At 36.5% G+C, this 144,179-nt stretch overlaps 8 protein-coding genes across 19 annotated transcripts in view; 3 read left to right on the plus strand and 5 right to left on the minus strand.

Moving 5' to 3' along the window:
• Positions 1 to 12,336: 12,336 nt before the first annotated feature.
• LOC109102347 (cytochrome c oxidase assembly factor 8-like) lies at positions 12,337 to 14,446 on the plus strand. The gene is made up of 5 exons (XM_019115693.2): positions 12,337 to 12,742; positions 13,058 to 13,255; positions 13,566 to 13,629; positions 13,813 to 13,903; positions 14,294 to 14,446. Exons 1-5 carry the CDS (start codon positions 12,641 to 12,643, stop codon positions 14,415 to 14,417), a joined length of 579 nt encoding a protein of 192 aa, XP_018971238.2. The 5' UTR covers positions 12,337 to 12,640; the 3' UTR covers positions 14,418 to 14,446.
• A 1,130-nt stretch (positions 14,447 to 15,576) lies between these two features.
• On the plus strand, positions 15,577 to 49,642 carry LOC109093738 (kinesin light chain 1). 5 transcript variants are annotated; one of them, XM_042768589.1, is made up of 17 exons: positions 15,577 to 15,931; positions 24,822 to 25,098; positions 26,218 to 26,283; positions 26,993 to 27,157; positions 27,279 to 27,357; positions 28,441 to 28,666; positions 28,936 to 29,023; positions 30,191 to 30,292; positions 33,255 to 33,428; positions 34,068 to 34,167; positions 34,962 to 35,014; positions 35,113 to 35,180; positions 35,299 to 35,407; positions 36,327 to 36,488; positions 43,577 to 43,707; positions 46,062 to 46,125; positions 47,403 to 49,642. In XM_042768589.1, the coding sequence occupies exons 2-17, from the start codon at positions 24,823 to 24,825 to the stop codon at positions 47,466 to 47,468; spliced, it is 1,929 nt and encodes a 642-aa protein (XP_042624523.1). In that variant the 5' UTR covers positions 15,577 to 15,931; position 24,822; the 3' UTR covers positions 47,469 to 49,642. The 5 variants fall into 5 exon arrangements, with proteins under 5 accessions (XP_042624523.1, XP_042624524.1, XP_042624525.1 ...); XM_042768590.1 differs by having other exon boundaries at positions 36,327 to 36,461; XM_042768591.1 differs by lacking the exon at positions 46,062 to 46,125.
• A 2,707-nt stretch (positions 49,643 to 52,349) lies between these two features.
• Positions 52,350 to 57,409, minus strand: LOC109068870 (tubulin--tyrosine ligase-like). 2 transcript variants are annotated; one of them, XM_019085588.2, is made up of 8 exons: positions 57,030 to 57,409; positions 56,758 to 56,932; positions 55,777 to 55,855; positions 55,300 to 55,532; positions 55,078 to 55,213; positions 54,668 to 54,937; positions 53,604 to 53,747; positions 52,350 to 52,661 (listed from the first exon to the last, which is right to left on the minus strand). In XM_019085588.2, exons 1-8 carry the CDS (start codon positions 57,120 to 57,122, stop codon positions 52,478 to 52,480), a joined length of 1,314 nt encoding a protein of 437 aa, XP_018941133.1. In that variant the 5' UTR covers positions 57,123 to 57,409; the 3' UTR covers positions 52,350 to 52,477. The 2 variants fall into 2 exon arrangements, with proteins under 2 accessions (XP_018941133.1, XP_018941132.1); XM_019085587.2 differs by having other exon boundaries at positions 56,758 to 56,935.
• Positions 57,410 to 58,665: 1,256 nt separating this feature from the next.
• LOC122147194 (fidgetin-like protein 1) lies at positions 58,666 to 62,493 on the plus strand. The gene is made up of 2 exons (XM_042768594.1): positions 58,666 to 58,822; positions 60,381 to 62,493. Exon 2 carries the CDS (start codon positions 60,398 to 60,400, stop codon positions 62,402 to 62,404), a length of 2,007 nt encoding a protein of 668 aa, XP_042624528.1. The 5' UTR covers positions 58,666 to 58,822; positions 60,381 to 60,397; the 3' UTR covers positions 62,405 to 62,493.
• A 3,305-nt stretch (positions 62,494 to 65,798) lies between these two features.
• On the minus strand, positions 65,799 to 89,740 carry LOC109085905 (DNA-binding protein Ikaros-like). 7 transcript variants are annotated; one of them, XM_042768596.1, is made up of 9 exons: positions 89,443 to 89,594; positions 81,324 to 81,377; positions 79,846 to 79,965; positions 72,341 to 72,616; positions 71,823 to 71,864; positions 69,416 to 69,583; positions 69,140 to 69,265; positions 68,567 to 68,692; positions 65,799 to 67,134 (listed from the first exon to the last, which is right to left on the minus strand). In XM_042768596.1, the coding sequence occupies exons 1-9, from the start codon at positions 89,588 to 89,590 to the stop codon at positions 66,413 to 66,415; spliced, it is 1,782 nt and encodes a 593-aa protein (XP_042624530.1). In that variant the 5' UTR covers positions 89,591 to 89,594; the 3' UTR covers positions 65,799 to 66,412. The 7 variants fall into 7 exon arrangements, with proteins under 7 accessions (XP_042624530.1, XP_042624531.1, XP_042624532.1 ...); XM_042768597.1 differs by lacking the exon at positions 71,823 to 71,864; XM_042768598.1 differs by lacking the exon at positions 68,567 to 68,692.
• A 6,737-nt stretch (positions 89,741 to 96,477) lies between these two features.
• On the minus strand, positions 96,478 to 104,706 carry spata48 (spermatogenesis associated 48). Its single transcript, XM_019100393.2, has 8 exons — positions 104,529 to 104,706; positions 103,002 to 103,072; positions 102,396 to 102,534; positions 101,544 to 101,611; positions 101,345 to 101,386; positions 101,100 to 101,207; positions 100,920 to 101,021; positions 96,478 to 96,688 (listed from the first exon to the last, which is right to left on the minus strand). The coding sequence occupies exons 1-8, from the start codon at positions 104,616 to 104,618 to the stop codon at positions 96,556 to 96,558; spliced, it is 753 nt and encodes a 250-aa protein (XP_018955938.1). The 5' UTR covers positions 104,619 to 104,706; the 3' UTR covers positions 96,478 to 96,555.
• Positions 104,707 to 110,582: 5,876 nt separating this feature from the next.
• Positions 110,583 to 111,294, minus strand: LOC122147150 (spermatogenesis-associated protein 48-like). Its single transcript, XM_042768300.1, has one exon. The coding sequence runs from the start codon at positions 111,292 to 111,294 to the stop codon at positions 110,635 to 110,637; it is 660 nt and encodes a 219-aa protein (XP_042624234.1). The 3' UTR covers positions 110,583 to 110,634.
• Positions 111,295 to 127,865: 16,571 nt separating this feature from the next.
• Positions 127,866 to 144,179, minus strand: part of LOC109075292 (brorin-like) — a 21,509-nt gene continuing 5,195 nt past the window's right edge. Inside the window, exons 3-4 of the mRNA XM_019091219.2 lie at positions 141,670 to 141,799; positions 127,866 to 128,835 (exon numbers count right to left, since the gene is read on the minus strand). Of these exons, the coding sequence (XP_018946764.1) occupies positions 128,684 to 128,835; positions 141,670 to 141,799 (282 nt within the window). The 3' untranslated portion in view covers positions 127,866 to 128,683. The remainder of the gene's footprint in view (positions 128,836 to 141,669; positions 141,800 to 144,179) is intronic.

Raw genomic sequence — 144,179 nt, forward strand, 5'->3', positions numbered from 1 at the left:
ATGGGTCTGATTCACAGGTTTCCATGGAGACCACAGAGCTGAAGTCAGATAGGAAAGCTGAGTGACCAGAATGATTTCCATTATTCCCCACTTCAGTTTAATCACAGGAAAGTCTATTTTGGTTTTCTAGGATTAAGATATAATGGTTCTTCTCACAAAATCATTTATTTTTCTTGTTTCCTGTCTTATTCTCTTAATTTATTCTGGTGTTTTACCTTAAGATGTACTATAGTGCCCAATCAAGCCTATATTTTATATTTTCCATACCAGTTTATGAGGCTAGAGGTTTTCTGTCTGTGAAGTCTTTGATTCAATTTTATTATTTGTTCAAAGTTCAATACCATTTTTACATTTCTAATTGTTTATGTGAATTTTTGATTATAAACATAAAGGCAAGAGCACAACAATACACAGAGATAAAAGGTCACACAGTTCAGATTTGTTATCTGCCCTGAGATCTGTGCCTCAGGTGCTCCTCAAGTGCTCTTTGTAGCTCATAATAACTGAATGGATGCATTTTTTGGATCCAATAATTCACAATTTATATTTCTCCCTCTTCTGATTCAGAGATTGAGAAAACTGTGAAAATTCCAGTATGAACATTCATTATGTCAGTGAAAGGTCAGTCAGTTTGTCTCGCCACTCCCACAGACCCACAGTTTGCTCTGATTGTCTGAACATATTCCATGCAGAAGTGGCAAGAGCTGATGATATTGCAATCAGATATTTGGTTTTATGCAATTCCTGTGAGCACTCAAGATTCTTGGTTGATACAGTAACTGTTTGATGCAAGGTAAGGGTATTGTTAACTAAAAAAAAATATCTTGCTAACTGAAATAAATCTGAAATGAAATATAAATATTTGACAAAAAACTTAAATGGAAATTTAGAAAAAATAAGTGTACTGTAAGTTGAAGTACTAAACTTAAAATAAAGCCAGTCAAATTTACAAATAAATAAATAAAATAATAATACACTGAACAAAATTATAAAAGCAACACTTTTGTTTTTGCCCCCATTTTTCATGAGCTGAACTCAAAGATCTAAGACTTTTTCTGTGTACACAAAAGGCCTATTTCTCTCAAATATTGTTCACAAATCTGTCTAAATCTGTGTTAGTGAGCACTTCTCATTTGCTGAGATAATCCATCCACCTCACAGGTGTAGCATAACAAGATGCTGATTAGACAGCACAATTATTGCACAGGTGTGCCTTAGGCTGGCCACAATAAAAGGCCACTCTAAAATGTGCAGTTTTATCACACAGCACAATGCCACAGATGTCGCAAGTTTTAAGGGAGTGTGCAATTGTCATGCTGACTGCAGGAATGTCCACCATATCTTGTTAACTGAAATAAATCTGAAATGAAATATAAATATTTGACAAAAAACTTAAATGGAAATTTAGAAAAAATAAGTGTACTGTAAGTTGAAGTACTAAACTTAAAAATAAAAATAAAGCCAGTCATATTTAAAAAATAAATAAATAAAATAATAATACACTGAACAAAATTCTAAACACAACACTTTTGTTTTTGCCCCCATTTTTCATGAGCTGAACTCAAAGATCTAAGACTTTTTCTATGTACACAAAAGGCCTATTTCTCTCAAATATTGTTCACAAATCTGTCTTAATCTGTGTTATGTGAGCACTTCTCCTTTGCCGAGATAATCCATCCACCTCACAGATGTAGTGTATCAAGATGCTGATTAGACAGCATGATTATTGCACAGGTGTGCCTTAGGCTGGCCACAATAAAAGGCCACTCTAAATGTGCAGTTTCATCACACAGCACAATGCCACAGATGTCGCAAGTTTTGAGGGAGTGTGCAATTGTCATGCTGACTGCAGGAATGTCCACCAGAGCTGTTGCCCGTGAATTGAATGTTCATTTCTCTACAATATGCCGTCTCCAAAGGCGTTTCAGAGAATTTGGCAGTACATCCAACCGGCCTCACCACCACAGACCAGGTGTTACCACACCAGCCCAGAACCTCCATATCCAGCATCTTCACCTCCAAGATTATCTGAGACCACCAGCCACCCGGACAGCTGTTGCAACAATCGGTTTGCATAACCAAAGAATTTCTGCACAAACTGTCAGAAACCGTCTCAGGGAAGCTCATCTGCATGCTCGTCGTCCTCATCGAGGTCTCGACCTGACTGCAGTTCGTCGTCGTAACCGACTTGAGTGGGCAAAAGCTCACATTATATGGCATCTGGCACTTTGGAGAGGTGTTCTCTTCACGGATGAATCCCGGTTTTCACTGTATAGGGCAGATAGCAGACAGCATGTATGGTGATGTGTGGGTGAGTGGTTTGCTGATGTCAAGGCTGTGGATCGAGTGGCCCATGGTGGCGGTGGGGTTATGGTATGGGCAGGCGTATGTAATGGACAACGAACACAGGTGCATTTTATTGATGGCATTTTGAATGCACAGAGATACCATGACGAGATCATGAGGCCCATTGTTGTGCCATTCATCCATGACCGTCACCTCATGTTGCAGCATGATAATGCACGGCCCCATGTTGCAAGGATCTGTACACAATTCCTGGAAGCTGAAAACATCCCAGTTCGGACATGTCACCCATTGAGCATGTTTGGGATGCTCTAGATCAGCGTATACAACAGCGTGTTCCAGTTCCTGCCAATATCCAGCAACTTCGCACAACCATTGAAGAGGAGTGGACCAACATCCCACAGACCACAATCAACAACCTGATCAACTCTATGCGAAGCTGATGTGTTGCACTGCGTGAGGCAAATGACGGTCACACCAGATACTGACTGGTTTTCGGACCACCCCCCCCCCCCCAAAAACAGTTAAAACTGCACATTTTAGAGTGGCCTTTTGTTGTGGCCAGCCTAAGGCACACCTGTGCAATAATCATGCTGTCTAATCAGCATCTTGAAATGCCACACCTGTGAGGTGGATGGATTATTTCGGCAAAGGAGAAGTGCTCACTAACACAGAATTAAACAGATTTGTGAACAATATTTAGAAATAGGCCTTATATATACATAGAAAAAGTCTTAGATCTTTGAATTCAGCTCATGAAAAATGGGGGCAAAAACAAAAGTGTTGTATTTATAATTTTGTTCAGTGTAATAATAAATGACTATAGTACGGAGCCCTGCACATGGCATGCAGGCAAAAAATAGTAGTCTAAATCGTGTGCACGACTTACTATTTCGTTCCCTCGATTTATAAATTGTGTGCACGATTTACTAATTCATTCCCTTGATTTGCTAAGTTGTGCACACGATTTATAAATCGAGAGAATGAATTAGTAAATTGTAAACACAATTTAGTCGACGGAACGAATTAGTAATCATGTGCACGTTTAAGTACATCGAGGGAGCGAATTAATAAATCGTGTGCACAATTTATTTATTTTTTCTTGCATGTCATGTGCGGGGCTCCGTACTAAAGAACATGAAATTACTAAAAATTTTACTAAATTCAGAATGAACATAAAATTTTTAATTAAAGCTCATTCAAAATCTGAATAAAAATGATATAAAACTATGAACACTGGTAACACAGTAACATTGGTTTGCAATTAATAGCATGCAGACAGAAATCCAAATCACTATTTTTTTTTTTTTCCTGTAAAAATGTTCACAGAACATGTCTTCACATGTATTTTTTCCCCTCATGCCATTGTAGTATTGTGATATATCACATTTCAGATAAACCCTCTACTTGCTGGGTTTTGTGGTTGTTTCATATGTAGGTCAGAGTATAGAATCAAATAGGTCTCTTCCTGTTTGTGTGAGTTTCACTTTAGAACCGTGGAGCAGTTTTAGTTCTCTATTTAGCTCTTCAGTTTTAGTCTGAAGTGAGTAGTCATGCTCATGAGTCTATGAACCATATGGATATAAAAAACACTGCACAAAGGCACATTCATCAAACCCATCAACATATGCTGATGACCAAGTAACTCTTTTCAGACTGCAGCATGTGACTAGACTGCTTCTCGGTTTTACCATCTAGTAACAGGCTATTCGATCAAAAAGTAAATCCGGCACAGATAGCATATAGGTGTACTTTCACACTTTCTGTGTTCTTGTCATTCAGTATGCATGCGTTTGAGCATACAAGATAAGATACTTAAATGTGAGCAAATAAGAAGTTTTGTGGCATAATGTGACCTCATTTAACGTTTAAGATATGATCTCATAGTTGAGTTCTTCATTTTGAGGTGACAAAAAGCACAAGCACAAAAAAACACAATGTCCAAAGTATCTGCCGTATAAAGATGTATACATTTAAAAGCCTGCTGCATTGTAAAAAGCACAAGGAGAGATGCAATAAACACATGCTTTCATTTTACTAGAGCAGAATGATGCATGATGGGAGGCGTGTGCAGAGGCGCACGTATACTTGTTTCTCCTAGCCAAAGTACATGAAAGCAGAAAAACCTGCTGTTCCTGTTGTAGAGTCAGTATACATTATGTAAACTGGGAACATTAATGAATGGATTTGTTGAAATGGGATCAAGACCATACTGAAATATGCATCTTTAACATGTAACACTTGCTCCACAGCTGCATATGACCCAGGTTTATATTTAATAAGATTACAATTATGACTTTATTAACAACAATAGTAATAATCTATTATGGCAGCTTTCTAAAGCTTATGGTGACTTTGAGTATCAGAATGAATGTCACATTTTCCACAGGCATGAAAAGGGAGGGGGCTGTATTTGAATAATGGGTCATATTTCACAGTGAGTCATGCGTTAGTGGTTAATATATCAGTTTCATACTGCTGTGCCATTTAACACATTTTACAGAAATGACTGGCTCTGCCTATACATACTTAGGTTTATACATACAGTATAACATCCTGTTGTCAAACTTAAGTAAGAGTAAAGAGACCTTTATGGAAATCGAAAGTAAGTTAAAGTAGCTCTTTAGTAAAATTAAAGCAACTGAACTTATAACTAAAGGATGTGAATGACTGACATTTTTCATAAATGATTCATTCTTTTGTCTCTTATCAGCGTAAAATGTATTGTTTGCATAAGCAAGGTAGAATTATAATATCATTGCTAGAAAAACTGGTACTAATGCAAATATCACTTCATGACCATATATTTGATCAAAATGTCTCTAGAGGCATGGCATTACACAAATGCACAAAAACAAAGAAATTAGTATACCCTCCAAAAGTAAATATAAGTTGGAAATATATATGGGTTGATTCAGGTAAATTAGGATATAGATTTCATTTGTTGGCTGAGTAAACTTGTTTTAAAGCATGCTGTGTTACTGTTGCTATGAATGTGTTTTTAAATTCTTGTGGTTGGTGGTTTGCTGCTCTTGAGCTGATGATGACTAATAAGCAACAGTGCAAAACAGATTTCCTATCATAGAGCCTGTTTGTTCTGAATCACTCTATGGCCTGGTTTGCTATGTTATGTGCCCTGTTTAGTGTGTTGATGTTTGTTTTAATCGTGTTTTCTATGCTGAGCTGAATTAAACGTTAGGGTGTGCCACATTCCACTCTGAAGCTGAACATTCAGAGTTCAGCCTGGCCTCCCCCTGCTCAACGTTTATTGTACACGTACACACTGGAAAAAGACCTCATGATTTCAAGATGTGCGTGCTTGCTTGTGTTAGATGAGACTGCTCTCTAATGGACAAATAAGGGAAATAAGAAACTGAATGTTGAGAAAATATTTTTAGCATATTTGGTAACTAAACAAGAGATGTATTATGTTCTCAATAAATTAGTTAATTGAGTGTTGATTTTTTTTTTTTTTTTATTATTAATTGATGTTGAGAAAATATTTTTAGTTTTCAATTTTGCATTTTCAATTTATATTTTATTAATTTATTATTATTATTTTCAGTCCAGATGTACACTTGCAACCATTCATTTAAAAAAAGTGAAATATTATTACATTTTAAATTACAATTTAAATAACTATTTTCTATTTTCATATTTTAAAATGTGAATTATTCCTGTAATGGCAAAGCTGAATTTTCAGCATTATTACTTCACTCTTTAGTGTCACATGACCCTTCAGAAATCATTCTAACATGAAACATTTCTTATCACTTTTGTTTTGCAGAAACATGATTCTTTTTTCAGGATTCTTTGATTAATGGAAAGTTCAAAAGAACAGCATTTTAAAATATAAGTACTTTGTAACATTATAGATGTCTTTACTGTCATGTTAGATCAATTTAATGCATCCTTACAGAATAAAAGTATTTGTTTCTGCTTTCATAATAAAATAAAAAATAAACAAATAGCGATCATAATCAATCTTTAATGAACATTTGTTCCAAATACTGTACATGATAAACACCCCACGGCTTTCCAGCAGGCCATGTGTTTAATGTGTGAATGCACTCAAAGACCTGTGGGTAATATCCAGCTGTTGTGTGGCTGCTGGCCAGATAGTCCTATTCAATGGCTGATTGAGATCACATAAAACAGATGTTCTTTTTTGACACTTCCTTTAATGTCCTTTAAATAATTGTGTTTTGTGTGTTAGGGAACACATCTGCTGTGTTTTGGGATAGACTCATCCTGTGGTTCTATATTGAACTTGGGTTTGGAGTGATTTCTCACAGAAAGCATGATAAGCAGCTGTCTGCGGCTGTCAGGCTAAAGCTGCTGTTTAAGTTGTCATAATCTATGTTTGCTGCATTCCAGAGGCATTGGTTTAGCACACAGGGTCAAATTTGATTTACATTCAGTCAGTGTATAAGGAACCTTTCAAAACATGCATTTTTAGAGAAACCCTTGACAAATCCCAATTCCACTAAGGATATGATTTGATGTGGGTAGAGACAACTTTCATCTACTTTCATCTACAGTCATTTTGCAAATACCCTGCAGAATCTGTGTTTCGCATTTTAAAACAATGAGAGAGCTCATTATTTTTTTACTTCCCAGAAGTTATATAACACAGGTTTACTGTCAGTATATTAGACCATTAGACCTCAAAAGAGCTATAGGAACAGGCCAATAAGAAACCATTTCAGATTTTGTTCAGTTAAATGCTATACAACACACATAAGTTCTTACAATGATCTTTATATGAGAGAACATGTGGGCATGTGTAAGTGTGATCTGAATCAAATGGGAATAGTGTTATATAACATGTTTAAATGGCCCTCATGTGTGCACATTCAGATCCCATTGATAATGTTAGAGCTGTTAGAGTTTTCTAACTGGAGGGGGTGTGCGAGCACACGTAACCCTGAAGGGTTAAACTGGGCAGCTCAAGGTTTTCAGTTATGTCTGTAAAATCCATAAAATTCATAACGATTTAACTTGTGCAACTGATGAGTGAAAACAGATCCATAACAGATGATAGGCAAGATAAATAATTTATCACCTACAGTGATAATACAGTACAATTACTGTACTGCACATAATTAAGGCATTAAGCGCCTGTCGAATCTTATTTTTCAGTCTCCTCTTGGTCAGTGAACCTCGGGGTTGTTGTACTTTAATCACCTTTTACTGCAAGCGGTGAACTAAACAGACTATTAATCCATTTTGCATTGGACTCCAGAAACTGACTTTTGGAGACTGTGCTGTTAGACAGAATTATTAATCACATAAATCACATGCTGCCATCTGGTGGTCACTGAAAAAACAAACAAGATTCATTTCTATGTAGTATAATAGTAGGATACAGTAATATGCAGCAGCAGTATGTGCCTGTGTGCTTTATCACAAAACTTTTATGAGACCCCTGCTATATAAAATTTTAATTAATCCAATTTATATATGCATTTAAATGAGTAAAAAGTGACAGTAAAAACATTTATAATATTACAAAACGTGACACTGAAGACTGGAGTAATGATTCTGAAAATACAGCTTTGCCATCACAGGAATAAATTACATTTATTTTTAAATTGTAATAATATTTCACAATACTACTGTTTTAACTGTATTTTTATTTTTTATCAAATCAGTGCAGCCTTGGTGAGCTTAAGAGACTTCTCTCAAAAAATCTTACCACAACCACACACTTTTGAACAGTAGATATGTACAGTAAATGAAAAATGAATTTCAGAATGTCTTGGTTTGTCTTTCTTTTGCTTTAATGACAGCAACAATCAAGCATCTTACATAGCTGAACTTTTCTTCATTTGCTGATTTTCAGTGCAGTATCATTCTTTTGGACACGACAGTGGTTGTGTTTGTGTGTATTTCTGCATCTGTCACTCTTGCCCCAGGGGCCGTGATGTCCTTGCTGTCATGGGGTCATGAGCATGTGTTGACTGTTCTCTGCTGTCCCTCATATGCTGCAGTTATGTTGGTGGAATCAGAAGCAGAGAGATGCATTTTCTGCTGCAGGATTAGAGAGCCCCAGGGACAAGAAACAGTAAGGTTTCTTTTGTGTCTTCTTAGGGTTACTGAGTGCTAATGCAGAACGAGGGTCTCCTGATGGAGTTTTGTCACAGCTGCACAATTATTAGATTTTTTTAGTTTTGATTTTTTTAAATGTATTTATCATTTTCATTACTGCCTGCTGTCCTTCAGAAAAATCTTTCAGGTTACACAAATTCTTTGGATTTCCAGCATCTATTGCATACTGAACCCTTTCCAACAATGATTTTGAGATCCATCTTTTCACACTGAGGACAACTGAGGGACTCATACTGTATGCAACTATTACAGAAGGTTCAAACACTCACTGATGCTCCAGAAGCAAACACGTTGCATTAAGAGCCAGGGGTGTGTTAACTTTTGAACAGAATGAAGATGTGTACACTTTTCATATTATCCCTAAATATCATATTTTTTTCATTTAGTACTGCCCGTCAGAAGCTTCACAAGATACTTGCATGTGTCCCAAAAAAAAGACAAAATAAGTTCAATTTACCTGAATACATCTGCCTAAACTCATTGAGTTATAATTCACAGTTATAATTATAATTATAATTCATTATACACGGTACAGTATATATATATATATACATACATACATACATACATACATACACACATACATACACACACACACACACACACAGCCTAACCTTATATGATATATATATATATTTATATATATATATACACACACACACACACACACACACACACACACACACACACACATATATATATATATATCATGCACTTTTTAATTAAAAAGTGCATGCTTTTTTTTTGATTATTTCATAATCTGCATTAGAGGCAGTAGTGCTATTGCATTAACATCATGTTGTGATATTTGTATTAGGTTACCAATTACATTTATTTGAAATGAAGATAAATTTGTGCAGTAATACATTTTAAAATAAGCCAATTATAAAGCTCAATATATCTAGTCACAGATTTACAGGCTCGTGACGCTGAAATCTGTTGACAGACATGCCATTGTTGAATCATAACTCCATGAGTTTAGGCTGATATATTTAGCTAACTAAGTGTGCTGTGGTATTTTCTATGCTCCGCATTTCAGGCAAACCCAATTCCTTTTTTAAACACCTATTTTGTGAGCACAGTGAGGGGTTGCCATGGAAACAGGTTGAAAGATCCCAGGCCATAATTAATACCTTGCCACAAACATAAGTTATTTTCAGATCACCATCTTTTATTTATCAATCTAGACATGTAAAAATCAAACCACTCCGCTGACCAAAGCATCCACACAGCAGTTTGAAAGTAGTGTGTTTTTTTTTTTAAACAAGCATAAACCAGACATTATACACGAAGCGTCGAACATCATAAATAGCATAGCACATTTAGACAATCTCACAGATCACAAAAACACATTCGCCCAGACAAATAGTCAGATAAGGAAAACCAAAGCAAGAGCGGGTTTTTGCTTTTTAGCTAAAGTGATTAAAAAGATAATGGAAGTTAAAAACAACTTTGGTATAAAAAAAAGATGGACATTCTTCATTACATTCTCAATCTTGCAAGTAGAGTAATGGTGCTTGTAGCCTGTGTAATGAACTTTAGTATGGCATCTATAAAATGAGGAGAACTCCTCTGACAAATCACACTGCATCAATTTTGCCACGTCTCATCTCACATCAGTCATATAGCTACTAATAAAGACTGTAATTGCCATAAACAAAATTAATAAAGACTGTGTTTTGAATATTATTGTACAGACCTTGTATTGTCTTTGGACTGTCTTCAGAAAAGATTTGATGGTGTTTTGTTTTCATCTTCACTCTATGTAATATACAGATTACTTAAATGCTGAAGTGTGAGGTTTACCATTTTATGAAACTTTTCAAAGCTTTGATTGAACATTTCGTCCATGCTATTAGATAAATGTTGTCATTTAGAATCCAGACATCATTGTGTGTCTGTACCCTTTGAACATATCCAGCAGATTTTAACAATAGCATGATAATACTGATAACCATGATCATTTAGGTCACTATAATCATTGTGATATGACATTTTCATACAGTTACATCCCTAACATCATATATTTTTGTAGAATTAAATTGTATTAATTGTGTTAAAATAATAAAAAGAAAAATAATCGATGAAGCAAGGGATGACTTTTTATTCATCTTTACCTGGAGGACCTGGACATATTTCATATCAAGTTGTGTTGATGAATAAGGCTTGAAGGTCAATGCCATGTTATGTATAACTTATATAATCGATCAAAACGAGCAATCTGTCTCTTTCGCCCATGTATGTGCACTGCATCTGGAGAACTGTGGATGCCGTCATTCAAATGTCTACACTTCATAAGTGGAGCATATCTTTAGAAAATTAAATTAAAAATATAATTTAATTAAAATATGTTAAGCGTGACTTTTACAATACCAACATCTGATTGTCCACTTAAATTTTATACATTTAAAGCATGTCTTAAGTAGGTCAAAATCGATCATAATAAATCAGATTTTTTCTCATTACAGATCAAAATCTATAGCCGTGTCGTGGACTCCGTTTTCTTATAAAATTAGAAAGATTATTAAAACTTTATCGATATCGTTCTTGGTGTAAATGCGCTGTAAGAGTATAATGATACCACGTAAAAATATAGATATATAAAGATATGATATAGATACAGACACACATAAGATATTTAAAGACATTATCATTCTGCTACGATACCGGTATACCTAACCATTTAAATATCGTGCTACACTCAGTATCTGAAGATCAGAAAAGCAGTCAAAAGGGAGAGACTTAAGTAAACGAAAAATATCTTGAAGTGTGTGGAAGTTAACAAAGAATGACTCGTTCACTCAAAAGATTCGAAAAAAGATTCGAAAACAGCGACTCGTTCACCAACGAAGCACCACACCGGGGAGACCATTCCTCTCATCAGGAGGGATCCCTCACACTGTCAGGTCTTCAACATGAACACATTAAATACATAATAAATAAATAAATAAACCTATCTCGCCGCCCCCGGAGGCGTGTCGCGTCGATGCAGCGCGGGACGCATTGATAAACGCATTTGATAAACACATTTAGGCGATGAAGTCAAAAGTGGACTCCCTTCCACAACACAAAGTGGTTTCATCTTTAATGCGCAACAACGTCAACGAATCTGCTGTAAACGTAATAGCTGAGCTGCGTGAAACCATTCAAAACAACACAAATGACTTGAAATAATCATAATCCGCCTGTGTAACTTGCTGCTGTCCCGTCCATTTAAATCACACAGAGACCCCGGTCAGCTCGCGTGTTGTATGAATTAACGACATAATTATACGACCACATTTCTTATTAAACATGGTGTTTCACAGGCTGTCCATCCTACCTGCATATCCAGCGGACAGCCATCGGTGCGCCCGTGTTTACAGATTATAACGACGCGATTCCGTTTACAACCACCGGGCGTGCATTGTAAACCAGCTGGCCAAGCGAGAGCGAACGAGTTACGAGGGGTTGAATTGATTAAACATCGATAACACCTGTCCAAAAATAAATAAGCGGCCTGAAGGAGAATACATGTCAAATTGTTTTCAGGCGTTTTAAATTGGCAGGAGAATATAATAAAATTACACTCTGACTATCATAAAAAAAAATAATAATAATAATAATAATAAGTGGGGTCAGTAAGATTTTAAATGTTTTTTAAGAATCTCTTATGCTCACTAAGGCTGCATTTATTTACCCCAAATACAATAAAACAGGTATATTATTGCAATTTTGCAAAGTTTTTAATTTATTGCTGTGATGGCAGAGCTGTATTTTCAGCATCATTACCCCAGTCTTCAGTGTCACATGATCTTTCAGAAATCATTCTCATTTGATGTGATATATTTTAACAGTGATACATACAAGGGATAGTCGCAAAAACGTTTCGTAACTCATGGTGTGTTTTGGTCGTCCAGTTTGATTAAATCAGAAGCACAGGAAGTTACAAAAATCTTTATTTTTTTTGTTATGGAAATATAATTCACACAAAATTCGCAATGCACTCGTTACAGAACGCGATATGTTACGTTTAATATTATTATTATTTTCAGAAAGCAATAATATATATCCTCTCTTGTAAGAAGTACTGATGCATGAGCGAGCTGAAGGACTTTTGTTTTGAATTTATCCACCGTGTTAAAAATGTACTGAAGGTTCATGCTGTAACGGAGGCCAGTGGAGAAACTGTACTTATTATTATTATTATTAATTTTTTTTGGTCAAGGTCAATGACTCATCAACGATGAATGTAAAAACAGGCAGTTATTTAATATTTAGGTCCCTGTGCTGTCGAGGTCATCGTCAAAGCGCAAGCCGACCACCGAAACACGTCCCGCGAGCAGAGGTTACTCTTTCAAATTAACCACACACACTCTGTCACTTATATGCACGATGGCACGCTTAAAAAAACTATATGCCCCAATTAAATGTAATTATTATTGCTATTATTATTTATAATTTATAAATGCACATATTTCCCTACCTTTTCTTTTAAGTTTCTTAACGATTATTGAAATCCAATCATTTATATATAATTTAAATGAGAAAAAAAAAAATTACTATTGTAGATTCAGTTGTCTAATTGTAACCAGAATTATTGTTTTTTGTTTGTTTTTTGGGGAATTTCTTATGCTGCCTTGTTTTAATCTTTTCTTTGTAGAGGACCGGATTCAGTCCAGCAGCAGCATCAAAATGTGACTGGATCGGTCCTCCAGACAGACTGTCAAACCTGAGGCCCATCATATACCACATCCCAGAGAATGAGACGCCACTGGAAAGGACGTTGAGGCACCTGAGACAGGACACTGAAGACTGGAGCCACGAGTTCTGGACTAACCAGAACTTCACATTTAGCAAGGTGTAAACCACAGCTGTACGGTGACAGCTTAAAACAACACAGTTTGATGCAGGAAACACATTTAAAGAAGGTTGAGTAGTTACTGCAACTATTGAAATCAACACTTGAAGTTCTTCCTTTACTATTATCACCACTAGAGGGTAGTTTTGTGCTGTAAATGTGTATTTCTTTAGCCGCTTGATGAAATATGCTTATTATTTGTATTGCTGTAAATACTTAAGAGAGTGGATTTTATTCTTATTTGTGTATATTTTTAAGATTTTGGCCTCTTAAAACAGTTTAAAAAAAAAAAAAGTTCTTTGTCTTACAGGAAAAGGAAGAACATGTGAGATCACAGCTGTCCTCAAAAGGGTTGTCAGAGAGAGATGATGATGGTGAGCTGTCTAATATGAACATTACCTACAGTGTATTTATCACACTAACTGGCAAAGATATAACCAAATGTCGATGTTTAAGGATCAATCATTGAAGAGCTCATATGGATCGACCTGATACTTGAATCTTAAAGTTGTTGGGGACATGCCTTGTGTATGATGTGTCATTTATTACGGCTCCAGGAAGGAAAAGGACTTTAAGCAGTGAGGAAATGGCAGTATTCTACAAACACTTCTTGGACAAAAACATGACAAGGCATGCCAGTTATAACAGGTGAGATAAATACTCAAATACTGACTATTATATAATATGTTGTATACAATCTTCTACATGCCTTCTGCCCTCTGCTTGATAATTCATGCTTCTTTAGCAAGTAAAAGGCTGTTTATTTGTTCATCTCTCAGTCATCACTGTATTACATTGCATTATATGCTTTGCCCTCACAAAAAATAAAAAAAAACTACATAACTTTGATCATTAAGCATTTAAATATCATCTCATTAAAATGAGTTGGTTATCTGAATCAGCCGTGTTAAATAAGAGAGACATGCAAAACATGCAGAGCAGTAATGTATTCTTCCATAAAAAAATAAAAATAAAATGTCAGGCTTTACAGGGTTAATTCCCTGTTATTCATTTCTTACAAATGTTTTTGTTAATCAGGGAATGGTATGGAAGGAATTTCACCATTACACTTCTGATGGCGAGAGTAGCTCTACATAACACCTGGAGGACTCTGACTGGACAGACGAGGGGAACTGGACGAGAGAAAGGCAAATCTACATGAAATGCAAATAAAGACTGTAAATCAATCGACTCTCTGTGGTGCTGTCTCTGTGTGGAAGTGAAAGCACTTAAGATAAGAGCAAAGACTGCAGCAAAATCTGGAGCTCTTGTGAAATACTGAAGATGCTTGTCTGCTTGTGTTTGTAAATATGAGAGTGTAATGCAGTTCATCGGGCTAGATCGTCCATTCTCAGTTTTCAGGAGAAAGTAGCGGTATATTTTTACAATCTCAATCTTCGAACTAAGCTCAGAACCTGACAATTAACCCATGTTGCTGTGAACTAAGCTCAGAACCTGACAATTAACCCATAAGTGATAGTTCACCCCAAACCGTATCCTTCAACTCACCCTCCTATTACACCTAAAAGATTTTTATTTTTACAAGCTAAAATGACACTGTTTTTGGTTTATAGAGTAACAGCCTCTCTGTGACCTCAAAAATTTATTTTTGGAAAATGTTTGTGATTCAAAAATGGGGGGGGGGGGGAAGGATTATTTATTTTTGAAGCTAAAACACTGATAGAATAAAAGCCTCTCTGTGATTCTGTAGTGTTTTTGGGAAATGTTTTGTGTGTGAAGGAAAATGATTTCCATGAACTGTCATATCGAGGTAGATAAAAATAATTCACAAAACTGTGAATTAAAGGGAGAAAAGATTTCTTAACTTCTCAGAGATGAAGCGAAGTGATTACCAAATGCTTCGAAGCAGGAGAAATCTCTGTTACTCCACTCCTTCTATTTTTCTATGTTACGGAGATGTTTTCTATTTAATTCCAAATCTTTTCAATCTCATGTGATCAGAATATATGAAAATCGTAAAGTTAATGGTTATTTTTACTCTTAATCTCATGCTTAATATTTTCACATTTTTTTAATTTTTATAGATATGAGCATTTTGTGTATTATTTTTTGTAGAGAATTTTGTTATATATAATGTGGATAAATAAATATATACTTGAAGCTAATATTTTATTGAGTTGTGGCATGATGGTTTTGATTAATGTCTACATTAATGGCATTTGCCATCATGCCACATTGCGTGACTATGTATACATTTGCGAACTAAAAAGTTAAATGAACAGAAACAATCAATGCTAATATAGTTAAGAGAGTAGAATATTCTCCTTTAATCCTGGGATGAATGACCTCATGAGGAGGAGGAGGAGGAGGAGGAGGAGGAGTGAAGCTGCCGGGAGAAACACAGCGCCATTTTCAGCCAGTGCACCTCGAGACAGATGCGTCTGCGCTGAGATCCGAGCGGTTTCGCGAGCGACTGTGTGATTGTGAGTCTTGTTTCTGCGCCACTCTGTGATCTGAGCTCGTGCTGGAGGACTCGGACTGACAGGGCAGGAACTTCCCCCGTCGAGCTCCGGAAGACTGGACACACACTCACCATTTCAGCCCCAAACCCTCACAGCCAGGCTGCGGAGCGTTATACAGGCTTGAGGCTCGTGGTGGGACCGGGAGGAACCGGCCCTGTTACGGTTGTGTGTGATCTGGATGTTCCGCTGAACGGTAAGATGTTGTTCATGCTAACGAGCTAACACGCGAGGCTCGCTGGGAGTGTCGGGATACCTGTCAAACCAGTGTTTACATCGCTGTTAAACCGCTCGGAGATCGCTGTCTCTTTATTAGAGCCGGTTAAATGTTTGGGTTGAGAGTCAGACGTGTCTCAGAGGGAGTAACGTTAAGTGAAGGCAGAAGCCCAGTGAGGCCATGACATGTTAGTTATTCACTGCACCAGACACAACTCTTAACCATCCAGAAGATCAGCGCTAGATCAATATTAACCCAGTGACAGAGCTGTGTTCATTCAGTGTCAGTCACTGCACCAGAGGTCTGTTCGTGGCACAGCCCTAAAACAGTGGAGCTCAAATACTGCTACCGAAGAACCCCAGCATTGCACGTTTTTTTGATCCATTACTGAATATACCTGATTTATATCATAAGTTGCAGTACAGGGGTCTTCCAGGATCGAGGACGGCTGTTTTGAAGGATTGTTCACCTTCAGTTGCTGGTCCCCATTGACTTCCATAGTATGAAAAAAAACACAAGTCAATGGGGGCCAGCAGCTGAAGGTGAACTATCCCTTTAAACCAGAAGATCATTAAATAAGTTTAAAATCACTGCACCATTATGCATGTTGGACCACATCACAGCCTGCCTCATGATAAGAGTATGATCATTAAATAAGTTTAAAATCACTGCAAGATAGATAGATAGATAGATGTTTCTGCCTCATGATAAGGCATTTCTACTATTAGGAACCAATATTAATAACTGAGCACCAAATAAGTAATGAATACTTCTGAATGGTAGCTCAGCTGTATGTCTGAGATGCACTCAAACTTGTAACCATATGAAATCATTTTAATGATCATGACAGCTCTCTAGATGTTTTTTTCTTTCCTATTAAGAGCTGCCTAATTCCCTAATAAATGTCTTAATGAACTGGTTCTGCTGGTCTCAGATGAAGCCTCGTTAGACCAGTTGACTGAGTGATGAATAGAATCAAATTAAATCGTTTGCTGCAAGAAATTGGTTTTAATTGTTTTAAATGAAACGCATAATGTTTGACTCACCACTATCATTGAACTCATTCATTATAACCCAAATATTTAATAAAAGATAACCAATTTCGTGACAGTCACAAGCTTGGTATCATCTGAGCACAAGGTGCTTGATCTTTCTGTGTGACGTGGATCTTTTTAGTTCGTATGCAGATGGCTGGCTTTGCCCAGCTGACATACAGTCTGTCTTTGCTCAGTGAAAGCATCTGTGTTTTAGTGAAGGGATCTCAGTCTTTGAGCGGCGTGAATGTGTGGAGCTCGGGCAAGTTCTCCTCTGGGGATCAATGGGAGAGTTAAAACTTTAGTTTATTATTCATTAGCTATGCTGTCTGCAAATTTTGAAACTGGCACAAAATGGGGTTTATGTAAATGAAAAGCCAATAATTAATGATATAATAATTAGTAATATAGAAATTTGTGAACTTCAATATGTAATAATTTAATTTAATAATAAAAAGCATAAATATGTATGATTAAAATAAAAAAATGTAAAATAAAAACAATAAAATGAAACACTTATTAAAAATTATTCAATATTTGATTAGTTTACCAGCATGTCATGTGACTATTAATCAGCAGCTGAGAATGTGTTCTTTAATTACTAAAATATTAACTAAAAACCTCAGGATGTAACTAAAGTAATTATTTTAGGTCAAAGAGGTTTGGCTGATAAAAATGTTTGTGTATCTCTGATATACAGTTGCTGAACGATTCTCTTATTCATATTCCATGGTATTTATGTACATAAAATAATAAATGTTATTACTATAATATATGTGCAAAAACACAAAGTCACACTGCTAGTTTTGTTGTGATTTTGCTTGCTTTGGTATTGATATATGTCCTAGTCTTCACACTTGGATGTTTTTGGACACAATACACCTGATTTTATAGGATCTCCATTAAAAGTAACATAATAACAAGGGTTTCTTGATTCGTTGTTTATGCTAACACGGTTTCACTCAATTTTTTTGTTCATGCACAGCTGAAACTAAAAAACTGAGACATCAAGATGCTTCCCAAAAATAACACTAAAACAAGGAAGCATTAAATTGATCGAAAGTGACAAAATACATTTATGCGGTAAAAGAAGTTATTTATTTAAAAATAAATGCGTTCTTTTGAACTTTATTCATCAGAGAATTCTAAAAAAAAAAATGTATTGTGGTTTCCATATTAGTATTAATCAGCACAACTGTTTCCAACATTGATAATAATATTAAATGTTTCTTGAGCAGCAAATCAGCATATTAGAATGATTTTGAAGGATCGTGTGAGACTGAGGATTATAGTAATGATGCTGAAACTAAAAACAAGTGAAACCATGAATGAAACCGAGTTAAACTGACATGTTATTTAGATGACGCAGGTGGATGTCACTTTAAATTTGGCTCTGTTTCTCATGCAAAGCTGTTGCATGACATTAGAAGGCTTGGAATATAGCACCCAAAATGGATGGATTATTTTATGGATTATTATGGCACTCATTCACTTAAATTATAGGCTACTGAGATAATGACCAGGATGGTCTTTAAAAAAATCTCATTTTGTGTTTCACAGAAGAAGAGAGTGAATGATAGAATTGTCATTTTTAGGAGAACTATTCCTTTAATCTCTGTCCTGTTTTTTTCCCCTTGGTGTGTGGCCTTCCTGTAATGTCAGCAATATCTCTTCCTGTGACTCGGGAGCGTGGATGTTGTTATAGTTACAGGCATTAGGTTCGACCCCCTCTCCCTTCCCCCGCGGTCACAGGAGAGTATTACCCAGTAGACAGTTTTGTGAGTCATGCTGGAGTACTTCTATCGGCTTAACAGCTCTAATGAGCCTTTCATCCAACCTGCTCAATCCCTTCAGCTCTCTGCTTTCAGGCTCTAACTTCCTTAAACTGCATCTCTAGCGTTCTCTGCCTCATCCTCTCCAGATTCAGTAATAAAGGATTGATTGTTATCATGTAATTGAGTAGGAGGTGTTCAGGCCTGCAGTGTTTTTCATTTATGATCTCATACTGTTAGGATTAGTTCACACTGCACATTTGTCTTTGGAAAAGTGTAAATTTTCCCTCTGCTCTTGTCTATCATGACATCTCGCCATGGAGCTGCACGACTGATGCACACAAGACAACATAAACACAGGTGGTATTGCTGAATTTGACATGTTTATGCATGTGTTGTGTTCAAAATAGTTCCTAATAGTGATTACTGCTTAGTTTACAGCTGTGAATTTTTTTTTAAACCACGTACGAATTGATTTAATGTGGTTTTTTTTTTTCTTTTGCTGAACATTCAGACCACAAACTGCTTTATGGATTTGAGTCAGATTTTCACACTTTTCAGGGCTAGAATTTCGGTGAGGGATTGCACGTAATTCAACTCATACCCGCAGTTTCCTCTCTTGTAATGCGGGAAATTCCTGCGAATATTTCAGCGTGAGAGACGCTCAGGACAGTTTCACGGAATAGCAATTGCACATGCTTTTGAGTTTTATATTTTAAACATTCAAGTGCTCAATTCAGTACTTGCATGCTCTTTGTGAAACCTCTTTCTGTGAGCTTGCACACTTAGAGCCGCATCTGAGCGCACGCGACTATAGAATGAAGTTGTTGCACCTATTGCGCTTAAACGGCCAAATCCATACAAAATTGTCAAAATGCCTGTCTTAATGAGTATTCACGTAAACAGTCGATTTATACTAAGCATTGTTGGTGTATAGGCTATTAGGTGAATGTAAACAGTTGAGAAACAAAACTTAGGCTATGTGTAACAGTTAGATCCGTGCATGAGGTCTTAAAGAGACAGCAACCTGAATAAACCTGCTGCTGTCTGTCATTAATGTTCATTTATACATTACAGACTAACCAGTGTTATTTTAAAGTTAAATAGATGATACCGTTTCTGTACCTGAATAGTACCTGAAAAAGCACAGTTGTATGTTGTTATTGTATTTGTTTGTGCCATTGCTTGTCATTTATATATTATTTTATTACTGACTTTTTACTTCTCTTTTTTAGTTAAAATAAATTCAATTCAGAGTTTGAAATCAAAGTTCTTGCCTGTCTGAAGAAAACTTCTCTGTGCTCCAAGGTCTGTCCTGCTTCAAAAATATTCTAACTTATAATTCCAATTCAGGGGTACTTGGAAACATTAGAATTTTGTTTTTTTAAATCAATAAAACAAAAATAATGACTTAAAAATATCAGGGCTATCAAAAGATGAAAATAATCACAATTAATATCTCATTTTTAGTTCATGTGAATGTTAACACGTGCAGTGTCTTTTTAAGGAAAGAAATTAATATGTAAGAGTTATGCGTACAGCATTGAGTTTGGAATAAACCTGTGCTAAAAATGTGTATTTTACATATAAATGAAGACACGGCAGATGTAGATTTCTGTCACTCTCTTGTCTTGACTCATCTCATCTCACTTGCACTTCTCTTTTCTTCACAATTCAACTAACGCCAGATGCTACTGAGCTCTGAACTGTCAAAACTTGTGAAACACAAACAAACTGTGCCTCATTAAAGGGACAGTCTTTTTTCAGCTACAGTATCAGTGGTTTATTTTAAAATGAATCATTGTAATGATAACTGGCATCCAGTATAATATGATTTAAAAGGAACACGTTTCTGTTAAGGTGTTGATAAAAAGGTACTTGAACGGATGGGGCTGTAGCTAATACCAATTAAAACTGTTCTAATTAATACACCTGGTATGTGTGCTTATATAGTGCACACTTCAAAAACAAACTTGATTTTTCCCTGAAGCTACAACAGCTGCAAATGTGTTTTTACTTCCTTGGATTTTGGATATAGAAGCAAGAGGAACTTCTGGAATCTCTGCCTCCTTTTCCTCTCATCAACTTTGTCACTCCACTTGTGTCCTCTATGTGCCCCTTATTATTACTTAAAGCTGGTTAGATAATCTGTTACCTATTTAGTGTATTTCTTGTACTTTGAAGAACCGGGATTGCATAACCCCAGCACAAAGCACAGAAACACACATTTACACTTCAAACAGAAGCATGAAATCTGCATCCCCATCCCTGCCGTGCTTTTGCTCACCTTTCCTTTGCCCTTTCTCTGTCCCCCAATACCTTTGTTCTTTAATTCATCTGAAAACACAAATCATCATTATGCAGAATAGGAACAAGACAAGGAGAGTGTTATTTTATCAATTTCTGCATGTAAACTGTAACTTAATGAGTCAGTTTTCATGATAGGTTGCATAAACGCAACTAAAAGTTGGTTTAATAAGTTTAAGTGTTTATCTTTATTTATTTACATTTTATTTTTTACTCTTAAAAGTAGAGATCATATCAGTTATATCTGCCAGTATTTGAGGATTTTTTAAATTTTTAGTTATTAGCATTGGTTAATTGCATGTTTAATTGAACATTCTCATTTCCTCTTTTTTTACATTTAGATTACATTTGCCATCATCTAATACTAACAATCACAATCTTTAAATACACTAATGATTTTATTAACAACACTTAAACAATCTTTAGCAAGTCTCAAAATGAATATACATTTTTCATACGTATATATGAAGTCACTTGTAATAGATTTTAGTTTTTAGTATTTTATTCTTAATTTATTTAGACAAATAATTTACCATTTTAATATCTGCAGTTTATTGGTTATCAACCAAAAATGAAAATGATTATCGATTTATTGACTTAAATTAACGATTATTTTTCTATTTTACAAAATAAATGCTCTTGCATTCTAATATATATTCATAATAACCATATGTAATGATGTTTGTTAATATTCTTAAGGAAATTAATATATGTGAACATGGACCACAAAACCAGTAATAAGGATCAGTTTCTCGAAATTTAGATTTATATATCATCTGAACTCTAAATAAATAAGCTTTCATTTGATGTATGGTTTGTTAAGATAGGACAATATTTGGTTGAGATACTACTATTTGAAAATCTGGAATCTGAGGGTACAAAAAATCAAAATACTGAGAAAAAAAGTTGTCCAAATGAAGTTCTTAGCAATGCATATTACTAATCAAAAATTAGGTTTTGAAATATTTATGGCAGAAAATTTACAAGATATCTTCATGGAACATGATGTTTACTTAATATCCTAATGATTTTTGGCATAAGAGAAAAATAAATATATATATATATATATATATATATATAATATATATATATATATATATATATATATATATATATATATATATACAATATATAACATACAATGTTTTTTTTTTTAATGTTGCTAAAAATGTACCCCAGAGATTTAAGACTGGTTTTGTGGTCCAGGGTCACATATATTGTTAACAAGAATATCTAACATTATTGGGGGTTCTAGATTAAATGAGAGACTCTAGTGGTTGGTCCCTGTTGGAAAAGAGCTATGGAAATTATGTTCTGAACAGTTTGTGCCGCATTAATCAGTACTTTGATTCCCATCATGCAATGGTGTTCTTGCTCAGTGGTTGTCACATGCAAGATGACGAGCTGCTTTATGGGTCACATGAATCTCTGCCGTCTCGCTTCCCATTTCCTGTCCCACAGGAATACAGCACAGGCCCGAAGCTCAGGAGCAGCACATAGACCCACCTCTTCTTTACATCAGCATTGTAGGGAGGAGACTGTGCGGTTGTTTTCACAAGAGAAAAGAAAGCTGAGGAGATGTGTTAATTTCTAATGAATGGGTTTTCCCAACATCTTCGCTGTAGTCTAGATGTATTGAGTTTGAAAGGGCAGCAATCTCAGGTTCTCTCTTCTTTCTCTTTGGGTTTTCCCAGTACGCTTGCGCTAACGTGCCTCACCCACTGCCTTAGCAACCGTGATCTGCCTTACCAGGTGAGTAGTGTCTTGGCAAAAACCATGACAGCTGCTTTGTGTCCCTGTGTCAGGCTAGGAAGAGTGAGGAGCCTCTCAAATTCTTGAAGTTTTGCGTTGTTGTTGCACCTCAGAGCGAACTTACTTTTTGTCTTATTTTTAGTTTTGAATTCCATGTTCGTTGTGTTTGCTAAAGCAAGCTACTAGCTAATACTTATGATTAGTGATTAATACTTCACAGTAAGTATTAAACGTTGGTGTGTAACTCATATGACACTGTTTGTGCTACGAACTTAAAGGATCCCTCAAATTATGTGGTCCGCTCTTATTTTCCTTCGAGATAACACTTATGATTTCACCTGGTGGATGATAAAAAAGGCCCAGACACATTTAACCGACATCAAAGAGCTAGCAGCAGTAGAAGCCTATTGTGGTGTTACATCAAGTCCCCTACACTTGGGGTGGAAATGTTGCACTTGAGTACACCTCAAAGACGGCCAACTAGCATGTGTGTTCAGCACCTGTGTGAGTGGAAATAACTCTCCATACCTGAAGGTGGCACTAGTCTGTATTTGTCATTCAAACTGAAAGGTGGACCCAAAACAAAGCAAATATGTGCGCCCTCTTGACTTGGTAACCTAGGCACACAGATTTGGTTTTATTTGTGGAGTGTAAAATTTTTATTTTTTTTTATATCTTTTTTCTTTATTGATTGATTTTTACATTGTATTATTTGGCTTCGAATCGTGGAGCATTTATTTAATCAACATGAGGATTAATGGCAGTTTACTACTTGAGATAGATAACCAATCAGGAAGACAATGTGTGCCAAAAATGGGAAGCGTTGTTCACTTCACATTTTGATTCATGGTTTTACCCCACACACATATGGCGTTTATGGCTCTCAGAAGAATAAATCCGTAGAGCAAGAACAGTCTTGTTCAATAAGTCAATTTGATTTTTTTTTTTTTTTTTTAATTTTTGACAAATATAATACCTTGCACACACGAATCTGTAGCAGGGCTCTGCCACCAATTCAACATGTGCAATCAGTCGAAAATCTACCGACGGGGGCTCCATCTGTGCAGAACACACTTATTTTCCATATTCCACTCTACTTGCATTCGCTAAGCATTCACATCAAAACTGAAGTATACTTTGGGCTTAATATACACAAGTAAAGGCTTTAAAACAAGCTGAAATCCCATAGATGTTCAATGAGGAAGAGAACTGAGCCTAGGTATCTAGAGACCAGAATATCATAGAGACTAATGTTGGATCAGTAAGCAACCATCTAAAAACCACACAATACACCTTAATAGCCACATAGCACATGCTAAAAATGTCTTAGCAACCACATAGTAATGCCCTGGCAGCCATCTAGAGCACCATAGCATTGTATCCGAGTGTTTTGCCCATGCAAGCACCACTCTCGGAAAAATCTGATTATCTAAGTAGTCCATCTCAACTAATTTGGTTAAATCTGAGCTAACATCTTGATCTAGCTGATGTCCATTGCCTCAACTTGAATATTGTTAAGTGAAACTAATTTTTTAAAGCGTCGCAAGTGGGCTAAGCATATTTACTACATGCAAGCCCATTCGGTTCCTAGTCCTGTTATATAAGTTCCTGAAGGCAATGTGGATGTTTGGCTCAGTGAGAGAAGCCAAATCTGAATTAAAAGCAAATAAAACTCAGTTTGAGGAGATGTTTGGTTCAGTTGCCCCATATAACTTCTACAGTGCATTCTGGGTCCAGTTCCCATGGTGTTTTTTGGGAGTTGGTTGTGAATTCATTCTTTTTCCTAGACATGTTGGAAAGTTTTCTTTGCCACCTCACATTTACAGTGACTCAAGTTATTCATTAAGGGTTTCTAGAGCAAGGACAAGAACAAAGAAGAGACGACTCTCATTTAATCGCCTTCACTGTCTTTTCATGTCTGATCATTTATACAAACACACTCATCTTAACAGGAGAAGTTCCCAGACTTCTGTTCTCATTCTTATGTTGTGTATCTCTCTGTAGGATGCGTGAGGACATGTCGAGCGTGGTGTGTGTGAAGGAGACGGATGAGCAGGGGGACCTCGGAGAGAAGCTGTCCCAAGATGAGCTGCTATGTCGGACACGGGAGGTCATGCAGGGGCTGGAGGCGCTCCGTGCAGAACATCAAGCCATCCTGGAGGGGCTGATGGGGACCTTGCGATGCCTCAAACAGAGCCAGGAGGGTCGTGCTGTTGATGAGAAGACAGCCATGATCCAGCGCTCTATGGAGATGCTGGAGCTGGGCCTTAGTGAAGCACAGGTGCAGTGTGGAAATGCTTCCAAAGTGGGATAATTAGGGCCCTATGATTTCCGCAATGCGGAAAACGCAGATGGAATCCAGTCATAAAAACGGAATTTACAGTTTAACACAGAATGTCACGGAATTTGTCAAATTTTGAACAAATTAATCAAAAGTAGGTCATTACACTTAAATCGCGATATGGACTAGTATCTGTAAATTTAAATATGAATCCTGCATGTTCTGCGTATCTCTGTTAATGAATGGCGCAGACGTGCGGTTTCATTTACTACACACAGCATCTCCAGAACTGCTCTGAGAGTCACTTCATGAGCATGCGTTTGATTTGAGTAAAACTAGCGTCATATCACATACACAGAACTGTAAAGGTATTCACGGCAACCTGTCAAAATAAAAGTTCGGTTTGATTTGAAAATATTGTGCCTATTACTATTTTTCAGTAGAATGTACATAGCCTAGTACTACTACTAAAATGAAGCAAACATTATTTTTTAAGGAATAATCACACAACATTTCTCCCTTGTTTTAATTTTAAAATTAAATCCCCTTTTGTTTGCCAAAAAATAAAGTTTGCTCAATTTTCAATAATTAAAAAATAAATGAAATAAACATTTTAAGCCTTCATTTGATAACCAGAAAAATTTAAATACACAACACAGAATTTCTGAGGGAAAAAAAATCATAAGGCTACTTTAAGAAAGAAATGAATAAATTAAGTTGTTTTATGCATTCGAATAATTAGACATGCTAAAACACAGAATTTGGTAACAAAGAAAAATATAGTGAGAAAACAACAAAACATTTCATAGGGCCCTAAACATGTAATTTTTGTTAAACTTTTAATAAACTGATGTGAAAATGTATAAGATTCATGATTTTAATTAGATGCTTTTTGATTAATAAATTTTAATTTAACTATTAAAAAGGAGTCGAGAAAAATCTGAATCCAGAAAAATCAAAATGGAACAAAAAAGTAAAAAAAAAAACTTAATTTAGGAAAAAATAAAACAGAATTCATAGGGCACTAGATGAAATGGGGATTGTTTTTTTGAATAAATATGCTGGTAACCGTAGTAACACCATGTCTGCTCTCTCTCTTTCTCTTATCGATCGGTGCAGGTGATGATGGCTCTGTCAGGGCATCTGAGTGCAGTGGAGGCAGAGAAACAGAAGCTTCGAGCACAGGTACTGCACCACATCACAAATTAAACTGTGCTCTTGGGTTCAGTGGCGTACAGGCACACAGGTTTGGTTTGATTGCAAGATCCAACCTCAAATTCGATTCCACCCCCCTGCTATAATTTAATATATTTTCACATTGTATTTCACATTGTATTATTTGGCTCCAAGTTGTGTGAACAAGTCAGTTTTTAAAAAAATTAATTAAAATCACATTGTTAATCAAATTCTTGGCTAGTTAATAAATTACTGACAATTACCAAGAAATATCATACACCGTAAACAAGTATTCTGTTAAATTTACGGTAAAAAATACAGTTGACAGTATTTTACAGTAAAATTACTTAAAATGTAAGTTTTCACTGTATATGGGAAGTTAACTTACAGTTCACCAATTACTAAAGCATTTTTACTATTTTTTTTTACAAACTTTTTTTTTTTACAGTGTACAATAATATATAATTATTGTATATAATAGTTTTTCCTTCATGCATGTCTCTCATTAAAGATTAGAAATGTAAGATAATGTTCTTGGTTTATGGATTTATTGAGGATTTTTCTTTTAATGACTATGGGTAGGTAAAATAAAGGGGAAAATATTTCCTGAAGTGGGGCTGCTGAAAAAGTGGGCTGTCACTGTTGCTGTTTACTTCCACAAATTAGTCTAAAAGCTCTAGTGTGAAAATGCCCTGAGGCTGCTTTTCCTGTCCTCCAGGTGCGGAGGCTGTGTCAGGAGAACCAGTGGCTGAGAGACGAGCTGGCAGGAACCCAGCAGCGGCTGCAGAAGAGTGAGCAGAGCGTGGCCCAGCTGGAGGAGGAGAAGAAACATCTGGAGTTCATGAACCAGCTCAAGAAATATGACCAGGACCTCAGTCCATCAGTGAGACTCGATCTTATTTTCCCTTCTGACATTTATCATAGAGCCTTTATCTCTGTCTGTCTTTTTTTCTGAAGTCTTACTCTGTGCTTCTCTCCACCTTTTTCCTCCTCACTCTCATCAGGATGATAAGGACTCTGATTCCAGTCGGGAGACACTGGATGATCTTTTCCCAGATGAGCAGGATGAGCCGGGCCCTGGCAGTAAGTAGCTTTCATCTCTGGACCTCTGACCTGACTAAACACTGGACATGAGCAGTTTGATGATTGGAATGGGGGTAAGTAGATTTGTTCTCTTTACTTATTTTCTGATTGAACACTGTCTGTTCTCCTGCCTGATAATTGGCTCACTGACTGTGGAGCAGGATCAAAGGGCAGCGCTGCTCGTGTTGTGACAGAGAGCGCTCCAGTGCACGGGAGTTTGTGGCATCATTTGTCGCAGGCTGACACTGCCGAGTCCTGAGCGTGCTCAGATTAGCCCTCATTCTGACACATGAATGCCAGACGGCTGTTTCTCTCTCAGTGATGCCTCCCTGCAGTAAATCATCTCCAGCAGGCGTTTTCAAAGAGGCTGAAATTAATCTGCTCTAAGAAAGATCGCATTAATCTCTTCTTCTCATTCCTGAAGTGCTGCCAATGTAATCCTTTCACTGTCATTTTGCCATGTTTTTAATAATTTTTAGTTTATTTGAGTTGGCTAATTTGAAGTTTGCTTTCGTCTTTTAAGTCTGAGGCAAGTTCACATGCTTGCAATACATGCTTTTAGATCTTGTGCACATAAGTGACAGTATTAGTAAGAAGTGCTTAGAAAGAAACTACTTGTTGACTTTTGCTAATTGACCATCTTAACTCAAACACACAGACTTTATTCCAGAAAAAGTTAAATGTTTGCTGCTGTCTACATTGGCAGGATCTGAAATAAAACTTGAAAAGTCTTGAATTGATTTGAAACACCCTGCATTAACAGCATTTTGTTTAGTTTGGTTGTATCTTGAATGTGTATTGAAAATTATTTTGTTTATTTTATAATCTATTCTGGGCACAAATATATACCACAAATACTAAAGCGATGCACCTTCGAAGCCTCATCATATCATATTGCTGCCTCTACTGTGTGGAACACCATTTGTTTTGGGTCCGTCATGCCTACAAATACTGTCTAGGTAGGCAGCTCACTAGGTATTGGAACTAGGGTTGGGCCAATAGTACAAATACTGTCTAGTTTGGAGGTTGTTTTGTTATTGGTGCTAGGTTTTTTTCAATGTTTTGTGAGATTTTCCCCTTCAGTCCAGCCTCCTCACAGCAGTGCAGCCGCAGCAGCGCAGCAGGGCGGTTACGAGATCCCCGCTCGTCTCAGGACCCTCCACAATCTGGTGATCCAGTACGCCTCGCAGGGCCGGTATGAGGTGGCCGTTCCTCTCTGCAAACAGGCTCTGGAAGATCTGGAGAAAACATCTGGACACGATCATCCTGATGTAGCCACAATGCTCAACATTCTCGCCCTCGTCTACAGGTCAGCAGAACACTTCAGCTTTGTAATATATACTTGTTTACAGCTGACTTTACTGTATAGTTTTAAGCATGTGACTAACACCTCATCATCTATAGCTTTTGTTGTAAACTATGGTAATATCCGGTTTGCAAAGCATTTGGGACGTTAGGCTGTTGTGCCATCACCCTGTCGCCATGGAAACAGCTTTTTTTCTGAAAGACCTTAGCAACAGCCCTTTGTTGCTCAACGAATTGCAGTAGATTGATTTGAATGTGTTTTCTGCTCTTCAGAGATCAGAATAAATACAAAGAGGCAGCAAACCTCCTTAATGATGCACTGGCCATCAGAGAGAAGACCCTGGGCAGAGACCACCCTGCGGTAAGAACCCGTCCTACACTCGTCAGTGTGTCTGGCTCGGTGTGCTCTCCACATTACAGGAAAAAACCGTGTAAACAGCTTGTCTCTGCTGTGTGTGTGAGCATATTGTGTGTGTATTGAAATAAGCAGCACAGGCTGCTTGAGGTTTATTGAGTTTGTGATGTGAAGCTTATGTCTTGCCCTCTCATCAGGACCAGCGTCCCACAATTCTCTGCAGAGGTTAGATACTTTAACACCTCTTATAGATCCGTCTTCTGTTTCGTTCTCTATCTTCTTCCTGGCTGTTTCTTAAAGCTGGATGATATATTGATTTCTCACAAAATTTATTTATGATGATTTTTGGACGATATGAAATTGAGCAACATGTGAATTTCATAATGATTTTAATGCACTTTTCAAACAGGTATCACAATCCTCCAGATATAAAATTTGCTCTTCATTATTTGTTTGCATCACCACACAAAAGTCTTTATATATAATATTTTGATTATTAAAAAAAAAAGTCGGTAGATGTATTATTAATGTGTACTGTTATTCTGGTGAATGTAAATGAAAATGTTTAAATATAAATTTTTATTGTGTGCATTTGTTGAAAAATTGGGGGGGGGGGGGCATGCCTGGATGATTTACTTTTTTTTACTTTTTTTAGTACTTGCATGAAAAATTGTTATTTGATCAAATGATGGCTCTGCTGATTGAAGAAATCACCCTTTTTGACACCAGAATAAATACATATATATAGTATTATGAATATATCATTAAAAGACTAAGTATTCGCTATATATCGCCCAGCCCTACTGTTTATCTTTACTTTTTCTCACTCTTTCCGCCTGTCACACAGGTATGTGTCTCACATGCACTGAGGTATCTAAATCAAAGTTTGATCAGAACACATCTGTAACACAGCACAGGGTGTTTGTGTGTGTGTGCGTGCTAAGCACCCCACAATGGGAACATTTCACCTTGATCAGATTTCCAGAAAGTAATTATTTTCAGTAAGATGAAATGACCGCTTGCATATAAATAATTGCACCAATTCACAATTGTTGATTTGTTCTTTTGATTGTTTGATTGATCTTTTGATTTTGATTATTTGACTTTTGTAGCTGTATGATTGAAATATATCTATGTATATAAATATATATTCTTGTTTTCCTGCATATGCAGGTGGCTGCCACATTGAACAACCTGGCCGTTCTTTATGGCAAACGAGGGAAGTACAAGGAAGCAGAGCCTCTGTGTAAAAGGGCACTGGAGATCAGAGAGCAGGTGAGTGGGAGGTCATCCTGATGAAATCATGCGCATGTCTTTATAATAACGTTAGCCTTTTTTTCCAATCACTTTTACAAAGCAGAACTCATATTCTGAGTTCTGTACATTGACTTTCTCTCTCTCTACGTTTCATTCCTTTCATTAAAAGACTAAAGAACAAGGCATCGAACTTCAGAAGCTCTGACTTATTTTAGTTTTGTGAAAAGAGTCTCGAAACATTTTAAAAACGTTTATGTTCTGAGCTATAAGCAATGAAGCTGAAGAAACCCTATTTATTTTCTTAGGGGTTATTACTATTCTGCATTGAATGCATTTACAATTTTTTGTGAACTTAAAACACCTGAAATTACCCACAAGCCTCTTTTTCAAGATGTGTTTGTAGAGCTCAGGAAGACTGACACCTATCCTTCCAAAATAGGACATTCATATTTTTCCATTGGACCTCTTGAGAAGGACTTACTATTTCAATTTACTATTTAAGACTATTTTCTGTTTCTTGGAGTTTTATTGCGATCTTCCTCTTCCACAGTACTCTGTTAAATTTTTTTTTTCTATCCAAAAATAGCACATTGCAGAACAGCACACCTGCAGCAGCCGCACTGCCTCGGTGCAGATGAGGATGGTGTGCTTAGACACGCTGTGTCACAGATTTATTTCGATCTCTTTATGGAGAGTTTTCTTCTAAGCCTGTGTGATAAAGCTCTTGCTGGAAGTCTTGAGAGTCTTACTCCGAGTGCTGCGTCTCACACCAGAGCTTAGACAACCTGCTGAATCCAAACTCTCATTGCTTCACTTTTGCAGACATTTCACATTATCCTTTCTTGGGCAGTATTTACAATAATGTACACTACCTTTCAAATGTTTGGAGTCAGTAAGATTTGTTTATTTGTTTGTTTTTAAAGAAATTAATACTTAAATTTAGCAAGGATGCATTAAAGTTTTATTTCAAATAAATGCTACTCTCTTGAACTTTCTGTTCATGAAAGAATCCTGAAAAAAATGCTTCATGCTTTTAACAAAAATATTAAGCTGTGATGGGTGTTGTATATTATGTGACACTGAAGACTGGAGTAATGATACTGAAAATTCAGCTTTGCATCACAGGTATCAGTTACATGTTAAAATAAATATATTCAAATAGAAAGTATATATAAAAATTTAATAATATTTCAGAATATTACTGTTTTTTACTGTATTTTTAATCAACTTTTAAAAAATGTTTTATGCTTTTAAGAATAGTTTTAGGTTTGTTGGGATTGATGGAGTTTTTTTGAGAATAATTGAATATTTTTCCGATCCCAAACTTGGTATGATAGTGTCTTTTAACAAAAATATATATATATATATATATATATATATACACATCACGATATAGGAATTATAAGTGGTATTATATATATTAAATGTGGTATATTGTGTATTAAATAATCATATGGTAATACTTTATCTGCGCCACACACTCTATCTCTTTTTATTATTCTGTATATTTATTTGGAATATGTGTTTGCATCACCTAAAAAAAAAAAAAAATCTTCACATTATAAGACTTGTGTGTTGTTAAAAAAGAAGCATCTTATCTGCGCACAGTCACATGAGTTTTACATTTTACAGCTACTTTGGAACACAATTATTTCAAATAGAATTGAGAGACAGAGCAATTTGTTTTATAATATGTTATATATTGAACATTTTTCTTTATAATATTGCTGATGACACATTGTTATAAAAGTCTTTTAGGAACCATGGTAGGATTACTGTAACACTGACCAGCCCTTGTGTATTCTTTCTGAAACGAATAATGATAATTTATGTAAAGAATAGTGATGATGTTGTTGAAAGTAGTTTTCATTCAACTTCAGCAATCACAATCACTGAATCACAGCCCTAGTAAGCAGACAGTCACAGAGCCCCTGCCTGTGAACATCTCAATAGGCGCCTGGACACCCACAGAGAGGGAGAGACAAAAAGAGATGCTCACTGCAGTCGATCAGTAAAAGCACCCTCAAGGCCTGTCTGTTACAGACAGAGAGAGACAGCATAGGAATGAATTCATGAGTCATTTTATTTCATATATATTTCAGATCACTATTAAAATCTAACAACAATAGTAACGTAAATGCTGCTTTTGCTAAAACAAAAAAATAAATCTGTTCAGTTAGCAGAGTCAGGGGCCATTTATACAGAATGCGTTTTGCTTTAAAAAAAGAAAGAAAAGTGAGGAGCAAGTAATGAAAAAATTAAAAAAATGAAAGGGCTAGAGATCTGTTTTTAAAATTTGAACTACTTTTAACTTGAGCACCACTATTTTAGAATGATGTCATGCGCAAGACATTGCAAAAGACGTGAGACACAAATGCAATGATCAAACACATCCATTTATCTCATTTTTACATAGAAAAACTACAGAAAAGCAGCGCAGGTGAATGCAAAAATGCAATTCAGCATTTCATCTTTAAAACACCATGTCATGCACAAGGTGCTGCAAAAGATGCGAGACGCAAGTACAGCAGTCAAATCTAGTACATATTTACATAGAATAACAATGCATGAAATGCAAAAACCTGAGACGCAAGGCAGTGAGATGAAAAAAAAAAACGCAAGGTCTAGACATGCATTTTTTTTTGAAAAGGTTGAAAAACATTTTGCTTGCAGCATCTTGCGCATGACAGCTTTCTGAAAATGTGCCACTTTTTAGAATGCTGTATCGTGCAAGACCCTACAAAAGATGTGGTCAGACACATCTGTCTAGTGCATGTTTGCATAGAAAAACAATGGAAAAGCAGCAGAGTGGAATGCAAAAACTTGTTCTGTGTGGATGGCTATTTCAAGTAATAGACCTAACCTCTCCAAACAGACAAATAACCTGGTGTGGGTGTAAACTGCTACAATCAGTGTAAGACTGCTAATGTCTCAAGCAGCTGAATAACCTGGTGTGTGTGTGTTTATTTTTGTTTGTCAGGTGCTGGGAAAGGACCACCCTGATGTTGCCAAGCAGCTGAATAATCTGGCCTTGCTGTGTCAGAACCAGGGCAAGTATGAAGAGGTGGAGTACTACTACCAGAGGGCCCTGGAGATCTACCAGACCAAACTGGGCCCCGACGACCCCAATGTGGCCAAGACCAAAAACAACCTGGTACAAACACACTCCAGACATTCATTTAAACATGCAGACTTCCATTTGTGGATATAATTTTGAGTTTGTTTCGAGAAAACAAAACCTCCTGCAGACTGTCAGAGCTAAATAATAGATTAACTTAGCGAACAAATATCCCATTACAATACCGCATGTTCATATTGAAATGATGATCTGACTCTGTCAGCTTTTGTTTAAATTTAAGAACTGTATCCATATGGTGTGGAGCCCTGCGGTGTTATTTGCTGCAGGATTTCTGTCATCTTAGCAGATTTTACATATCAGATATGGATCATTCAGCTTTTAGTATAATGGAAGAAGCTTTTAGAGTAAATACTCAGAATGAGGTTTAGGGTTTCTGCCAGTTATGATTAGATGTGTCAATATATCAGCCACTGATAGTCATCAGACAGTTGTTGATCAAATTAACACCAACTGCAATCAAGTACAAGCACTGGTTTGTTTCTAATTAATTAGGTGCATTTATTTTAGTGTATAGATCTGTCAACTTTTTTTCTGCACATAATGTAATCAATGATACATGCATACTCGAGTGAAATCTGGAACATGTGATTGTTGTTATCTAGTAACAATATTCAAGTCCATCCTTCTTAATGATCCATTTGTTCTCTTTCTCAGGCTTCATGCTATCTGAAGCAGGGGAAGTTTAAGCAGGCGGAGACTCTGTATAAAGAGATCCTCACCAGAGCCCATGAGAGAGAGTTTGGCTCTGTAGACGGTACGTGTGCATTTATTCCTGATCCGAGCATTTTCAGAATATCTTTTATGTTGTTCTCTATAGGGTACTTAAATTTGCTCTATAACATTCTGCTCAAAACTACAGCTCACATACTTTCTAATGCTTTCTTATGCTGTCAGCAGCAGCTCAGCTAAGCACACTGGAATTAACACACAATTCATAATGAAGCTTAACATGCTCCATAGAGCTGGGGGATATGATTTTATTCATTTTAAATGTGTAATGATGGTGCTGGTAATGTAAAGTTAATCATCATTGTGAAAATGGCTATATCTGGCCGTTGTTTCCTAAAGATTGCTTTATTAGATTAATTTTGTTATCACGAGATCGCTTGAGAGAGCTCAGCCAGAAATGGTTTAATATAGTTTAATAACATGTTTTAATATTGTCTCTGTCTGTATCTGTTGGCAAGTGCCATTCATTTCCTTGAGTCATTTCAAGCTATTGTCCATAGTTTCAGTGAGTCTTTAAAACTGACTAATCATTTTGAATTTGTGTCATCACTCAAAAGACACACACACACACACACACACACATTTATTGACAGGTAAAGATGTTGATCAGTTGTGAAGCTCTAACAGAGAGCTCAGTTGTAAGCTAAAAGCTCCCACTGTGTCTGTCAGTGAACTCACTGATCACCTCCGGCACTAGAACACCGTCACTCATTATACTGAACTTAATGGCTCTGTGTCTGTGTGTGTGTGTGTGTGTGTGTGTGTGTGTGTTTGGGCTTGAACTGATGCTGTTTTTATGTCCTTGGTTTCCCCCTGCAGATGAAAATAAACCCATCTGGATGCATGCAGAGGAGAGAGAAGAACAGAGCAAGGTGAGGACAGGTCAAGGGTCACATGAGGAGTATTGCATTGTCCAGATGGTGCTTTCAGTGTTTCTGAGATTTCGCGTTAAGTGCTTTCTTTGTTTCAGGGCAAGCAGAAGGATGGTTCTCCGTTTGGAGAGTATGGTGGCTGGCACAAGGCCTGTAAAGTAGACAGGTCAGATATTTCCTCATCTGCTGCATACATTGATGCAAACATACACATTTGTTTGTGCAGTGTTACCGCTGCAGCATCACAATGAAGTGTTTTCCTGTCTGATCTTTACCGCCTGCAGCCCGACTGTCACGACCACACTGAAGAATCTCGGAGCTCTCTACAGGAGACAGGGCAAGTTTGAGGCTGCAGAGACTCTGGAGGAGGCGGCTCTGCGCTCTAGAAAACAGGTCTGTGTGTGTGTGTGTGTGTATGCTCTGTTAGTCAGATATAAATGGGTCAACTATGAATTGAAATCTGTCACTCAGGATTCAATAGGTTTTTATTAAGGCCTCATAAAGGTTTATCTAGGCATGTAGCCAGTTGTTTAAAGATTTCTGTAATGCTATTACAGTTAAAGCTGATTTGGCTGCAATTATGTTTAGCAGTCTTTCCCTAATGAGAGTCTTCTGGGAGGGTTCATGATAGAAATGGGTTTGGTCAATGCCAAAACGAATTGTAATTATCACACTTTCGACCAGAAAAGTCTCTTGTGCTCATCAAGGCTTTTATTTAATCAAAAATACAGTAAAAATAGTAATTTTAAAATAACTTTTTTAAATTTGAATGTTTAAAAATATCATTTACGATGATCCTATGATGGCAACAGTAGTTATTATTAATTATTATTTGTGCTCAATTATTAGTAATGGTTCCTATTACTGTGTCAGGATAGAAAGTTCAATGAACAGCATTTTTTTATATATATATATATTTTTGTAACATTATAAAGCTCTTTACTGCCACTTTTGATCAATTTAACCCATCCTTGCTAAATAAAAGTATTTTTTTTTAATAACAATAATAATAATTATATATTAGTTATTCCAAACTTTTGTCCAGCAATATAGTATTTTAATTTTACTGATTATTTATTCTTATTTATTTGTTTATTATAAAATAAAATGTGTAAAATATGTTACTTTATTCTAAATGTTCAAAATGCCTTTCTATAAAACAGATGCGTGGTGAGCTTAAAAAAAGAGAGTATATTGTGACATTTTCTATAAATATGTAATTAGATATATAGGTTGTTGGTTGTTGAAAAAAGATTTAGTTTAGATCATATTTGTTAATTTTCAGTGTGTTGTCTTGTCTCTCTTCCTGCAGGGTCTGGACACGGCACATAAGCAGCGTGTAGCAGAGGTGCTGGGAGACCCTGAAGTAAGAGAGAAGCAGAGGAGTCGTGAGAGCCTGAACTCTGACACGGTGAAGTACGAAAGCGGCCCTGACGGAGGAGAGGAAGTGAGTATGAGCGTGGAGTGGAACGGGGTAAGTACAGTACACACCGCCCAGCCCCCCACACACTATAAAGCCCCATAAGTCTCAGAGTCCTGGCAGGCAGACATATACAGTGAAAGGATAGTAACTTAGGGCCGCTTGTAATTCTGACCAGACAAGACACAATGAAGCCCCTCATGGGCCTCTGAATATATCCACCCCACCTCACATCCAGAATTAGATTACATGAAGAATAATGCATTCGTATCTGTGCCAGTGCATTGATCAAATGCTTCACTTAAAACAGGAACATGAATCACTGGGAGCAGATCAAACCTGTAATTAGATGCAGCTAATTATATTGTCTCATTTGATTAGAGGACTATTGATTGGTAACAGTGGGTTGTACGGGGGTTAGTATCAAAATTGTAACCAAAGTCAGTTTAGTACTGTTGTTCTCACAGACCAGCAGTATTAAAGGCATGTGGACAGGCCCTTAACCAGGCCAGCGTTTCTCGGGTCAAATAGTGCTGGATTAGAGGAGTTACTCTTTATATTGGTGACTCCATACATTGTTGCAGTCCTAGTCCTCATGCTGATTGAGTGTCTGATCTGTTTGCTTGTAGAGCTTAATAGTGGCCTGACTCGAAACCCTATTAACCCTTTCAACTCTGAATTAACTTACATCCATTCACCGTTGAGATTGTATTGTACATACTGTTATATTTAGTACATAGAGTATATTTTATACATATTCATTTATATGTAATACGCTACCAGTTAAACATTTAGAGACACTTGACTGAATTTGTTTGATTTGAAAATCTTTTGATTTAAAGTTAATTTTGTAAAGAGATTCTTCAGATGTACTTTGATGTTTATTATAATGTTATTATATATAATAGTAGCAATAATAATTAAATTATTATGTTTTTAATATTGTTGCATTTAATACATTCTGTTATTAATTATCATTTTGTTTTATTATTATTATTATGAGAGGTGTGTCCAAGCTTTCAAGTGGAAGTTTTATTTATAAACACTTTCTGTATTCAAAAGTATCAATGTTTGATCATTTTTCATTTACATAAGTTGATTGTATTTATATGAAATATGTGTATATGAAAAACGTCTTTAGAGAGTAAAAAATTAAATGACCTGCAGTTTATTAAAAAGAATTGCTCAGCATTATTGAAATACATGCAGGTGCTGTCTTTTTGTACGCACCGTAATATTAACAATTAATTTTGTGCCAAATACATTCAATTGTTTAAAAATATTCCACAAGTTTAATGAACACTGAATGATGGGACTCCTCGTAAATCTAAACAGAATTCATTCATCAACTTTTTCTTTGTAGCTGTTCATTAGATTAGTTCATTTGTAAGGCAAGTGTTTTGTAGCTGCTGTTTTGACCATCACACCTCTGCTGTAGTCTCTCTGCAATTCTGAGTCACAACTTTCATGCTGCCATAGCAACAGTAACCATAGTGCCAAGACAACCTATCAGCATCCCCCCGGCGAGATCCCACCCCAACTCAGATTGTGGGAGGCTCCCATCAAGCTGGTTTGGCTGTGACCTCAGTAACCTGAATTTGCCTTTTCTATCTTTCTTGTTTACATGTCCTTGTTTCTTTCTCTCACACACATATGGCTCAGGACTACACTATATACTGTACTGTTAAGACTGTAAATCTTTTGCAAACATGCATTTGTTTATACACATAGCATGTAATCAGCAAATCTCACAATGACGTACATGTTGGGGTCACTCACATGTTGGCGTGGGCTGTGTGTTCTGTACTCCTGGTGTGTGGTTTTTTTCTGATTTGTCTCATTGAATGCCTGCTCTAATCCTATTTGTGAATGCGTGTTTGTTTGCACACTTAAAATCTCCTCTTGCTTTCTACCTCTTGCCTGCCAGTTTTCATGCTATTGTCCTCATCTATTCATATCCCTCTCCCAATCAAATCTGAGGTCCATAATGTATCAGCTTGCACAAATCAATGGGTCCTCAGGGTTGATAGTGTGCCATTTTTAGACCATGCCCAAGGTTGATGGAATGGGCTCATGCAAAACAGCCTGTAGCTTTGGCCTCTAAATAAAACTACTATGCTGAATTTATTCCGGCTGTCCATTTTCCTCAAAGCAAGCACATGATCCCATGTGTGATCATGGCAGCACAAGATTTGTTTTCTCTTTTTGGTCTTTGTTTTTTCCAGCTTTCGGTTGCTTTGTTTGTGCCTTTGATTATTAAGTCTAGCATTGGTTCTTCTGAGGAGTATATTCAGGATGAGCTCATTTCTGACTTAATAACATAGTATATGTAAATGCATACACAAATGCAGCAAATTTTCTGATGCCTTGAATGAAGGCAGATGCCAAAAACCTGGCAAATATAGTTCAGTATCATCCTCAAAGGCACATAAATCAGCTGGGCACATAATTTATCTGGTTAATTCGACTTTGTTGGAATAAAATTCCCATTCACTTCTGATTGTTGAACAAAATAAGATCTGTGACCAACAAAAGTTTACAATTTCTTTCACTTTTTATTTAAGATAATCTTGACAAATAAACACAACTTTTATGAATTTTGAAGCTTAAAATGATATTGCCAGAATTAAAAACTATAGTTAGGTTATAAATGGACTAGACAATGGTCATACAGCTTTAACATCACCATCACTAAGCTTCTGACTACTCTTTATATCTTTATTTACAATCTACAAGTTGTAAAGTTGTGCTAGAATTGCTTGCAGGGGTGCAACTATAAACACGGAGGCTGTAAAAGCAGACTATTGAGTGGATGAGTTTACTTGTTCAGCGTCATGATGTTTAATGTGCCAGACAATCTCTGTAGTCTTATTTCACCACTTTTTAGCAACCATCTTTTTCAAGACACCTTAAACATCACAAATGGGGTATTATTGATGCATTTTATGTCATACAGTAAAATGTGAAAATATATTGAGCTTGTGTTGACCACAGACCTCATTTCAGGGAATTAACCAAAAACCCATTCAACATACCCATTGACTTCAAGAGTTAGTTCACCCCAAAATGAAAATTCTGTCATTAATTACTCACCCTCATCTCGTTCCAAGCCCGTAAGACCTTCGCTCATCTTTGGGAAACAAATTAAGATATTTTTGATAAAATCCGAGAGCTTTCTGACCCTCCATAGACAGCAAGGCAACTGAAACATTCAAGGCCCACAAAGGAAGTAAGGAGATCATTAAAATAGTTCATGTGACATCAGTGGTTCAACCTTAAATTTACGATTTTGTGTGCAAAGAAAACAAAAATAATGGCTTTATTCAACGTTTTCTTTATTTAACGATGTCCTTCCTTTCTGAGCCTCGAATGTTTCAGTTGTGTTGCTGTCTGTAGAGGGTCAGAAAGCTCTCGGATTTTATCAAAATATCTTAATTCGTTATGGTTGGTCGGATTGTGGGTTTGGTATTAGATTTGGTTGAGTATTTATTGATATAATTTTCATTTTTGGGTAAACTATGCCTTTCAGGACAATGGAACTGTAAGAGCAAAAACACAAACTTGTTTCTGGGTTTAAAACTTATTCCTGCAAAATTGTTAGAACTGCTGATTTTTGTGGGAAGTATTCACTCACATTAAACATTAAACTTCCTCAGCAAGAACTGTTAGTGCACCATCACAGTAGTTGACCTAGAAGAGTAAACTGACTACAGAAGAAGACAGCTTGCTCTACTGCTTGTAGAACTGTGGCAATTGTGGGAATTCTGAGAGTAGAGAGATGTGAGATGTGTGAGCTTTTAAGTTTCAGGTGACATGTGTTATGGATTTTGTGTTTTTTTTTTTTTTTCTAGTAAGTTTTAGTCCTTTTTGCCATCCCATCTTCTGTGTTACGCATCCTATATTTCTTTCTCTTTTTTTTCTGTCTCTTTCATTGTCAGAACTTTCAAGTTCAGTCTCCCTAATAATGTAACATTTTGTCTCTGTTCCTCTTTCTCTATAACCTCTGTCTCCTTCTTGTGTACTTACTCTGCCTCCTCTTGCATTGCTCTCTCTCTCTCTCTCTCTTTGTTTCTCGTGTGGTTGGCAGGTGTAACTCCAGATGCCTTGTTGTGGTTGTTGAACTTACCTTCTGCATGACGGACGCCCTCCTTACTCCTCTCTCCAGCTTTGCTGTTTTTCGTCTCCTCTCTCCGAACGGCACCTTTCCTTCTCCTCCTCCTCTTCCTCCTCCTCCTGTGGGCTAAAGCAGGCCCGACCGGCCAAGATCCTTGGCCTTTCCTTCTTGTCAAAGCTGAACTAAGTCTCTCTTCTATCTTGCATCACTATAATAATCTGTCAGTCTGTAATATGTCAGTAGACAGATCTCTTCTTGTCTTTCAGTCTCTTTAACAGTTTGTCTGTTCATCTGGGATGTAACCTGCCACTGTGTCTCTGTGCCTCTAATTAACTTCCAGTAGAGCTCCTACTGTATAAAGCTCTCACTCTCTGTTTTCCTGCTCAGTTACTCCAGAGGGACTATCCTCCATTTTCCTTCCCATCTCTAACACTGACTGGAATTTTCATCTCAGCTATATTGTCTTAATTCAGCTGCTTTGGTGTTTAAGCAATAGTCCACCCAAGAATGAAAATTCTGTCATTATTTCCTCACCCTCATGTTGTTCCAAACCTATCTGCTGTTATCTTTCTCCACTGAACACAAATGGATTTTTTCTTGATATTGACTATATCTGTCAAGCTACCATAAAAAAAAGAGTCTATGACTAGCACTATATTCTAAGTCCGTTTAAAAGATCCATGTAAAGATAAAATAAACATGCACATTTGGAACAACGTGAGGTGATTCTTTAATGGAAGGCAGAACTTGAAAATAAATCGTAGTCAGAGAAGATGTCACATTTAATTTGGCATTAAAAGAAACTCTACTCTGAGTAATGTTTGTGCTGTACATTTAACATACATCCTCCATGAAAGCAATGTTCTGGGTGTTCAATACAAATTAAACTCAACAGCATTTTTGGCATAATGTCCGTTACCAAAAAAAATTTGAATTTTTAGAAAAGTAAAAATCATGGTTACAGTAATGCAGTCCTTAAAGTTTAAAATCATGTTAAATAAAACATTATTCAGTAAAATTTTGTTTTACTGTGGACTTTACAGTTTGAAACATTATTACATACATATAAGTTTTAAAAAGTATGGCCACAAGTCCAAAGAAAAAATAAAAGAATGATAGAGGAATGTAGCTATATATATATATATATATATATAAATTACATTTTAATTCAGTTATTATCGTGGACTATCTGTAAACATCTGTTATGTGAAATGGCTTATTCAGAGCAGTACTAAATAAAAACTAAATTAAACTGAGGGATGAGTTGAAATTATATGCGGTGAAAATTGCCATTATGTCTCAAATGCTGTGAACAGAGCTTCTCTTGTATTGAAGTTAACATTGGTTTACGCTGCAGAGCCTGTGACACAGTTCTCATTGGTTCCCCTTAATGTCCTGTAGTGCTGGAAGCCATTTGAACTCATTTGTAATGCTGTCTCTCTCACACTTCATGTACAGTGCATTAATGTGGCATGGTTGTGTTGTTTAGCTTCTGTGTAGACCAAATCTTGCTTCCACACACTTTTTCAGACATTTCATATTGACCACTATTTTGAGACCATTGTATAAAGTAAAACACTAGAGAAGGGAGATGGGTAGATGAGAAGAAAGAGAGGGACGAGATGGGACGAGTAGAAGCATGTCTGTAGAATCTGATGCTCTTGTTTTCTTTCTCCTACTAACTTGTTCTCTGGTGTGTTGCTGCGTCTTGTGTCTTTCATAACTTCTAATAAAACTGACTGCTCACCACAGCCTCTGCCTGTGTGCTCTTTCTCTTCATCTGTTTCTGAATGCGTGTGTTGTGGCTGATTGCTGTAACAGCTTGTCTTTTTAATATGAGGTGTTGGTCATAATTTTTCTGGGTCAGTGTGCATCTTCAGCCCTCTCCTTCCTCCCCCCTCCATCAACCCCTCCTCACTTTTCCAAGCCCCTGGATGCTTAGCCAGGCTCAGGGGTCAAAGGTGAGAGGTCGCAGCAGAGGAGACTGCAGCAGAGCAGACTGTGGTAAAGATCGGAGTATGGGGGACCTACAGGATATTACATACGATCACAGGAAATTCTCAAATTTAGGAAATTCAATTCATTTTTGAAATTGTGATTTTACATTTTCGATTTCTGTAGAGAATATAAACCTTTCTAGTTATGCTCAGCTCATCAAATGTTTTGTTAGCTAGAATTTGCTGTTTTGTGAGTGCAGTCTCTATACAGTTGATTTTTAAATTTAATAATTTGTAATCATTCTTATGCGGTAATCAGGAATGACTGGAAAAGTAATAGAGTGGCATTAAGAAATGGTGAAAATGTTTGCAGTCATTTTCTGAAAAAGCCTGAAATTTAAACAAAATCAGATTTTTGTTCTGCATTGAAATTTGTTAAAAGAAAATTTCATAAAGTTGTGAATGAAGATAAATAAGGACTCTATTTATTCTTTGTAGAGAAAAAAAATTGTGAAGATTTAGCTGTGGTCGTGTGTAAGCAGTATTTAAAGAGACTCAAAAATGAGGGTTTTAGGTAAATTGTGGTCTTGTGTATGAGGTTTTTAGGTAGATTTATAAATTAGTTTTTTTTGATGTAATTTTAAATGGTTCATAATATTGTTGTAGAAATAACCTTAAAGGGATAGTTCACCCTTAAATTAAATTTGTCATGTTCTCACCCTAATATTATTCCAAACCTACAAGACTTTAGTTCATCTTCGGGATACAGATTAATTTTTTTTTTTATTACGCTCTTACTATTTTTGTCTGTCTGTTGAAAGTCCAAGCAACCAACATTTTCAAGCTTCATGTTAATCATAATTATGTCACTTATGGGTTATGTTAAGTCTTATGGTTTAGAAACAAAGAATTTGCAGGATTTTCATTTTTGGGTGAACTGTCCCTTTAAATCTAACACAGCTGAGGACCATATTTACAGATCAGGTAAGTTGGGTGTGTTTCACGAGTATGTGCCAGGGGACTGTGCCCTCTTTCACTAATGTGCAGTATGTAAATGTGTGGTTTTGACGCTGTAGCTTTTCTGTTCGCAGGACGGCTCGGGCTCGCTGAAGCGCAGCGGTTCCTTTAGTAAACTGCGGGCTTCTATCCGGCGCAGCAGTGAGAAACTGGTCCGCAAACTCAAAGGAGGCGGCTTACGAGAAAACGAACCCAAAAATCCGGGGTAAATATCATAACTTCCCTCCCTATTCTGAGACCAAACCTCCCCACTGCGGACTAAACAATGGCTGACTAAACTGTGACCATTACGCCTCAAACACAACATACACTGGATTAATAACAGATCGACTTGCTAAGGTTTAAAAACAGGGAAAGGGAAATGCTTTTTCGATTCGAGTTTTAACTAACCTCTGCAGTGGCGATCTCAAGGAGCAGGATTGAGCACCCGAGTTTAGGATCCCAAAGGGACAAAATGATCTGTATCAATCTGTATCGCCAGATCTCTGTCTGGAATGATGTCATTAGACTTTCTAAAAATAATTTAAAGGGTCATTGGGAGATTAAGGTGAATGGCCTAATCTGAATTACTCTTAACACTGGATGACACCAAGAAATTGCTTTTCCCCTCCTCAAAACCGTTTTGAAAAGGGATTTATAGAATTATCTCTTTAATGTGAGGGAGGCTTACTGCATGGAGATGGGATTTTGCACATTGTGATGACGTTATATTGAAGGAAAGTCCTCTGCTGGTATATGCAAAGCCTCTTTCTCTTTCACCCAGTTTTAAGTGGATGAAGGAATTTGCTTGCTTTATTAACTGGACTGTGTTTTTTGCACAAGTACAAACCTTCGTAACCCTGAATTGGCATCTAATGTGACTGGTGACATTATGATGCAGTGTGTCTGTTACTGGGGTCCCTGTAGCATCTGATTTGCCAGATGTGACTAACTTCTCTCCTTACCCTGTAAAATGCAATTTATGTTTTTATTTTATTTATTTTTTATTTTTTGCATTTTAACTTTATTTTCTGGTGAGTGTAATTATGGGTACTTTATCTTTTATGCCTTTTTGCTTGGTGACTTTTCTTGATGCCTTTTCATGTCTGCTTGGATCTGTTTTTTTATTTAAGGACTTTTATTTCTCTGTGCTGTGTTGTACATTTGTTTCATTTTGAATAAACATTTCCATGCAGATTTGCTGTCTGCTGCATGCCTGTTTCCTCCATTTTCTGTCTTGTGGTCTCATTTGCTGTTACCCAATTTTTTTTTTTTACCTCTCTTCTCATCTTCTTATACCTTGTGTCTACCAACTCCCTGACAAATGTCTTCATTTTATATATATATATATATATATATATATATATATATATATATTATATATATATATTATATATATATATGTGTATGTGTGTGTGAGTATATATATATATATATATATATATGTGTGTGTGTGTGTATGTATGTATGTATGTATATTGTATGTATGTATGTATGTATAGTATATATATATATATATATATATATATATATATATATATATATATATATATATAGATATATATATATAGATATATATATAAGATAAATGGCCAATACCATTCTATGGTTTCAAAAAAAAAAAAAAGAGAAAAAAAATATATAAAAATTATATATATAAATATAAATAAGAGATGTTTAGCTAATTATGACGACAGCTGCTTCTGAAAAGCCTGGAAATGTGAAAATGGTCCATTGCAGATCCTGTTTGGCGTCTATTTAGTCTATATGATTTTGTGCAGTGTAATATAAAAAAATAATAACAATTTTTGAGCACTGAAGGAATAGTTAACCCAGAAATTAACGTTCTGTACTCACCCTCATGTCTTTTCAAACATTAATGTTTTTAACACCTACGAAGATCTTAGAAGGATAATAAAAGGGCATAGAGGAAAGCTTAAAGTGGATCCTAAATGTTATGCAGACTAGTACAATGGTTTTTGTGTGGTTTTCAGACTGAAAGTGAGGCCATTATATTTTTGAAAAAAGTAAGAGACTTTTTGTAAAAAAAAAATTGCATCATCCATATTCAATCTATCATGTCACGTTCAGTAACTATATATCTGAAAATGGCATTTTGGCATCAACGATGTAAAACGTGGTGTAATACATTTACATGCCATTTATTGATTTGTGAAAAATAGGAGTGTACGGGCTTGAAACAGCACGAGGGTGAGTACAAACAGACCCCTTTAACATAATAAGTGAAACATCAGAGGATAAACAGAGGCCTGTATTGAAATATCTCAGCAGTATTGTTATCACTGTACATTTAAGCTAGATTTTTTGTTCTGTATGAAAATATTTATTATTTTATTGAGTAATGAGTGAAGTGTCAAAAACTAAATGGCGGATGACTAACGTAACACAGTATGTCAGTGCACGTGGTGTTTTGTAAGGTAACATCGAGTGAAATTTGTATTAACATGTTTTAACCCACACATTCCCATCCCACAAACCCCCACCTTACCCCCACTGTGACCCCTCACCCCTGGCCTTTGACCTAACTGACGTGCTTGCATGTGGCTCTCTCGGATGCAGCATGAAGAGGGCCAGCTCTCTTGGAGTTCTCAACGAGCCGGATAAACCTGTGGATGAACTCAACGTAAGACCACATCCTTCACTGCTCTTTTTCTTCCTCTCTTCTGACAGCTTTCTCTTCAGTTTTTCACCCAATCTGTTCTTGCTATGTCTCCATCTTGAATATATTTGTTCCTTTCTGTCTCCCTCAGTACCTCCTGTTCTCTGTTTTGTTTTTCTGGCCCATCTGTCTGGCACTTTTCAGTCTTTCAGTCTCATACTCAGTGTTTTTGAGGGCATCTATAATCAACACACCCACAGCTCCATCATCACCATATTAACACACGTTAATGAATGCGTGAGATCTCACAGAATAACACAATTGATTGTTTGCTAAAATCATTGGTAACCATTGATGGTCTTGGGTAATATAATAAACATTATGTTAGGAAACAATCCTAAAGTTGAGCTAGTGCATAGTTCAGTGCATTTATAATATCTAAAGAGAAATGTATAGTCATCTCAACAATACTATTTCAAATTATACTTTTCTGATTATATCTTCAAGGTCACTATGTAATGAAAATGTCCACATCTAAATGCTAACATAACTCCTAAAAGTTTTAGAGCATTTTAGCAATTAAAACATACAATCTTTTCTTTTCTTTACATTAGCAAGTAGCAAATTATAATTCGCAGTTGTGTTGTAAACCAAACCTAAGATCCGATATGAGGAACAAACTTCACGACTGTTAAAAAAACATTTATGCATGCATTCTGCATGTAGTCATTGTCATGTGCCTTATGGCATCAGTTGCATTGCTTGACTGCCATTTGTCATGTTGGCCTCATGGGGTAGTTAAGTGTCAATTAGATGTGCACTTCAGAATCTTGGTGGACATAGTAGGTTGCATACTAGTTTTCACATATTATATAGTATAGGGACAATGCCTTTATGTCTGTTTGAATAAGAAATATTGTAAAGAAAACTCTTCTGCAAGTGATTTATCTTTAAGTACTGCTTGGCCTGTACATGTACTTTTTGTGGGCTTCTTTTAGGTCACAATCTTTACCCAAATATGGCTGCTTCCCTACTGTATAGTATGTATTCTTGGCTTTTTCCAACTCCAAAACAGGACATTTGTGTCCTGGCAAAATGCAACTGATAATGGGATTAAATGGTATAAACTGTCAAATAGACTGCAAAACAAAGCAGCAGTTTACATGTTTCTTGTACTGATTCAGTTCACAAAAAGTTGTTTGTATGACTTATCTTGTGGTGACTTTACCCTGAACAGTCGTTCACTTCCATCGAGATCTCCCGAGGTCCATTTATTGTCTCTTTCTTTTCATTTCCGTCAGGAACGAAATAATCGTCTAAGGAAGTCACGGGACCTGAGTTCCAGTCACACTGACCTGGCACACTGAAGGTCTGCTGTTGGACGTCCCGATGAAGAGAGGTACTAAGAGGTCTCTTCATTGGGCTGACATGAACTGACAGGACTACCTTCTCCGGAAGGGGACTTTTGCTCTGGTGTCTCTGTATATGTATTTAATTTCTGGTAAGTTAGCTGTAGAAATGACAACTGATGTAAAAACTCAACCAGAACCAAAGTGCACATTTGACATTTTTATGTTCTGCAAAGATGAAAATTAGTTGAAAACAGAAAATAGATAATGCTATTCAGGCTCAGGTTGAGACTAGACACTCTAATGGCATTTTTGCTGCTTTCATGTGGTTTATTTTCCTTTGTTTTATTTTGAGATGTACTTTGACACTATTTTAAAACCAACAACTGTAGGACTGTTTTTATTAATTAAGGCTTATAGTGACAGAGGTGTGCATATTTGAGTGTTTATAGACGAAATTGTCTTTATTTTATTTTTTTACCATTTTCCCTCTTTGTGACTTAATATTCTGCTATTGACAACTTTAATGTTGTTTATACCTTGAGTTACACTAGAGGACCATGATGCTAAAGTACTGATTCAATCAAACCTATTCCCTTAATAAAGAGAGAACTGCACCGTGTTTATGAAGTTCTGTTTACATGAGTTATGGTTTAATGATGCACACTTTTTTTATTGCTTTTGAGAAGTGTGGGGGGGGGGGTCTGGTTTGTAACGTAAGAAATATGAAAATCCCTCTCTCATGGTAAAAAGAAAATAATTTAAAGTGGTTTACGCTGCCACAGAGATCTATACGTTCAGAATGTGGATTAAATCTCAGGACTGAAAGAACATATTGATTATATCAGTCCTTTGCATGTTTACCTCAGTTTTTATTGGTTACGTTTGGTTTATAGATGCTTTCGGTTGATGGACTGGTTTCACCTCTCACACCAGCTCCAGCACTAAAATATTTGCTAAAGAGGTCTATAAACTTAATATTACACATTTTCATGAACAGTAACAACAGCAAGCCTTTTTCTCTCACTGTTATTTATGAGGTAAAGCAATGCTGTTATCTTACATGGAGTTATAAGTACAGCTACTCCAGATTAAAATGCACTGGAACATGAATTCTGCCCCCAGATGTTTAACTACAGTACCTGTTTGAAAGCAGTGTGCCTTGTGAGTGCCTCAGGCAGGTTCTTACTAATGAACGTGGAAGTTATTGATTTTGAGTGTGACAGCAGAAGAGTTTAAGCTCTGTAAGGTCAAATGTCGGTCATGATTTTACAAAGTAATTATTCATTTTAAATACTGTGGTCAAATAAATGCCCAAAATACTGTATATCAGTGTATCATGTCATGGATTTATGCTAATATAGTGCACTGCTCAACTGACCTTCTTGACGTTGTTTCTTCTTTCTTTGTTCTCCATATCCATGTAACACTTTCTATGGTTGGTAATATATGACTGCCTCGTGCAGTAATTCATTCATCTTGTGTGTATACGTGTGTTTTCTCTGTAAAACGCATGTTAATGCTCTGCATTGTGACGATGTGCAATAGGGTAGCTGCTGTGTGTTGCTGGTTTTGATCTCACATGCAATGTTTTACTGACAAAAGCTGGAATATCTGCTTGGCTTGTGTTTCGGTTATCTTTGTACTCTAAACGAATAAATATATCATTAACACTTTTATTCATAGAGTATCCAGATATTTTATGTCACTAATTTCTGCTTTGTTACACATTTGTGGGACTAAATGTGAATGTCACATGTTCGAATTTTATTTTCAGATGGTTTATATTCTGCCTTTTTTTGACTGTTGATCAGTTTGTGTTATATTTAGTCATTGCTGTTGTGATTTTTTTTTAAACAGGGTTACGGATGTGGCACTCGCAAAATATACTCTCAAAGGTTCCAATTAAAGTGTGGCCTGTATGATATAACCCGGACATACTGTTTGTCTGTTGATGTTGCATTCCTACTGTCTGTCTCCGTCTTCTACCATTTGTTTTCATAATGTTTTGTATTATGTTGTATGTGTGTATATTTGTGTGTATTCTGAACTTCGCACTGGACTCATGTATATTCCACGTTCTCAGGCTGTCGCTGTGCTGGCTACACTTCATTTACTGCCATGTTTGTTTTGATGTGTGTTGCTCTGAATATCATTTGGTAAACTTGAATAAAGACAACAGAAGTACTCTACCACTGTAAGATTTTCTGGATTCTAGTTCCCCCTGTTGGCAAGTTGAAGTGTTTTATATCTTTTCCCTTTCACCAGTGGATCCTCTGCAGTGAATGGGTGCCGTCAGAATGAGAGTCCAAACAGCTGATAAAAACATCACAATAATATGCAAGTAATCCACACCATTCCAGTCCATCAGTTAACGTCTTGTGAATTGAAAAGATGCATGTGTGAAAGAAACAAATCCATTGACATTTTTAACTTTAAACTTTTGCTTTTGGCTAAAATACAAGTTCTCTGTCCATAATATGGCTTTTCCAGTGAAAACGTTGTCTCCTGAATCAGGAAAGAAATGTGCAAAGATTGAGCACAGTTTAAAAGCCAAAACAGTTCTAAACAAATAAATCAGTGGATTTTTGATATTGATGTAAAAGGACAACTGGGGGTGGACTTTTTCAATGGAAGAAGTGTTATTATGGATTATGGACTGGTATTTTGAAGGTTTAAAGTTAAAATGCCTTGATGGATTTGTTCCTTATAAACAAGCAGGTTTTTACTTCACAAGATGTTAATTGATGGCCTGGAGCCGTGTGGATTATTGTGATGTTATTTATCAGCTGTTTGGACTCTCTGTCTGACGGCACCCATTCACTGCAGAGGATCCATTGGTGAGCAAGTGATGTAATGCTACATTTCTCCAAATCTGTTCTGATGAACAAACAAGCTCATCTACATCTTAGATGCCCTGAGGATGATTACATTTTCAGCAAAATGTATTTTTTTTATTTTTTGGGTGAACTATTTCTTCTAGAGGAGTTGAGTAGCCTATAATAATAAGGTATAAACACATGCTTTATGTAAATATAATAAAGATAATAGATACATATTACTCAAGTCAAAAAGTTCAAAACTTGTACTTGCTTTTTAAAACCAAAATGACAATGCTGAGCATTTAGGAAACAAATTTATTGCACATAATTGATGCTTTTATTTGAATAACAAATACTTTTAGGCTTTTACTAATTCAACATACACTGCATTGATCTTTCCTCAAACAGACACAGAGAAAAACATTACAACATCATTCCCATGTTTCACAACTTAAATCAAACCAGTAAAGTTTATTAAACAGCAGTGAGGACATTTAATCACACTCATCTTTGGCTAGATGGTCATGTTTTCCCTTATGTAGGCTACATACAACTCAACTTCAGTTTCCTCTTTGTATAGCAAAGTCTTTATGTAAAAATGTGACAAACCTTACGACAATAAGTGATGCAAAGACGCATAATAAAACTGGATAACTGATCTTTTCTTATTCTTACTGTTGTTGACCCTCTCAATATGTTTCAAACAGGCAGACCTTTCCTTCAGTACTTTTACTTTCAGATTCAAAAAGATGTGATACCTCTTAAACCCATTTTAAACTGAACTCCTTCCTCTTTCCCCAAACAACAATACTGATATCTGACTAATCACGTTTAATATCTACATCCACTTTCCTGTGTGTCATTTGCATCACAGTCATCATTACAGTGTAAAGGTCAACCATTGCTCTCAATCAACCACACCAACCACAGGAACTCATGTCTGCATGCACACAAAGATGAAACAGGTCATGAACCTGTGCAGATTAGGTCTGGAGAAATAGTATTTAGTGAGATAAGAGAAATTTTGTAACTCTGTTATGCATCAACAAACTTAACAATATAAAATGAGTTGAAGTGATGCATTCATCTTAACATAAAACCCTACCTTCCTTTAGGTATGTATAAAGAGCCTTGCTTTTATCATGCTTTAACATGCAAAATCTCAGTCCACCAAAGGTTTATTTATTCAGCAGATAACTCAACTCGACACGGCTGGAAATGAATGGAATAACTATTGTGAACTAAACCAATGGACAATTATAGACGTTTCAATATATCATTTGTCTACTAGATAATAAGCAAGTTGTGAATGCTAGTTTTTGTCCCCAATTCCCAGATGTTCTTGATTGCCTGTCACAAAGTAATTATGAACCAGACCTAAAACGTGTCTGTATTAACAGCAACAGAATCAGTGGGAAGACTAAATCTGCTCTCACTGGACACAATAATAACAAGACAATGCAAAAACAAAAAACAAAAATAAATATGGAAACATATATTCTGCTACTTCTACCAAATACTGTTTTCGAAGACATCACAACAATGTATGCATCTGAGAAAGATTCTTTTGTGGTTTTTAATACACACTTAAGCTAACAGCACAAAACACAGAATCTGATAGATAATAGAGCTGATGGGACACATCACGTACAAAAAGCCAGATTAGCTTGTTGGGAGTTAGTGTTAGTGAGGATGTGAATATGTAAGGCACTAAAGTCTCAAATCCACCCTCCATTTCATCAAGGTGCCTGGGATAGCCCTGAGGAGTCTTGTTGACGCAACAGATCTAGGGCATAAGGGAGCTAATGTAAACCTTCCTCTTCATTGGCAACACCTTCTCATTCAAATGTGTGCTTGCAAAGTTGTGTCTTTAAATCACTTTTTGAGCATTAAAGCCCCAAACAACTGTAGTCTCAATTATAATAAGTGTGCATGCTTGGCTTTAGAAACAAATCGCACTTTTCTGGGTACTGCTTCACCAGTATGTGCAGGATTCTCCTCACCTTCCAGTCGTTACTTTGGGAACTCTTCTGGGTTTGTTTTAGAGATGATGGATGGAAACAGGAAGAGGTCTTCAGACAGTGATGAATCCCCTGCATGCTCATCCCCAAGATCAGGTGTACATCCTTATGCCTCCTAGATTGGTTGATGTTTCTGGGCAGGACTATGGGAAGGGGCTTACACAGCTACAGCAGCAACAGCACTTTATAGTTTGAGGAATGGGCCGAAGTGATGGGGCGCTCTGATCTTGGGTGAGGAGCAGGAGTTGGAGGATAGAGATGGAGAAGTGGAGAATGGAGGTGAGGATAAGATGGTATCTGCACTCAGAGAGAACACTGTGGAGATGGCCACATCCACGATGCCTTGACACAGCTCAGGGTAGAGCCTCCTACAAGAGAGAAAAACCGAAATATCAATAAACATTTCAATTTCATAACTTGAGAAACATTTGTAGGAGAAAAATCTTTACCAACTGCAACCATGGTCTAAAATAGATATAATGAATATACTAAATTATTACAAAACTACTAATGCAATTAAAGTCAAGCATGCAAACGTACATTACAAAGCACACAAACTGGGATTTTTTTGTGAACAAAGTTTATTTGTATAGTGCATTTTCCTGACGCCAGTAGTTTCAGTTTGGCTTTAAATAATTCATTTAGGATTGGCATTTATTATAAACACTGTTTGTAATGAATGCCACTATAATTTGTTTTATAGTTACATTTTGCATTTCTGTTCTGTTTCAAATAGTTACATTTAAAAGGATTTGTTATGGAGTGAAGGGAACTAAAATACATGTGTATAGTGTTTATAATGCCTGTATACATTTTGTTTTACCAGTGTTTTACAATATTTCTAAATGTAAGATGTGACTTATACTGTTCTTTTTTTGTTTTTTATCTTTTTTGTTTTTGAATTTATTGAAGTTTTAGTTTTTGGAATTTATTTTGTAAAGATTTTATTTGTTTGGCAGATATAATTATTTGCCAGATGATGGTGTTTAAAAGTTCACTGTCAGAACAACAGTCTAACCCTCGCTGATGAAAAGGATAATATCCACCATCTATTAAACATCTAGAATCTGTTGTAACTCACTTCCTCTAACAACTTTAACCTCAGAGTAAAATTTACCATCATAAATATAGCTAGGAAAGGTTTTTTTCTTTGTTTTTTGGCTTCCAAAACTTCTTGTGGCACACATATACTATATAGAATTCGTCATCAAATATGAAAATAAGGGACTAAATCATGATGGTTTTCACATTTTTGGGACAGATGCAAGAAGCAAATACATTCTTGACATAAATGAGAAGTGTGTACTGACTGTGCACAGGCAGGTGCCCCATTGATCTCAATTAGCCAGACTTTAAAGCTCTCGTCCAGCATGAAGTCAAAGCCGAAGAGCTGGAAGCTCTGGTAGGACAGGTGCTTTGTGCTGATGGCTGGCTCGATGCATGTGAGACAGCTCCTGTTGAGACAAGATGCAGGATTTCAGACGAACACCACAGGTGGTTAGACATCGTCAAATGAAGCATTTTTGTAACGGATCAGTGAGCTCAGTCTTGGAGAAGATTTTTTTATAATTGATCTCTGATCTAAAAGAACTGTACAACATGTATAAATGTTCTTTTGGCTACTGAAAGTCACTGAGAGCCTGTTGGTGCCAGTGTCAGTATATAGTGGGATGCAAAAAGAGTGTGGCACTAAAAAACACCAAGGTCATAGGTTTTATTCAAGAACTGATGACATAAAATTAGTTAGAAATATTCAAGATTCTGCACTAATTCGAGATCATGAACTCTGTAGAAAAATCTGATTTTCAGAAAAATGTTCAAAAAAAAAAATTAAAACATTATTCTCAAAAATGTTCACTTAAACATGTAAGCTGTAATTTAATTAGCAACAGTGTAGTTAACTATTAAAATAGTTTTTGTTAATTGAAATACAGATAAAATGGAATATTATTATATTTTATATATTTTATATATATATATATATATATATATATATATATATATATATATATATATATATATATATATATATATATATATATATATATATATATATATTTATTTATATATATATATACACACATATACACACACACACAAGCACATATCAAAATTACTCAGTTAAATTTAAATGAATAATATAAAAATAAAAGCCAATTCAAAGTATTAATATATACTATAACAATATAATACTAAAATACTGATTTGAGGGGAGGAAAAAAAATAATTACTTTTGAAAAATTCAACTGTAAAAAAGTAAATTCTCAAACTTTTGGACCCCACTGTACATCTCTAACACAAAAATAGTTATGCCATTTTCTACTTGTATAACTCATTTGCAGGCACACGTGCACTTTTTTCAGTGAAGGCGCACCTGATGATATGCTTGATCTGAGGTAAAACAGATGTTTCCATGGCAACGTTGTGTGTGGTCAACAGGTACTGTCTGAACTCATCAAAGAACATCTCGTTGCCCTCCTCATAGCGGCCGTAGTTCTGCGAATGCTCCTTCTGGATGCAGTGGTTGGTCAGGTGACAGGTCATGTCCTGCAGATCCGAGCTGTTGTAGGGCTCAGAAGACGTCCTCAACACACCCTCGCGGTACAAGTAGATATTATACTGATGGTCTACAAGCACCCAACTCCTACAGACAAGACAGCCAGAGAGAATATCCATTGACTTTTTAAGTGCTTTGACTCCATTAGAATGGGACATTGCAATTCTATGCTTTTCTGTAATCACATCAAAAACATCCTGCACAGAGGATTATACGTTTCATCTTACCTTATATCAAATTTGCGATGTCCTGGCTCCAGCAGCAGTGGTTTTTCCAGATACTTCTGAATTACATGCACTTGGCCTTGATTATCGATGAACTCAAGCAACTCGTTTGCATCATGGGATATCAATATACCTGCACCTGAACAAAGTGAGGAACAATCTCATACTGTTATATCATGCAGCAAGATCGGTGCTGCAACATTTTGGACAGATAGAGATTCGTACCTTTTGCACCTGCTGAGGATTTGGCGATCCACACCGTTCCCTCTCCGCTTTCCTTTCTGGAGTTATAAGAAGCCAAGAAGACCTCCCGCTCATCTGTCTTTGGGTTGCTCTTCATGTGGCCGATGCCGTTGGTGGCCGGGGCCACTGGGGTGTTGAGGTTGGTTGGGTATATGATGTAAGACTCAGGGAACCAGTTACAGGAGTCCTTTAACTCTGGACTGGTCTTAATAATCCTAAACATCAAACATGCTTATTTAAATATAATTCACAACTTAAGAACTGCAGAGTTTCTAACTTAATGACATGGCAAAAAGAAAATTAGTGTGATTTGAAGACATTATTCACTTAAGCAAGCATTAACTTAACAGTATCGTTCCTAAGATCATTTTCAAAACCTCATTAAAGTCACGTGTGGTTATACAGTACATCTGAACGTGAGCTTCATTCATCTGATATACGTTTAAATGAACCGCATACTTGACCAGTGATGCTTTGCGACACAGTTTATCGGCTCCTCTGTAATAATTCACCAGCTGCATCAGCCCCGGTTCATGACCTGTGGAGGACACAGCGGGGTGTGTGACATTAAAACATCGAAATATTGAGCAGTGATCATAGCGTCCTGCAGCTAAAAGCACTTAAATTTCAACGAATACAATGAAATAATAAGATAACAGTAAGAAATGTTTCTTTCGCAGTAAATCAGCATATTAGAAAGATTTCTGAAGGATCATGTGACACTGAAGACTGGAGTAATGATGCTGAAAATACAGCTTTGATCACAGAAATAAATGATTTTTACATTTATTAAAATAGAGTAAATGTTTAATATATATTTATAATTTAGTAATTATATTTCTTATATTTTTTTTTTAACATATTGATTAGATGTTTTTTTGACAAAATAGATGATAAATTGGTGATAAAAAATACAAAAATAAAACATTTATAATGTTTAAACGTATTAATATTTCAACATTTGGGCCGATAGTGTGTATATGAGTATGCATGTATATACTTAAGGTACACATTCTCTTAAACTTTCATAAAATCTAATAAATTACGGATATTAAAGCTTAACATTTTCATGTTGAATAAGTTGATGTCAACCTAATTACATATTACTACACAGATACAGATCCACAGGACTGCATTATAGAGCTGAATCTTTGTTTTCAGTGCTCAATTATTAATAATTGATAATTATTGCATTGCTGCACACGTGCACCGTTTCATCATTCATTATCATACGTTTAACAGCTTGTAAAAAAAAATAACTAAATAAAAAATAAAATACCTGGTGTACTGAAAATGTGTATAGGTTAGATGCATTATAACTTACTGAAACTCTTAACTTTCAATGCACACTACAGCATGTAAACAGCATGGGGTTATAAAACATATCAGTATTACGAGATGGCAATGAGTGTTTAATATGCAGCTGTTGAAATCCTTTACCCAGTCGTCCAAAAGGCAGCCGATTTCTCTCTCCCAGCATTAAATTGAAGCGAGGATTGTCCTTCTTCAGTCGTTTCCATTTTCCAGTAGAGATGAGGATCTTGGCGACCTCGGCATACACAGTACTGTTGTCATCTCTCAAAACAAACGTGTACATCGGTGAACTCATCGTCTTCTGCTAAAAGCCCAGAGGAGTAATGAAGATGAGCACACACTAGCTAGCCGACTAACATTATCTGTCTCCCAGCAAAGTAGACTGAAACCGGACATACATGACTTTCTTGATGCTCCTTAGTTGTTTTTGCACAGAGGTCTTTGTAGGAAACAGTCCCGCTGTAATCCAGAGCGAAAGCAGGCCCGCGCATCTGTACCCGCAGTCGCGTGGCCGGAGCGAGGATAGTGATGTTAGGGTGTGACTCCTGAAGGATTTGGTTTCTGAATTCTCGCAGCTAACAGTCTGCGTTAGCTTCCTCTGTCCCCATGATTGTCTGTGAAAAACACAGCTGGTTTAGTACAGAGTCTAAGAATAGAGGTCGACTATATGAGTGTGCATTTAACTCCTCGCTCCTCTGTGGTCGTCTAGACCGTAGACATCAGTTTAAATCCCCAGCTGAAGCCTCTTTATCCCAACACAGTCATGATTTGACGTACCGCTGGTGGTCAACGCACGCACGCCCGCCGCACAGACTTGTGGTTACTGTAGTTTTATTCTACATGTGTGCGACTTCAACAGCATGAAAGATGATGCGAATTATTATAATCTGTTAGCTACAAAGAAATAGCAACACAGCACTTTGAGTTTTTGACTATATTGGAACAATTTTTGTAAAAAAAAAAATGTAAAAAAAAACAAATTATAAGAAAAAAATTCATGTTTGGTAAATAATAATTATGTCGAATATAAATCGAAATTACGAGATGAGAGTTTTTGTGTTATAAATTCGACTTTTATGTAAAAAATTATGACTTACCACACTGTGAAAAATTAATTGTTGAGAAAACGTAAAAATTTTAAGGCAACTTGTTGCGTTCAGAGTTTTAAGTTCTCTCAGTTATTGTTTAAAAACTAATTGTGATAAGTAAAACTAGTGTGTTTTGTAATGTTGAGTTCACTAAATGCCTCGTTCAGCCAATATATTCATGAAGACAACAAAAGATTTCTTGTTCAGTAAACTTTCTTTTATTAACGCAATAAATTAATTTCCTGATATGATAGTCATATGTTTATAGTATATAGGACGCTTAATATGTTAAGTGAACCATGCTATATGTTTGTAAAGAGAATAACAATTTCCTGATATGATAGTCATATGTTTATAGTATATAGGACGCTTAATATGTTAAGTGAAAGTAAATAAAATAAAGTAAATGCTTTTTTTACAGTGTATGTATAATAATTAGATTCTCCTATATATAGCCAACTATATAATGATTCATTTTTCCTCATCACAAAGTCTTGACATTTTCAGGAATAATGAAAGTCTGACTTTCTATTTTAGTTTTATTATTAAATTTGACTTTTTATGTAATACTTTCTACTTTCTATCTCATATTATTAAGTTGAATTGTGAATTATGTCTTTTTTTGTTTTATGTCTATTGTGTTTTATGATTAATGTTGTTAGTAATTATTATGTTGTAAATTTTTTTCTCATGTGGCAGAAATGGAGAATATGGAGAATAAATATGTTAAGAGAACTGAAACTGCCATTTATTAATTTACTGGGACATCAGTGTTATACAAATCAATTAATTTAATCAATGAACACTAAAACGAACAATTAAATGACTTCTTTAATAATCTATATGATCTATTTCATCTATCAACTTTTAGTTATTTATTTGCTAAATAAAAAGAAAAATGTGAAATCTTTGTGTGTTTCGCCAGGCGGTGGCGCGCGCGATCTTATTATGGCGTGGCCGGAAGTTGCGTAGATCGGCGCAGATCACGCAGGAGGCGCGAGGTTTGGTCAAAATTATGGTTGTTTTGTTCCACATCGCTGTATAGACTTTCAGCTATTTCTGAACTTTACAGCATTCACACAAGAAATACGTTTAACCCAGAGGTAGGTTGCTACTTTCCTCACCAAAAACAAACCGAACCCGAGAGTGTGTTTGTGCTGTCAGCTCCCGTGAAGAGTGTAGTTTATGATTGTACTGTATGTATTTAATACAGTACGTTACTAGGGTTCACGTGAGAGTGGGCTTTGCATCACTTGTCTGTCACTTAACATTTGTTTGGATATGCTTGAAATTATAGTAAGTAAAGTACACGTTAAGTGTTTGCCCACACATTGTAGTTTTAGTAAGTAAAGTACACGTTAAGTGTTTGCCCACACACGCTAATTCTTTATTATTAACACATTTCACAATTTAAAAGTGTTATGGACAAGTCTTATATTTGGTCTCTGCGCACTCTTCTTTCTCTTAACTAACTTCATGAGGTGCCTCCAGTGGGATGCGTTTTAAACACTGTTGAAGAAGTTCACATGTATGCTGTTCACCTGGCTGTTTTTTCTTTATTATGAAAGTTTGTTTGGATCCATTAATATATATAGTATAGTATATATAGTACATGATAGTGTTATGTATATATCATCACCCCTATGTATATATATTATATATATTTCACAATTTATATGGTATTATATAATCGAAACATATTAAATAATACAAAGGTACATGTAATATATGTATAATATATTATATATATATATATATATGGAAAGATATAATATTTTTGCAAATATTAGTTTTGTAGACAAACACAAATGCCTATTATGGAAGTATATATATATATATATATATACTATATACAATATTATATATATATGGATATATATATATAGGCATTTTATATTTGTCTACAAAACTATTTTCAACATTTTGATGTTTTTTTTTATGATTTAATATAGTTTTTGTTTGAAAGATTTTTAAGATCATGAGAGAAAAAAATTCAAGTGTGTTGAAATTTTGACTGATATTGCACTTTATACACACTCTCTATATGCATACATATATATCCAGTGTAACTTTCTGGTTACTGTCATTAGATATGTTTAATTATATACAAATACTCATAATGTGAGACTCACTGTCTCACTTAGAATTTGATATATACCAATTGCGACAGCCATTGTAGTCAAGTAAAATGGTTAAAAAAAATGGTTTAATGCAAAAAGTATAATACCATTAAAAACGATCAAGACATTTTGTCCACAATGTACAAAAAAGTTGAGTTTTTTTTTATTATTATTTTTTTTTTTTATAATGCAAGTCATAAGTCATAATGCAAATGAATCAATTTTGAGTTTATTCAGTAAAATAGTTTAAACGGATTTCACATGAATTAAGTTTAAATTGGAAACACTATTAAAACATTTCTGCCTTCATGCTCTCATACTCGACAGTCGCACTACAGGAAACTGTGCTACTTAAGTGCATTCAAGTTATTATGGTATTCACAGTGTTGCTTAACTTTTATATCACCTTTTATATCATTATGAAAATAGCATGAATATTTGCTATAATTCTCAGCCTTAAATGAACTTCCATGCTATTGCTGTGTGGTACTTCTCTACTTTTATACATTATTAATTGATCCTGTGCCCTCTTCTTATGCAGGCTGGAGCAGGCCAGGCATGAGCAAAGCACACCTGGACGAGTGGCAGAGGAGGTCCTTTGACATTTCATCTGGCTCCTGTACACCTGAACAGACGGCCGATGCTTATCGGGCACACGTCCTGTCCATTCAGTATGCATGGGCGAGTGCTGAGCTCTCTCCGGCTGGAGCTGGCAGCCTGCTCAGGACCTACTCTGAGCGGTACGCCGCAGTCCTGGACTCAGACGACCCACGCACAGGGCTAAACAACTATGCAGAGAGTGCCCTGCAACTGGCCCGCAATCAAAAGAACCATAGCGACAAATGGGAGTCATCCCTAACGTTCGAGAATGTGTTCAACCTGCCGTGCGTGCAAAGGATGATGCGGGCCGGGTCAAAAGAAGGCGCTCTCCTGGTAGATCCGGCAGATGTTAACATCACTGTCGGTGGTGAAATCTGCAGGGGAGGGGAGAAAAGCAGTGATCTCTCTGGTCCTAATTGTGGATTAAAACGAGAGCCTCTGGCTCATGGGCCCACTGCGCCTCCACCTAGAGCTGAGATGGGAAGGGGGGTCAGTAACCTACTTAGCGATGCTTCAGAGTGGGCTAGAGGACTTCAAGGAGCCCCTCTGCATATGTCCTTGGCACAAAATCCTCCAAATGTTCCAACAGGATCAATGCCTATGTTTACCCATAACAATTTCAGTTCCACAGGCAATGCTAGTGTGTCTCAGTCTAGTGTGGGACGCACAAGTGGATCCAATGTGCATAATCAGCCTGTGTTCTTTTCCTCCACAAACCCCTCCAAGAGGAAGAACTTCTACGGCTCAGGAACTGAAAGCAACAGAAGCTCATTCCCATCACAAGGCGAGCAGGAACTGCGAGGCAGGGGACGGAGAAGAGAGGAAGGCGTCAGCACAAATTTTAGATCAGCACGAGAGCAGTTCATCGTTGACCAGCAAAAAAAGCATTCCCATCAGGGTCAGCGAGGCTCTGCGGCCAATGTTGCTGCAATCACCAAGAAATGCCTTGGGGCAAATCGGCCTCGTGGGGCATCCTCCAAATTCGTCTCTCCTATGCCAAGGCAAGAGGAAGAGAGCAACTGGAAGGAAAACGCACCACAAGACATGCAACCAGTTGATGAGCGACTAAAGAACTTTGAGCCCAAAATCATTGAACTTATCATGAGTGAGATCATGGACCATGGACCCCCGGTAGCTTGGGATGATATTGCCGGTCTGGAGTTTGCCAAAGCCACAATCAAAGAGATTGTAGTTTGGCCCATGTTGAGGCCTGATATATTTACTGGCCTTAGAGGTCCACCTAAAGGCATTCTTCTGTTTGGTCCGCCAGGCACTGGTAAAACCCTTATAGGGAAGTGCATAGCGTGCCAGTCTGGAGCCACTTTTTTCAGCATCAGTGCTTCGTCACTCACTTCAAAGTGGGTTGGAGAGGGCGAGAAGATGGTACGGGCACTCTTTGCAATTGCTCGGTGTCACCAACCTGCCGTCATCTTTATCGATGAGATCGATTCTCTTCTTTCTCAGCGCACAGACGGAGAGCATGACTCTTCCCGTCGGATCAAAACAGAGTTTCTTGTCCAGCTGGATGGAGCCGCCACCTCAGCAGAAGATCGCATCCTGGTGGTTGGTGCCACCAACCGGCCACAAGAGATTGATGAAGCAGCTCGCCGTCGCTTGGCCAAGCGACTCTACATCCCTCTCCCAGAAGCTGAGGCTCGCCGGCAGATAGTGACTAACCTCATGTCCCGTGAGAAAAGCCAGCTGGGAGCAGATGAGATGGAGAATGTTGTACAGGGCACAGAGGGGTTTTCAGGGGCAGATATGACACAGCTGTGTCGTGAAGCAGCCCTAGGCCCCATCCGAAGCATCCGCCTAAGTGACATTGCTACCATCTCGGCAGAACAGGTTCGGCCGATACTTTACAATGACTTCCAGGAGGCTCTCAAAACAGTGCGGCCCAGTGTCTCTTCTAAAGATCTGGAGCTATATGAAGAGTGGAACAAGACATTTGGCTGCGGTCGCTGAACACGTGTTCAGATTACACTAATTGATGAGTTTTATGTTAGTATGACTATGATGCTGAGTTCATTTCTTGAAATAAATGGTTGATTCGTCTTGGGTCTTTTTCTGTCTTTTTCATGAACATTCTTTTAGAGAACTGTGGTGAAAAAAGACAATCTCTGTTTTTTGTGATTGCAACGAAACTGACATTTCTGCGCAGTTTCATATTTACTATAATTTATGTAGTCAGAATGGATTGACTCAAATCAGCACTCATGATTTTGTAAAACTGTGCTTTTAACCGTGTGCATAGCCTCAAAATTAGCATACCGCAGTTGTGCCTTCCTGAAAACAGTTGCATCACTGAGTGGAGCTGCAACTCTTTTCCTTGTAATGTAGAGGAAATGTGCCAAGTTTGCACTAAAAGGGAACATGGGGTCTTGAGTATGTTGTTTCCTTCTGAGTGCACTTATCCAAAAGGGAACTGCCAGCTAGTACAATGTTCAGCCCGCCCTACCTTCTGTGTGAACAGAATGAATTCAACGGCTCTCCGTGTTTAACTGCTCTTGCTCCTGCATAGACAGAGCGTTAGACACCTTAGAGCCAACTCTCCCATTGTGTTGTGTCTTGGTGAATGGATTTGGAGGGGAAGTTGGTCAACACTGCAGGCATTCTGGTGTCATGATAAGAGTTACCCACAGATCAACTCTTGCAGTGCTCTTCCTGTTGCTAAGCCAGTGCGGTCTCGGACCACAGCTGGTAAACCAGAGGAATGTCTTTGTGCCTTGGAAGGGGTTTTAAAGATGGACTCTTCATCCTCCTCCTAGAGGACAGTATGGTTGGTTTAGTTTTTTCAGTTAACACAAAAATTGGAGGGAAACCATCAGAATTGCTGTTTTCATAAACTAGAGGACTTCCAGGTCTTAGAGAGAGAGGTTTTGATGACGACACCAGCTATAAACCTGGCGAAAAATTATGCATTGTAGAAGCAGATAATAACTGTGGCTTGATGCATTTACCGTTGATGGATGGAGAGGAGCATAGTGGAGCACTAAATGAATGGCCACAGATGGCATGAGGAGTAAAAGTTGCTGGTCCAGTGGTGAGGAAACTCACCCAGGCCAAATCACAAAGTAATGAATGAATGAATTTGAACACGAATGGTTTTGGCCAGGTTACAAAATAAATAATTTTCTGTAAAGTCAGAATAATGCAGTTTTGAATTCATTTGTTTGGATTTTTTTGTTGTATTTTCAGTAGGTTTTGAATTCTGTCACTTTATTTGGATGAGACCGGCTTCCCTGAAATGTCTTTCTGTTTGTTGTTTTTATGCCTCTGCATTAGCATTACATTTTCAATGTCAAAGTACAACTGATTTGTTTTGGAGTGAAACGCAAAGTCTGTGTTGACTGCAGTCTGGGAAAATTGAAAGAGAGACGGCTGATTGATTTGGTTGCTTCTTGCAACTGCAAAACCATTCTTACAGGGAGTCAGGCTGAACTGTTAATACACCTCAAAAGGCAAATGGGATTTAACAGACTAATTCAATTCTAAACTCTGACTCTTGTGTTGTCTTCATCTGCATCCGATTATAGATTGTGCTCACATGAGATGAATCAGTCATGTAATTTTCATGAAACAATCTTAGAAAAACTGGAAGCCCATGAAAAAAGGGTGTCATTTATTTTTCATCTTTTTGTCAAGAGGGTTAATGAATATTTTAGGATTGTGCGGTTGGCCGGAGTGTTGAAACTTTGTAAAATTAGCCAGCAGTGCAAGTAGTAAGTCCATCCCTAAGGAGCGGAGGAGGGCTGTCAGAACAGCAGGGGTAGCCCGCAGCTGGACTATAGGAGGACAGGCACACAGAATTCCTCCACAACCTTTCTCCACACTATATCTACAACTAATAATAACCTTTGCATCTTTTTTTCTTCTAGTTTTTATTAAGCTGCAATGTTATTTTCCATTGTGTGTTTTTAGACAATTAGTTATTTTATACTGTATTAGTAGATTTCTCTTTCTGTATGAAGATTGTACGTATATGGTGCAATAAATGTACTTATTGTATTTGCTCATAATTCACCAAAATAATAATAATAATTTTAGTAGTTTATTATCCTGATTAACTGATAAATCTGGCAGTAGATTTTGAAACACAAGGGACATTGATTTGTCTGCCTGACCAATTTATTCTTGTCTCTTATTACTTGGTTTTGACATCTTTAAAGTTTCTCTGAATGGGCGGGGTCTATTTGTGCTGTACTATCATAAGTCAAAGAGGAAAAGAGAAGTGAGATTTGGGATTGAGGCTGATGGGGTGGTGTGAGGGGGTGCTGGCCAGATTATCCCTCTCATGCAAATGCACTCTCTCCACGGTTAGTTCCCACTGAAGCGTGGGTGCTCTGCGTTGGCCACAGCTGCTTCCTGTTTCTACCCAATCACACAACAACCATCTGGACACGCATGTCATGGCGAAGAGCTGGTGAGCTCTTGGGTCGGGCTCACTCATGTTCTCTTGACAGATCTGCACTTCTTTAGTTTACTCCATCTCTCTTTGGTCATTGCGCACTTTTACAAAGGTCTATTATTGCCCAAGTACAAATACTTTAGAAACATTTTAGTTCACAAGAAACATGACGTCATTTGTTGTCAATACCTGAGAATTGGTGATTTCTTTATTACTATAAATCCACAGTACTGTAAATGCTGTTTCAACCCTATACAAACTAAATCAGCAAGACTTTTGAAGACTTTTTAGCCTAAAGTTCTCAGAATGCAATTATTGTAACAGAGGTAGGTATTCAGTTTTATTCTCAAGTTCTTAGTGTAAATTCAGCTGTCTTTTTAAGCAAGTTGTCTGAAAGGTGACATATCTTTGGCCGGTGTTCATTTAGCTCAGTAATTTAGATAAAAAGTGACTTAAGTGAGTATTATACAGTAAGTGTGATGCTTGGACTCCCGTTCTGTATTATAGTAAGTGTGATTATAAATGATTAATTCTGTACTAATTATTTTAGCATATATTTGTGATGTGACAATAAACACCATTCCATAATTTGTGATTTGTTAGATACTCAATCTGCACATGAGCCACTTCATATAACTTCATAACACATACTGATAAAAAAAATAAAAATGTGTATCCTGAATGCACTGAAAGTTGCTTTGGATAAAAGCGTCTGCTAAATGCATAAATATAAATATTAAACAAAATTACCTTTACAAAAATTGACACCTTATCAGAGGTTAAACAAATGTAAATTTTTGTTTTATAAAAATGTATTTTTATTTTATGTTTTGCAATGTATTCTAGGATGTTGATGTAATTATGTATGAGTAAAATGCTGTCAAACTGTATTTTTAAATACAATATAAAACAAGCAGGAAAAAAAGCTGTGAAATAAAGACAAAAAACAGGTACAGTATGTACTGCCATATATTTGGTTCAATATACATGGGGAGCATTTCAAAAGGGAGTCGTTACATAAAATGGACATATCATGACATATTTTCATTGTAATAAATTATAAAATGACATGAACTTCTTTAGGCTGCTTAATATAAAAATATATTTAAAATGAAGAGTGAAAAGTTGGAATACAGAGAAGAGTTACATAAGATATGTAAGAGGTTTACATCTGTTGCAAATAATATTTTATAACTTTATATTTCTATTTTATTATTAAGGGCAGCAAAAACTTCACTTTTATATGGGATGATATAAAATGTTGCACTTTCAGACATCTAATTTCTATTTTCAGTTACAGTTCTTTCTTTTTTAAAAGTCTCACTGGTTTACATACAAGTCACACCATTGTAGAAAAATAGACAAGACAGTGAAATATATAGGCAACTGTATGTACAAAATAAATCAATGTTACACAAAACTCCAGTGTTTGGACAGTGTCTAAAAAAAATTCTGAAATGTTAAATGTTTTGTGTATGTGTGTGTGTGTGTGTGTGTGTGTGTGTGTGTAGAACACTTGTGTGATCGTGTAGTAAAGTGTATGTGGAACGTCTCTGTGTGTTAACTCAGAAGCGGTGCTCTCCACGCGTGATGTGTGATGAGAACTCGTAGCGGTCCTGACTGCGGTAACCACACAGGTTGCACTCGAAGGGGTCTCGGAAGCCATGGCATCCCATGTGGATGGTATACATGACGTGGTCCAGGAACAAAACTCTGCAGTGGACGCAGCGGTATGCCCTTAACTCTTCTCCCTCTCCGCTCAGCACTTTAAACCCCTCTGATGATCCCATACTCAGCTCAATCCCTGCTGCCCGCAAAGCCTCAAAATGCCGCTGCTGCTCTTCCTTCACTACTGGCAGACCTCCGTTTCGCATACCTGGAGCCATGTGATTGGTCAGGTAGATGAGACCACCTGTGGCTGCTACCCCACCTCCCCCGGCTGCCCTTTCCTCGTTGTTGCTCTCGGTGTCAGTGGAGTCCTGGCCGCTGGGGCTGGGCGAGCCGTCCTTCTCCACGGAGGCTGATTTCGATTTGGACAGCAGAAGGAGATGCTCTGCAGCACTGTCTTTAGCAGAGACACCATTGCCTTCGGCTGATTGTGACTTGTGGAGGTTGTAAATAGGGCTGACCACCATGTCGGAGGAGCCAGGGGAGGTTTGAACCAAAGGCCGCAAGGACTCCGCTCCCAGATAGCTAATCGCACTGTTGATGGCCTGATCAATCACATGAGGCTGCATGAGCTCACCTGAGCCGCCTTCGAATGACAGCTCCGACAAACGATTCTCTCCTGTGGAAAAGAGCAAAAGATTTAACTCATCTGAGTTCTGTGAAATGTAAAATGACAATTGATGCATCATTGAACTTTACTGGACCATTACTGGTAGGCACAAATTCTGACATTTTTATTGTCTTTATAATATTATTAACCATTATTACTGTGGAAATGAAAAGACACTTAGGGGAAACCCTTTCAAAATAGACAGTTCCTTAAGAAAATAAATGGAGTTAGTTGCATTAAACTCAAAAAAGACAGTCAGATGTTCCTCCAGGAACCCCATCCTAGCAAACAGGGAACATTCTCAGAACTTTGGCCAACGTTCTGAAAAGGATCTCTCAAAGTTATGAACAAACATTCTTCCTGTAACATCAATAGAATGTTTGTTCAAAGCTACTTGGTCTTTAAAAATGTTTTAAAAAAACAAACATAATTTATACGTTGTTCATGGTTCAACTTTTTTCCTGAAACAATGTTCGGTCTAGCATTTTTAAAAATGTCATTACTTTTTTCTGAATGTTCAGAGAACATTCAAAAATAACATTCCCATAATGTTTCCAAAATGATGAAATATAATGTTCCAGTAACCAAGAAAAACTTTTTAAAAACATGACATTTTGAACGGTGTTTCAATGTTTTTATAACTTAATGTTAACATTAGCAAAATGTTCCTACAACATATTTTTGCTAATTGGGATCATAATGGTTCATAAAGGTTTTGAGATACTGGAAAAAGATACTTAGAAGTACTCTCTTAAAAATATAGATTACAAAAGGGGTTTTTCGCAGTGATGCCATAGAAGAAGCATTTCGGGTTCCCCTAAGAACCTCTGAGTGACCAGTTCTTAAAACAACAAGTTTTTTCTTAATGTAAAGAGCATTTTAATAATCCAAAGAACCATTTTCCACAATAAAGAACCTTTTGTGTAATGGAAAGGTTCTATGGGTGTTAAAGGTTCTTCATGGAACCATAAATGCCAGTAGGTTCGTTAAGGCACCTTCAGCAGGTGCCTACAGATCCTCCAGACGCTTCTTCCAGTGTGGCAGTCTGAGAAACCTCAAATGGGTCCTCCTTTTAATCTTTTAATTTTCACTATAATCTTCAGTAAAATACCAACATGAAAAGAAGAGAAATGGGCTTAGTAATACATCACATTATTCTATTAGCACTTCATGAGCTATTTCTATAAAAGATGCAAATGCAAATATATAAGAATTTATAAACCAATTAGCAACAGTCAAATTCATGTTGCATGCCATTATAGTGTTTCTTTTCCAGATTTTTTAAAGTCAACTCATCAAAACGAAAGCAAAGAGGGAGCTGCCTGTTATTGTTTCCGCAATGTCTTAATTATTTTAGTCAGATACATCAAAGCATTTTGACAACGATATCTGGATGATCTACAATATACACTGTACAATGAAAGCAAACTTCAACTCTTACCCACAAACCTCTGTGGCATAGAGCTCTTACGCTTAGCTACATTGTTAGCTATCCTGTCTAGCACCAAGGCTCTCTCAGATGCTGGTATGTCCTCCCTCTGCTCATTCTGGCTGTTCTCTTCCTTCACTATGGAAAGCAAGACAAAGAAACCACGCATAAGATTCAAATGTCCTTATCTAACCTGAGCTCATCCTCTGACATGTGCTATAGCTAACTATAATAGATAATGATGTTCCTTCAATTATGCAACTGATGTGGCATAGATGGTTTTCTATCCCTTACTCTAAGCTATTTAATTTTTTTTCTTAAGATGCTTTTTTAAGCTTTGGGACTTTACAGGCATGTTGCTGCGTGTCATTTTACACATTCAATTATGGCTCTGAACTTCTGAATATTTGGGCCATTTTTTGGCAGTGCCACCATCAAGTACTACCAGGACGCCAGTGGTAGTTGTACTTCTACTAATACTATTTATTTTACTTTTCATTGTAGTGGCAATAAACCACATTTAAGCTAAGTTAATGGGTCATAGATTAGCAGCATTTCCATCTATAAAAAATAGAAAACACAGACCTGTATAAATGCTATTCTGAAGGCCCATGCACTGCAGGTAGTTGTGGCATCTCTCCTTATGTTCCTCCAGCGAGCTCCTTTGCTTGTAACTGCGCCCACAGTATGCACACTTATGAGGTTTTCCAACTGTAAATTCAAAATAAAAAAGAAACCTGTTCAATCACACTATACAATTCTGTCATTGTTGTCACTACAATATAGTCTCACACAATCAGTGCACGTTTGAGTTAATGAAGAAATTAAGGCATGTCTGAATGATCCATGTGACAGATTTACCCGAGTGCGTGCGCAGGTGTCCAGTGAGGGCGTCTCTGCGGCGGCAAGCATAGTTGCACAGGTGACATTTGAAAGGTTTCTCGCCAGAGTGCAGTTTGATGTGTCGGAGCAAGTTACCCTTCTGAGTGAAAGAAGCACCGCACTGGTTGCACTGGAATGGCCTTTCCCCTAGAAGAAGAAAAAGTAAAAATACTACATGCTGCAAGTCATGCATAATGATAAAGGAACTAGATTTTTCTGCATATTCTCCTTTTTAGTGGTCCCAAAACATATTTGGTCACTTAAGTCACTATTTGTTGAGTTTTATTGCAGTTTGAAACAATATATTAAACCAGAAGATTTTTTTAGGTTGTAAATGATAAAACAGTAGATGTACTGTTCAAGTATTTGGACACTTTCTTGCAATCAAATGTTAGTAGAATACATTCATAGTTAAGTGCAACAGTAGAACACCTGAAACGGTCCCACTTTATATTAAGTGGCCTTAACTACTATGTACTTACATCAAAAAAATAAGTACAATGTACTTATTTTGTTAATATTGTATTGTATTGTAAAACACTTTTGCTGCTCTTGAGGTCGGATATGGGTAAGGGGGACAGGTTTGGTGGTATGGGTAGTTTTATGTGTGTGTTGAGGTGTTTTTTTTTGTTAATTAATTGTTTATGTGTTTAAAGAAATTAGTTTTAGGTGTGGGTTGAGGTGTATGTTTTTTTTATTATTGTTACAATGTAATGTACAATGTAAAAACGTGTATGTACACAATAAGTGCATTGTACCAAATGACTCCTTTAAATGTAGTTCATAGTAGTTAAGGCCGCTTAATATAAAGTGGGACCTAACTAAATTTAGCTGGATAATGACACTAACTTTGTAACTGAATCAACATTGAACTGAACTGAGCTGAATAACAACACTATTGCCTTAATTACAGCTGTTTATAGCGAAATTGAACTTGTTTCACAAATAATGAGTTTTGCAACACTGACACTTATTGAAATGAATTGATATTGTCTTCTGTAGAGCTGCTTTATTGCTGAAATTTAATGATTCATAAAATAAACGGTTTCCTTTTTTATCGCTGTAAAGCTGCTTTGACACAATCTGTACTGTATAAAGCCTTGTCACTCGACTTGAAATCTGACTTATATTGGACTTCATCCACTAAAGCTGCTTTGGAGCCTATTGGTTAAAAGTAATTGCAAAACTGTGGCTTAAAAGTGCAAATATATAAAAATATATTGTGTTTAAAGTAACTTGCATTCACAAAGAAGTGACTCGTTGTGCTGTAACCTGTATAGCAGTTATAGCTACACCTGTAGTTCTATCAAACTGTATTTCGTTTGAACATAGAATGCCAGTGACAAATGGCCATGTAAATAGCGAGCGTCTGAGACACTAAATCGGCCCACTGATAGCAAAGCATCCGCCGCTGTAGCGCTATTACGCTGTGAATGCGGGGTCACTGTCCTACACGGCTCCACCGCGCTGTTACATCTTCAACAACGCGGCGCCTCGTGCCAAAGCTCAATCAAACATGCGGGCGGGATCTCGCACGTGAGCGCCGCTCTCCGCTCTGTGCACGCTGCCTAGCTCCGCGCGCCGACTGGCGCCCTGATCGAACAAGAGGCTTTCAGACGCTGCCTGCCAGTTTCGTAATGCACCACTGCCTGGGTCAATTTGATCTGAAAATCTCATTTTTTCCTCTTCTTCAGCTCTAAAATAAGAGCGGCCCATCACAATGCAAATGCAGAGCTCATTTAAATAAAGTGAAGGAAACACTTTGTGTTTGAGAGCCAGTCTTCCTGATCAGCGCCCCTGGAATAAACCAATATCCAGCTCCTCCGAATGTTGTGGCATTCTCCGAGAACGCTATTAATACGGCGCTCTCTTCAAAAGCCCTATAAAATAAGAGTCACCAGTGAAGCAGCAAAAAGACGGAAAAAGAAACTCATTAAAAAGGCATTTGAGGAGCACGGCACCTCCTGCGAATATTTTGATTTAAATAGGAAGCACTTCATTATATCTTTTATTATACGTTCTTTTCTGAATTTACATTAGCCCACTGTTCCTTTCTTCCATTTTGAGTTTCATTAGTTTGTCAAGTGAGGAAGTTAAGTGCCTTTTTGAAAAATGTTCTCACCCACTGGTTTGGCTTCGTAGCAGTGGAATATCAATTTGAGAAAGGGAGAAAATAACTAATACTGAAATAATTGTCATTTGAGAGAGACTTGGCTTGGTTAGTTGTTGCATTTGGACTGTTATAAAGCAATCTAAACACATTTTTAAACCTCTTTTTTTAAAGGCAAAAAGCATATACGCACATCTCATAATAATAAGGTTACAAGTATAAGCTTTTAAAAGGATAATTCACCCAAAATGGAAAATTCTGTCATCATTTACTCACCCTTACTGTATGTCATTCCAAACCTGTATGACTTTCTTTCGTCTGTGGAACATAAAAGAAGATATTTTGAGAGATGTCTCAAGGTGTTTAGTCTATACAATGGAAGTCAGTGGTAACCAAAACTGTGTGTTTTTTTAAAAAAAAATATCTTCTTTTGTGTACCGCAAAGAAAAAAAAAATCATACAGGTTTGGAACAACATGAGCAAATAATGGCCGAATTTAAATTTTGGATGCAACAAACTGCACACATTATCCAAAAATGGTGTCCTAATGTTCTAAAAACAAATCGCATTGGTCATTTACAAGTATTTACAGCATCCAATCAAGTCAAGCCATTCACAGTTTGTTTGCTCTACTCTAGCCTCTGCTTAAAGAAAAGGATGGTTACATTTAAAACACATCCAGCGTCTGTCTCTGTCCTGCTCTCTGTGTGTCTTTCTCAACCTACCCAGCCCTGCGCCCTGTGATCTGTGAGTGATAGTATAAGGAGGGAAGAGTAGATGGCAGTTGTGCTTACCGGTGTGACTTCGCTTGTGCACCATTAACACATTGGGCCCAATGCAAACCATCCCACAGATATCGCACTTCAGCTTCCCGTTGGGGAGGCGGATGCCCCCGGCCGTGGGGTAGGCGGCCGGCTTGCTGTCAGGGCCTGCGTGGGAGCCGTTCACTTTGGCCCCTGAGCCATCGAGCACACGCAAGTCCTCGGCTGCACATTCCTCCTCCTCTCCATTCATCTCACAGGCCAGCCCGTTTTCCTCGTCACTCCGAGCCTCAACTTTTATATTACAGGCTGGAAAAGAGGGTAGTGGGCCTGTTAAGTAAAGTGGCAGGCTGGGTGGTTATTTTCTCTGACTAACTAACAACGCCATCTTTTGCCATGATATCTTATTGTTCTACAGCAAAAAGTGCACCTGCAAAGCAACTATTTTCTTTCTTTCAGCCTTTTATTATCAGTTTCTGTGTGTGTGTGTGTGTGTGTGTGTGTGTGTGTGTGTGTGTGTGTGTGTGTGTGTGTGTGTATGTGCAAATCATCCACTTTTATTGCATTAAACATGTTTGAAACATTCACTTGGCATTAGAGAACATTAACAGCATTTGTTGAGCAACAATGTAGATATTACCAGTGTTGGGAGGGAGCTAACTTAAGGTAGTAGCTAGTTACTAATTTAATAACATTTTCAGCTGCTACAGAAAAAAGAAAAAAAAAGCACACATAGCCTTGCAGCTGACAACAATCCAACATGCTATTCTTATGAAGCACAGTGAAGTCAGGTTCATTTGACTGAATCATTTTGTTCTGATGATTGATGTACATGTTCATTTATTCATATACTTGTATTTAAAAAAAAATATATATTTAAAATAGATATGGTCCCCTTTAAATAGTTTCAGTGTATACCATTCAAAAGATTCTTACTGATCTTACTGACTAGTAGTTTGTAATCAAAATCAAATATATATATATATAAATCTTTACTAAATTATGAGTATTTCAAATTTCGATTTAGCTTCCCCAACACTAGATAGTACTACCATGTGTTATGGATAAATATACTGACAAATATGTATTATAAAGATAAGACATTTACATAAGACATATGATTACATAAAGACTGGGTAAAATGTCCCAACTCCCTTTAAGAAAAAGAGAAAAAATTATATTTGAGAGATGTAGTGCAACACTACTGGATTAATATTCCACTTAAAAAATCCAGTGTTCTTCTATCAAACCGCCTGCTCTCAAACCATCTTACCATCTCATTCACCATCACACTTCTCTGAAACAAATGACTGATAAACAGGAAACAGAGACACAGGAAGCTCTGTGAAACTGAGGACTCTCAGCGGTGTAAACCAGACCAACAAACCGTGGTAAACACACACACACACACACACAAACTCACATACGAGCCTACAGGAGCATGCAAAAAGGAGCACACAATCAAATAAAAATGAAACTGTTAAATATTAAGATTATTCTCTGTAATGTCCAAATATATAAGCTAGATCATTGTTCAAATGCCCGTTTAGCCTAATGAAGTAAATATTTCGAGTCTTTTCAGGCAGTTAGAGCTCAGGGTCCTGTGGTTAACATACTGTGGTGCCAGGCTGATTTCCCCACGCTTCAGCCTCTGTTTGTACAGACTCAAGAGGAACAAGCAGAAATAATGAAATATGGGAATCCAAGGGAAAAGGGGAAGCTTCAGCGCCCGAGCCGGCTCAACCGAAAAAAAGGACAAGAGTTATGGAGAAGTGACAGAAAGGGAAGCACAGACAGGGAATTGTTAAGCACAACAAGTGAAACAGTTTTTCTTTTTTATTTTCTGCATTCAGACTACAGGGATCAGCAACTGAAGCATGTGATTGAACTGGAGAGTACCGACAGACAAAACTGCATTCAGTGTTCAGGTTACTCTCTGACAGTTAGTAGCCAGACTCTTTTAAATGTGTCTCGGAAATAATTGTCTTGTTTTTTTTACAGCAAGTGATCCAGTTTCCAGTATAATCGTCTCTAATGACTAAGAAAAAGACTGAATGCTAATCAAATAACTAACTAGAACAGATAAAAGCTAGTTGACTAAAAACTGTATTATCTTTAATTTCAGAGAAGGTCTTGACTGAACATAATCACATAATAAAGTCAAGCCAGTGATCTTCATCTTTAATGCATGTTCCTGGTCTTTATGTGCACTATTCATTGGTGGACATTGTTCTACATAAAAAAAAAATCTTTGACTTTTATTAAAATATAATAACTGTGTGACAACCTTCCTTTTCAGCTATGTCATAAATCCGTCATACACTCTTAGACAAAAAAAAAAGGTTGTCAATGGGGCAGTACCCTTTACAAAGGTACACCTTCAGACTTTATTAAGCCCTAAAGGATATTATTACCTTAATGTACATTTTATCACCTAAAGTGTACACATACATACTTTTTTGAAAAGGGAACTGGTCCAGTGACAGTTTGTGTACTATTTTTATGTACTTTTCAATCCCTCCCCTCCAGTATCAATTCCCAATAGGCCATCCTACATTTTTTTTCCTGCTGAATATTCTGTTTTCACTTTAATAAAGTTTGTTTGATTAAGTAAAACAGGTTGTAAACTGCATTTGATGTTGACTTTAAAGAAGGTTTATATGGATTTCAGTGTTGATGTGTGAATAAATTACAGAAGTTAATAACATAAAGTCAATAGAGGAATGCAATCTCCCATTAACACCCATAAAAGGATGTATCTCTTCCTCTCACTCACACACACACACACACACACACACACACACACACACACACAGATCCACTGACAGCCTTTCTGCTTATATGATATGATGATTTAACCAGTATGATGTGACCTGAGTAGGCATGTTGTCATGATACAGTCTCTCATGGATCTTTTGGGGAAGTTGTGACTAAACTGGGGATGGGAAGAGGAGCTTTTACTTTGTATAACGTTTGTCACACATCCTAATTTACCCATTTTGGGAAGCAAGCGTCAAAAGCCACAGACAAGGACAAACAAAAGAGCTCTACACAGAAGAGAGCGACGTAACAGGCAAACCTCACAAACATCAACGACTAAATTTGAATGGGATTAAATTAGATTTTTTATTTTTTTTATTTCCAGAGCAACTCTCTGGAAGTGCAGTGGTTCAGTGCCTTGAGGCTCATGTTAGTGATAACTCAGGTTTCCTTTAGCGGTTTGATCCTATGACCATCTGCTACATCAATTACAAAGTTATCACCACATTGCAAGGGATTTATTCATGGCGAAGGCACTATAAACAAATATAACGCTTTGCTAGTACAATTACTATTCGTACATGCTCCAGTCGAGGCGCTGAAAATGACTTTGAATAGCTTATGTGGTGTAGAAGAGCTATATGCACATTAACCACGGCTCCACAGCGGGTGGGTGAGAGTATATGTCTGAGCATGCATGTGTATGCATTTGTGTGTCGTATGTGATAAAAAGAACCCTGCTTTCGCTCACATTTTTAGGAACTTGCTAGTGAAATGTTTGCATCTGATATAGCAACAGGTTTAAGGGCAGGCTGTCACCCTCATACATTTAAAAAGAGGAATTACATGATAAAATCAGCCCTGCACCATAAAAACCTTTCTGCACTTCACTGGACAGCATATTTTTCCATGCAGTGCAAATAAATACTAATGCTCAAGCCAAACAGCACTATTTTTTATTTTTTTTAAAGCCTGTGTTTTCTACAACTTTAAGTCAACGTGAAATTAAAATGGACTATGTTTACATTCTTAATGGTTGTTTTGTGTCTTAATATGAATGATTTAATGGAAATAAATAGTTATCAGTAATATAATCATAATCTTTAATCAAAATCAAAATCTAAATAGCCTTTCCTTTTCTGCTGCAACATAGCTATTTTTTAAAGTTGATTAATATTCAAATGGCTATCAATGCATCAATTTAGCATTCAGCCTAGACCCTGTTCTGTTATGTAACACCTAACTGACAATCCAAACAATTCCTGCTCATTTGTTTTTTCTTAATTTAATTGAATATCTTGTTTCAATATGTCACATTACGGGAGTAAATTTGGTTGTGAACAGAAATACCCCTTGTGATACTTAATGAACATGTTTTTGGACAGCTAATTGCATTTTATTTGAAATTAAATTATAATATAAACACATAGTTTACATTTATATCAAACTCAGTTAGCTGAAGTTTAGAGTGTTTTTTTTTTTTTTTTTGGTATGTTTTTATTTTATGTATCATTGTTGCACATTACATGTACTTACTATAATAATAACAAAAGGCTACATGCAACTAACCTTAAACCAATCAATCCTCCTAACCCTAAACATATTGTACATGTACATGTAGTTAATTAATATTACTTAAATGTATAATTACACTGTCACCAACCAGGCCACCATAAAATAAAACATAACCCTTTTTTGACCCACCTAAGTAGGACTTAAGTACATTACTGTACTTCTATGGTCTTTGAAATTTGGTTAAAATGTCCTGCTGAACGTACTGACAAGCATATATGGCGAAATAAAATACACTTAATTATATACTTACACACTTAAAATTGTAATGATGAAGTTGCAATTAAGAACATTTGAAATATATATTATCTTTAAATGTATTATTAAAAACCAACACTTATTAAAACTAAATTATTTAAAGTATAACTTTTGTTTTGACATTGTTTACAAGTGTACATAGTCATAGAAGTGTATTTTAAGTACTCTTAAGTGACCTTTTATTTCATTAAAAATGTATTATCTGAAAGAACAGTTTTATTTTTAAATATACTTTTAAGAATTGAAGGATTAAAATAAATTGTTTGGCTCTTGTGCTTCTCACAGATATTTAATTTCAGTCCTCAAATGTTTTCATAACTGCAGAGGAGTCTTTCATAGCAGGAAAGCAAAGAGACAGCGCTCTTAAAGAACCATCTCTATATGTTTTGATTTCATGATATTCTACGCTCGTTGCTATGCGTATGAACGAACCGTGTACTGCACAGTCTGCACAGATACTGCCTTGATATACTTAATCAGAGAAGCAATGATGCACTGTGAAGATACTGTCTTCACATCCTCTTGCACACTGGCTGATTATATCTTCAGGAACAACATGCAGACAGATAGATGCACGCACACGCAAACCTTTGCTAAGGAGTTTAGATCATGTGAATTTTGGTTCCCTGTTTCTCTCAAACAATCCTCCAAAAAAAAAATGATATGTCTAAATCCTAATGGCATTATTATCCGCTCTATACACCTCAAATACACTCACATCTCAATCAGAAAAGAATTAGAATCAGTGTAAACATCTCTAAAGTTGGCAAATAAAAGAAAAAAGAAGGCAAAAAAATGGTGTTTAGTTAAATATTGTCTTAAGTCTCTTATTAGTGTTCTTGATGTCATCCAGATTGTTCAAACAGCTGACTAACAAGGGGTCTCTTTTCACCAGTCAAGTAATGAGAACATGCTGCGGCCTCTGTCAGCATCTATGTCCTCTTATTACTTTATTGATATGACTTTGCTCTTTATATACATAACACATGAGTGAGATATGAAAGTGCTATTTTGCTTAGAGTGAAGCATGTCTTTTGGACTTCCATTTTAATGTGGGTGGGTGTGTGGAAGTGTATGAATATCGTAGCAGTTGAAGTGAAAGCATGGCATAAGTGCAGGTGCAGAGTTGTGTGTGTTGCGTGGAAGAGAGAGTACGCTCGCATTTGTTGCTATATTGCGCCTATCTGCTGTTGCTCCTGAACATTTTATCTCCCTGAGTGAGTGCTGAAACTGAGTTCCGGCAAGTTCTTCTTAGGAAACTCTTGCACATCCTATTTCAGTTTCCTCTCACATCTTTTTCTCTCTCTCTCTCTCTCTCTCTCTCTCTCTTTCTTTCTCTCTCTTTCTTTCTCTCTCAGTCTGTTTTTTACTTTCAGTAGCTTCAAAGTGAGCGGGTCACACATTAAGTCCAAGTTAATCTGGAACTTCTGGAGGGGAAAATTCCAAACTAAAATGCATCAAGATATTGAAAAGGCCATCTGTTAACTTCTGGTTAGCCAAATTTATTCCCACCCATTTTCGCCTTTAGTGAACCCACTTTATATTTACACTGATAACGATATGTTTATTAATATAATGACTAACTTAGACAATCTGTTGCTATCTATTGATCAAACATGACACACTATCACTCAAAAGCTTGAGGTCATTAAAAAGTTTCATTTTAAGAAATGAATACTTTCATCCAGTAAGGATGTGTTAAATTAATCAAAAGGGACAATAAAGGGATTTACAATGGTACTAAAGGTGCCTATTTCAAATAAATGCTGTCCCTTTGAACTTCCTATTCATCCAATATTCTAAAAAAAACATGGTTTCCACACAAATATTAAGCAGCATGATTGCTTTTAACATTGAGAATAATAAGAAATATTTCTTGAGCAGCAAATCAGCATATTAGAATGATTTAAAATATATTAAAATAGAAAATGGTAACACAAATTATAATTATATTTTACTTTATTACCTATTTTACTTGATCAAATAAATGCAGCCCTAATTGGTAAGCATAATAGACTGTCAAAAACATAAAAAAATTCTTACTGACCCCACGCATTTGAATGTTTGTGTACTTTTTAGTTTTAGTCGTCAAGTCACCTTTCTTTACATAGTGCTTTACACAACACTGATTGTGTCAAAGCAGCTTTACAGTGTCAAACAGGAAAGCAGTTTGTCAATAATGCAAGAGGACAACAACAAAAAGTAATTTTTCCAGCTAAAGTCAGCTCATTGATGATTCATCGAACAGTTTTGCAAGAAAATTTTCATTTACATTTAATCCTTTAGACATTTTATCCAAAAAAGACTTATAAATGATTTAAAAAAATATTATAGAATTTCAAGAGTAAACCAGAGAAGTACAAAAGAAAGAGCAGAAGTGTTAATAAAAAAAAAACTAGAGAGAAATATTTCCCAATAAGTGGGTTAAAGAGTTCATGGCACAACTGAGCATGTTATGTGTAGGCTCAGGCAGTGAGTAAACGCTGTTTCAGTGCATTAAATTAGTATTCTGCTGTTTAATTGTTCCACAGTTTCAGGAACCAGTAGGTATAAACTATCAGTCTTACGAGAGGAAAATAATCCATTTGTTATACTTAAAGTTCTTACATCAGGTTCCTTTTTGATTTGATTTTTTTTTCCTTTCTATACATGCCAATAGAAAAAAGAGACATGATCTCATTACAAAAACTGAAGATGCGCACCATGAGCTAAATTAAACGCTTTGGACCCTGCGATTGTGATTGAATAATCTAGTGCACTTAATCTGTGATCTTGTAGGGACGACAACATGCGATCATTTCATACATAGTATTGCATTTTAAAGCTTTCTGTGTTAGGCTGACTTTAAAAGTGGGCTACAGTGGTAACTATATCAGACTGAGTATTCCGTGAATGTGTAAATAAGGTAGTTTTGTGGTTGTGTCCCAGCTTTGGGTTGTCTGACTCACCTAGTGGTTTGTCCGTGCGGTTGTTGTGTTGGAGGCCAGTGCTTGCTGACAAGTCTTCAGGAACAGGCATGGCCTCATCTTGGTCCTCTCCCCCCTCGTTAGCATTCGGGCTGTCCCCTCCTGAGCAGAGAGTAGAGAAGTTACAAATATAGATGCTGGTCCATCCTTTTTACATAGTTTAAAATTGAAAATTGATGCACGTCATTTTTTTAGTTTAACATGCTGAGGCAATTATAACAACGTGTAGATACAATGTAAATAAGACATTCATTGTGCAATGCACACACCTTCATTGATTAACAGGACTTTGTTAGATTGCAATGAACTGAAGTGAATGACTGCTTTAGTGGGGGAATGAAGTGGGGGTGGGACTATCTGTGTGTCTGACCAATGACAGGTGGTGGGAATGTTCAGGAGAACTGTTTGGAAACAGTCATTAGGTGTGTCTGACTTTATTCGGCTCTCATCTGTGTTCGTCTTGAAGCAATGCATTTTTCCTAATTGGGCAAATCTGACCAAATGGGTAAATCCATCCAAACTGAACAAACCTGTTTTTTTTTTTTTTTTTTTTTTTTTTTTTTGGTGACATTACAAGTGTAAAATTTGCACACTTCCCTTCAAAGTAAAAGGGTTGTATTGTGGTTGTTCCAGGATGTATAGCATCCCAGTGTTGACAGTCAGGGCATTAAATATATAACTCTTGCTAATGCAACAAGTTTGGAGCTCACTATAATAAGTCTTGTGTAAGTTTTGTATCTTTATTTAGATATGAAAATGTCGACAGAACACAAATGCTGACCCTTTTTCTGCTCTCAGACTGTGTTCCCTTTTCCATTTAAATCTTTTCCAGGGAAACTTTTTTCCATTTAACTTTTTTCCAGGGAAAGTGTTTGCATTAACCCCGTGCCGATTCAAGATTCTTGAGGTTTTGTGGCACAGAGCAACATTTCTTGCTTTATGTTCACAAGTTTAAATCTTGCTGAATATATATATTTAAAATTGAATCTGTTTGTCAGTAGATGTATATCAGTAATGGGGCCACATTTGGATGAACTTGATTTGGTATTTCACTGAAAAAGAGAGCTTTCTGATGAGAGATAGACATCGTTCGTGTCATTCCATACCAGTATGTCTTTTTTCTTCTGCACAACAAAATTATTTTGAATAATGTTTTTGTTCATTCATTGATGAAGTCATAAAGTCATAGACTTGGAATGATATGAGGGTGAGTAAATGATTTTCATTTTTGGGTGAACTATCCCTTTATGTAATCAATTTTTTTTTTTCATAAATCATATATTACATGTCTTAAGGAGTTAATCAGACATTTTTGTGAGTGGAAGTCTTCTCAATCCGGTCTTTAATCACTTGTGTAGACCTTCATATATAGCCCATCTTTGAACAGTCAAAAAACGGTTATCTTTGCTTGATCGTCCAGACCTCACTGTGGCTTTGAATGTATGAGCAGCGGCTCTTACCTGTTATCTGGGACATTTCCTGTGCCTCCTCAGTCTCCATCCTGTGCAGGTATTCTAACAAGAGCAAAAGCAAGAGAGAAATAGTATCATCAGCCCTGGCTGCCTCAAAAAAATAAAACTGTATAAGAGAAGTGGTTGGTGATTAAAGGAGAATGGCCTTTTTTTGTGTATCTCCATCACCCTGGCAAGAACAGCCCTATTCCAGCCATAAACACCACTATCTTCCACATTACATTACAATGAACTACAGACATTTTCATTACCGCTCTGACAGACGGGGTGAACTAAGAGAATAGGTTTGGTGGACTACAAGGCTGGCGATGGGGAGTCTCGAAAGGAACAGGCTTTCAGACCACATTTGTTATTTATTGTTAATTTCCTACCACATAATCATCCAAAAATGCAAACTGACTGCGGCAAAATTAAGCAGAAAATTAGATGGCCCGGGGTCATGGAGGATGCGGGTGTTTGGCATCGCCAGCTGATTGGCGCTCGTGTTCGCTCTAATTTACTGAGCATGCATGGGTGAGCCCGGCAGCCCACCACTTTCACACACACACATAGGAACACACAGATGTATGAACACAGATGGAAATGTAGACAAGAGAGTGCGATGAGTAAGGTGACAGAAAGAAGACGACACAGAAGGTACTAAACAAAGCAGGTTTATCAGAGACAAGAAATGAATAGATTAAGAAGGTGAAAATAAGTCAGTGTGTAAATCCACCTTGTTTTGCAGCATGAAATGAAGATATTTTCTGTGAATGAGTGAGTCTTCAGATTCATTAGCCACCATAGGTAAATAACTAGAAGATTCCTAGGTCACAAATTTAGGTTTAAATTAAGTGTTTCTGAAAAACTGAAATGTCCAAAATTGAATGTTTATTTTAATATTCTAAGAATGTTAAACTGTCCAGTTGTTGTGATTATAATGTTTATATAATAAGGTAACAAAAATGTTTCTTACAACATTTTTCTAACTTTATTTTCACCCAAAGTACAGTATGTTATTTGAACATTTCATTTGATTTCTTTTCAATATTCCAGGAACGTTAAAATGTAATTTTTTCTTGACATAACTCAACTTTTAATTAAAGGTTACAAAAAAACATTTCTTAGAAAGTTCATCAAGCATAAACAACATTGTAAGAATGTTGATCTCAGAACGTTATGGCAAAGTATATCAAATGTTATTAAGGTTATAAGAAAGTTCCATTAACATTACTTTAAGAATGTTTTGTCTTTTACTTTGAAAAAAAAACAGAAGTGAAAATTGTGAGAATGTAGCAAAGTATGTGCTACAAATCAGTTTGTTTATGATAACAATTCATTAAAATAATATGAAAACAAATACTAGTTTGCAAAATCAAGCAGCATAGCAGTCTGTTTTTAAATAACACCAGAAGCTTCTCACATTCGAGTTACAAATGGCTGCACCCACTCTTATGTTAAAAAGGTAGATAGCATGAGAAGAAGAAGAAGAGTGGAGGGTCAAAATGAGTGTTTTCTGACTCCTCAGAAGGAGTCAGTGGTGAGCACGTCCTCAGGTCAGGCCTGCATATCTGAGAAGTCACCAGTGCTCGTGGCCCCATTAATAATGTAGCGGCCACTTGGGCCCACAGCAGATGGGCACAACAGCCTCGGCTTCGCTGCCACTTCAAGACGCTCCCGCTAGGGCCCCACGCCCGGCCCCGCCAGCCACACAGGGAGAAGTGAAGCTCCTGAAAATAGCCAAGCAAGCTGAAGAGAGCTCCTGGGAGAAGGGGGACGTAGGCCTTCCTGTTTTTAATGACAGATGGCTCCATGCACTTGGAACAAATAGTGGGAAACCGGTGGCCTACCGTCTGTCGCAAGGTCCCAGTCTTCCTGGGGATTGCGCTTCTCGGAAGACTTACGAACGGCTCGCACACCCAAAACCCTGGTGAGGGCTTGTTGTGACTAATTTGAGATGCGAATGTGCATGTGTCTGGGCATCATTGTGTGTGTGAAATGGAGAGGGTTAAAGGTCATTGGTGCATGAAAGATTGCAGGTGGACCTGATAAACTAGACACAATTAAATTGTATTTAGCTGAAGAGTAATATGTTTTCTGTGTGTATTTCTTCAATTCATGTCCTTTTAAGCAAGTCCACATTTGCGGAATATATTTATATAAAACTAAAATCAAAAATAACCTCAAAAGATGACACATTTTACTCTAAATATACTGTGAGGTAAAGCTGATGATACAACACTTCAAATAGCTGTTCAGGCCATTTCTTACCCTTGCATGTGTGCGTATGAAAATAAACATTAATATTTTTGTAGCAAAAATGTAAAATAAAATTGAACGTGCTAAACATCTCATGTTATTGAGCTAATTAGCAAGATAACTAGCTGGATACAATTCTTTCAGAAATTACTCAGTCTCCATTAATTGATTTGCATTCTGTTTGTGTTGTAAAATAAACTGAATGCATATTTATTTAAATGATATTTTCCACAATTATACAGTATTTTTTGTGGTTGTACAATATGACTAAGAAGTAATATTAATGATATTTTACAAGCAAATTGCAGATCAGATCAGCTGTTATGAAGCCCAAGGAGCTGCTCTTGGATCTTCACAGATCTCTTTGACTGTCTAAATGGGACATCAACCATTTTTTCAACACTTCACAGATTTGGCCGCTGTGAGATAGTGGCTAGAAGGAAGGCATTTGGCTTCTTTGCCATGTATCTTGCCACTGGTCTGGCTTTGATTTTCACCAGGAGGCGCTTGTTGCCATCAAAAGCAACATGGGATGAGTAAATACAGGCAAATTCTATTCTTGACTGGCCCAGCATCTCTCAGTTATGAATGAAAATCTGTGACAGGACCAGAGAAATACTGCATTTAACTTGACTTGCTAAGGTGGAAAAAAGACAGGGTAAAAGTTTGATTCATGGATGAATATTTTTATAAATTAAACATCCAATGTTCCTTTCTGAGTAAATGTTTTGTTAGATGTTTTTTCCATTCAAAATATTTTGAATTTAGGGTCCCATTGAGAAAAAAAAAATTTATTGTATTATTAATAGGATTTTACAATACTATAAACTATTAAAAAATAATAATAAAAAATAAAACTAAAGAGTGTGAATTCTTTCTAACAGCTCTGTAATTTTCCATATATAGTAATGGCATACACTGTAAATGATCATGATTTTATCATAAAAGACTGTAAAAATGCTACAGTAAAAACCTATTAATTGGTTAACAGTAAATTCCCCTACTATATACAGTGAAAATCTGTGATGGAAATTTCATGTAATTTTACGGTAAAATACATTTTTAGAAAATGAAAAGGAATAATTTACATTGAAAAAAAATGTAATTTACATTCCCAAAATTCCATGCGTTACATTTCACATTTGATGTTTTTTCATTCTTAGTTTTTTCATATCAGTTATGTTCATTAGGGTCGCATGTTACATCTAATCTTGTTAAATTACTGTTTATTTGCATTACGTTAGTGTGTGTTAACATGACGGTGTTTAGTATTTGTGTGAATGACTTTCGATATTTATATGTATTTTCCTTCTCAGCTTGTGGAAAAGCTGCTTGTGATGAACTTTGTTTCATCGTGACTTTCTCATCACCTGCATTTGGAGGTTTTCAGAGCATTGCAAAGGTACTAAACAGATTTCGGAACTTTAAATTAAATCCATAAAATAATGTTGCTACCATATTTTTTACAGTAATATTCTGGCAAACCACAGCTGACAGTTTTTTACCGTACATTTTAAGTTTTTTTTTTTTTTTTTACAGTGTAGGGGAGAGCAGTTTATGACTCTCTCAGTTTGTGTAATACACTTGGGGTTCAGAGTATTTTGTTTCCACATTAATTTCACAAATATCTACAAATATGCGGTCTTGTTTCATTAAAACAGCGTACACTTTTTTCTTTAATAACCCCCAAAGAATGGAAGTAAAATGTGACAACATGCCCCATAGGTCGGGCACACTGTAACATGACCATTTAACAGCTTAAAATGTTATCTGGTCTAATAAAAATAAATAAATAAACAAGAAAAACTAAAATGTTTTGTCACTAAAATACAATAAACTTTTTTCTTCTTAAATTAATAAAAAAAATTAATAATTAAAAAATACTCTTTTTGGAAAATGAACACCCACAAAACATAACTATACAGCATAGCTTAAAACAATGTGGCCAAATAGATAAAGAAACACATTGGGAAAAACACTGAACTGAACACAAGTCACCAAGTCTCAACAGAATTAATAAGAGTTCTATATGTGAATTACATGATTAACATCATAGAATAACATCATTCTAATAGCAGGAAAGATTTTAATGCAGTGCTACAATGTTCCCCACCTGCGCAACTGGGATTTAAACACGGCTAGTGTTTTCTGCTGTTTAGATAAACATTTTTGCAGATTAAAAAAACAGCAAATATGTCTCATTTTAAAAATACTAAAGCACAAAAAAAAAAAAACCTGAGATGAAAAACTACCTTCAGTAAGAAATTTACTTTTGATATGCTTGAATAAATATTAAGTGATATTTAAAAAAAAAATACATATATATATATTTTTTTAATTTAGGCACATTTTTCTCTCTGTATAATGTTGATATGACAAGTAGTAAATACTAGCAAAGTTTCGTAATGTGTTCTAGCATGTGTGGAAACATTGAAACCATGAATGTTACAACTAAGCCTGCTCTCCACTAGATTAAATTGGCACTTTTTCAGAAGATGATTGAGGTTAGAGTTAGGTCAGGTTTGGGTTTGTATTAGGTGCAATAAAAATGCATCAGATGTGTCACATTCCTCATACCACAAACTAACCATCACCTTGAAGTTTGTTGCACTATTTTTTGGTAACTGAGCCAGATGAACGAGCTTTGTGGAGTGGAGAAGTAGAGTGTATGTGTGTGTTGGGTGGGTGGGTGGCGGTGTATGGTATTCCCCTGCACCCCCTTTCTGAGCAGATGTGAGAGGGGAAATAGTGATGGTGTAGACAAAGAGGGGGAAGAAACTTAAAAAAAAATCCTCACTAATAAGCTTCTTCATGCATGATTTTTTTAAACCAGCAATTTGTTCTCCCACTCTAAAAAAAGTGAACCGCTCTGGACTAGTTATCATACCATCATCAGCTGAGAGCATGTAACTGGTATGATTAGTCCAGACTTTATTTAAATACAGGTAGTAAAAATGAAATTGTTACTATCCTAAATGTTATCTCAATCCACACATTCAGTCACCTCTTTTTTCAGCATTTTTTGCTTGTGTTGTCAAAACTCAGTATGTGTGTAGTACTCTGTTCACAGTCAAGACAGGAGATTAGCATAGTCGAGCACATTATCATAGCGACAGGAAGAGCACTGTGGGTTTTAAAACACCCTTAGGGTGTCTGTGTGTTTGTGTGTGAAAAGAAAGGGAGTGTAAAGGGTAGGAAAACAGATCTATGTGCGAAAAAAAAGTTAAAGAGATGGGTGGAGACTCGGCACTGCAAAACCGTTAAACAGACAAAATGTCATTGCGGTGTTTAGAACCATTCAAAGGTAAGTATGACTTAACTAAAGAACTACTTGTAACAAGTGCCATTTCATCATTTTACTCAGGGATTGTTACATAAATGACATCTACATGTAATGAGTCAAGAAGAGTTGCAGAGAGTAAATGGTGGAATTTTTTCCTTTGCATAAAACAGCAATATTCTAAAAGGATGCAAAACAATTCTGGGAATTTTTCTTGGTTTTAGTAAGAACAAAACTGATTTAAGTCATAACAGAAATATTTTATCCACTTTAAATATGGGGCAATTTGAGTCAAACAGATGCTAAATTCAAATAAATATTTTGATGTTAACACAAATCCAGTCTTTTTTAAATAATTAAATTATTCACTATTCACAGATTTATTTGGTCAGTTAGATTTTAATCTTCAAATGAATATTTTAACATAAAAAATGTAATAGTGTTACTTGTGGACGCCTGAAGAATTTTTAATATTTAAATAATACTTAATAATATTTAACATTTCTCTCTTGTTACATATAATGTTAAAAATTACTGAAAAGCTTGACTTCTTAAAAAAAATTGTTGTTTGTTTATATATATATTATATATGAATAAATATGATTAAAAAAACATTAATATAACCTAAAATAGACATGCCTTCAAACATTACAAATATGTTTTTTTTTTTTTTTTTTTTTGGATAGTATGAATATTGGAATAAAAATAGCATTGGATAAAGGTATTTGCACCAGTTAAACAATGTGAAAATAATGAATTCTAATTAGGAGAACCGAACTTCTAAACACTGTTTAGCTTTTGTCAAATGGGATATCCATTGACTGACCTGTCTTGCATCAGTGAGGATTTCATCACATTTGAGGGCGTAGGATAGAGTGATTGCTATCTGTCAAAGATGATATGCAGGAACTGCTTTCTGAGGCTTTCACAGAAATAAAAGAAGCTCACTTTAGAAGCCTCATTTACACTGGCCACACTTCACTACACTGCCATTGAGAGCACTCATTTTATTCGCTTCATCATTGCATCTCTCTCTTTCTCTGCGTACATTTTTAATGTGCCACTTTAACGTGTACAATATGCTTTATACGTTAAAAGTGCCAGAAACAAAGTGCAATAGATGTAGTCGTATATGGAGATATTATGCTTTTGAGATGCGCAAAAGTTATAAACATACACTGTGAAACTGTTATTTTAAGAGCGCGGATGTGAAAACCATTCTTTTTTCCCCCTTTAAAAGATAGAATAAAGTTATTTTTAAAGCAGCAGCAAACTGTACTGAAATATAAAGTGGTTATTCTATTTAACTCTCTTAGCCTATCTACAAATGCAGGCCTACATTACAGGTTTGATAATTATGTTTTTAATTGGTAATTATTAAAACAGTTTTAAAACAAACTTTTTTTGTCTATAAATTTGCGTTTATTAGTTTCTCAGTAAGAAAGTTTGATGAATCAATTCTCTCAAATAAATGTGAGAAGTGTGTTTTTGTCTGTCGCACGCGGTGTATTTTTACACAATCGCTCAATACAGTTTCTCTTGTGTTGCACATATGACCTGTGCCGTGAGCACTAACGAGTGTACATGAAACCAAACAAGGGCACAAAAGAGAAGCTCGAGAAACACATGCATCGCCGGAGAAAAATGACCAAAGAATTCGTGTAAGTCATTTTAATCTGTCTTACCTATACTGGAAAAAGGGGGAAACTCGCACAAAAAATAATTTTTAAGGATTATTAAGTAAAACCAACTTGCTGTGATCACTTCATTATACTTTTAAAAAAAAAAATCCACTTTGAATTTAATTACTGATGAAGAAAATCAAGTAAAAACGAAAGTGAAATGAATGGAACCAAAGATTCGGTTCTATAATAATGAAGAAAAAAGTCCAGTGTAAAACTTCCTAAAAACTATTTTTGAAGAATGCATCTGTAGATGGATGGAGAAAAACTAACTTTTCGATTTCATACATTTCCTTAGACATATTACTGATAAAATATATGTTTTATTAAAACACGCTTTTTTATTTTTCGGACAAAATGTGTTTTCAAAAGTCCATATTGCTACAAATAGAGAGGATTTTTTTATGCTGAGCAACAGGTGCGTATGGAAAGAAAATGAAAGTAACGTTCAAAGTTGCATTTAAACAAAACATTAACAACATACATAATTAAGAAATATATTGGGTGTATTTAATTTTCATTAACGATTAAGTGACTGGAAAAAATTCCACATAGTTCCACGTTTGGGACATCGGGAAACTTTTTCCATATGGAAAACTGGAAAAAAGACGATGAACCGACAACGAAAAGAACAGAGAAAGAAAAGCCAAACATAGAAACTACATTTAAAACTTCTGATGAAGAAGCCCTAGGGCAAAATAAAGTAATTACGCGTTCGCGCGCGAGAAACACGCCTTTCGCCTTGTCAAGAGGATTGCAGCGCTTGCACCTGCTACAGTTCAGGACAAAAACTTCCATTACGCCAGTTCTCCTCGATCTCGCTTAGTTGAACTGTACATATTTCTCAACTCTTCAATACTAAATCTATGATATGTGTCACTTGGACCGGCCTGTGAGAGTTATTTACCTGCTATTCCTTGAGTTTGCAGTATGAAGCTCTTCCAGCTGTCCCCCGCCGCTCCATGCGCACAAGTTCTTAGCGCCGCGGCAGCAGTCTGGAACTCTGCGCGCGGTCCCTCCCCTCTCCACTGCACTTCCTCCTTCCAGCCCAGCATTGCTATGTCTCTGTGATCGTGCGAGATATTTTGCAAGCTTTTATTCCAGAGGCCGAGTCTGCTTGGGGAATCGAGGCAGCAGAGCTTGGCACTTCGCTTTGTATCGTGCCAATAAAAGCTGACACCCAGTAGACCATCACTGGCAGCCATGCATGAGATGGGATGAGGCGGGTTGGGACAGTGGACTGATCACTTCTTAGTTATTTATTTCCTTTCCGAGGGACAGGGGTCTCTTGATCTCATGTCACCTGTTTTAGTGATGTTAGTAGAATACTTTTCATAAATGAGAAATGAAATTATGTCAATTTAAACGAGAAACTGGAAAAGTTTTCATTAATTAATTGCTGTAGGGGAGGGGCTGGAGCCCATTAGAGGGCCTTATCAAATATACAAGGGACACCAGATGATTTTAAATGGTTTCCGATACATGATTTAAGGAATAGCAGTAGCAAGAGAGATGTTTTACTGAATTTAAACACATGCAGCTTATGTTTAAGGCCGAGCCACAGCTATACTGATTAGTGATGTCTGGTTCAGAAATGTATTGTTCTTTGAACCGGTTCTTTTTTTTTGCAAACTGCTGAATCCTTTGAGTGATCACATACAGAGTATGGAAAGTTCTGCTCCGGTATGTATCCACTTCTGCTCTGGTCTGGAATGCTGTGAATGGATAAGATGGTACAAACTGTGAAAAGTCCCAGTGCCGTTATACTAAATATGGGCACGCTTGGAATGCTGCTTGACCAATCAGATTATAGGACCAGAACTAACTGTTATATAAAGTGTGCATAAAGCTGCTTATTCCTTTTAATTTAATGTCATACAGTGATCTTTGTCATACAACATCAAATGCTGTATTTGTATTAAAGAGCAACTCTATCTCATGACCAATTTGTACGTATTTTACGAATTTGTACGACCTCACTCGTACGATTTCATACAATATGTCTGGACCCCAGTGACGGGTAGGTTTAGGGGCGGGGTTAGGTGTAGGTCATTCGTACAAATTCATACGAATTGTACAACTTGTAAAATACGTACGATTTGGCAAAAATCGTATGAAATTTGTACAAGTGTGGTCGTACGAATTAGCCACCTCGTAAAATATGTACGAATTGCCGTGAGATCGGGCTGTAAAGAGCCATAAATTCAATCTTTGAGAAGTAATTAAAGAGGTATGGTGGTGGTGGTGGTGGGCTTTGAATATTGTCTGTGAGGAGATTTTAAGCTAAAAATGTCTTTGCTAAAGTCTAGTTCTAAAGTCTATACATGCATATGCGTACAGTTAATGCCAAATAAGATATCTATGTCTAATTGTTTGTAAACATAACACCTGGTCATGAAGGCCACTTGACTTAATCTTATAGGATTTCAATTAGGTCTTAGAAAACACACCTCATGGCATTAAAGGGATGTTGTTTAAGATAAAAGCTGTACATCCTGTCAGTTTCTAGTTTGTAGTTACGTATGAAGGGTACTTGAAGTTCAGAGGAACAGTATTATACAGCTGAGACTGGATGTATTACTTACTAGTTCCTGGCACAATTCTATTAATTGCATCTTTTGGTGCACACAGTTTGTTTTTGTTTTTCTGCTTGCTTGCTTATTGATTGATTGATTGATTAACAATAAAATTTCCCTGTGACTCTACAAAGCATGAGTGGTTTGGAGAATGGATGGAATTAAAATTTCATTCTTTTGACATATAGTAAGATTGTGACAGTGCAGTCTGACCTGTTCAATATTACTTTATTTAAATATATCATTAGACTCAGAATACTAACAATACTGCTACCAATCATCCAAAAAGATCTAATTTTTGAATTAATATTTATAGAAATAGTCAATAAATAATGAGTTAGAAAGCAATTTTGGCTTTAACAAATAGGGTCATTTAATTCCCATGTTTCCCCCTTATATTTTTAATGATGTTTCTGGTACATTGCCTCATGGCTGTGGTATTGGCGTAATAAAAGAGAGTCTTTTTGGCTCCCAGCGATCCAAATGTTTGACCCTTCCAGGTAGCCATATCTCAGGAGCTGCTGGTGCTGAGTCATGTTCAGAAGGAGGCCACTCTTATCTTCTGTCTCCAGGAGGACTTTTTCAGGCAGTTGGGTGTGGGGTGAAATGGGAACCCTGGATGATGTGGGCTTGTTTTTTTCAGGACAACCTGTTGTTTGTGTAAGTTAGTAAGAGCCAGAAAGTTTTCTTCTTCTGACATCATAATAAATGGATTAAAAACTGGCTGTGACATGGAGAATGTTGTGGGAATGCTCTTGGTGTAGGGTGACTCAGCAAACTGTGTTCTTGCTCCAGTCATTAGCAGAGAGGAGACTTGCTGAGCCACAGAGGTGCACGATGACTCTGCACTAACTGGTATGGCTGAGAGCATGTGTAGCCTGTCATTTTGGGGGGAAATGATTATGAATGTGTTCTATTCAGTTGAATAAAGATCGACAGACTGTTATGTTTTAAACATTAAATAGAGAAATTAACATTTTGCATTAACAATAATAAATTAACAAATCAAGAAAAAAATATTTGGTTCTAAAAAGTTTTCAAAATGTGTATAATAATTTTAAATTCTGTCTAATATTGTGTATTCTTTTTGAAATGTTTTGTTGAAAGTTTTTAGGCAAGTTCTAGTTGGTTAATGAGTAGAAACAATTGGTTAGTGTAAACATTTTTCACACAGAAATCGATAGTAAATTTGACAAACAATTACAAATGGTAAAACATGTTATTGAATTAAATTTGAAATAGTATTTACTTGTAAAACACAATATTATAATATATTTAGAATAAATAATATTTATAATTTCAGTTTTGTGTGTGTGTGTGTGTTTTTTTTTCAGTGTTAATGCACTACCTTTAAGTTATTTAAATAATAAATTCAGAAACATCATCTATCCATCCATTCTCCAAACCACTTGTCCTACAGGGTTAAAGGGCTAACAAAAACAAATGTTAAACTTTAACTTGGATATCTAATGTATATTACTGTTTCTAATGGATTCAACTGAAATTGATTTTTAGAATAAAATATTTGCTGTGTTAAAATGTTTTACATGGAAGCTAAAATTATATTTTGAAGGCAGAAAAACAGGCTAAAAGTACTAAATAACACAAGTAAAATATATGAGAAATTCCAGTAAAACTTTATAATAGGTTTCTATGCCAGCATTAGCTTAAGTTTCTAATACAAAATATCAATGAACAATGTAAATGTTCATTTCTATATATACACATTTTAATTTTAATATGTCAATTTCTGTAAATTAACATTAGCTATGTATTATCAACAAATATAAATGAACAATGAACAATAGTATATTTATGAATTATTGTTAACCTAGATTAATAAATGTTGTTAAAAAAAAAAAAACGTTTACTGTTAATTGTATCAAAACAGTTTGGACTTGATAGGACGAACATTTTCCAGCTAACAACAGCTAATAAACATATTATCTTAAGTTATCCAGTAGCAAAGTACTAGAGCACAGAACAGAGACACCCTCTTATTGATAATTTCATGGATCTTTAAGCAGCTTTCACACCCTCTAATTTATAACTTTAACAACATGTAATCCATAATTGGTTTAACTACCTAAATAAGTTGGAGATGTTCGAGATTGGTGATCACGTTAATAGTCTGCTGTATTTAAATTCTTAATCTTGGGCTGAAAAATCTCACTTTCTTTGGGAATGCATTATGCAGGGGGATGTCAGAGTAAATTAAATTCCCCTCTGCACACTAAAGCATCAATTTCCTTATGGTAATTATCTGCGGGAATGGATGTGTCACTGGAGGGAGTCAGGCATGCTTGACATTTAGCCTCTTTATGTGGAAATGACACAAAAAAACTAAGCGGCGGGGGGGAAATTAATCTCTCGGCCGAGCGAGTATGCTGAAGACCCTAAAGGACTGTCGCTGAATCAGTCATTATGTTTGTGACCCCATCTTGAAAATTGAGCCAATGATACGATGTAGACAAGAAAAAAAAACTAAGCTTAAGGAGTTGAGAAGAGTGGAGAAAAGTATAGTCTATAATGATCATGATTCTACATTTTGGAGAAGTTTTTGAATAGTGCAGTGAGCTTGACTAGTAAAAAAATATGATGATGCTTAGACTGGACAGAGGTTAAATGTCACAGCAGGCATTGCTGTACACACTGAGGTCAAAGGAGACTTTATAGCCCCTGTTAATTTTGTGATCTCTCTTCATGTTTACTGAAAACAGCTAGGTTTCTGAATCCATTTATTACAAAACATGAACATAGGCACATTGGAAAAATGTGTCTCTACATTTATTCGAAACTCCAGGTGGTTACCAGGTGAACACTAGTGGCAGTACAACACTAACAATGTTTATTCATTTTTAAACAAATTATGATTTCATTTGACATTTGATAAATAAATACTTCTTTTTGCAGAGTTCTTCACACAATACTGCTATAATTTTAAAACACTTTTATCATAGTAAACATTTTAACATTTGCATCACATACCAGCTCCATATGTCCTGCTTATGTTCTGATGTAGTAGTTAAAGATGCTCGGGAGTTCACCCGGTAAAGCATTGGACTTGCAATACAGAATGCTTGGATATGAGTCACAACACTCTATAAATCACTCTTCTTAAAATAAGCTAAATGGTAGGCTATAGTAGCTTATCTCACACTTAACAGAATCATTGTATGTGGTACATAATTTTCAAATGCAATTAAGCACATTAAGCTTTTAGCACCACTTATCTGACACTTCATTTCTGAACTGTTGTGATACATATGAAAATGAACATAATATCGGCAGATCCACGTTCATCTATTTCAGAGAAAACTGGGTGCATTTTTAGCTACACTCACTGGATATTTCACTTTGAAAGTGTCGCCAAAAATAATTTGCAGAATTTTTTTGCACTATTTCCAAATTATGCTGAAAACATAAGTTATACTAAAGTCAACAAGAAAACAAAATTTATCCCATTTAGTTTGTAAATACACATTTTCCTGACTCTGTTCAATGGAAGCCTTTCACACCCACAGAAAAAAAAGGTAATTGTGACTTTTTATCTGACAATTCTGACTTTTTTCATCCTCAGAATTGTAAGATATGAACATATGGCGAGATGTAAAATCAGAATTCCGAGTTTATATCTTGTAATTCTGGGTTTATAGCTGTTTTTTTCTTCTACTATTCTAACTCTGGTACTTCTGTATCAATGCTGAATCAACACCACAACAAATAAACACCTGATGGATATGATGGCTTAAATTAAACTACAGCTATAGATTTCATGATTCAAAGTAAATCATTTGCATTTAACTTTTTTATTTTATTTTTTTAAACATGTTAACACTTCCTTTTTCAAGGAAACTAACAATAATAAAACATTTAAGAATAATAACATATCAGTGCTGGGTTCGGTAAATTATATGCAACTGATCAATGATTTTTGATTAACATTGCATCTGGGTCTGATAGCTAGAAAACAGTAAAGGTACAGTCACATATGGAATTCTTCAGTGAACTTTCATGTGTGAAATATAGGAACCCGCACCATTTGATATTCTGTGTTCGGGTGAAGATTTTCCTATGCAGATTTCGCACCAGGTTCAAGCGGGCTACACGGGTTTGTTTCGCCGGCCAACGGAAAGTTGCTTGGTTTGAGGGTGATTTCTTTGTGAGCTGTGCTTCGTACATTTCTACAATTTTGCTAATGTGACTGCACCTTCATAATGTCAAATTCAGTTAATGTATTAACTGTTCACTTTTATGCTTCACATCACACTGCATTACTGCTGAACTGCAGGAATAGCTTTAAATCAATGTATCTCACAGACATTACATGTGCCTGTTTGTAGATGAAGAGCTCACTATTAAAAAATAATTAGGAAAATCTCAGTAACCTAAGAGGCTGTTTAAACAACTTACATCTATTTTGTTGAGTCTGTCTCATTTTGGAAAGGCCTTCACTTTGTCTTATGTGGGCTCATAGTGATGGGCTGAAGGTCACCTTAGAGAAAACATTCAGACCCTGAAACAAAAGACTAGTCTGATCCCTTTCATTGGCCCCAAGATGGACGTTAGTTATCAGTTAACCACATCTCCATCTCTGGAAATACCACAGAGAGGGTTTATTCCCACCATGGCTCAGCTGTCAAACTAACTGAAAACAGAGAATGTTTTCCCATAATGCAAAGCATAACTTAGAATGACTTAGAATCTTATTTCCGCAGCTCCATGTGTTAAACACGAGATTTGTAAGTTGAACACTGTTTAGGACTTTTATAAAAGAATTTGTTTGGCTTTGAGCACTTTTCAGTCATGGGTTTAGTTGGTGTTTGCTTTAACTGGTGGATTCGACTGAGCTGCTTCCAGAGCGGACTGTTTTCAACATAGAAGCGCAAAGACAACAAAGGGGGAAACAGGAAACCAGCATGTTCCTATTTCCTGTAAGCAGGTGAAGCTGCACTGGTATTCTCTCTTTTATTGTCCAAACCACAGTTCTTGGGGTGCAAAACTAGAGCATTTGAGAAATGCATGTCTTTTGTTTTCTTTAAGATAACAGGATAAGTTTTATTTGCATTGCTATTGCTGCATAACCACAAAGTATAGCTCTAAGCTCCACAAGCAGTTTGTACGTGCTATTTGAATGAACCAAAGTAATAAAAGCATGCGAAAGATGATCTGTGAGTATAGTCAAATACGTGAGCCCACACACACCCATACCGAATGTTTAAGACAATGGCATAACTGCCACATTTTCAGAAGCACTCATCTAAATCAAGGGAAATTATGCTAATGAAGCATCTCATTATTCAGAGCTCAGAGAATCAGTCATTGACATAGCATCATTATAGATCTATTCACAAACACAGATTGGATTTCATCAAAAGGGAGACTTTCATTTCCCACACTTCTTCATCATTTATTCTTCTCTTTATAAAGAACATGCTGTCCTTTTAGAGTTTTTTCATGGAAAGTACCGGGGCTTTGGGATGAAGGTAAGGGTTTCCCGGTGGGACAGTAGTGATCATCCCTGACAGAGGAGCCTTGTGTCCGTAGTCAAGGGTGCTCCAGGTACCAGAGCGGCTCCTAGAAATGGAACACTTGTCAAACTCGGAATGTTCAAATTAAAGGAATATTCTGGATTCAGCCAACAGCAAATGTGGCATAACCCTGATTACCACAAAACATTATTGATTACCAACAAACTTAACATTTGAATCTGTAAATGTTAAAATACTCACTGTTTTAGTCACAAAGCCACGAGACATAATCAATATGCATGTTAAAAGGATATTAGTGAGAAAAAATATATATTTCTTACTAAACCTTTTTGTTTAATGTTATGTCCAAAACGTAACCTTAAAAAGTACAAAACCTACATTACATCTCAAATAATACTCAAATTTTAACTGAAAAAAATAATTTTGGTGCTTTTATTAAATTCTAAGCTTCCCATTTCTGCTTTTAAATCCTCCAAAAATTGGTCTCAATTCACTTCCATTGTAAGTGCCTCACTGCTTGTTTTAATGTAAAAGAAAGATGAGTTAAAATAACTTTTAAAATAACTAAAGTACATTTTGTGTTAATCAACATGCCACGAATGCTTTTGAACAACCTTAACTTGTACTGACCCTGCAATATTCTGTCATTTAATAACTTGGGTAGTTAAAAAAGACATGAAACAATTGATTATAATTAACTGTAATGAAATAGTTGTTTCATTGAGAAATAACATGTAATGTGTGTGTGTGTATAAGTGGTATAGGGCCAGATTTACTAAACAGTGCAAAATAGCTTGAGAACTGAGAGCACAATTCCAAACCCCTGGAGTGGAAATTTCTGTGGGTGATTTACCGATGATTTACCGATTTACCGCAAATTAAAGAACATAGACGCAGCCATATATCATTTCCATAATGACCAACACAAGAGCAGCGCAAATTGGCGTCTGCTTTAAGACATGTTTTTTGGAGCATTAAGTAATGTCACAAAAAACAGTATTTTGACGAGTGCAAACGTTAGTAAATTGCATTGCGTGATTCAGTTCTCTCCTCCCATAAATTTTGCGTCTAAGAGAAACTCCTACAAATGCATATTCAAGTAAATCCTGACAGGCTATTTTAATGCCAAAAATATATATATATATAATTTGTCACACTGCCGGACCATTTTGACTGAACGAATGAATGATTAAAAATGTACAAATTCACAAGAACTGGAGAAGAGTCATATGACCTAAAATATACACTTTTCCTTATATAGCCAATCCCAATACATTTTTACCTAAAATGTTGATGTTGATGGAAATAGTCCATAGACTCATTATGTGTCAACTACTGTGTCCATAAATGTTGTGAAAAAGGGAGTATCATTCACTTGTGTCTGATTTTCCATAAAGCAAACAATGTCAGAGTCTGTGTCTTATGACACTCTCAAGTGATTGAGTGTTGCCAAAGCTGCAGAGGAATGAAAACGGTTTGGAGACATTTAAATTATCACCAAATAAGGAGGAGGAGAGACTTAGAGGAAGCTGCAAAGGTGCTGACTTTTTGCTGTAAGGAAAAGAGATGGGAGGCCTGTTTTATCGGCAAAGGAAACAGATTTCAGTGCACAAGTGACTCCAGGAAAATGGATCTGGGTTGAGTAAAAACCACGATTACCACCAGCAACAAGAGCAGCTCAGCTTTGGATAGGGCCATCTGGAGAGGTCTGCTCCAAAAAGACGGTATACCAGCTCTTCTGTGGCCCAGCTAGGAAACACGTTTTCAAAAAAACCACCCGGTCCCTGGGTGAGGAGTTTGGTTTTCCTCCAGTGCTTCTCTCAAACACCTCCTCCTCCTTCTTCCTCTTTACTTGAGCTGCAGATGCCTCATTTATTCCTACTCATTCTGAAAGCCGAGGACTTTTTGCCATTGCAGGCGGAGGGTGGAAGAACGCTGGCTGGTATTGTTCCTGGTACTGTCTGTCTGATTTGACTCTTCAGAAACCCACAGAAAATATCAATGCCTCATGATTTTTCATGATTTTAACTTAAAAAATTGAGAATTATATTATACTCTTCCACTTTCTTTTCTTTATTCATCCTGTCTGCTTTATAAGATGACCTGAACTTTGTTCAGCCATACACATCATGTTGGGTTCTACTAAGTGACGCTGTAAGACACTGTTCACACACCTCCAGTCAGAACCACACGCTGCAGAGCGTTGAAGAGCTGTAAATCTAGGGCAGACACTGACAGAAGGGGAACATGCGGGAGCTTGAAAAAAATAAGTTTTACATTGCACATACTAAGGCAGAAACAGAGAAAGAGATCAGAAGATAAATGAACACTCTAACGCCTCTTCAGAGTGATCCTCTGATGTGCTTAATGCTACAGGCCATGTTTACTACTGTACCACTAAAACCTGACACAAATATATGCATGACAAACATTAGGCTTCATTTATTAGCATTATTCTTTAGATAATTATATGATCACCATTATGTTTTTAGTGTGTGTGTGTGTGTGTGTATATATATATATATATATATATATATATATTTATATATATATGTATTAGTGTGTGTTTTTGTGTGTGTATGTTTGTATGGTATTTATTTATAAAAAAGAATTTTTATAAATTGTGCTATTAGTATACTTATTTTAAACTAAAAAAAGGGGAAAGTATACTTTTAGTTTACTTTTTATGTACTTAGGTACTTATGTATTTTTATGTACTTATGTACTTTTATGTATTTAGGTCCCAGTTTTAAAAGTCCCCTTTTGCCTGTTAAATAGAGGCTTATTAACTTGTTTGTTTTTAGATATGGGCCTGCATGGGCCTGTAGCTGTAATCCTGCGTGGTGAGCGACCATGTGTGTTGCAGCATTGTACCATTTCCTTGGTAGGTATGGGGAGTTTTTAGTTTGGTTTTTAACAAATTTATGCTTAACTTTTGTTCACTGTTCAGCAGTTTTTATTGCATGTCCAGGGGTTTCCAATGATCTTAATTGAAGCCTAATGAACAAAGTAACTGACTGCACTTCTGCTCTGTTTTGTTATAGCTTTGTCTGGAATTCATCTAGGTCTGTCTTATATATTGTTTTGTATTGTTTGTTGTGTGGATTTAGGTGGGAGGGGTTAGCCATGGTACCTTGTACTGCGTGTCCACATGGAGTTCTGTGTTTAATACTTGGTTTTTCGTGTGTGTGTGTGTGTGTGTGTGTGTGTGTGTGTGTGTGTGTGTGTGTGTGTGTGTGTGTGTGTGTGTGTGTGTGTGTGTGTGTGTGTGTGTGTCATGGGTATTGAGTGTGGGCTAGAAATCTGAGGGTCTTTGCTGGCCACCTCCCTCTATATTTTCTTATTGTATTGTACTTATGTTGTAAGTTACTGGCATAGACGCGTGATGTATTGAGACCTTGTGCGATGTGCTGTATCTGTGTTTTATAAATTGTATGTTAATAAAGTGATTTGTTTTATCTTTTTGCTCACCCTGCCTTTGGCATGAACCTGTGTCCCTTTGCTTAGGACTTATGTCCCGGTGTATTCCAGGTGGCGTAGTCAACAAACTCCTGACCGCTCCCTGCCACATTTGGCGTAGTCGACTAGGACTTCTCTTATTATTGGTAATTTTTGAACACCTGACCATTCCCTGCCACATTGTTAATATTATTTATAAAATTAACTTATTTTTAGAGAATTTGTGGTGTTTACCACAAAAGGTAACTTGCAGGAGAACTTTCTAAAACACAAAGCAATGCTGCCACCTACTGAGACAAAGTGGTCATACAGGGAGATGTAATGATTAAATGTGTAAGCAGGGATTAAAGGGTGAATCTTATGAAAAGATTCACCCTTTATTATATGAAGTCATTAGGTTGTGTGTGTATATATGTGTGTGTATATATATATATATATATATATATATATATATATATATATATATATATATATATATATATATATATATATTAGACATTATGGTCGTGATTTACTAACAGTTTGCGTCTTTTGGTGTTAAGTTAGTAGCCTGTCAGGATTTAATAAAGACGCACAGTGAAGAATTAGCGATAAAAGGCGTAAAGTTATTTTTGCTCCTAACCTTACTGAATATGCATTTGTAGGAGTTTTTTATTTACATTATGGTTCATGAGAGAACAGTGATCTTCAATGTAATCATGTTACAAAGCAAAAAATATATATCCATTTGCCAGATCACAGAGATGCTGGAATCAATGTCAGTGTCTCAGGCCGTGGCAGGGAAATGTCCTGGAGGGATGGCCAGTCCATCGCAGACAAATCAAAATATCTTAATCTGAACTGCTGAAATGACTTACCCTGCTGTTTGTGGAGTATATGGTAAAGAAGGTAGACCGACACCTGAGGTCCATGGTCTGTCAAACCGGGCTTTTCCAGTGTAACCAGGTATAGTAGTTCGGCTACAGAGAAAACAAAACAGCTTCCTTATAACAAGTTCTGTAGAATAGTTTTGATGTATAAACAGATCAGAGTCATACTAGCTGGCAGGGGTGTGAGGAGGTATTGTGGTACGCAGAAGAGTCAGAGGGACGAAGTCCTCTCCTGGGACATCCACACTATCCATGTTCTCAGAGCCCACCGTACCGCTGTACAGTACAGTGAGATCACAAATATCAGCCTTAAAGAAAACAACTGATTTGATTTGAATTTATAATGTATACAGGTGTGTTTTGTAATGTTCATTACTTTACTAGATGTCTCTAAGATCTCTGCATCTGCTTACCAGTATAAAGGTATATGGCCTGATTTTGGACATGGACTGGTGCTGTTAATTGAAAACATAATAGAAAACCAAATTAAAACACAATTTTTAATACACAATCTGATATACATCTGTAAATATACACTAAAAGCTCAGATTTTTAGAATTGATGAATCTAAAATAAAAAAGTAAAACATAAAAGGTTATTTGAATCACATACAAGCTGATGGGTTTCCTTGCATTAAATGTGGCACGTAACTGATGTTTGTTCCAATGGGATCCAATGGCCTGAAAGCAAGGAAATCTCTCTTAAAGAAATAGTTCATTCACAAATCCTGAAATTTTACTCACCCTCAGGCCATCCATGGTATAGATGAGTTTGTTTCTTCATAGCAACATATTTGGAGAGATGTAGCATTACATCACTTGCTCACCAATGGATCCTCTGTAGTGAATGGGTGCCGTCAGAATGTGAGTTCAAACAGCAGATATAAACACCATAATAATTCAAAAGTGATCCACACAATTCCAGTCTATCAATTAGCATCTTGTGAAGTGAAAAAGTTGTGTTAACAAACAAATCCATATCCAAAAAACAATCAAAATACACCAACATATTTGTTAAGAACTGTTTTCACTTGTATTTCTCTCCTGATTCAGACAAAATGCCTATTTTCACCGGAAAAAGCAATATTATGGATTATGGAATTGTATTTTAGCTGAAAGCAACAGTTTGCAGTTAAAAAAAAAAAGCATTGTATTGATAGATTGGTTTCTTACAAAGACACAGCTTTTCTCTTCACAAGACATGAATTGATGGTCTGGAGCCGTGTGGATTATTGTGATGTTTTTATCAGACGGCTCCCATTCACTGCAGAGGATCCATTGATGAGCAAGTGATGTAATGCTACATTTCTCAAAATCTGTTCCCATGAAGAAACAAAATAATTGAAATCTTAGATGGCCTGAGGGTGACAAAATCATCAGCAAATTGTATTTTTTGGGTGAACTATTTCTTTAATGTCTCAGATCTTCACAGGAAGTAACCTCACATCCAGTGCAGCAGACTCACCTGCCACAGCTCAGGTCTGCTGTGGTATCGCTTCAACACAAAACGTTGACTCACAGGGTCAGCCATTTTCTCCAGAGTAGTTGTGGGTGGTTTGTGGCGAGGAGGTAACTTTAAGTCCCAGTCTACATCCTCATAAGCTCTATACCAAAGAATATTACAATCACATGTATAAGGGATATAAACACTCAGCTGGCACATTGGCTTTGGGTGTTTAACAGATAGATAAATAAATACATGGACATGAAATATTGATTTCAGTTGAAATTATAGTAAGAAAGATAAGTGACCAAATGATCTATAGGCTATTTTTAAGTTTTTGTTTTGTTTTGTTTTGTTTTGTTTTGAGCACATAATCTTTGCACCAGCATAGGTGTCACTATGGCTCTAGCAATGACAAATTCAAGGGTTTGAACACATATATTGACAAAATGCATACCCTGAAGTACACCTTGAATGAACTATAAGTTTTGGATAAAAGTGCCTGTCAAATGTATAAAGAGACGAATGGTAAAAAGAGAAATCTTTCAAAATATTGGTCAAGTTGAGAGAGTTTTGGAAAATAAAATGTGGTAGCTGTGCTATTAAGAGAGTTTTTAGTAATCAGACCTTTGGGCTGCAGAGGTGTAGATGTATCGTCGAGCTGCTGGGCTAGCAGAAAGAACAGATGGTTCTGCACCCTATAAAGGGATACAAAGACACAGTGGAAAGATGGCAATAATTTAGCAAATGTCCAATATAAAAGGGTGACAAAATAGGGAAATATAAAATGTAAGTTAAGTTAAGTTCTTTCTTTCTTTCAATTCTTTCTTTCTTCCAAAAAACACAAAAGGGGGAAATTTAAGGGGAAGTCGTGGCCTAGTGGTTAGAGAGTTTAACTCCTAACCCTATGGTTGTGGGTTCGAGTCTCGGGGCGGCAATACCACGACTGAGGTGCCCTTGAGCAAGGCACCGAACCCCCAACTGCTCCCCGGGCGCCGCAGCATAAATGGCTGCCCACTGCTCCTGGTGTGTGTTCACGGTGTGTGTGTTCACTGCTGTGTGTGTGCACTTTGGATGGGTGAAATGCAGAGCATGAATTCTGACTATGGATCACCATTCTTGACTGTATGTCATGTCACATCACATTATGAATGTGGGTAATTTTTATTGTATGTTTGTTTTTTGATATTTTGTTAATGAAAGTGGAATGTTTTGTTTATGTTTTGGAAGTTGGAAATGGTTAGCACCATAAAAGTAAGCTACTGTAAAAGTAGGTGATGACTCTATGCATGTGCTTTAATCTACACATGATGCCATAACAAAAGTTTTGGATTGAGAAACAGACATATGTATATTTGGCGTGCTGTATGAGGGAAGATTTCAAGCTTGGAATTTGGCCCAAACCCAGAGTACTTTCCAGTCCTTGACTGGGATAGGAACCAGGCGTTGGAGTGGCGGAGGGATACTTCAAAACTGTCTCGGAACAGAGGTGAGGGACGGCTATAAAGAGCTCTTTCCATGCTGATTAGTTGGATTACCCTTCCCAAACCTTGTTAAATAATCTTCATGTAAACAGGGTCATTGGGTCAATAAATTAAACTTAAGAGACAGATCAGTTCAGTTCATAAACAAATGATTCAGACAGTCCAAGTTATCAAAAACATCTGAGTCAAATGAACAATTCATTCAGAAATTGAGCATCGCTACTTCTCTCATATAGATGCACCAAGGAGAAGTCAAAATTAATGGATAACAAGGTCTGCTCTTTGCACACAACTAGTTTAGATTCTCAGAATATAGAAACAAAAATTGTATAAACAATTTATGATACCTTTATGGTGCTTTGGTTTTTTAGATTAAAAGCTCCATCCACATTCATAGTACCTGCATGTATAAAAGCAACCAGTTAGTTCTCCTTTTCTCCTTTTCTGTTCCAAGGAAGACAGAAAAGTCCTATGGGTTTGGAGTAACATAAGTAGCTAAATGATAACAGAATGTTCATTTTTGAGTGAACCATTTCTAAGCTCGTTTCATATGAATATTTAATGTTTAGTGCCGTAAAATCAGTACTATCAGTTTTATAATGGCAAATAGGCCCATCGCTGCTTGATTATTTGTATTGTAAATCAGCCACTGTTTCAACTTCTACATTACCATACTTCCAATGGATCTTTCCGAGTCACTCTCATTGTGCTTCTTATCGACGCTTGTCGATAAGGACCGGACCGGCCGCTTCATGATCATGGCACTCAGCTAGGCTACTTTAATTCACCGTCAGTGGAACAATCCGAATCAGTACAAAGTGTTTGGGTTTAAAAGTGTTGGTTGTCTCCAACGCAACTGTTCCTCGAGGGACGCGCACAGAGCTCTGATTGGGTAACGCGATGAACGCGCGTCAAAGGAGGCAGAACATTCTGCTCCATTCATACTGCAACTCAATTATTGGAGATCCTGTTTCATGATGAGAACGGACCGTGTGCTGTCATGTGCAACAGAGACACCCTAAATTAGTCTGGCACACTATATAAATTATTAAAAGAAATTAAGATTTGATTTAACGTTAGTGGATAAATACTTATTTTGAGAGGACAGCGGAGAGATGGCAGGAAAGTATGGACCCTTTTCACAAGACTGGTGACGCGTTTAACGGTCATCAGCATCAATATGAGGTTTTCATATTTGTATTTTTTTTTTTAAATGTATGTACATGTATAACACTATTCTTTGTATTATATTACTTTTGCATCAAATAACAAAAAAAATAGTTTACGCTAATGCGCGGGTGTTTCTAATGCGGGATGGTAAATTTGACATCGTTCTCTCTTTTGACTGCTGTTATCAGTCTCTCTCAGAAAGCCATGAAAACACTATCCTGGAGTTTTTCACCCTCCCATTCACCGCTCTTCAAGTTAACCCAACTACAGGTCCTTCTCAAAAAATTTCTCTCTTTTGACTGCTGTTATTATTTTAGGTCATTGACCAACTGAAATATTCAGGTCTTTTTATTGTTTTAATAGATGGGCATAACAGCTCATGAAAACCCAAAATTCCTATCTCAAAAAATTAGCATATCATGAAAAGGTTCTCTAAACGAGTAACCTAATCATCTGAAGAGCATTTTAAAACCTGCAAAAGATTCCTGGGCTTTAAAACCTCCCAGTCTGGTTCATTACTCAAAACCTGAAAAGGGGTGCCGACCGACTGCTGTCCAGAAGGCCATCATTGACACCCTGGGGTAAGACACAGAAAGAAATTTATGAACGAATAGGCTGTTCCACAGAGTGCTGTATCAAGGCACCTCAGTGGGAAGTCTGTGGGGAAGGAAAAAGTGTGGCAAAAAAACGCTGCACAACGAACGAAGAGTGACCGGACCCTGAGGAAGATTGTGGAGAAGGACCGATTCCAGACCTTAGGGGACCTAGCAGTGGACTGAGTCTGGAGTTTCCAGAGCCACCGTGCACAGGCGTGTGCTTTTGATCCAGAAACAAATGTAGAACTTGACCTGGGCTACAGGCCAGCACTGGACGTTGCTCAGTGGTCCAAAGTACTTTTTTTTTTCGGATGAAAGCAAATGCATGTCATTCGGAAAATTATGTGCCAGAGTCTGGAGGAAGACTGGGGAGAAGGAAATGCCACAATGCATGAAGTCCAGTGTCAAGTACCCACAGTCAGTGAAGGTCTGGGGTGCCATGTCAGCTGCTGGTGTTGGTCCACTGTGTTTTAATCAAGGGCAGGGTCAATGCAGCTAGCTATCAGGAGATTTTGGAGCACTTCATGCTTCCATCTGCTGAAAAGCTTTATGGAGATGAAGATTTCGTATTCAGCACGACCTGGCACCTGCTAACAGTGCAAAAACACCTGGGTAAATGGTTTACTGACCATGGTATTACTGTGTCAATTGGCCTGCCAACTTCCTGACCTGAACCCCATATGAATCTGTGGGATATTGTGAAGAGAAAGTTGAGAGACGCAAGACCCAACACTTGGATGAGCTTAAAGGCCGCTATCGAAGCATCCTGGGCCTCCATAACACCTCAGCATGCCACAGGCTGATTTCCATATGCCACGCCGCATTGAAGCACATTTTATTCCCGACCAAGTATTGAGTGCATAACTGAACATAATTATTTGAATGACTTTTTTTGTATTAAAACACTTTTCTTTTTATTGGTGGATGAAATATGCTAATTTTTTTGAGATAGGATTTTGGGTTTTCATGAGCTGTATGCCAAAATCATCATATTAAAACAATAAAAAGACCTGAAATATTTCAGTTGGCTGTGCAATGAATCTAAAATATATGAAAGTTTAATTTTTATCATTACATTATGGAAAATAATGAACTTTTTCACAATATGCTAATTTTTTGAGAAGGACCTGTATGTGAAAAATGTGAGAAAGGTCCATTGAGTGGAGAGAAGGGAGCAGGATCAGGGGCGTGTCTAGAGCATTTTAAATGGTCTCATATCTGGGGCACGCTCAAAAGACGTCGTAGTCTTGACGTCCAGATGTAGAACGTTTTTCAGCCACACACGTGCAAAGTTTCGGGAAATGACATCAGCATATTATTCCAGATTCACTCTCGAACGCAATTGACACAATGATGACCAAAAGCAATAGAAGGGAGAAAATATGTGTTGGGCATTAGAGCTATAACTTTAATTAACTATATTTAATTTATAGATCTAATACAGATGTAAACTGCTGTTTCTGTTTAATGCTAAGCAGTGAAAAATCCCCATCTGAATACCAAAAAATAATCCATGTAAGATTTTATATGGTCACATTATGTAATTATATATATAAATGTTTAATGTTTTTAAACATTTACATATTAGATCATTTTAATACCTAAATGTTTCAGAAGACTATATAGGGTACATGTGATATTTAAATCAGAAATCAAAGGATTGCTTTGTTGCGTTTATATGTATATTAAAAAAAAGCGATGTCGATTTCCTGAACCTGTTCACACATTGTAAAGACGTAGTTCCTTAGCCCGACGGTCAAATTTTGAACTGCATAACGTTTGACGTTCAGATATGGATCGGATTTGCACGTCGAGTAAATGTCCAGATATGGTCCAGACCGACCGACGCAATTTAGACTTGATCTGCACGTCGTATAGACGTCCATGTTTGTTGGGTAGAGCAAATAAATAAATAACTAGTTCTGACTTATAATCAGCTTGCTTTTTAATGAGATAAGCCCTACTCTCATCTGAATTAGAAAAAAAGCGCTTCTACGTCAGTGATGCAAGAACGTTTGAGCATACACGTAATCTCTGAGCAAAAGCAGAGCCAATTCATAAAAGAACAATGTATATTTAAAAGCACACATCCAGTTTTGTGTGAGTGAAGGAAATCCACTTGCGAGTGGAGATTCGTGCTCGCGCATTACATGGATCACGTAATATTATGCGCTCTCGATATCTGTCAAATATCACGCTATAGAAACAGCCTAAAATTAAGTATAATGAGGAGATACACATATGCCAGGATCCGCCACTGCCAGATGCAGTTAGAGATTTACTAAAAACAAGTCTATCGCAAGACATCTGGTGGGGGGGCACCTGGGGTGGCCAGCCAAATTTCAGGGGGGGCCGGTGCCACCCCTGGCCACCACGTAGACACGCCTCTGAGCAGGATCAGCAAAGGATTTCCAGACAGGAGTCGAACTCGGGTCGCTGTGAGCATGTCGACGCACTAACCACGAAGCTTTCGGTGCCGACAGATAGACAGAAGCTTGGATAAATACTGGATAAATAATCTAGAAGCTTGAGTTGTGCAAGTGAACGTATATTGTGCCAATTGCCAACCCAAAGAGGCACAAAATCACTTTCAAGGACTTTTAAAGGGGTCGTATGATGCGACAAAGACTAAAGTCTTAAACCCAAAGAGATATTCTTTATAAAAGTTAAGACTCGTCCACGCCCTCCTAAAACACCTTGTTTAAACAAGCCTCCACATGTTCGATGTGGGAAGATTTGCATAACGCCACCCAAATGTTCACACAAAGAAAGAAGGCTTATTGTTGCTGCCACTGCAGCCTCCATGTTGCGAAGACGCTGCGTGTTTTGTTGTAAAAGCGAAACTACTTTGTTTGGCCTTCCAAAAGAGGACACAACTAGAAATCAGTGGTTAAGTTGTATTTACAACACTGTTCCAGAACAGTTCAACCAAAATATTCAGATGTGTGCTGCGCATTTTAAGGAGGACTGTTTCCTGATTCTAGGAGAGTAGACTACAATGCCGGCTGTTCTGTCTCACAGTCTGTAAGTACGTTTTCATATTTGAAGGATTTGCCACTGATGATTCAAATGCGAGTTTTCAGCAGTGTAGAGTAGTGCTTGTTGTTTGTCATTTCTCCGATCACAAATTCAGACATGGTTTTATGTTTATGCGGCTTGATGCAACACAACTTGTAAAAAGACAGTATAAGTCATTATAATCCGTAATTATGTCCCCACTGGATGCAACAAATGCCTTGTTTGTAAAAGGTTTTATTGTTTTTGTCTTGTCCTGCCGGTGTTCTGACCGGGACGTGGCCTGAAAGTATATAGTAAGGGGTGTAACATTTCCGTCACACGCTTGAGGTATTCAGCCAATCACAACACACTGGATAGCTGGCCAATCAGAGCACACCTTGCTTTTCAGACCGAAGAGCTTTGTAAAAATCGACATGTTTCAGAAAGGCGGGGCATAGAGGAGAAACAATAGTATGTGGAAAATATTGTTTTTTTGAACCTTAACCTGCATAAACACATTTCATTACACCAAATACACCAAATAATGTTCTTTTAAGCAGCATCATATGACCTCTTTAAACTAACAACAAATCTCTTCCATCTTCATTTGACCCTCTAACTCTAGCACTCTCTATTTATTTACTGTCTGCTTTTTTTCTTAAAAAAATAATCACACTAGCTTATCTATTTTTTTGTATTATATTTCTTTTCTTTTTATTTATTATACAATTAACAAAAGCAAAAAAGGCCTCTAGCACTAACTTGCTCTATTCTTTTTCAATTCTATATTATCTGTTTTCTTTTTATTTATTATATAATAAAAAAAATAGCTACGTGTACTGTACAATTAACAAATAGCATTGCGTATCATTGCTCTTTTGTTGTACTGCGTTAAAGTCGCTTTGGATAAAAGATGCTAAAGTCTTGGGCTAGTTACTCAAAGAATGTAATGCGTATACTATTGCTCCTTTTTGTTGTACTTTTTGATTGCAACAACAATTAGTTGCACTGCTAGTTACATTACTTTTTTCTTCACACCATTTTGTTGTAAACTGTGTATCTTCCACGTTTTTCTAGAATGGATTAACAAAAGCCTCTGCTCATCATTTGACCAAAACAGTGGATCGCAGTCTCTTTGGATAAAAGCGTCTGCTAAACAGTCTAAACACACAATAGTGACTGATCTCATTAATTATGCAGCTTGAAGCTAATTGTAATTTCTCCATTTCCCATATATTAATATATTTTATTATGTATTTTATCAAATCACATAAGTTTGTAAGAAACTGTTTAATTTTCCAAAAAGATTTTTAATTATTGTAATATAATGTACCACATGCATGTTGATCAGAGGGATGTGGGTGGGATGTAATGTCAGAGTAAAGTAAAGCCACAACTTACACAACAGTGCTCAGATCATCTTTTTTTCCTGACAAAATCAATATAATGCAATATTTCTATCTGCTGAATGTAAGCTTTTCCATATTCCAAGCTTGCCTGCTGCACTGGGGACATCACATACATGTGCAAGTCGTGAAAATTATGAAAATAAATCTAGAAATTATTTGATTGTTGGATTTTAAATCAGCGGGGTTTAGGCATCAAAAGTAACTAAGTAACTAAGCTATTTTATGGATGGTATCTGTAATATTATTACTGAAATCTTATTATTAATTAGTTACACTAGTTACTGCAAAAAGTTATATTATTACAGTAACTAAGTTACTAGTAATTAGTTACTGCCTAACACTGCTGCTAAATGACTAAATGTAAATGTAATGTAAATGTAAAAGTGCCAAAGCTTCGAACAAACAGCATAAAGGAGTATTATCACAGTAGCAGGGATGAATAATTGAGCATGTCTATGACTGACCGCATTCATTTCATGGTTGTCCTGAGAGGGGTGTTTAATACTCTGGGCACTTGTCCAACCTGATAACAAAGATGGAATTTGTTAATAAATATGTAAGAGTCTAATACTGTTAAATTGCTTTTTGTTACACACTGCTGCAGTCAGCCCAAACTTGTATAACAAAAAAGATTGCAGTTACCGCCGAGGTTTGCCTTCAATGCTGCCTCTGATTTCATCCTGGAGTTCCACCTCTTGTGCTCAGACATGTCATATATCAGAGCCGAGGGTCTGGTTGGAGGAGTCTGAGGCCTGTCTCGCACTCCTGCCGGAACCAACAGATCGGATGCAGTGTAAACCGTGTCAATGAATGGGGTTCTGCTTTTTGCCTCCAGATGCACCTGTGCCCCTGCACTCAGTTGACCGGAGCACGGATCTATTAGAGACACATCGCCACGCAGCGGTGCCAGAGGAGCTCTTTCATCAGGCAGCTGGGCTCCACGATTGAATTTGGAGAACGCACGTCTATCTGTCTCAACCATGCTCTCAAAGTCATACCTTCCCTCTGGACCCTTCCCACAGGGCAGATTCATACGTCTGCACAGCCACCTGCTCACTTCATCTGAACTCTCACAGGGTGCCTTGAGAAGTCTTACACAATAAGGTTCTCGTTCCTCCTCCATTAATGATTTATAAAAGCAAACAATTAACCAATAAATAGAAAATATTTCAATAACGCCGAATCTCTCTTCTAGATGTGGGATTATGCAGATGGAAGCCACAGGTGTAATCATCAGCGTCCTCTGTTGCCAGGAGACTGTCATTAGTTTGTCATTAGATTGCCTCCTGTGTCACTGCAGTCAGCGGGAGGTCAAATTACTGGCATGTCTCTGTAAACTGACACTGGGACTTCGAGCAAAGCTATAACTCATTATTGAGTAGAATTACAGGGAGTTGTAGTTTTTAATCTAATTTGAACTGTAAATGTACATTAGTAGAAGTAATGATGATTAGTAGTAATTAGATTTGAGTGCTAATGCATATAGGATGTGTAAAATAACTAACCGCAATATCATGTAATGGTCACTAGGTGGAGACCTAGATCAGACAATTTGAGCTATGACTGCGTGAATACAAATATCAAATATAGTCAAATATCATTACTAAACACTAAGCATAACCCTATCACTTACAAGACACCTTTTGGCAGTTTCACATGTGAAATCTATCTATACACACACACACACACACACACACACACACACACACACACACACACACACACACACACACACACACACACACACACACACACAGAGACACACACTTTCACTTTAGAAATGTAGACCAAGTGAATGTTTATTATTATTATTATTTTCTTATTTATGTACTTTTAGCAGTTAGGAATCATGAGGTATGCAGAAGCAACACAGTGAGAGAAAGGTGCTTTATTTTGAGCTTCGTCGCTGTTATTAAAAAAGCTCTGATGCATGATTTAAATGAATTTCTTATGGTAAATCAAACAAATATATGTTACATTTTAATATGCACACCGCTTACTAATTTTAATACAACATTTCGGTCATGCAACCTTCATCAGGCATTGTTTAAACATGAATTAAATTAGCATTCAATGTTTGTTTGATCTTTTGTATTTATTTTTCCTTTGTACCTGAATATATGATTTATCAGGAGTAATATATTAAAATAAAAACATTAAAAATAAAGCTAGCTTTGGACTACAATCAGCATACCAAAAGTATTCTAGTCTATGGTGTTTTGGTCTCTATATGGTCTGTATGTTCACTGAAGCAAAATGTATCTCATACAGTCTGCATCAGTGGCCAAAGATTAGTAGATGGTTGGCTTGATAAAAATGCAATATTCTTCTTTACACTGGTTTATAAAAACAGCTCTGTCATTAATATGGCTGTGTGTGCTTGCACTCTTGATGAGAATGCCCTTGTATATCTGGGTGTCACAACGTGGTACTGATGACTGTGATAAGCGCTGATAGCTTCGTTAACATAAACACCCAACAAACACGCAGGAAGCTGTATGGACTGGAAACGGCGGGTTAAAAATAGTCCAATTAGAGATATATCTCAGTTCCGGTTCAAGAAAGAGAGAGAGGAAAATCCAAAAACAGTAAGTCAGCACAGTTTTCAGTGCAGGTTCAAATTCAGACTCTCCCTTTAATAATTTACACCCTTTTATAGTGCTTGCTTTGTTTCAAAAGAAATGAAAGTTGGATACGGTATCTCAGGCTTTATGTTCTTAACTGCAGAAAACAGACCATAGGTTTGCTCGACTCGATGTAGCCTTAAATATAAAGCTTGAAGGCTGAATATTAATCATTTTCCTTTACAAGCTTTCTAAAAAAGGCAAAAAGCATAGTGGTTTTTATGACTTTTGCAAGGCACCAGGAACCACAAAGGTGACACATGTGACACAAATCACAAATCACATGTGACACAAAGACTTTCCAGCTAACCAGTGACCAGTATAACTAGAAACATGCTCACCAATGCGACAAATATACAATGAGATGGTGCTCATTAAGATGTGAAAACAGATCAGAAGGTTTCTGATGGTTAACTGAATTAATCAAGGCCATTTAACAGTCATTTATGTTATTTAAGCTTCAATTTGCGTTTTCGTTCAGTAATGCACCGCCTGTGTGTTTGCAGAGACATAAACAAATTCCTCTGTAAACAATTAAGAATTAATAGGCCTAAAAATGCCATAGAGTGCTGCTCACTTCTATAAATTATTGTACTCCTGAATGAGCTCCATCCAAAGCACGACCTGCAATTTGTGTTTCTTTATCATCCTGGGTCTGTGTTCACACTAATTGGCCATATTATCCCTGACAAAAACAGTGTGATGACATTTTTGCAACACCATTGGTAAAAGACTCCTCAGGCATTTGGATAAACCAGTGTTACATGATCCGTGAGAGCGGCAACCTGAGCAGAACGAGGATTCTCCAGGAATGTGCAGTATAGATGCTCCCTTCACATTGCCAAATAATATGTTGAAAACGTCAGTGTGGCTATTCCGTTTAATTAATGCTCGATCCTTAATTTATTTGTTCTCATGCTCTCTTTCACTTGAGGTTCATTTGGTGGTGGAGCTCTTAATGAATTAGAACATCTTTGGTGCTAGGAGATGAAAGTATTTTTGGCAGGGATATGGGTATTTTTAGTCCAAGAAATAATTTTCTTCAGAGAGAGAGAGAGAGAGGGAAAGGGGAGAGAAAGACAGAGTGAGAGTGCCATGTTGCTGAAATCTGGTTATTAGTCTGCTTGTCTGCTCCCTCCTTCCCTTCGCAGGCCCTGACATTATTTAAATAGCTGCACACCCATCCCATGGTGCCCAGCCGTGCACCAGAGTGGCTAATTTGGGTAAGCCCCATTCAACTAGAAAAATAAATGCAACTGTATATTTTAGAAGATGACATTAGAGAAAGGAAAATAAAGGGTAAAAGAAAGAGTTGAAAAAGGAGAGAGAGAGAGAGATAATGTGAGAAGCTGCTGTCAATGTATACATGCTGTCAATTTATAAACCTGAGTTATGGTTTCTTCAAAATTTTAATTGGCTTTAGAGCTTGCAAGCCCCATTAACCACTTGGCACAGACCTTCAGTTTTTTTTTTTTTTTTTTTTGACTGAATTCACTTTATTCCACTGTTGTCTGAAATATTTGATTCTCATTCATCAGTTATGCTACTGAGAGTCAAATATGGACCCTTTTCACAAACTCTGATGATGTGTTTCCACAGACTTCTTGAACACTTTTAAAAAGTCAGAAATGCCACCATGGATTTTTTTTCTTTTGCTTTTGGGGTAAATGGGAACACTAAAATTATATATGTTGTAATTTCATTTAATAATTTTTTAATTTCATATAATGACTTTTTGTTTTTTTTAAATATGAAAAGGGTCCATCTGAGGATGAGTTTATTCAGCTGTGCTATTAATATACTTCTTTTAAACTAAAATAAGAGGGTATACTTTGTCTATTAATGTACTTATCAGAACAAGTCAAATTATATTTGGCCTATTCTTTTATTAAATATTTTGTTCGAGGAACTTAAGAACAGTATAACTTAGTATTCCAAATATACTTGGCTTGAAATGGTTTACTCTTTTGATAGAGTGGCCTATTAAATAATTTTTTCACATATATATTCTTTTACTCCGGCCTTTGTGCTATCTGACAAACTTACATGTTTAAGTTTAGAGTAACAAGCATGGTCGGACTTACCATTGGGCTTGACTGGGCTGCAGCCCATGGGCCCTGCTTTTTACGGGCCCCACCTTTGCCCGCTTACATTTATTTGATTTGTTTAATTATGCCATTCAGAAATTATTAGCCGCATTTCTACTGCATACGCAAGGGCTAAACGGGCCAGCTGGGCTAACAGCTTCCAACTATTACATTTGAGGCCATACTCAAACAGCATAAACTGGTATTTATGATTATTTCACATAGAAGAAGGACACACGTATTGAATCTCATCTTAATTTGATCACAAGGCTACTTTAAACAGCTCCATTAAGTATTTAGCTCAAAAGAGCGTACATTTAGAAAGATAAAATCATATACATCTAAAAAGATAATGTTTCATTTCTTTACAGAGGATGATATATGCGACCTGAAGAGTTTTGAGCACTCTCTCCCATCTCACTGCCATCACACATAGTGGGGCAGAAATGTCATCAAAATGATTATATATATTATATATATATATATATATATATATATATATATATATATATATATATATATAAATTGCCATTTAATGAGTTTCTGTTTTTATAACATGATATAGGACTTAGCCTATCCCACAAATAAGAGTCCTGTTTTTCTGAATATCTGCATGATTTCAAATGTACAATAAACAACAAGTTACTGAGTACTAACTTTCAGACACAAAATCCTGTTTTGCTCAGTCAAAAAGAAATTTTTTGTATTTTTGTTACTCTATAATGATGTTCTAGTTGAGGGCATTTGTAGTTTATAGGTATGTTGAGGTTATGTTTGGGCCCTATTATAAGTCCTGCCCTGATAAAAATCACACAAAGGCAACATATCAGTACTACTTTCATGTCTCATGTATCACTCTGCAGTTTCTGTCAGTCTGTCTGTTTTTCTGTCTCTTAACTCTTAAAGGGTTTGTTCAATCAGAAAATGAAAATTCTTTCATAATTTACTCACCCTTGAGTCATTTGACATTTTAAAGAATGTTTGAACCTATATGAATTTTATTGTGATAGCCATCAAACATAAAGGCTTTTAAAATTTTGTCATTTTGTAAACTTTCAGACACAACTTTAAAGTTTTGTCTTTATGAACTTGTTAGTTTCTATTAAATTGATTTCTGGGCTTTATTTTGTTTTTGGCCAGGGTTCTTTTTGGCTGTGTCTTGTTAATTAGACAACAGACCCAGGACGGATGCTGACCTGCAATGATGCCTGGGACTGTGAAAAAGAAAGTGGGAGACTGTGAGTGTAAATGTGAGAAATAAAAAGTGAAACAGAAAGAGGGAGAGACAGCAATGATTGCTCAGACGATGCTTATTTATTTCCTCTCTAATAAGGTGCTCACTTAAAGTCCTTAAAGTGCCTTTTACTGTCTGGTACATTAAAGTATTACAGGGCTTAAAAATCAAGATTGAATTTCATTTATTTTGTAAACAAAATGCACTGGTATTTATCTTGATGTCTCACAGCAGTACACCATTATTATATAATTTGTTACTTCTACAATCTTAAAAGTGAAGGTCTTGCATATTTTCAATGACATAGATCCATTTTGGTTCCCAAAGAACATTTAAGTCAAGTTTCTAAAAGAACAATTTTTCTTGGTGTAAAAAACCACACACACACACACACACAAACATTTTAATAGACTATTCTGAAGAACGTTTTCCACTGTAAAGATCCTTTTATGAAACCATTGACGCCAGTAAAGAACCTTTGTTTTTAACAGTATAGTGCTACATTATTCATATTTTTATGTCTTAAAGGGGCTATACTGTATGTAGAATTCAGAAACTCTTGTTATTAGCGACGCCGGTGGCCATTAAGTGAATTACATCCAGCAACATATGTGCTCGTGCGCGTACTCGTGCGCATGCAACATACAAAAACAAACTGAACGTGATTCAAGGCCCTGGTATTACAGGTATGTTTCATTATTTTGCTTAAAAGTAAAAATAAGTTGGAAATACTTACAGGTAACTAACATCCCAATGCCGTCCATGCTGCTGAGAGCATTGTTTAGATGAATATGTAAAAATGCAGGCTTTCCTTTCAATAACAAAATAAATACACAACAAAGATGACAGCGGTGAGAAGACAGCAGTTAAGAAAGATCATATCTGATAAAAGGTCTATCTTTACGAGATTCGTTCCAAGCTGGTCATAAAATATAATAAATAAATAAATAAATGAACAAACAAACAAACAACAACAACAAATAATGCATAAAAATTATTACTTTTACCATTTAAAGGGATAGTTCATTTAAAAACTATGTCATTCCAAACCTTAGCTTATTGTCACTATGAATTGTCATTTTATGGAAAATGTCTGTGTGAAGATTCTACTAAAATTCTTCTATTGTGTTCCACTGAAAAAAAAAAAATAATAATAATAACAGCTTTTTTCTGAATTTTCATTTTTGGCTAAACTATCCTTAATGTCTCCATAATGTTTGCTAAAACAATCTGAATTCTTTAGTAACAGGATGTATGCCTCTTCAAATGCATGCCTCAGTTAATGAAAGTGAATATTTAGCCATGTTTATGTCACATTGCCCCAAGCGGTGTCCTCGCCAAGGCTCGTAAGTCTGAGTGATCATTGGCCTTTCTTCCTCTCCGGTCTCCCGTCTTCCCATGCCCTGCTGGCCTCAGCAGCATCACTGCTCATCCAAACACTAGTCATCCTATGAAACCCCCATGAGCACCTGGGGTGAGCTTGTCCTGCCAGTGTGGCCTTTGGCAGCTTCTGTGTGCTGCTTTATCACCCTCCCTCTTCCTTGCTCTTTGCCTGTCACACTCAATTAGCCCAATGAAGTAACAAATCTGCCACTCTATATTTTTCATTGGGGACTGAGGCTGCGGACAGATATATGTGAGCCATCATTTCCCTCAGTATAGAGAAGTTTATAATCAGCGTATGTATTTCCTCAGATGACAGTGTTTACTCAGCTCTCTCATTAGAAATCAATGCTGTGTTGGGAGTAGACAGCTCAAATGAAAATCAGTCAGATCCAATTGACATTTCTGAGATAGAATGGTTGGGCTTGTCTCATGCGTATAATCAGAAGCAACAATTTAAGAGGCTCTGAACCAACAGCTGAGAAGCTGTCACAAAACGTGCGAATAGGAAATGGAAAACAAAAGGGCTCAGAGGCGCTGAACGAAACGTGCTGGGGTTCGTATTCACAGACCCTTTTACTGGAAGTGGTTTGAACGGGCAAGAAATCAGACAATAGCAGTAGCCTGCCTGTCAGGAAGCTGAAGGGGCTCTTAGAGATTACAGCCAAATTATGTTCCCACCTTCAGGCGAAAGCATAATAGACATTAATCTGATTTGTAAATTAGTCAGCTCTGTCGTGATGGGGGGGGGGGTGCCTGTAAACCAATGTGTTGTTAAACACCATCACTGCACTTACACATTGAACAACATAAGATCTGATTAATCGCCAGAGAGAAGTTCAGCTGCAGAGTACTTAAAATGCATAGCAGCAGCAAACCTATGAATAAATAAAATGGGCAAAACAATAAAACAAGGAGAAATAAATGCAACAGACAAAACACTTTTAGATATCAAAGAAAATAACGTATTTAAAATAAAAAATGATAGCCTATTATAACCTAGACATTCTTTCTAAACAAATAAAACATTATCCAGATGCCCTTTTATGCCTCTTTATACAGTACTCCAGTGTTCTTCTGGCTATTTTAGCAAATATACTCTTAGTGGCATCATCATCCTTTCAAGAAATGAACTCTTCAAGAATAAGTTATCATCTTATAAAGACAAACATTATGAGTCTTACATTTCTTTGGTTTGTAGGTTTTCCATCATTTTCACCTTGTAGTTTCATGACTTTGAACACAGCAGGGTTAGTTAATGATGCAAAAATTAAATGGTTACCTTTCTGAAGGCATAATTGTGTCCTGACATTTATTTTCATTTATTTAATTAGGGCCCGAGCACCATGGTGCGAGGACCCTCTTGAAATTGCTCCGTTTCTTATTTACCTTTAAATCTCAAATGCAATTATTAACAGCTAAAATCTTTCTTTAAAAACTGAAATCACCTAATCAAGCATGAAAAATGACCCGTTTCATAATATGACCCCTGCATTACTTGCTCTTTGGAATTGCTACCAATTAAAATTCAATAAGTGCATCTTAAACCTCAGTCATCGAACTGTTTGGGCACTATAACAAGCATCACGTATGTTTACTCATCAATGATTGATCCATCATACCTATTAACAGTTTGACAGTTTGTAAATAATTTGACTGTTTGGATTGGAGTCACCAGTTATTAGTTCCCTCGCAGCTGTGAGATGAGTGGGGATGGTGATAGTGTCCTCACTGGAAAGATCATGTTCATTGAAGCTTGTAGATATTTTTAGACCCGTCACTGCCCGAAGGTGGCAAAGAAGAGAGGGCTTCTGGATCTGGCTGTCTGCTGTCTCTCCTCTCTTCTACAGCCTCTATTTCTCAGTGTTTCTGTCCGTGCTATAACACAGCCAAGAGTTTCAATTAAGAAGTAAAAGGCACCATGAGGTAGGCAACACAGAGGGTAATGGACTTTCTCTGTTGCTTTGTAAAAATGAGCCTGTCCCTTGTGACTTACGAGATTCCATTATTAGACTGGCACACAATTGCAGAGCCAACCTGTTTTCATTCCCTAAGACCGATTTGAAATTACCTGGACCGGAGAAACCAACTGCAACAGAAAGAGACGATTGAGTAAATGCCTTTTTCTAAGCACCTTAATTGCTGTCAACTGTCTCAACATTTAATAGAGTTTCGTTTAAAAATGGTCCAACATCGAGCCTTAACTTCTGCCCAGTGCTGATTGTGTCCTCTCAGGAACAAGTAACAACTGCTTCCTTTTAAGATATGATTTGGAGTCATGTTAAAAAAAAATTAAAGGTATAGTTCATCCAAAATTTAAAATTATATCATCATTTACCCACATTCATGTCACTCTAAACCTGAATGTCTCTCTTATGCGAACACGAGGAAACCGAGTGAGTAAGCACATAAATACACAGTTTGACCAATTCATACATCTTTAATAGCAGTTCACTTCCCAGTTTTATGATTGTGTTCACATCAGAAGCGAACAGTGCAGGAGTTTGTATAATCCATACCCCAGACCATCCTTTTTAGGTGGACTTGGGTATGGTTTGTGGATGTGTGCACACCAGTTCAGAAAACAGTGTTCACATTATACAAATGAACCAAACTCTAACGTTAAACAAACCTGGGTGTGCACCAAAAGTGCTAGTGTGAAAGCCCCCTTAAATGAATCTATTGATCTGGTCAAAAAGTGTGTTCATATTAGCAAAATTCTGCTGAAATTCTGTGCACAAAAAGGTCCAATATCTATTATCAATCATTTTATGAAGCAGTACTCACACAGAAGTCACTTTCACACCATTTACGAATCAGTGTGATCAACTTGAAACTGTTGCGAAAACAGTGTCGGGAATATTTAGTATTTCTGTAAATATCTATTGAAATTACACAAAAACTTGCCAAACAATGGTGAATCTGACACATCTTAAATTATCTGATCCAGTAGACACGTTTTACTCAACATAACCAATCTGAATGTTTCATTCATGATTTCTTTCATGATCTAGACTGATTCAGTCTAGACTGATTCAGTTGAAATGACAGAATTTATTTTACAAAAATTAGTCGAAGAACAGTAAATGTGACCATACCTTCATTGATTTGTTCACCAATCTGACTGATCCTGTAGTCGAGTTCAATTCGTTGACTTGAGGATCTGGCCATGAATGAATCATTCATTAAAATAAGATGTATTTCAAAAGAATCAGACTGATTTATTAATAACCTAAAACTCCACTTGAATGGATAATGAAATCTCACAAAATTCCCGAATCACATGATTTCCTATTAAAGTGACTGGATTTTGTCTGTGAAAATTTTCCCAAAACAGTGTGACTGCACCTTAAATGATTCGTTCACTAATGGGAGAAGCAGCAATGCTAAAATTGTGAATGAATCATTGTTTTGTGTTGAATCTTTTCCATGTATCGGTTGATTCCTCTCACGAAACCACTCTGAATGATTCATTTATGACAACTTAAAGTGCACTAAGCAATATTTGAAAAACGCTTTCAACCACAGTGTGGAGCGGAAATACCTGAAATTGGACGCCGAGGTTGCTTTGTTTCTTCTTGATAGGTGAGTTAACGTTGATTTTGCTTTTTCACACAACTGTCCTTTTCTTCTTGATAGGTGAGTTAACGTTGATTTTGGTTTTTGATGCAGCTGTCATGTGTTGGATTTTGTTTGTAGTTGCTGCCAGGGTTGTGTACCTAAGTGTGGAGCAGAGTTATCAAAATAGGGGTGAGGTCCTTTTGGGGTATGGGCGTGTTTGTTTTGGTGCTTTCAATTATCAGAAAAGTTTGGCAAAAATCTCTTAGTGCACCTTTAAGTAGTGACAAAATGACTTACTGTGAACAAACTGATTTTCAATTTGTTTTTCACTCATAGCTATTATATGGCTTCAGAAGACTTGGAATACAGCACATAAGCCTTTTATGAAATGCTTTTTGATCCTTAAATGCTTTAGTCTTCATTATTTGTATTAGGATAGACAAAAGCAACCAGGACGATACTAAGATTTCTCCACAGATAAAAGTAAGTCTTATGACTTTGGAAGGACATGTGGGAGAGTAAATGATGACTGAATGATTATTTTGGGGCGAGTTAATCCCTTAAGTTTCACAATGAAAACAGAATCTCTCTGTTTTCAGTAGCTTGCATCAGATAACCTTACAGGGTCCCTGTAAGCAAGGATTTGCCAATCCCAAAGATGAAAAAAGACCCAAATACATGGATTTTAACATTCCTTGAAGCAAAGAGAACAGAGTGGTTTTTCTTTATGTTAACATGACCTCACGCTCAGACAGCTTGACATCTTGTTATGCAGACATCCGTATCAAAACAATGCTCTTCCAGGCTGAACCAAGACATGCTCTGTATTCAGGTCACAGCAGTGGAGAGAAGAGACGAGGCATCTCCCCCAGCACGCTAACTCTGGCGAAAAAGAGGATGAGCAGGATTAGACTTCTCCCCAATCACTCGCATCCCCTCTAACCACACGCGAGCCAATCAATAACACACTCAAAGGGAGACGCAACAGGTGGTTGGCACAACTTACGAAAACAGATAGCCAATGTTCATCTGCTTCCCCCCTCTGCTATTAATCGAGGGACTGGCATGTCTTCTCTTGTACTAACTCAGATGTGAGCTGTGAGGTGGAGGATGATTGAGATAGAGGTGTTTTTTGGAGGGTGTTAGGCATATAACCTCATCTCGGACCATATCACACCTTCTTAATGCAGCGTTTCCATCTGCCACTTGTGCTGCAGGCTGCTGACAACAGTCTGACGACAAGAACAGACACACAGCTGCCGCTACTGGACCGGTGAGAACCAGGCATATCGATTTCTCTGGTGACTTTCCAGAACAGCATAGCAGCTCTGTTTTTGTTTATTTTTTTTATTTATTTTTTTTTCAGCTGGAGCTCTCCACAGAAATGGCCTCATTTTTTTTTTACTGTGCACAGTGTAATAATACCTCAAGTGTCAAGACAGACCAGCAGGTCATCGCCTCAGTCATGTGGTGTTTGTTTTGACAAACAAAGGGGTCTGCTCGCTATTTTTGTGTTATTGTTCATCTTCCTCTGCTAATTACTTGCTTGCACTAGTTTTTCTGTGGAAAACTGGACCAGAGTAAACAACCCTGAGGAGGAACCGCGAGAGCAGCAGCATCGTGTCATCACAGATGAGCTTTAGTTTGAGGGGAACAAGGGTGCCGTGAGTTAATCTGATGACTAAATGTAGAGTAGTATGACAGAATGTTATACAATAACTCGTCACATGCTTAACTGGAAATGACCTGGAATTTATAGTTATTATTAGAAATGTAAATTGGCAATTGAGCTAGAAATTTTCCATGGTCATCTTACTATACAATTAAATGAGATTCTAAAGTTGAACAAATAATAAAAAGTCATCAGGTTAAATACAGTGCAGTGGTGGACTTTACCTGTTGGTCTTCTCAGAGGGTTCAGAGAAAAATAGTGTATAAAATGTAAAAAAAAAAATTATTATATATAATTGGTATTCAAATTGTCTTCTCGGAGGAAAAATAGTGTAAAATTCAGATAAAAATAATGTAAAAATATAGAATAAATTAATTGAAAAAAAACAACAATAATTATATATAAACAATATAAATATTAGAACATGACATTCTATTTTTCAAATACTGGTCAGAAATAATTTTTTTTTATTGTTCAACCACCTGCTACGTTATTTTTTTTTTATAAATCATATTTATTTATGTGTTGCTTTCAATGATCAGTACTTTACTTGGTTGGCTTGGCTTTATAAAAATGTTCTTCTTAGGAAGTTTAGAAAAAAAGACGTGTAAACAAGTAAAACAATTAACCAAATTAAGTTTAAACATTGAATGAATACATTATTTATAAAATAATATTAATTTATTTGTAATATATAAATAATATATAATATTTTAATAATATCTCAGCTGTATCAATATTTTTGATACATTTATGATCGATCAAAAACACAGTCAAGGTCAATACAAAAATCCTCTTGCTTGTGACATTACTTAAATACACATTGATTTGACTTTTACTCCTACAAGACATTATTCCTTTAGCTGAAACATTATTCTGCTCATGAACTGGTGATTTGTTTAAATTTCTGTGATTCTCTTTCATAATGAAAATTCACATAGCTTAATAAATTGGATGCTGTGTTTAATTTTGAGTCACTGCTATCATTTAATTGCCGTTTGAAATGGTGTGTAGAGGCCGTAAGAAGGCCAGAAATCAGAGTGTGAAATTCCTCTTTATCTGTGGACATGTTGCTAATGGAATACAGCCAAATGCTTATTGTTCATTTTATACCTTACACAAACACAATTACCAACAAAATCACTCAATCATTTCAGACAGTGGTTTGTGTTTACTTTATGTGTCAGAAATTCATTTTTATTTCAGTGGGTGTGAATTTTGTTTGGTAGGGAGGTAATCAGAGATTGTTGGACATGTTTAATATTATTAGCCATGTATGAAGTAATATGGCTACAAGCCAGAAATGAATGTCATTGCTTGTTAAGGGAGAAGCATTTACTACCATTTGAATGACCAGGGGATGTTCGTATATTAGGGGAAATTTTTGATGCAGTGCAGGGTAATCGGTTTTAGTTTGTGTAACAGATTCCCTCATTAAATGTACCCTTTGAAGACAGACGGAGTTGCTGGGGAATTCCATTTCAAAGGGGCAAACTAATTCAGGCTGCCCTCGACTGTGTAGTCATTAGAGTTAGTTTAAAGGCTTGAGCTCAACTAGTAAGACCAAATAGAGCCGAAACTATCAGAAAAAGGCTGTTTTCTTAAAAAAAAAAAAAAAAAATGCGTGTTTGATACATAAAGCAGCCGAGCATGCATATCTTTATGGCCCATGATGGGAGCTCATTTTAAGGTCAAAGCTGAAGAACTGAGCAGGGAAGTATAAAAGAAAGTATTCTCATCTGAAAGATGGGTAGATTGATGTAAGAAAAGCCAAAGAGGGCAGTTAGCGATACTGTGGGAAAGAGACACTTTAATGGCAATTGTGCACAACCAGCAGGATGTCAGACTTTACAAAATGATGCATGAAGAAATCCATGATTCCAAATCCACTGAGCCCCACAGCTGAGACGTCGAGAGGGAGAAAGAGACATCGGAGGTGATCAGAGATAAAGAAAGAGATAGATTGAAGCACAGGGAGATGCCGGGGGGTGATCAGCTCTTCTGTCATGTATGTGCACGCATCTGGCTTCATTTTCTCACAATCCCCCAGTCTTGCCCGAAGGCACGTTTTGCTACAGGAGGGATATCTTAGTCGTCTGGCAACCCTGGTTTCAAGAAAAAGAGCACGAAGGGGTGCACAATAAACAAATATTTGAAACAACTTCTTGAATGAACATTCATTTATGTTTAATCCAGTAACATTGTCTTTTAAGACCCATAATTCTGCTTCGTTATTCATAATCTGCCTGTAATGATGTTGTGTAATTTTATGCTCTTTTAATTATTGGACACATTATTAACTGCTGATAAAACATCATGAGGGAAATATAAACCTCCCAATATAAACTCTCATCTTTAATCCCAAAAACTAATTGCCATTTCTATGTGTAAATGAGGCTGCTGACGAAAATCCTGAAGATAGACTTGCTTGTTTGTTTGCTGAGAGCCTCAACGCACTCAAAATGTAGTACTGTATAATCTACTCAGCTAACCCGTGTTATGCTCTTTGTAGCTTTCAGTTAGCGACAGAGCCCTAGACATCAAACCCAACTGCATTTAAGAGCTACCATATGGCAGGAGGGATCTGATTGAATTACTTTGATGCAAGATTCCTGTCACGTGTCAACTTCACTTTCTCTTGATATCACACCTAATGTTTGGCAAATATTTTCCTGGAGATAAACATAAAAATTGTCAACTTCACTTTGCGTACTCTATGCGTTAAATTTATTAATGATCATGCATTTTAAGAAAAAACACTTATGTTTTGTAACACTTATTTGCACTTATTTGTTTTGTTTAGAGCAAATCACAACAGTTGGATGATAAATATAACATAATAAATCTAAAAAAAATATAGAGTCATTTTGGTGCATCGCGATTTGTCCATTGACAGCACTACAAAAACATGGAGCACATTTTGACTAATTCTGACCTTTAAAAAAAATATTGACCTTAATCAAATTGTTGACATGCCCATAAAGGTCCATTTTAAAAACATGGTGCATACTAATGAAGGAATGACATTTAGTGTTTAAAACAGTGTTATTGTTTGCTAAAACTGAAACTAAAACTATTCTAGTGATTGAAGTAAAGCTAAAATAAAACAAAAAAACTAATTTGGTAATTGAAATAACGATTTTGAGAACTAAAATGAAGCTGAAATAAAATAAAAATATAAATATTAGCTGAAAAACTTAAATTTAAAAAAGTACTTTGTTGCTTTAACAACTAACAGAAATAAAACGAGTTAAAGCTGAAGTACTAAAATTACTAAAACTGAAAGAAAAATGAAAGCAAAATATATATAGTATATTAAGGCTTATTTATAGCTTGTAATATAAAAAGACTAAAAAAAAGACAAAAGCACGTAATAAAATGACTGAAACTCAAATTAAAATGAAAACTAAATAAGAAAATATTTCTATTTTAATCCAGCTGGATTCATATGAGCAGTAGAAGTAAGCAACAAGGCACTGTTGCTTATTGTTCAAGCACAGACGCATCTTACATGTATCTCACATCTCCATCAGTGGGAGGTGTGTGAGCTGACTGAATCATCTAGAGCAGTGTTTCTCAGTCCGGTTGTCCTGGAGTAGCCCAGCACTGCACATTTGGACGTTTCCACTCAACGTTTCATTATTAGATGTTCCAAGACCTGAACTGGGAAGACATATGTAATTATTGAATGCATAGTATACATGAACTAACCTAGTTAGGTGTGATAATTATCTTACATGACCATCAAATTTGAACAGGTTTATAAAAAATCCTCTATTTTTTAATCTCCACTAGGGCTTTAAACACAAGAAATACTGTAGTGGAGTTGGTAACCCTTACCATTTCCTAACATGAACACCAGAACACTTCAGTTCTTTCTTCAGCACAGTGAAGTTCAACAAGTTTGATTAAAATAAGCAAATCAGAGTTGGGTATAATTCACAGTATTTTTACACTTCTGCTCTCACTGTAAAACATTTCGTCAGGTAACCTACAAATCTGATTCAAGTGGTAACATCAAAATGAACTGGCTTTAATCAAGTCTAAAATATTTAGTATTTCAAATTCAATCTAGGTCATACCAACAAAAGTTATTTTAAAGGGTTAAATCATGAAGAAATTGCTCCATCTGTATGTAACAACTGCAGTTTTAGATTTTCCAGTGCTCCAGTCCCAATTTTTATATTACCAGTTTATATTACCCTGAATACCCTGTTAATTATTTTATGTTTCATTCTGCAGGAGCTTTTCACCAGGGTTATTATAGTTAACTAATACTAAACCCTTTTAAAAGAAAATAAAAACATTTTCATTAATTGAAATAAAACAAACGTTAAGCAAAAATTTACTTAATCTACTAAAATAACTAAAACAAACTGGAATAAAAACTAAAATCTATATAGACAGTAACACTTTAGATTAGGGAATACATATGCATATTCACTATTAACTAACAGTTTTCTCTCAATAAACTTATTTGCTGCTTATTGATAGCAAATAAGGTAGTTGTTGCAGTAGTTATGTTTAGGTATTGGGTAGGGTTAAGGGATCTAGAATATGGTCATCCATTATTATGTGCTTTATTAGTACCAATATGCTAGTAATATGCATGCTAATAAGCAACTAGTAGATTGTATATTGTTCAATCTAAAGTGCTATTGTATTAAAAAAAAAAATATATATATATATATATTATATATATATATATATATATTTAGACCAGTTCTCACTATTAACTAACTATTAACTACAACTTTTGCCTTAATAAACTCATTATTATTAATAGTTACTAAGGTAGTTATTAAGTTTTGATATAAGGGATCTAAAATATGCTCATGCAGAATATGTGCTTTATAAGTGCTAATAAATGGCCAATATGCTAGTAATAAGGAACTTTAATACAAAAACAGTAGCTAATTTAAAATGTTAATAAAAAGTATAGTAGTATCTCTATGATATTAAATAACACTGCTTTTCACCCAGAGCTATTTACACTACAATTTAGTATACTGACTGCAAGAACAGAAGACCTGGGGTTAAGTGGATTGAAAACAAAATGCTAATACAGAGCTCTTTGTTGACACAGCTAAATTTAAACCATCGAGTTATTGGATGTGCCACTCGATCAGACACTCCTCCTGCTTCAATATTCCTTGTGAAATGTGTGCCATTTTTCACGTTTTAACTTGACATTTCAAGCGTGGCTCTGTGTCTAAAAATGGTAACTAACCTTAGTCGACCTCACATCAGTCTCTAATTCACAAACAAGCATGCACAGTGGAACAATTTATTTGGAACATGAAAACACGTACACATAGAAACACGTCTTAGCAAAACAGACCTCAGATAAGAGCACAATAGAGACTTAACATAAATGCAAACATCTTCAAGCAGCTTTTTTTTTCCATTTTTGATTTCCTTGAATGGAGACCGAATCCATTCTGCTCTGCTGACTATCCTGACGTTGTGTTCGATGTTATGTGTCACTCCTGACAGTCTTTGACGAAACGTTTCCTCCAGACACATTGACAGCTGTAGGTGCGTTATACATTCTAATAAGACGGATTGAAGTCGATCCGGTATTAAAACGTTACAGCATATCAAAATACAGTGGTTATAAAAATATCATTTCACTGTAAATCAGATATCTGAATCCAGTCATAATCGTTGAACCAGCACATACATAAATAAATATCCTTTATATGGGTTATAAATCTCAATACAAACTTGAAGTATTAATATAGTTGAATTCGACTCCATGCCTCCTAAGACTATACATGTAACTCTAACGGATGAATCTCATCACTCGTCATGACTCGATGCCAACTCAGAGGCTCTGTGGTAGCGAGAGGAAAGTAGCGTTTCGCACTTTGGCCCTTGGCCTTTTCCCCAGGTTAATTGGCCCATCCGCTGCTTGCTACAGGACACTCTGAGTTCATAGTCATGAATGGTCACAAATGACCGACTTATGTGCCGGTGTCTTGGCTGCGTGTGAGGCTCAGGGCTGCTGTGCTGAGCCCGTACAGACCACAGCTTGGACAGGTGATCCAGATCTCCACAGCTGTCCGGGTGAACGCTGAGGGTCTCGAGCCTTAGCTCGGCTGGCACTCGTTCTTGCTGCAGGTGGCCTGCCGCTCAATACGCCAAGTGCCCTCTTCGTACGTGCAGTAGCAGATGGTACATTCGTCGATCTTAACCTCTCGGCCGGCCGGGATCACCGCTGTGTCCGCGTAGCAATTTGGCCCTGTGCACAGACAGGAAAGGCTACATCAAATTAAGAGAAAGCCTGCTGAGATCTGCCAACAGTACTGCAAGCCCTGGTTTTGAGTGGCAGTAACTGTCACGGATCAAGCTGAAATTGTCAACTGACTTCATGTAAGTTTTATGATGTTTTCAAGTTAGCAGTCAATCAAAGCACAATACTATGACCCAAGTCAGTTATTTTTTCTGCATGTACAGGGCTCCAGACCAACAAATAAATTATGAAAGCCATTAAATATTTAAGAGCCAAATTATTTTTCAGTTGATAAATTACAAAATTGCTTGACAAAAATGGTTGTTCAGAAATGCTTCAGTTCATTCTGCTATACCTGTGATGAAGGGACACTTTTGTATATAAACTACAGTGATTTCGGTAATATAAACTAGGGCGTTATTTTAGTTGTATTTAGTATAAAACTGTATAATTGGACATAATTTTATACAATAACCAATAATTTTTAATTTTTAGTTAAATACTTTTGTTTATAAATTGTAAAAAACAAAAAAAATGATTTTTTTAGAACACTATTATTAATTTATTCAACAAAATGCTGTTGTGAATATGTATCTTTAATTATACATTGTCATATAAACAATCAGTCAGTAAACAGACACATGTATGCCTGAAAAACTTAAACCATATATAACAGTAATGATTCTTGGTTCATTCTGAATCAGACTCGCCTCACAATTCAGAGAGGGAATCACTTGTGAACTCAGTAACAGCTCTAACCGATTCAATCTGTTTCATGAATCTTTATAAATGAATGACTCATTTCAAGCAACTACTTCATCAGAGTCATTTTTCATTGGTATTGAACAGTTGTATGCACAAGATGGCATCTAATTACCCTCCAGGGTTTGACGATGGCACCGGCGGAATCACTTGCATTTTTTCATGAAAAGAACTTAAAATGCTCTGTCATTTTTGATTGTACAAGAGTAACACATCATTTGACTCTGTATAGGGTCCACTTTTATTTGTGTACACTCACAATATCAACAAAACATTGTGCTTTTGTAAAATAAAGACAAAAACGGTGTGCTTTCAGCCATCTCGGTCTCCGCGAATATCTTTCTGAAACGTGTCACTAAAATGAACTGAAACTCAGTGAATACTTGACACACAGACATGAGAAATAAAAAGTGTTTAAAAAAAAAAGTTCCCAAAAAAAACCTAGGTGCAGCTTCCAATTAATGATTCTTTGTTCATTTTGAATCGTATATGAAAAATGGCTGGCAGTTCAGTGAGGGAGCCACTTGTAAATTCAGTAACAACTCTAAATGATTCAATGAATCTGATTCAAATTGTTAACTGTTTGTTCTGTTATTTCAAATGATTCATTACAAACAACCAGTTCATGAGAGTCATTTTTCATTGGCATTCAACAATACAGGTATGCACAAGATGGTATCTGACAAAACTGAATATGAATGCACACAAAGCTTTCCCACTTGTCACCAATTGTGAATAGATTGTAAATTATCCTTGTACTTTTTTTGACGCATTTGTGACAATTTTAGTTGCAGTCTGGATCCCTGATGCAGCTCACTTCACCAAGGCAGGGAAATTTCATCTTGGCATCTTGACAGCATTCCTTACTGAACCCACAGATGGCAATCAGTCTTTATCAAAATGGTGTTAAATGTTTCAAATGACAATAGTACCTCTAAAGATGTTCACACTGTTAAGCACAGTTCAATATCAGGCCTTCCATATAACATGACCGTATCATTACTTCATAGAGGAGTAATTGCTGAGCTCTTGGTGCACCATAAACATTTATCAAGCCCTAAGTGCAGACTCAAACCTTTAGTGTGCTAAACTATTAAGCTGTTTCTCTCATGCAAGTGCTCTTTCAAAAGGTAAAATTTAAATTTAAAATTATACAAACGTATATGATTAAGCCTGAATCCAGCTATAATGCTTTTGCGGAATTGCTAGAGAAAATAGTAAAGCTGGTTTGTGGAAATAGCTGTTGTAACTGATGAAACAAACACACTGGCAAATGGTATAAAATATAGGTGCTATAAGCAAACATCCTGCTACAGTATTCAAAGCCATGGTACAGTGGCTTGTGCATGTGACACACAGAAAGCAGTTGTTTTCATGGGGAATGAATCTCATGTCAGTAAACAGTCATCCACGCTCCTGTCTGGTCCTATTAATACTGTATAGGCAAAAAGACCATAAACAAAAGCAAAAAAAAAAAAAAGCATCCAACTATGGCCAGCTTTCAGAGGAAGATAGATTGGCATTGCTATGACACATCATGCACTGGACCATGCAGGTCTAAAATGACTCATCAGGACAAACACTAAATGGCTGTCACATTCAGAGGCATACGTTAACTAGAAAAAGAGAATTTGTCAAGACAACCACGAAGCTGGCTAGACAAAACCTTGCTTGAAATTTTTTAATAGTTTAAAGCTTGAATGAATGGATGGATGGAAGGCTTTTCACTACAGGACAATCAAGTCTGATCAATTCGAAAAAATAAAGCCTGCTAAGTCAGAACAGCCTGAAGTACTGTGCTGAGTTTGGTGAACACAGCTTGAAAGCTCTAGCAGGAATTAATGGCATTTTACACAGTACACGATGGGCAGCAAGCTTTGCATTCATTTGCCATATAAATGAGATACTGCTTCAGCCCCATGCTAGCATATATAAATAATGCATTCTGTGCTGCATGTAAATGATAGCTAATAAAGTTAAAGGTGACGTTTATGTCAAAATACATTCTCTTAACCCAGTTTTTTGTTCATTGGCCTCTATAAGTAGGCCATTCATGGCTTTATCTCCCTAAAAAGTGTAAAAAAAATAAAATAAAAAAACTCCCAGGAACCATTAAAACATTTATAGCGATCCACCCATATCTATCAATTTCTTTCCAGTTCAACCATCAGTGAGAGTTTGGTGGCATCACTATTAGCGCAGAAACACCATGCCAATTTTTCTCTATAAAATGTTATTCTCCATAAAACAGAATATAAATTAAATAAATTGGGTGTGAACATTTACTGTCGAAAGTCACACTCACTCATTCACTGCTCCCTATTATAGTGATTGCCACTGTATGGAAAATCAAGAAATCGATTTTGTACATATATGCCTATTCTGCTGTGAACTACATATGAGAACTAAATGCTTTATTAGTATGCAGCAGCCACAAAAAGATGAAAATTATGATCATGTGCGGTGTGCACACCAGCAGGATACTTGCGAACGAGCTTGGAAAGCTCTGGCTGCCATCATCCAATTGATAATAAACCGAGAACATGCTGTGTAAAATGCCTTTAATAGTCAGAATTTTTCAATGGAAGTTACTCTTCAACTATGGGAAACAGGCTACAAAACTATGCCGAATTTGGTGGATGTAGTTACATTTAGATATTAAATCTTTAGTCTCAGGTTAGAAACTTCCAAAAACCCAATAAGATAATAATGGCTTTGTCAAGGTAACAAAATTAATACAAAAATTATGCCATTAAAGAGAATGCTACCTAAGCGCAGTGCCCATTTCCCCCTCTTTTTTTTTTACATTTGCTAAACAAGGATAAATGGTATTCAGCCTCTAAAAGACATTATCATAAAAGATGGAGGACTACATCAAAAGAGTGCAGGCACATCATTCATCTTGAATATTTGGCCAGTGCTGACAAGACGTCATCCAATCCATATTTATAATCATTCCAGAGGAAACACTTCAGATTCCTGCCCCCAAATATCAAGACTGTGGAAATAAAAGCAGCTGGCACAGCTGATTCATCGTGATGGGTTATATCTCACATCACCTTATGGCTCTGTACTGTATGTGCGTTAATACCGCTGCCATGTATGTTTAACTGTTGCATTACAGAACATGATTATGTATTGTCGCATTATATGTGATCACTGGTACACAGAAAGAGGGGGTAGAGAAAGTTGAAAAAGGAGGACAAAGAGAATCGAAAGGAAGATAAATGGGTTCAGTACACAGCAACAAACAATACAGCAGTGGAGCAGTACGCATGCTGCATTTTTGGCAGTGGACAGGAGTGTTTAATCACGCTGAGCAGACCCTTATCCTCGCCGCCTATCAAAGCACTGCTGTAGAGGCTAAATTCAAGAGAGAGCACCATTAAAGACTTTGGTCCATTCAGAGATGAATTGCATTCCCCATGGTACAGTGGTAATTGAGCTAAAAAGCAAAGGAGGAGGAAAGGAAAGCTTGGGTCCTGAAAATGACATGATCTTTTAAAGCTCATTAGAGCTGATGCTCTCTGAAAGAGCCGGGATCATAGCTCACACTGCTCTGAGAATAAGTAAAAGGAAAGCCCTCTAATGCAGTTCTTTAGTACGTATGCATTATAAATGCCACTAAATTTACTTACTTTTTGTGGAAATGATGAGTGGGCTGGATGGAGAAGGTGTATGCGGATTTGTAGGGGTATATTTTATTCTGGAAGTGCCAGTGGATGGACTTCACTAAAACATTAATGAACAAATTTCAACATTCTCATAATAAGTCACACGCTATGCCGTATGGACCAGGGTAGTATTGCACCAGTCGTTTCTTAATTCTTACTTAAAATGGAACATAAAGTACACACTAGAGGCTTAGTAACTACTAGCTAGTTTGTAACTACTTTATTTGGTTGCACCATTTGTTCTTAAGAAAAAATAGCGAGCAAGGCGTATGATCGCCATAAAATAGTGCAAAGTGGAATAATTTGACGTTTACCCTCAGTGATCCAATAGCCTTTAACTAAATGTACTCTGAAATGTACTGAAAATGTACTCACGCTCAGGCCAACCAAGATGTAGATGTGTTTGTTGAGGAAGCATTATATGATTTATGGACTGGTGTTTGGCCAGGGGCAATTGGTTAAAGTTAAAACACCTTAATGATAAATCTGTTCCTCACAAACACACAGCTTTACACTTCACAAGATGTTAATTGATGGAGAGTAGTTGTGTGGATTACCTGTGGATTATTGTAATGTTTTTATTAACTGTTTGGCCTCTCATTCTGACGGCACCCATTCACTGCAGAGGATCCATTTGTGAGCAAAGTGATGTAATGCTACATTTCTCCAAATCTGGTCTAATGAAGAAACAAACTCATTTACATTTTAGATGGCCTGAGGGTGAGTTTTCATAAAATTTTCATTTTTTGGGATGAACTATTCCTTTAATAATAACAAAGATATTTATATATGTGAATAATTAGAAACAGATTTTAAGTTTTATTGAGGCAATTTAGTCAATTTTTTATTTCATTTCTACCACTACTCCTTCCATAAACATTTAGAGTTCAACATTTCAAGTTTAATGGTGTAACACAAACATATTTATTAGTGTATAAGTTGTTACTTTACATCAAAACTAGGCGTAAGTTGTAACTTACACACTGCTGGTGCAACCGGCCCCAGGAATCTTTCTAATTTGTTGAGCTTTCATGTATGAGAAAGATGTCTTTAACATAAATGCATGGCATTTTGATTTCAGACATCTGTTAAATACATACTCCTATCCGTGCGGTTTGCTTTTCAAATCCTGTTCTCCTACTTTTGTGCATCTCCTGGGCATAAAAGACTGGAAAATAGTGTTTCAGGAGAATGTACAGAGATGGAGGTGCTGTGCATATAAAATCACTGTCCTCTACTTCTCTCCGTCAGTATCGCAGAGAATCAAGCCCCATTACAAACGGATAAAACCATCAGCGCAACAAATCTGGCCAAACATATTTTTCCAGAGGAAGAAAGAAAAAGAAGAAGTATTTAAGATGAGCTCTTAAGCCCCCATGAATATTTCTCCCTACAATTTTTTCTTTCTTTTTTTTGCAAGTGATCCCGTTCTCCCCCCAGCAACGTGGATTTTCAGGGCTTTTGGCTCATGCTCGAAATGTTTATTGCAACCTCCTCAGATTAGCAGCGACCCCAGTGTCTGAGCCCTTCAAGAAGAGGGCTTGTTTCCCTGTACGTTGCCAAGGCGATGGCCCACATGAGAGGAGGTCAACAAAAAGGACGGGGCTGCAGGGAAATAAAAAGCATCCCTTCCTGTTTGTACATGCAAGGTATTAGTAGAGATTCTGATTCCCTAAAAAGATTCATTCACTGATTTGTTCACAGATTCTTTCTGCTGGTTAAATCTTACAAGCATGCGTTCATTAAAAGAAGAATAATTTTACATATTTGTGCATGGTCATTGGTTATTTATTCAAAAATTTCTATCCCCTTTCTCTCATTGTTGTGGTATACAACTGATTCACATTCGCAACTTAATGAACATGACCCGTCTCATTTAGTTAGTCTATAGATCTTCGTGCAAAAATGAACAACCCAGTTCATTTGATTTTATGAACAAGAGCTGTTTTGATTGACATTGTCCCTATGCAGCATTCACTGAGAACAAAATATGTGTTGAAGTTCACTTCACTTGACAAGATGCGTTCATTTGGACAGCCTGTAACATGTCGCAGTTATAGCTGTCACATAACTTTTTTTTTTTCAAAATTTTTTAAGGTTGGAGTGATGCACAATGCCTGGTGAGTAAATTTGCTTCTCCTTTAAAAAAAAAAAATAATTATATATATATATATATATATATATATATATATATATACACACACACATATGTTTGCCTTTATTATGAAAGGACAGTATACTGACAGAAAGCCAAGTGGGAGAGAGAGGGGGATGGGATGAGGAAAGGTTGGTGAGCTGAGATTTGAACTCGGGACGCCCAAAGTGCAATGGCACTATATGTCAGCATGCTGCCCACAACGGTATCAGAACCGACCTTCACAAGGCATTTAAGGTCAAAGACAGTGCTCCTATGATAACTCATTCAGTGGCGATCTGAGTCGTCCCTTGAGCCTTTGAAGTAAGGAAAAGAGGTACACTCTTCAAAACGACAAAATATTCATTGTCAAAGCCAGTGCATGAAAGTAAAAGAGAATGATTCATTCACTTTTAAAATTTATTCACTTGTTTGTTCAAAAGCACTGATTCATTCACAGCACCTTGGCAGTTATGTGTTGCTTTATGGTGCCCAATTGTATGTGGTCAAAGATTATATGACCAGTTGATGCTGTTTTAATCATCACACAAGAATTCCTCATAAAAGCATGTTTATCCTTTCCTAAAAGAGGGTCTTGCATCTTTGGGAGTTTGTGATATTGGTGCAGCTTTCTCTAGGAATTTTAAAGCAGCAAAAGGCACTCATAAGAATCACTCAATGCCAAGTTTCTTATTAACTGACAGTCCCTCAGTGGGTGAAAAGAATGCGGGAGTGCTATGACTGAATCAGGGGATGTATTTTTTTTTCTTTCCCCGGTTCTTTTTGAGTCCTAACATTGCAGCTCCTCGCAGATGTTCTTTGATATTCATGAACAACTGCCTAGGGTGGATATTAGCAATAGCGTTCACTTTCATCTCCCCCCATGGCACTTCCTCAAGTGTCTCCCAGCATACTCCTCCAACAACAGACCCAGGCAGCGCTCTGCACGGGAACATTATACTTCATTCAGCAGCTAAGAAAGAGGTGCTTACCTCTGCTCTTCATGAGCAACAAATAGAGATATCAGCCCTCGTGACTGCTTTATGCACCCTTTGTGCTTTTCACATGTTAACAACCATTTAAAATAAATGAAACTGTAGCTAATAGGATGAACTGTGCTCCGCGGCCTTGAAGGTGTAGGTGGCCTTGCACTGTTTACTGGATTTTCTGCAAGCTGCTGATGCTGGCCACAGATGAATCAGCTCAATGATGAGGCGTTCTAATGACCGAACAAATTACAAGCATTTACGTCTTTTGAATTGTGTGGTTTCTGTGACCTGAGCTAAAACAGTCGGAGGGGGAGGCTTTTGTAGCCCCTGCTGGGTATGACGTGGTGAGCGTGAACCGAGCACAAGATTATGATTATGAGAGAAATGCTTGCAACCCATTTAGAAATCGATTCTCCTCACTGCTTCCCCATTCAGTGTCAAGTCTGCCAACCAAAATGAAGACGACAAACCCCATTTCTACTGCAGCTATTATCATTTCATCCCTTAGACACCACATTTTTCTCAAAGGGCCGGTCTTTCGTACAAAGGCACAGTCAATCAGATGGTAATTGACTCTTAATGGTACCAATTAAATAATCATTCTCCTTCTGATATATTGGACTTGCAAAGAAAGTTGAAAAAGTTTTGTTTTGAGCAAGGGGTCAAGTTTTAGCTGGTTAGCAATGCTCCTTTAGCCCCTGCTTGTAGATACATTAACTGATGCTAAAAAGCATTTTCTCCAGTGACAGCCATTTGAAATTAGCTGTGCATTCTGATGAAAGAAATTTACATTTACATTTAGTCATGTAACGTATATATATAACACTAATATTTCCATATTTGAAAGCGCCCAGTTCTTTATTGGAGGGCTCTTAACAGTGTAAATTGGATTTATATGCATCTGTCACAGCTTAGGATAGTTTGTAGTGAATGGTCAATCCATCCATCCATCCATCAAAAAAAAAAATGTGGTCAAGTAAGATGTTTAAAAGTAGACTCTTTTGTTCAACAAGACTGCACTTATTTGATCACCAATACAGTAAAAACAGTAATATTATGAAATTGAATTGAATTGTTTTCTATTTAATATATTTTTAATAGAAATTTATTCCTGTGATGCAAAGCTAAATTTTCAGCAGCCATTACTCTAGTCTTCAGTATCACATTTTCTTTAGGATTCAGTGTCATGATCTTTAAGATTTATGATTATTATATGTTTTTTTTATTGTTGTGATTGTTTAATTTTTTTGTGGTTATTTGTATTGATATTTTTTTTTCAGGATTCTTTGATAAATGGAAAGTTCAAAAGAACAGCATTTATTTGAAATATAATTTTTTTGTAACATTGTAAATGTCTTTACTGCCACTTTTGTATCTTACTGACCCCACACTTTTGAACATCGATCTGTAAATCATCAAAACTAAATGCTTTTTAAAGTTTTTTGATGTTGTTTTGTTTTTGTTTTTTCAAAACTTTTAAGCCATGCTTTAATAAGCCATCATTTAAAGCTGGACTTGACAGCCATTACTTTTCCAGTCAAAATGAATAAATTTGAATTCTCCTGCCTTGAATGCAAATTTGAATTAAAATTCTGCATTCTGTTTGCTACATCAACTGAATTCAGATTGTTCAGGAATTGTAAACATAGCACAACCCTGGCATTGCGGTGCCATTAGCCCATCAACATTGGCATAATGTCATTTTGGCTCCAAAGTGATCAGTCATGACATTTATGGCCTGTCAGAGTTGACTCTATACCTGATTTGCAATCATGTACATCCAGTGTCAGTCTTCTCCAATGTTCTCTAGTGTTCTTCTGGCAAACGCTAAGTTTGTGTGTGATTATCCTCATCAGACACTGTGGTAGAACTAGCTGTCACAGCCGGCACCCATCCTACGGTGTCACTGCATGAAGCTTTGAAGTCTTACTTTTGAAGAGTGCAAATCTCATGGGGTCAGAGCATCTTGCACTGCATCTGTGCAGGAGTCTTTGTACCTCAGACATTCGCAGCAAAATCCTCAGAGGTGCCACCCATCGCACTTGTGTCTATCTGTGATCCACCCCCATAAGACATGAGCAAGAACCACAGGAAACACAAACAGAGTTTTAGAGTGATTTTATCTATCGAAACAGTTCAGAGATTGAATCAAATTGCAGACTACCTGGCAAGTGCAACGGAGCCGAGCTGAGCCGCAGTATTCCGGCATGCCGTGAAATCACTAGGAGCTGTAATCTTGTGCGTTGAGCAAAAAGGTTTCCAATCCATCATAAAACCATACAGCTTGATTGTGAACTGTAAAACCGTTAGAATTCACCACAGCTCGACTTTAATGAAATTGGTCCGTTTTTGTTCCTTGGATTCCATCTCACAGCCAAACACCAACTGAGATATTTGATCAGGGAGTCTTGGCAGCATCTCAGCAAATGCCAAGATGCACCATTTAAACATGTGTGCTCTTTAAAATAATTGCAACACATCACCCTTCCCCCAATAGTCCACACTACGCTGAGAGTTTAGCTGCCGAGTCAGAGATCCATTTACCAAGTCATCATTCCTTTTCCGCTGAAGGAGGCAGCGTGGCTGCCGGTGCCATATTAGATCAGCATCCAGGCGTACACAAGAAGCAACAGTCTTGGACATGCTGTCTAAAAGCATCTCAAACAGCTCTATATAACCCACACTGATTCAGAAAACTTCTCCCAAGACACTGTAATGTGTTCCAATCAAAGAACACTCACACACTAACCCGAGGTCACTGCTTTTCTTTTCTCCCCCTGCCTGAAAAACACTCCTCTGGTCAAAAAGAGAACAACAGCATGCACAAGGCACACAAAAGCTCTGTTCAGGAACCTAGTGTGTTGCCTCACTGTCTGCTGTCTACATAAGCAACATCTAAACTGTCATCACACAAACAGTGTTCCTCATTCAACTGATTTCATTAACACATGATGAAGCTATGCAAACAGAACAAAGCTACAATGAAATAATTCATTTTTAGTTTCATTGAACTGTATTTAATCTGTAAGATTTTACAATGAGAATATATTGGTTAAAGCATTTGGTATCATTGTTTCATATTATTTTTTTAAGTCTTTATGATTTCATAATGAATATATATTTGTTAAAAAGTTTGATGTGATTAATGTTTCTGCTTTCATACTTCAAGTAACTTTTGTAAAAAATAAATAAATAAATAAATAAGTCAAAATATGGGGGAAATAATGTTCTGAACTGTAAAATTGTCATCCCGTGGAATGGTCCGGACTTACATCTTTAAATAAACATAAAATACCAAGCTAAAAAATATATTTGTTTTCTTGGCATTTTCAAATAAGCGTTGGCTGTTATATTGAAAGGTCTATGTCTTATTGTTTTTTTAAGTATTTAAATAACCAGGGGACTTTTATCCTGAAAATGCAATTTATCAGAGATCATTCAGTGTAACAGGAACAAGAAGCCATTCTGAAAGCATACAGAAAAACTGATAGTCATTCAGAAGTCTGTGACATCATCAAATGGCACCCTGAAGACTGTGTGGCGCTGCATAAAAGTGAGTTTATTGCTCTTAAATATTTGATCATTTCACCTTTTCATGGTGTGATAACAAAAACACGTCATTCAGTGATATGCCAAAAAAAAAACAGATTTATTATCAAATAAGTAGATGTTGTAAATAATTGTGATTAACTTTACTGGTCAAGCTCACTGTTTGGTAGAGGTGGCCAATTGATTGCCTGCGATATAAGCGTCACTCAGGGTAATGTTTTTGTCATTTGGTGTAATGCAATTTCTCTGTTACACAGCACTGAAATCCATTACACTGAATGAACATTATCACTGTACAAATAAATTTAACATCTTATTTATATTACAGATACATTAGGAATATTTAGCAATGACAAATATGTGTTAAACTTAATAAATATTTATATTTTAATGCATTCTTGTATTGTTTAGTTTGTGTTATTGATTCATTTTAGATGGCCAAGAACAGAGAGAGTTGCTAGGCACGGTAAAAAGCCAAAAAACTAATAAAGTAAATGTAGACCCAGTAGCTGGGTTGGCACTCTTAAAGCCTGTTCACGCCAAGAACAATAACTATAATGATAGAGAATACTAATTTACCAATATTTCTGAACAGAGACACCCCCTCACTACGGTATGTCACAAGTTCAGTAGAGGCCATTGAGAGAATTCTCCACCCAAAATACTCATCCGGGTAATGTCATTTACAGTATGTTGATGTCATAAACAGAAGATATTCATAAATATACCTGCAAGCAGCAATTTTTGAGGCCGAGCAAGACAGAAACAAAGTGACAAGCTAAGCAAGCATGGCAGGGGAGCATCAGAACAGTAGAATAAAATGTTTATTACTTTTCAACATCTGCTTCTGCTGTCATTTACTCAGGAATATTATTAAAACTAATTTAATGATACAGACTAAAACATTGCAATTATGGGAACAATGACAATATTATATTATTTTGTTGAGTTCAACACATTGCCTTTACAGGATGAGTACAAACAATACACTGCCTAAGAATTTGTGCAAACGAAGGTATCTCAGATTCCTTGTGGAATAGCCTTCTTGTCAGGAGCACGCTGAACAGCTCTTAAAATGCTGCTTCTGTAGGCAGCTCACTAGATTTTGTAACGGAGCAAAAAAAAGGCTGCCGTGCAAGGGTGCTTTTCATGTAAAGTGGCTTTGAAAATACTTCCTTCTCTGCAGTGGATGCTTTGACGAGGGAGTACATTTATGTACCTTATACTTATGTATTTCCAGTCAAATGGAGGAAAGAAAAACATGTAAAAGTTTAATCATCTGTGCCCTAGGGCTGGAGAAAGCAGACTGCAACCGAAACACCTGCCTGCGCTAATCACCTCACCTCCTGGAAACAAGCAGAGCAACTTTGCAGGTTCATTAGTGCTACTGCTCTCTTTATAATGCATTCCGGCAACTATCTTAAACAAAGGCCTGCAGACAAATATTATCTCCTTGGGTTTGCATCACCTCACTGAAATTATAGAACAATCAGATGGATGTACATGTAAGCCTTATGAAAGGCGATGAGATCTGTGGCTCTGTGCATGCTTTCTGTGAATTTTCTTCATGGTATGGTAATTGGGTGAAGTGGATAGAAGTCCCTGTGGTCATTTTACATAAGCGATTCTAACTTACCTCTCTCTCGCTCCTGGGGGACACAGCGGGGGTCCTGTGGTTCAGAGGATGGAGAGAACAGAGAAAGAGAGAAAGGCTTGGAAGAACACGACCACTTACCGCTCTTACACACCGGGCAGCACCGGTCAGGCTCATATTCCGGATCAACACACTCGGTCTGTGGGCAAGCTGACAGTGAACACAGAACCTCTCCACTGGGCTCACAGCGGCACTTCTCACATGGAGACACCTGGAAACACAGCCAGATGAGAAACAAAACCTTCTGTAGCAACATTCATCATACTATTACGATTGATATGAGGTTTAATCATCAGAGGACAAACAAGAGCTCTGATTTGGGGTGTGCTTCTTTGTGGGAACTGATGATGAGTGTTCGGTTTAATTGATGAGCACGCTCATACAATCCTGCCAATCATAGCACTTGGAGTATATTAATAATGCTTTCCTAATTCCTTCTGGCAATTCCTCTGGCATTGCTCATCTCCCTTCCTTTCTTTCCATATTTATGTCCATAGGGAAATCTGAGTTGTACCTTACGCTCGAGCCCATTCATTATGGATGAATATCAATACCTGTCTACTTTTTTGAGTGATTCTTCAACTATAGGCACTTTTAGGTCCCAAGGGTTGATTTTCATTAAAACTTTTTTCCCCCCATTTTGTTACACGGAGGTCATATTTAAACTATCTTGGAAACTTTTTAGCATGCCTTCATTTATATTTGCTATTTATTTTAGATTTTATTGTTTTACCCTGTTCTCAGACACAGGCTTTCGATCTTAAAATAGGAGAATCTGCTTTATCTGAATTAAGCATGAAACATAAACCATTTCTATTTTTATTGTGTGTAAATAATTTCGTAACACTTTACAATAAGGTTCCATTTGTTAACATTAGGAAACAACATTACATGTAACGTGAGCTAACAATACAAATTACTTCTAAAGCATTTTTATCTTAATGTAAATATTAATATGTATGACTATATTCTTAAAATCAAAAGTTTTATCTGCTAATTTTATTTATTTGTCCTGAAATAACATGAACTAACAATTTATGTGTGAATTGCTCATTGTGTTAGTTTAATGAACTTACATCAACTAATGGGACCTTATTGTGAAGTGTTACCAATAATTTATATAAATATGAAATTTTACATACTTTATGACTGTCTCTCTGCTATAGCATATTTTCCATTACAAACAACAAATTTGCCACTAATAAATTACCCAGCATGTTAAGAAAACCTGGTAATTATCACTTGTCAACAGAAAGATTTTTAACAGTAGCATTCTATCAAATTTTGCAAACAGTCTGGAAGTATTTTCAGATGTCTGTATCTACGATACATAAAATGCTAGCTATGAAATTTGCCTTAGGGGAAAGAGTTTTAAATAAATGTTTAAAATGTCAATTTCCACCACCATCATTTGCATGAATGGGTATTTCAGATGTACTGTAGTGTAGTGGAAATTATAGTTCAGGGAATTTTGCTGTTATTCATGTATATATATATATATATCATTATATATATATATATATATATACTGTTGAAAAAAAAAATTAAATCAAGTAGCAAGTTCAAAAAGTGTTTCATTTTTAAAAATCCACAGCACCCAAAGTGCCCATAGTTGAAGAAACAGCCACATGCATTTAATGAACCTGAACTGAACTGTATTCTTGTGATAAATTCAGAGTCTTTCTGTCACACGGTGGATTTCTCAAGCATTCATGTGACTCCACAGATGTCTCAGAAATCACATACTGTATATATGAACAAACGATCAGTTTTGCTCACTGCTTCTTCTCCGATTCCAAACATAAAATACAAAAGACTTTTCTAGCATTAGCATTTCTGTAAAAAGAACCTTTTGCACACAGTATCTCCTGAGACAATCTTCAACGAATCAAACGGAGGACAATGTGTCACCTCCAACTGAGATGGAAAATAAAATAAAAATTCACAGGGGGTTTCTAAAATTGAAAAGTTCAACAAAGGCGAGCACAGATTTGTTCAGCAGCTCCACCTGAGAGGCTCGCATTGTGGGACTAAACAGATATGATCCCGGGACTCATTTCGTTCTGCCGTGGGTTTAATTGTTACCTTTGCAGTCTGCATTAGGTGTGGCTGAGCAGAACCAATAAATTCAGTGCTTGGTCATTACCAGTCTTTGTGAAAAACACTTATGCTGACTTATGCATTAATAAATCTCACTGCTCGCCATTAAAGCTCAAGTGTTTTGGATGAGGACTCCAAAGACACAGGAGGAGGAGCCAATGAAAACTGAATCAAGAGCTGTAGAAGCAGCTAATGGCTTTGGCTACACTGTGGGTTGAGACATGCAGTTCAAAAAGAATCATTTGTGCACCTGCTGCTAACTCTGAAACTAATGGCATGCGCTTTTCACTTAAGGCGAAATTAGACAGCATCATAATAAGACCTTACAGGGAAAAAGGCCTGTAGTCTTCTCTTACATAATATAGCCTAAACAAGATAAGTCACCATTAGTTTTGCATAATAATTGAACTCCTCACACTTTCAGAGCATAAAATATAGGAAAAACAATATTTTGGCTAGTGGCGAGCCTCCTCCCTGGGGAAAGTCTGGGG

Source organism: Cyprinus carpio, chromosome A13, assembly GCF_018340385.1.
Source record: "Cyprinus carpio isolate SPL01 chromosome A13, ASM1834038v1, whole genome shotgun sequence".
Taxonomy (NCBI): Eukaryota; Metazoa; Chordata; class Actinopteri; order Cypriniformes; family Cyprinidae; genus Cyprinus; species Cyprinus carpio.

Coding starts and splice junctions, on each gene's coding strand:
- LOC109085905 (XM_042768596.1), bottom strand. CDS start 89,590: ATGCTGGGCTGGAAGGAGGAAGTGCAGTGGAGAGGGGAGGGACCGCGC. Junction 72,617..79,845: donor CCGCACGGACAAACCACTAG/GTGAGTCAGACA, acceptor CCTCTTTTCCAG/CCTGTAATATAAAAGTTGAG. Junction 69,584..71,822: donor TGGAATGACATACAGTAAGG/GTGAGTAAATGA, acceptor TTCTTCTTCTAG/GGGAAAGGCCATTCCAGTGC.
- LOC109093738 (XM_042768589.1), top strand. CDS start 24,823: ATGCGTGAGGACATGTCGAGCGTGGTGTGTGTGAAGGAGACGGATGAG. Junction 28,667..28,935: donor ATTCTCGCCCTCGTCTACAG/GTCAGCAGAACA, acceptor TCTGCTCTTCAG/AGATCAGAATAAATACAAAG. Junction 46,126..47,402: donor AACCTGTGGATGAACTCAAC/GTAAGACCACAT, acceptor CATTTCCGTCAG/GAACGAAATAATCGTCTAAG.
- LOC109068870 (XM_019085587.2), bottom strand. CDS start 57,122: ATGCGCGGGCCTGCTTTCGCTCTGGATTACAGCGGGACTGTTTCCTAC. Junction 55,533..55,776: donor CGCAAAGCATCACTGGTCAA/GTATGCGGTTCA, acceptor TTTGATGTTTAG/GATTATTAAGACCAGTCCAG. Junction 55,214..55,299: donor ATCCTCAGCAGGTGCAAAAG/GTACGAATCTCT, acceptor CACTTTGTTCAG/GTGCAGGTATATTGATATCC.
- LOC122147150 (XM_042768300.1), bottom strand. CDS start 111,294: ATGACAGTCTCCTGGCAACAGAGGACGCTGATGATTACACCTGTGGCT.
- LOC122147194 (XM_042768594.1), top strand. CDS start 60,398: ATGAGCAAAGCACACCTGGACGAGTGGCAGAGGAGGTCCTTTGACATT.
- spata48 (XM_019100393.2), bottom strand. CDS start 104,618: ATGATCATGAAGCGGCCGGTCCGGTCCTTATCGACAAGCGTCGATAAG. Junction 101,612..102,395: donor GCAGACCTGAGCTGTGGCAG/GTGAGTCTGCTG, acceptor CCTTGCTTTCAG/GCCATTGGATCCCATTGGAA. Junction 101,208..101,344: donor GGCCATATACCTTTATACTG/GTAAGCAGATGC, acceptor TGTACTGTACAG/CGGTACGGTGGGCTCTGAGA.
- LOC109102347 (XM_019115693.2), top strand. CDS start 12,641: ATGAATGTAAAAACAGGCAGTTATTTAATATTTAGGTCCCTGTGCTGT. Junction 13,256..13,565: donor AGAACTTCACATTTAGCAAG/GTGTAAACCACA, acceptor TTTGTCTTACAG/GAAAAGGAAGAACATGTGAG. Junction 13,630..13,812: donor GTCAGAGAGAGATGATGATG/GTGAGCTGTCTA, acceptor TTACGGCTCCAG/GAAGGAAAAGGACTTTAAGC.